The 144179-nt window shown below is 39.5% G+C and overlaps 2 protein-coding genes across 3 annotated transcripts; one reads left to right on the forward strand and one right to left on the reverse strand.

Moving 5' to 3' along the window:
* The first annotated feature begins 25377 nt into the window (after nt 1-25377).
* Nucleotides 25378-90660, forward strand: LOC114319521 (WD-40 repeat-containing protein MSI4). 2 transcript variants are annotated; one of them, XM_028266550.2, is made up of 15 exons: nt 25378-25666; nt 32509-32572; nt 34185-34271; nt 34385-34447; nt 36977-37042; nt 37183-37257; nt 55510-55585; nt 57260-57485; nt 57783-57864; nt 70767-70840; nt 71031-71142; nt 71272-71346; nt 89381-89460; nt 89718-89817; nt 90296-90660. In XM_028266550.2, exons 1-15 carry the CDS (start codon nt 25536-25538, stop codon nt 90389-90391), a joined length of 1407 nt encoding a protein of 468 aa, XP_028122351.1. In that variant the 5' UTR covers nt 25378-25535; the 3' UTR covers nt 90392-90660. The 2 variants fall into 2 exon arrangements, with proteins under 2 accessions (XP_028122351.1, XP_082781515.1); XM_082925389.1 differs by having other exon boundaries at nt 25389-25666; nt 71251-71346.
* A 4902-nt stretch (nt 90661-95562) lies between these two features.
* Nucleotides 95563-96321, reverse strand: LOC145823919 (uncharacterized). The gene has a single exon (XM_082923479.1). It carries the CDS (start codon nt 96319-96321, stop codon nt 95563-95565), a length of 759 nt encoding a protein of 252 aa, XP_082779605.1.
* Between the last annotated feature and the right edge of the window lie 47858 nt (nt 96322-144179).

A 144179-nucleotide genomic window follows, 5' to 3' on the forward strand; every position in this document is an offset into this window, starting at 1 on the left:
TAGCAGAACGACCTTGTGTCCAATACTGCTGTATAAGACGACCTCCAGCCCAACAAAACGACCTTAGTCCAATACAACTATACAAACGGCCTCTGGCCCAACACATAAACGACCTCAATCCCAATACATAGCAAAATGACCTCAGGTGAACAAATATATTACAGATAACATACCGAAAAAACAGAAAGAAGACTCGTTCATACTTTCAAATCACAAGTGCAAAAAAGCTTACCATTTTGATACAGTCAGAAAATATAATAGGCGAAAATATCTTTACTAAGATATTACTCACCTTGAGTTGGTTGATGTTGCTCCATAATGTTCAAACCTACATATTTCACATACGCACACAAATTGGAACACATAGTTTGAATCGAATAATTCATCTTCCCTTTCTAATTCAATCATTCATGTTGATTTCTCACTTATTAGTTCATTAACGAGTCATAATTCATGCTTAGAAATGCTACAAAGAAGATGAGAATGAAGATATGAACACAGAAGAACTTGTCAAAATAAGCTGAAAATGGCCTGACCGCTCGAGCCACCTTTTGGTCGCTCAAGCGAACTGCATGGTTTGCAAAAATATTGGGACGATCTGATCTGCGCTCGAGCCAACACTTGGTCGCTTGAGCGGTCCAATGATATACAGAGAGTTCGCTCGAGCGCACACTTGGTCGCTCGAGCTGTTTGTAAAGACTGCAAAAGTACTGGAAGCTAGTCAAGTTCGTTCGAGCGCATATTTGGTCGCTCGAGCAGTCTGCAAAATTTCTAGGTTTTCTAGAACAGAGTTTGAGCTCCAAAAATGCAAATTCAAAGGTTTGGGTCATGCATGGCTTATTCAAAACACATAGTTGCTTTGGAAAACATATATACATGACCCCTCAAAAATTACTCAAAATCACTTTAAATTTACCAAAATTGAACCCAGAAACTCACGGATGTAAGTTTTTTCCAAGCTCTTTTCTCAAAACTCATGAATTTGCCAAATTTGAGCTCAAAAGCTCCATGCATGTACAAAACCCTTTCTAAAGCATGAATTTAAGAGTTTACACATGATGAATGAAACATGAATGTACAATTTAACCCACACTTTCAACATGGATGCTAAAATTCAAACTCAACACGACAAAATTCAACATATTAATACATGCATATAAAGCTTCTTCATCTTCTTGACTTTAATTAACAAAATACATGCAAAAGATCATGAATATTCCATGAACACAACTCTAAAGCATTTCATCTTCAAGAATTGAAAGTTAAGTGCTCACTTAGAGACTTCAAACACACCAACCTAGCACAAACTTGATCAATTCAATCTAACCCTTCAAGTTTCCTTCAATCTCTACACTTTCTCTCTCTAGAATGTGAGTTTTCTCTCTCTATAAGCTCTCCCTCATATTTTACACTCAAGAATTAAGGGGAAAATGAGCTCAAATGAGCTTAAGGCACAAATTTATAGTTGGAGTGGCTTAATACAATAATTAGAACATTAGATACATTGAACACAACTTAATTAATTAAACTGAACCAGTTTTTAATCAAATTTACCACAATTAGTCTATTCATGTGCTCAATTTTGGTTTCTGACGCCATTAAGGCCTTCAATTTCAAATTATCAACAGAAATCATAATAAATAGTTTCTAATTCAAATAGATAATTTTCAAATTGAACAAATATACTCAATTTAATCACATGGCACATATCACAATTAATAATTAACACATAATTGAATAACTATGATCATGATATGCATATTGGAGTCATTACAAGGGTATTTTGATATTTTTATTTTAGGACAAAAATGTAATATAAAAAAAATTCATCAAGTGTGTAGACTGAGGAAATTTGGCGTTTAGAAACAGAATTTCCCCAATGAAAGATGGTTTTCCCTTTGATTTAAAGGACTAAAATGCCTTTAGAGTTAGAAATAGAAGCTTTACATATCGATATAGTTTCTTTACTCTCACATTCATCTCTATATCAATTGCAATCGACTTTACCCTAGAAAAAATGTCGTTTTCAAGCAATATGGGTGGTGGGGAAACACAAATCTTGAGATTCATCAGCAAGAAATGTCATTGTGGGAAAAGAGCAACCATTAGAGTGGTAGAGTTTGACAAGCTTTCGAAAGGTAGGTTGCACTGTACGGGTGTTTGGGAAGTGACTATTTTAGAGGCTTTTTGACTATTTTAGTAGGCTATTTTAGTTTTTGTGTTTGGGAAGTTAGGTTAAATTTTTGGGTTGATTGTTATATTAAAAATGTGTTTGAAATGATGTTTAAGGTTGAAATGACAAATTTGCCCCTAACCTTATTTTTCCAAAATAGATCTATAGGGGCAAAATGGTCATTCAACTGCTGTGGGATGGCAGTCATAGCCTCAGCCTACACTGTGTTGGTGATAGTGTAGGCTATTCGTGCAATGATAGCCACTGCTTTTATTTATTTATTTATTTATTTATTTATTTATTTATTAAATCAATGGGTTAGGCAAGGCAATTTGAGGCTAAAAGGCTTTTTTGCACTTTGAGGCTAAAATAGTTTGTCTAAAAGGTTCCCAAACACCGCCTTTGTGAGTGAAAAATGGGGTTTTGGGGGTTGTGATTTATTGTCTTGGTGCAACTAGTTGAATTTGCTCCCACTTATGGAAGAGATGAGATTGATAAGAAGCCAAGAGTTGAGGAAGTTGAAACCTACATGCACTTTAATGGAAGACTCATGAAGTTGGAAATGAAGATGGAGGCATTGAATATGATGATGAGGCATCATTGGTGGCTTTGATTGTGTGTTTTTTTAGCACCATGTTAATGTTTAGTATGAAATGAATTTGTAAGGTGCATATGCACTTGATCAATGTATGAAATTAATCAGCTGCAATTTGTATGAAACGAATGAAATTTGCGGATTTGAATTTGTTGTGGTTTTCAATTTTGTTTTTTAAACTTTATATTTACTGCATTCCAATGCTAAAACGACAAGCAACATGACAATAGATCCAAAATTATTCCAACCCAGGTCTTTTAATCTGCTGAGTTTAATTCCAAAACGGCTTCATGAACCAATGCTACAAAAAATAACAAATTTCCAATGACAATGGTCTTTAACAATGTTTCCAAATTTCCAATGACTATGGTCTTTAACAATGTTTCCGAATTTCCAATGACAATGGTATTTAACAATGAACCAAAAAGCCACAAAATAACAATGTTTCTAAAGCCATAACAAAAAATCTGCTAAAAAAGTTGCATTACAATTGTCTTTACACCTGCATTACAATGGCCCAAAAAAGATCCATTGTTACAGTAAAGCTAAGTACAATACCATATTTGCCACTTAAGTCTCATATGCTAAAATGCCACAAAAACACTTAAGTTTCATCAAGATTTTCCCATAACACTTTAACCAATTTATCAGAAACCATAAATCAAGCAACCATATTTGCCCTGTCATACCATTCTTGTGCTTAAATACAATAGACCATCACTTGTTTCAAAACAAAAACACAAAAAACACAACATACACATGAAATGCTCTACTTTCTCCCACCAGCCAGCTCTTTGGCTTGCCTTCTTGTTCTGACAGTCTCAAGTATAGAATTTATGGAAGAAGGTTTGGCATTGCCTCTTACATTAGCATTTACTCCATCAGTTGTTATTACAGGATTACCCTTACCCCTCCCACCAGCATTTACTCTACCACTTGCACATGCAGGACTTCTTATGCCCTTCAGATCAGTATTGACTGCAATTGTTCTAACATTGACTCTAGTTGCAGTATTACCCTTGCCCTTCCCACCAACATTTACTCCACTACTTGTTGCAGGACGAGTTGCTTGAAGTCCTCATTTACCCTTCCAGCAGTAACTACTTCAGGTCCTTCGGCAAGATCACCATGAGTTGGTAATTTTGTGGGTTGCAAAAGCATTTTCAATGAACAAAATTAAAGGTTACAAAATATGAAATATAGAACAGACTTAATAAGTTGTAAAAAATCTAATTACTTGAGTGAAAGCCCTAGTATTACTTATATTCATTCCAATACAGACACTTGTGAGTGGTGGTTGAGATTTTGATTGGCCTCCCTTTGAGGTTTGCCCCCCACTAGACCTTTGAGGGAAAAATTTGGAAGTCTTAGTACTGTTAATGTTAGCGACAAATTAATAACTTAGTGTTTGACAGGAGGTACATAGTGATGTTATCTGATTGGGCTCCTTTTTAGGTGGCTGAGATGCTGAGTGGGCTTCCTTTGGGTTTGCCCTCCACTGGACATCCAAGGGAAAAAAGAAAAAAAAAGAAAAAGAAAAAGAAAAAAAAGTGAACTACATGCATCCACCATAATTTCTCTCCCCACTTTTTTCTTGAAAGAAACTACGTTGATGTCAGGATTATCTCTAACCTCATTTACAAACTCCTTCCCTAAATACTTTGAGTTGGCTTGTTTGTTGTTGTAATGCCTCTCACATGTATGTTTCCTCTCTAGAGTTTTGATCTAAAAGGTTGTTAATCTCCTCAATGGAGAGGCATGTATCCTTCAACTACAGTTATGCTTACAAATAGCAATGATCATTGCACTCTCATTTTTAATGTACCTTATATCATAACCATTGATCACATTGAATTTCCATAAACACTCTCTGAATATTTGGGGACTGGGAAACTTCATTCCAACTATAAGTTTGGGATCCTTCATCATCACTTCTTTGAATTCACGGTATTCATCATCTTCCTCATCTGATGATCCTTTCAGACTGATTAGTTCATCATCATTATCAGAATTTGAATACCAAGAAACAACATTTGCTTCATTCACTATAAGTGGTGGTTTTTCTATTTTTCTGCGTGATGTTTCATAAAAAATGTTATCATTGGGACCCTCTAGGTTTTCATACAACCATCTTTGGTCATCACTTTTCTCTGCACTCTCCTCAAACCTTTCAGTACTATTACATTCTTCACTCACTATATGGTTTAAATCCTCAAAATCATTAGTATAAGCTTTCTCCTCATTGGCCAATTCATTCTCACTCTCTGCAATATCACTCTTATTAGCCTCATTACCTTCTATAGACTTAGTGTCAGTAGTATTATCCAACCCCTCTTCATTTTGTCTATCATTACCTTGATTTTGACTTGCATTCTTCATACCCTCAGATTCCTTAGCCCTATGCTCACCCTTAACTACCTCTTCATGATATGACTCATTCCCAATATCATCATCAATTATGATATCAATATTAGACAAGTTTATATCAATAATGTCTATGTCAAGACCACCTATGGCATTACCTTTCTCTTGTATACCCCCAATCTATAACATGTATACCCATTACTTATCTCTTTTACACCCTATAAGACCTGCCCTTGTGCACCACGGGGGTCTGACAACAACTCACAATTGGATGACAAAACAACAAAAGGATCTATATCCTTCTCTACATAAACTTCTACATAATCCAAATCCTTGCAAGCCTCAAGCATTTTCATTACATCAATATCACTATAAATTGTTTTCAACCCAACATCCAAACTATAACCAAACCATTGATAATACATATCTATATCTGTCATCTTCCACTTACCTGGTCGTAATAAAGGTCCCTTAACTCAAATATTGATATTTTGTCAAGGTCATAGTTAATTTTGTGATTTACCCTACCACCCTTATAAACAACATGTGGATTAAACACAAAGTGTCCCTCATGGTACATTTCAATAGCAATGAAATTGTCTGACATTCTCAGCATTAATTGCTAAAAAAAAACACACTTCGATAAATACATTTTAGGACCATAACCCAAAACCCTGAACACACAAATACTAATGCTTGTAACCAACATAAAGTAAAAGAATAAATGAATAATAAAATCCAAAATAATTAACACAGCAGAAAGAGAACAGCAAAAAAAAAGCAACCCAAAACCCTATGCAAACAAACAAATACTGCAATATATGACAAGTATAAAGTAACAGAATGCTCAACAATATATCATAAAAAAATCAATTTAGTACTCAACTAGGACCACAACACATAACAACATTATATAATTCATTAAATATCAGTAAATGAACAATAAAAGAAGCAACTTTGACCTTTTCAATGCATACCCCACTACAACACAAAACACAACGAGAACAAAAAAATAAATCAACACAGCATTATCATCATCCACTACAAATAAACAAAAATAAAGTGAATGTAAGGGAACACTACCAACCAAATAGCAACAACATATGAACAACATCATCCAATATAGTCTCACTCACAAAAAGTGAACCCCTAACATACAAAAAATAGAAAAGATTGAAAAAAATAAAGTAACTTTTTATATTTATGTAAGAGCAAATCGAAAACATAAGGGACCACACCATACAACAAAAATAAATACATCAGCTAACATTTTATATATATGTAAGAGCGAATTGAAGCAAATCAAAAGAACAGATCAAAAAAATACCTACCAACTTGTTCTTCGTGAAATTTTGGGATTCGTTTGCTTTGTAAATCTCCAAATCAGTAACTTCGAACATCTAATTTGACAAATTAAAGCAATTGAAGCCTTAATTTGTCAAATCTAGTCCCTAATTTGTTAAATCAAAATCCTAATTTCACAAAGTCAGTGTTAACCGTGCCATTTACGGTGTTAACTGTGTACTTCAATCCAATAATTATAGGGGTTTTATGTGGTGATTTCCAAATGTCAAGGGGTAGCCATGTGTGGCCCAAACTTTTAACAACCCTGACCTATGATTAACTATTAAACCATGATTAAGGATGCCTAATGAGTAATTAAGAAGAAATTCTACATTAATTGCATGTGTATTGCATTATTTGTGTTTCTATCTGTTTATCGTAGAAATATGTGTTCATGTTTTCGTTTTGTTTTGCGAGTTGACAGCCTTATCGGCATCCGATCATGAAATTGATTTGGTTTATGTGTTATTTGGAATTTTTAGAATTTTATGGTAGGTTGAATTGAAATTCAATTTGGAACAAATTAAATTAGACTAATTAATGCTCTTTTGGTTAGTTTAAGCCAAGGTTAATTAAGCTTTATTAATCAAGCCTATATAAGGCTTATATGATTCAAGGCATTCAACTACACACTCTTATTCCATCATCTTGAGCAACAAAACGTGTGAGAGAGAGAGAGTAGAGGAAAGAATTGAGTTCAAGCAAGGATTGCTAGAGAATTCAAGGAAATTGGCTTGGAACCTTAAAGAATTCACCAACTAGAGCTTCATTAAGAAGTTGAGGTAGAAATTCCATCCTTGAATTGTGTACTTATGATGTCTAGACCATAAATTCAAGAGAATTTAGTTGAGTAATGCAAGGATTGAGCTAGAATGGATGAACTTGAGTCATATCATGCATGCATGCACATTTTCTTTTATTTTGAGTTTAATTGCCAAGAATTCTCACATGCATGCCTCAATTCTACCTTAGATTTCAGTGTTTATCATGTTTTCCATCAATTTCCCTTGTTTGAGCATGTTTTGAAAGGTTTAAGTTTGAAGAAATTACATACACGTGCATATCATGAGTTTCAAGTTTAATTTTGCACAATTGGCAAACTTTTGGGTCTTGATTTCATGAAATGATATTGAATTCACAATGTTTTTGAAGTTTAGATTTGTTTTCTTAAGTTTTGGGCCCAAAAAATGTATTTTGTTTGGTTAAATTCGAGTTTTGAAGCTTGGAAGCAAATCTGAAAATTCTAGATTCTGCCTCTCCACTTGAGCGACAAATCCTGCGCTTGAGCGACCACTCTATATTTTGCACTTCTGCTCGAACGACCAAAAAGTTGGCTCGAGCATAAAATGCATGCTCCCAAAATTTTACAAGTTTTACAGACCGCTCGAGCGACAAGACTTGCGCTTGAGCGAAGACCTCAGTCACACGCTCAAGCGACCGTCGAGCGGAAAAATCAAGCAACCAGTATTTTTGCAGAGTTTACAAGCCGCTCGAGCAAAGGAAGTTGCGCTCGAGCGAAGACCCTGTTTTCAGCAAATTTGCCTAAGTATCTTGATTCATATTTTGGCATCCTCATTGTATGTTAGGCATTCTTAAGCCCTAATTCAAACATAATAATGAAAATAAGATTTAGAAACACACTAGGACCAAGACGAAATAAGTTAAGTACTATCTAAGTGTGTGTTTCAATATATGAATTTGTTATGATATGTAGGTCATGCGCCATAAGCTATTTGATCCGTCTGCTCTGTCTATCTGCTTTTGAAGCCAACTGTGAGTAATAAATTTGTAAAATTATGTTCAATTACAAGTATTTTCTGAATGATATAAGATGATTTGTTTTCTGAAATATTATTTTTTGTATGAATGAATGGTTGTCCAATGTTTCTGAAATATATTCGCGGCATCATTAGCTTCAGATGACATCTGTTAACTGTTCTATTATGTTCCAATTATGGGCCAACTGTATGTCTCATGAGCCAATTGTTATGGATCCTTCTGTATATGTTTCATTTATGGGCCAACTGTACGTCTCATGAGCCAACTATACCATCTCTATGCACGTGAGTCAACTGTATGCCTTCATGGTCGTCTCTTATGGGTCAACTGTTTCTGCTAGTGCTAATGATTGCACCACATATGATTAATTGCAACTTCTGATTATGAATATGATTCTGAATCTGTTTCTGTTATGAACTCTGATTTATGTAATTGTATGGACAACATTCATTAAACCTTTTACCTTATTATTATTCACTGGGTTCCCGTTCACTGTATTATTTATGCATGTAGGTGATCAGGCGCGTGGCCAGCTCAGTGATGATCGCCTGGATTTCCTTTCTATCGACCACCCTTTATGCCTCCTAAGGAGGTTCCGGTTTATGTCAAGTTGAGGGGTCATGTTTTGTGAACTACGTTTAAAATCTTGTTTTCTTTTTGTGAATCTTGAACAAGTTCTTGACTGTCTGTTTTTTGGGCTAGACCCATTTTTGTTTTACCTGTATCAATGGGTGACGTGAGACTACTGTAATTATAATGTCACATATATGTATATTAAAGTTTTAAATTATTCGTTTTTGTCCCATGTTTGTCTGCACAGCTCAATGGACATTGTATTTTGTATAATTGCTTCCGTTAGCCCCTTAATTATCTGCTATTCTGTACAGAGGCCTTTGGTAATCTAAGGATTACTGGCCGGTTACGACACTAAACTTATAGAGGCGAGTTTGGGTCATGACAAAACTATACGGCGTAAAGTGAAGTTTAATAATATAAGGCATTCTTTAATTAACAAGATTAATAGTGAAAAGATTAATAATCTCATGAATTAGTGTAGAATTAGTTATCCAATTAAATTAATGAGATAACCATTTATTATGTATTCATATACTTGAAATTATTATCCCAACCCCTCTTAATATTAAACATTTGTCAATTTTGTCGAATTAAATGTTTGCCATACATGTAATCAGATTAATAAGGGGTTGTTTGGAGATAATCAAAATGATTGCACTTATTTGGGTCAGATCACATTTCTACTTTTCTGTATATCTTTTTATAAAAAGTCAAAAAATGCACTAAATAAGCAAATCTATTAAATTTGCAATTAAACATAGGATGGTGAGTTCATAGTTTAACAATCACAATCATATGTTATAATCCTACTAATCAAAACATGCCCTAATAAGTTTATTAGCTTTTATCCACCTTTTTTTTTTTTTAACACTTTACCTAAATAAAAAATAAAACACTTTTATCAACCCATTCCCACCTTGAGGTTGGATCGTCTTTAACCCACAATGTAGTATATATTGTAATCTATCAAAATGAGAAGGAAAAAAAAAAGACAAATTATCTGCAGCCGGTAATTACAAAAAATATTATATTATGGAAAAATTTATAATTTTAATTATTAATATTGATAAAGCTTATTACTAATACTCTTTTTGTTTGGGCAAAAAATGTTTTCTATCTTTAAAAGGTGGAAAACATTTTCTAGACTAAAATTTTACCAATGTCACCCCACCACTCTCACCTCCAACACCATACCACCTTCGCCGTCGCCCCACCACTATGCCACCGCCACCACCTCCACCTCCACTTTCATTTCACCACTACTACCACCAAACATAGGAAAATATTTTTTCCGAAAAAAATTTTTTGGAAAAAAAATTCTATAGAAATGTTTTCCAGCCAAACAAATGGAGTGTAATTTGTAATTATTTTTTTAAACTCATACACCGATTTGAAATTTTCCCAAGAAAAAATTGCAATCATTTGAATTTCATATTTTATAAATTTTCAAATCAAAGAGATAAATCAATAATTAATAGTTAAATCGTTTTATCTAATAATCTACAAAATCAATTATATGAGTTGTATGGATCTTTAATTCAATTCTCGCATAAGTAATTAATAATCAAAATTTCATAAACCGAAACAATCACTTGATTTTAGGTTTTAGGGTCCAACAATCCATAATGACTCCAATCCTCAATAAACTAGTTTGTTATAACTAAAAATATTGCTCAGGAGTTTTGAGAAAATATATGAAGCTAGTGGCAAACACAAGGTGGTTGGCGGGGGCCAAAACCTCATCCCCTAACTTTTGAAACATTACACTTTTTATACAAGTTTAAATATTTATAAAATAACCTTTTTTTGCCCCTTGAAAATTTATATAATTTTACTTCAACTTAAGGCTAGCTCAAGAAAAATTAAGGCCTAACGTAACAAGTTAAAATCAAGTATTTTACAATTTTTTCATGTTATTGTAGAAATATTATTTAAAAGTTATTTTTCTAGGTTTTTGTTATACGTCATTACCAATTAAATCTTCATATCAAGTTTTGTTAACATATTTTTTTGAATTAATAATATATTTAATCCAAGAACAAGACAGTTAGCCCAATGATCCATATAGTTATCCCTTGGGACAATGAGAATGTCAGAGGTTTAGAATTCTAGTCAATGAAGCGATTGCGGCCTTTTCTTTGTAATCTAACTTATTAACCCACCAATATCTTATCTTGTTAGTGCTATTTGGTGCAAATGTGAACAAGTGATTATAAATTATGGCTTAATAAATTATAGATTATAGCTTTAAACACAAGTTGTTAACCTGTTTGGTGCAACTGTGGGACTGTGAATTTAAGCAGCAGATTAGTGTTTGGTTGAATAAGCTGTAAAATAACTTTTTTATTATGTAATTGTCCTTTTTGCCTTTATTAAGATGTAAAATTTGTAATTTTTTTCTTTTTTCTAGTTTTAATTTTTAATTTTTTTTTCATAAATGAAAGTTAATAATTAATACCTATGTTGATACACTTTATTACAATTTCAATTTTTTTTTTTTTTTGGTACAAAGAAAAATAAAAGACAATAAAAGGGACTAAGCCCTAACAAAAGGTGCCCTAACTATCAGCAATGAGAAAACTACTAGTTTGCTCTACAAATTGACATACATATGTTATGTCTCCTCACTTCCATCTCGTTGTAATCAAATTGAACATGATTTCCAAGACGTGCCTCTTGTGACATTGACCCTTCATCATTAGGCACATAATCGATGAATTATCAAAAGATTCCTATAGAATATCTCGTAGCTTACTTTGCTTGATAAAATTGTGAATTGTCATTGTAGCACAAACAAGTTTACTTGAGTTGGACATTCATAGTTTGGTGGGATATCCTTCATCATCGGCCATCTTGATTTTCAAACACCAAACGTTCTTTCTATTACACTTTTAAGTGATGAACGTGCTTGGTTGAATATTTCTTGTTCATTTTTGGGAGGTTGACCAATTTGAAATTCAACCAAATGGTAACTTTCTCCTTTTAGGATGAAAGATATCCCTTTGTGTTAGGATATCCATAATCCACCAAGTAAAACTCATCTACATGATGCCCAAAATGAAATTAATTTGAAAAACTTATAATAAAACATGATATACGAATATGTATCACGACCCCATCCTACCCCAAACAAGATAGGGTAGTGACTGGCCAATAGCCATGAGCTATCAAAGGTGTAGCTTACAACATAAGTCAGACACCAGTGATAATTGGGCAAAATTTTCATTTTGAGTTGCGGAAGCCATTAATTTCTTTAGTTGAGTCTATTAAGTCTATTTGAGACATCCATTTAAAGCAATGCATAACTGTATGAAATGAAACATGCATTATTCTTGATTACATTATTTAACTATTTTACTAGGAGTATAACTTTTCAAAAGGGCATTTCTTCCAAAACTAAGTACAATTTCCTTCTCACAAGCATTTACATATAACTTCAAGAAGAAAAACCTTCCATGACTTGTCTCTTCACCTACACACACAAACATATATATATATATATAAAAGGGAGAAAGGGTGAGTCAAAACCCAGTGAATAATATTACAATAAAGTGGTAATGAGTGAATATCGATGACTTTACAAAACATAGATCTATATATCAAGTTCAATAAGTTCAGAGTCATTCCTTCATGAGTTTCTCATTCAAAACATAGCATTTTAAAAGCTTCTTTCAAGAACAATCCGATTCAAGAATAAGATATCCAAAATATAATAACAATGCACATCCATGAGCGTAAAACAATACAAACATATAATTGGTCCGTAAACCAATTCGACGAAGCCACTTACAAGTTGCAAATGAGATCTTGAACATTAAGGTGTCACTAGCATATTAAGGTTCTCTAGTAGCTAGGACCAACCCAAGGATGTATCTAATACGTTGGTACAAGAATATTTATTCATTCATTCTGAAACAAAATAGAGTTTTCACAAAATATGATATATCATTGAGTTTCAAAACAAGTTTTTCAAACATAACTTTACAATAATATTACTCACCAATCGCTCTTAAGAAAATGGATGACTTCCAAAGATGTAACCTACACAAGAACAATACAAGCATTCAATAAAATACGGTTCAAGACAATGTAACACTACTTTTTTCGGTTCTAATTCGAGTGTGTTCTAGCTTAGGTTCAATGTTTCCATTTTGATCATACATTTCTAAGTCAATTTTCAAGTCATATTAGAGTTTGGATTTTATGGCAGATGTGGGAACATTGGTCAATTTCATGACTAGCCTGTTAATGAAAATCACAATATATGGTAGGGTCATAACTGGCTGGTAGAGGGTTTCAAATATCCCCTGTCCTCGAGGATTTGTAGGGCTCTGGATAATGACATGTGGAGTGGATGAAAAGCCCTCTAAGTGGGGTCTTAACATAGTCCTTGGTGGAATTGTGCAGTCATTGCTTGCATGATTTTGGCTTGCCAACTGGCAACATTATCACTGAAGTCAGCGGCAGTGATGTGACCATATGGGCGTACAACTCGTCTTAAATTTGGATCAAAGCATTGATAGTCATGGTCAAGGCATTCATAAATGTATGGACCAGATTGACCATTTCCAAGACTTGTGTTTTCAAGGCATCAACTTTGGGATCCATGAGAGTTCTGGATTTGGGCTTGTGAGCCTTCATTTCCGACAACTCGAGTGAGGCAAATATGGGCTTTCCATAAACTGTGTCTTAAGTACGAGACAGACAAGGGAGTTTGGCCCACTTAGCTTGGGGAACTTCCATTTTTGGGAGCGATGTTTGCAACAATCCTGAGAATAGGCGAACAAAACTAGTCAACTTTGTTAACACTTAGCATCGAATCCTCATAGTCATCATCATCACCCATTAGGTGATAGTCTCCCAATCAAGCAAAGTTTGAGAAATTTTCTAAGGGTTCTTACCAAAATGATCAACCTAAGCAATTGTCTTTCCATTATTTTATTGTTTTACTAAAAGGTACCCCATTTTATTTTAAAATCATATGATCAAATTACGGCTCTTATTATTTTTTCAGAAATCATTTTTCAAAGTAAGAGCCCTCATTTTTTTCTTTTTTAATTTCAAAGCTTCATTTTCCTCCCCCCCTTCTTTTTAATTTTTTTTTTGAGGAGTTCGGATTTTATTCCAAGGAATCAATCAAGCAAATATCCTTTAGCCAAATACCTTATAAAGGAATCAAAATTTTATTTGAAATGGAAGACTTGATTACCACTTTCTTACCTGTCACTTTTCCATAAAATCAAGGTTTCTTTAAAGTTAGTAGCCTAAAGATTTTTACTTGATGAAAAGAACTTTCCATAATTTTTGAACTCTAATCAAATTTTATTTTTAAAAATTCTCCAAGAAATTTTATATTTTATTCCAAGAAATCAATCAAACAATCATCTTCTAGTCAAATGCCTCCTGTGGAATTTCAAATTTTTATTTCAAAATGAAAGACTTGGTCATCACCTTCTTGTGTAACACTTTTCCATAAAATCAAAATTTCTCTCAAAATCAATAACTTAAAGATTTTGTCTAATCAAGATCTTTTCATAATTTCTAAAATTTTACTCAGAATTTTTCAAAATTCTTTCCTCCCAAGGAGCTTTGGATTTTATTCAAAGCATCAAATCAAATAATTGTCTTCTAGTCAAATATCTTTTAAGGGAATTGGAATATTATTTTAAAATTGAAATTTTTGTCACCACTTCATTGCCTACCATTTTTCAATAAATTTTGAAATTCTCCCCAAAGTTAATGATCTAAAGATTCTTATCCAATCAAAAATACCTTTCATAATCTCCAAGGCTCTACTTAGGTTGAAAAGTTTTTTTTTTTTTTTTTTCGAAGTTGTCTTTTGATCACATATTTTTTTGGAGATTTAAACTTTGAAAAGGTAGTCATTCTTAATTGATCACCAGGGTAAGAATTCAAAATTCAAATCCATATCCTTTTATTTGGGCAACTATCCCCTAATTTTCCACAGGATCCTAATCAGCTCCCCCCCTCAAATTTTTGTAATTGAATCATTGCACTAAATACCTTAGATTGCCCTAGAATCAAACAACTGTCATTTGTGACTCCCTAGATTTTGGAATGAAATCACTGCCTTTTTGATTGTTGATCTCAAAATCAAATCAAACCATTTCTATTCAAGACAAGATACGATATAAGCACATAATTTGCATTCATGCCTATTTGGGAGTAGGGTTGTCCTGTCCTAATTTTGGAGGCAGGATCTAAAATTCACTACATCATACAAAAAGGCAACATTACAATCCTAGAAGTGTGGGTATCATGTCCTAGTTTGGAAGGTGCAAATGCTCTCTATATACAAAAGGTAGGTTTGGTCACAAAAGGGTACATTAGTTATTACTATCAATATACCTTTCATTCCACAAGGAAATGATTAAACAGTACTAATAGCATAATCTGACGCTTGCCTTATTGACATAACATAACCCTCGAATAGTGTCCAAGATATTAGGTAATAAGGCAAGATTCCTTAGTTCTAAAATGATGCAATGCAATGCAATTAACAATTAACCACTAATCTCATAAAATAGAAATTTTCAAGTCAAGCTAACTTAATTCCCTAGCAGAGTTGCTAATTGTGGGCTCCATGCCTTTTTCTAGTCTAAGGCAAGCATCCCACACTGACTTGCTTTATTAATATAAAGTCGCCACTTAATTTTTATAGAGGAATTAAGATACCTTTGACAATGAAAACTAAGTTAAGGCCTAGTCTGTCATAATCAAGAATATTCCAGGTTTGGGTGCTTAGGTACAAAAAGGGAAGGCCATTTACATGGAAGCACCTCTTTTGCCCAATTTGAAGGCTGGACTCTACTCACTCTCTATTTTATGATTTTAGTGGTTAGATAATCACAAAAAAAATCATTTTAGACCCAAATCTCTTAATTAACCTAAAACTACATGATTTGAATAAAACAAGTGTCATTTATTTTAGTTGCAAAAATAAAGCCATATTTTTGAGTAAGATGAAAGTTTTCCATTGAAAATGGATTTTAATTAAAACATGGCCATAAACTTGAACTAAAGTGAACAACACTTATAAAACATAAAAAACAACCAATTTTACATAGGAAAGCATATAAACTTGCATTATTTAAACGAAATAACACACTTGCCAAGAAAGACTAGAAAACTTACTTGGATGCCCACTTTCAGAATCTTACATGCATACAAAAAATAAATATGATCTAACTTCAACCAATACATACACATACATGAACCTAAGCCCGATTTGAGGCTACTAACATGATGATTATGCAAGAAAAGCAAATAATGCATAAAGAAGAGAAGAGCAGTGATGCCAACTATCTACATGATGATTCAAACCAGGCCTAACACAGGATTTCTACATGACTAAATTGTTGGAAATGGTTATAAAATTCTGGGTAAAACTAGAATTTTTTCCTAAGTTTTGTCTATTTTTTAGGTGGGCCCCGTGCATCGATTTTCACGGGTCAAAGTGGTAACGCGTTCTATGCCGCGTTGTGATTCACGTGATATATTTGGTTGCTCAAAACCATTACCGAGTGAATAGAAAATTGAAGCCATAGTGTGCTCCATGGAAATGGAGTTTTGGTGGAAATTCCTTAAGGTTGTAAAATGGCTGGTCCCACATTGATTTGGTGGGAAGTTTTGAATCGGTTTATAAGGCTTGGGTTTGGTACTTGGGGTGTGCCCCAAGGAGTACCCAAATGTTTTAGAGGGAGAGGCTATGGGCAAAATGGGCTAGACCCATTGGACCCAAAAATCACCACACGCGCGCGCGACCGCCGTCCGTCCGTCCGGTTAGGCGGGCTGGGCTTGGGCGCGGGTGCATGGTGTGAGGTTGGGTTGGGCTTGTTTGGCCTAATATTAATCTTTTTGGGCCAAAAACATTTGAATTTAATTTTATTTTTGGTAAAATAAAATCCAGAATTCAAAATTAAACTGGTTTGGTTTTACTGTGCATCCAAACAGGGCCCTTCCCGGTTTTAAACCGGAATTAAACTGGTCCGGATTTACTGTACACCCAAACAGGACCCTTCCTATTTTTGTTATCTGTTTGAATTATAATCCAATAGATTCAAATCTGTTTAAATTCAAAACCAACAGGTTTCATACCTATTCAATTCAAAACCTACAGCCACCATTACATCTATAAATAGGACAACCCTCATTTGGATTTTGTAACTCTAATTTTCGTCCTTCATAATTCTGCAAACATCCTCTTCATTTTGCTGCATTATTTTGTTGTCAGAGAGAGTATAAACACTTAGTGTGTTCGTTAGACAAACAATTTGTAGTGCTGCTATTGTTTGTAGTAGATCATTTTATCTTGGGAGATGGACGTCCAAATTCTGAAAGTACCGTGGAGAGGACGAATCTGTCTTAAGGACACAGTGTCAAACACTGGACTTGATCATATTATAATTCAAACAAATTAAATCAAGTAAGTTATTTAATTTTTTTTTGGTGTTATTTTTATTTATTTAAATCAGATTTTAATTTTGTTTTTGTAACAAAATAAAATCTGTTTTTATTTATTTATTTTTATTTCAAGTTTGATTTTAGTAATCAAACAAATTCTCTCATTTCCTTTATTTCTTTATATTTTGGTTGTTGTTTAGTACACAACAGAATTTAATTTTTTTAAATACAGTGAAAATTGTCCTACATAAATGGACCTAAGCATGCTGCTCTAATGAGAGTAAAGAGAGCAAGCAAAAGAAATGCGTGAAAACTAATAAAATGAAGAGACTACATGATGAGAGAATGAACTAAAACCCTAACATGCTTTGAATATTAGAACAAGAGACTAAAGGACACTAAAATTAAAGAGAAGAGGGAAGATTACCTACTGTTTTTGAAGAAAACGTAAGAAAATGAGAAAACCTTATTTTCTTGCTTGCAAACCTCCCTCAAGCTTAGGTTTTGATTGGAGTTTGTGTCATTCAAGCCTTAGGATGTTTTCAGAAGTCTAAAGTTGCCTTGGGGGTGTGTTGTTTTCAGAGCTAGGGTAGGGGAGGAAGATAAGAAAGAGTTTTGCTCTCAAAATCCTTAGAAAAGCTTTTATTTTCTTAACCCCCTTCCAAGGAAGGGGAGAGGCTTTATTTATAGAGCTGGGGGAAGCATTTGGAACCCTTCTAGGGTTTCATCACTTCTTTTTCTACCATTCTTACCAAATTTGTACCAAAATTAAGTTACCAAAAATAATTCTACGATGTTTCAATGTGCGCACGTACAGACCATGTGCGCACGCATATTTTGCCTTGGTACACATGCCATGCATGCATGAACAAGTATGTGACCCTATGCTCTTAGCTTGCTTGTGACAGAAGTAAGCTCGAATTGCATTTTGATCAATATTTTTGATAAAATGAGTCACTAATTTTTGAAAATACGATCAATTAGAACATAATCGGGTTTTCTAGGGTTAAGAAGTTGGTTTTTGGCTAAAAATGGGTCTAGGGATAAAATGGTCATTTTCAGAAAAGTTGATTTTTGGCCCAAAATAGTTTGTACAACAACTCTAAACACCTTTTAACATTTTAAGGATGAAGTAAGTACTATTTCATCATCGAGAGGTTTGCAAGCACCTGAAGTCTTAGGGTCAGTTCAAATGGGGTGTCTATAATTACCCTTGAAAGTGAGCATATGAACAACTTTTTATCTAATTAGTTAACGTTGGTTAACAGATAAGGTGTGTTGAAACTTGATTGGCAATATGAGGAGGTTGACTGCCATATTTTAAAAGTAATGGGACAAAGTGAGACTGGTGTAAAGTGTGAGGTGCTATGCGTAACTTGCCCTATATTTTTTTTCATAATTTTAGTAACAGTGTTGCTATTTGCCTTCACCAAGTTTCTCGGACCCCCACTTCCAAATTTATTTTTATTATTTTTTTGGGACCCTACTGTATTCCCAAATCTACCTTCATTCCCTTAAACCTGAACCCTAACTCTAGCCTTACCTTCACCTCCGGTTGTCGCCCTTTCCAACAGCTCCTCTCATATTGCAATCATTCTCAACCCCTACCCTATAGACAACCTCTCTTCCTTATTAATGACCCATTTTCCTAATTTCACATTCCTCGCAAGAGAGCCACCTTCTACATTATAACTTTTCCCAATCTCTTTCCCCATACTACTTGCTTTCATTCATGTGACGACTATTAGAAGGAGAGAGAGAGAGAGAGAGTGTGTCATGACCCAAACCTGCCCCTATGGGTTTAGCATCATAACCGGCCAGTAATTCGTGATTACCAAAGGCCTGCTTAACAGTAATGACAGTAATACAGAGTAAAGGGGCTGGCAGAAGCCAAAACAGTAAATAAAATGTGTCTAATGAGCTGTGACAGTCTGAATGCAAAAAGACTTTTATGAACAAGTCACATTTGTAACCAAAACACATTTACATATCAGATATACATACACACAAGTTAGAGATTCAATCCCTATGCCATAACTGTACAGTAGGAGTCTGTAACATCTATTACAAAACAGAAACATAATGGTGAATCCGAACACCCCAAAACAGCCGTAGCTTGAACGGACTTGGAACCTCAAGGTGAGGCACGGTGGTTGGCTTGACAAAACAAGAGCTAATCGGATGCTCCTAGCTCCGGTCTGATGCCTGGACACCTAGATATATATATATATATATATAAACAGTGAGTTAAAGCCCAGTGAATAACAGTTATGTAAAGAGGATAAGAATGAATGTTCTTTTAGTAATTAAATAGTCATATCAGTCACTTAGAAACCATAGTAGTCATATGTGGTGCATCCCATAACAAAACAGTACAGTAGGTCTTAACAGACCGAACAGTTAGTCGATGGCCATCATAACAGTAACAGTAGTGGTTCCAAACATGGGAACCGACAGAGATCTTTGTGTCAGTAACAGTAACAGTAATTTGCTATGGATGCCACAAATACAGTTTACAAATATGACAAATATTCATTCATTAAACAATAACGTTTCAGTAAGCAGAACAGTTGATCATTCAGAAAATAATCATAATTGAACATATCTTTACAACATTATTACTCACAGAGCACTGGGCTACAGATAAGCTAATGAGCGTTCTCGGATGCCAACCCTACACAATTACAAAATGAACACACACTAAGTTACGCACTAGGGAATTAATAACTTAGCCCCTTATCTAGTCTTGGTGTGGTTCTATAACATTATCCTCATTGAGATGCTGTAAACTAGGCATAAGAATGCCTAGGATGGAATGGGGATGCAAAAATGCACTTTAAAACACTTTTCAAAATTTGCTGAAACAGGTGTAGGAACCCACATTTTATGTCTTCGTCATGTTCATGAGCATCTGTATGATTATGGCTTGTTAAGTTGCATGTGTATGTTTGTGACTTGTTTCGCTTAAGCAAGTGTGATCCATGCCTTTGTTTTGAAGCCTTGTGATTTGTCTAAGTGTAGTGTGCTTGTCTTGTTCCTTCCTTGATGTGAAACTTAGGTCACGCCTTGCCTGAGTTATGCTAGCCGATGTTATTCCAAGCCGAGGTCATCCTCAGTCTAGAAGTATCTTGGAACCCCTTGTTGACCTCCGTCCTCGCCTTGACACATTAGCCGAGATGTTACCTTGCACCCAAGTGATCTCGTCCTGGAGTGGTATGACCTAGACCGAGGTGTGGCGCATCTAGGCCAAGGTGTGGCACAGCTTAGTCAAGTGTTGTCCTTCCTAGCCGGGGTCATTGTCACCTTAGTTGCCGAAGTCCTTTTGTTAGCCGATGTCACCCCTCGCCGGAGTGCCATTCCGTGTAGCTTGTTAAATACGCCTTGTTATTAGCCGATGTCATTGCCTCGTCAGAGAGCCCATACCGCTTTACTTGTTGAACACCCTTCCACCATGCTTTGTCTGGTCTGTCAGCCACCTTTTCAGAAAAACCCAACCAGTCGCCGCCACGTGTCTCAGTAGAGGGTTAACCCCAAAACCGGGTAAAGAAAACTATCATTTGGTATCATAACCTTGCCTTGTAGAGAGAGAAACTCTAGGAGGAAGAAGGAGTTTTAGAGTAAGGAAGTAGATCTTCAAGCTTGATTCCTGGAGATCGAACCGTTAGATCCGTGTTCTAAGGTTAGATTCTTGATCTGCTCATGATGTTCATGTTATTGCATTGCATGATCGGATATGATTTGTAAGCCATGCATTGTTTTGAAGTTCGATTTTAGAAAGAGAAAATGACATTCATGTGTTCTTCGAGAAAGTCTTGTTTTGATCCGAAAGCTTGCATAAAGAATCATGTTTTTGTGTTTATTTCCGCAAGAATTCCAAGTACGGGTACCCAGGTCCATGTTTTCAAACTCGTAGCATGAAAATCCCAGATTTGTGATAACAGATTGTGATCGAACATTCATATTTTTCATGTTTTCACACTCATGTTTTCCATGTTCATCAGCAGAGGGAAACCTAGAGTTTCCTGACCTCTTTTCCTTGCATGTGGCCCTCGGGAACACACCTCGGCGAGGAGGTGTGGAACCTCGGCCTAGACCTGGTTGGTGCCCAGCATGTTTTCCGAAATCATTTGTGTACATACGAAACTTGTTGAAGGTGCATTCAATAGGCTTTGCCATGTGTTTGTAGGACTTGGGCTTGTCTCGACCCCGACGTTTGAAGAACTATGTGAGTGGTATTTTTAATAAAGCTATGTTACACTTGCTTTCATAAATCTCGTCTTGCCTTGTTTTGAAAAGTACTTGATCTAGCATGAATGACTATCCCTACTTGTATATTAAGCACTATCTTGTTTTGATGACATGTCTTGAAAGTCCTTAGTTGCAGGGGACTATAATGCAACTGCACTCTTGTCTTGAAAGTCCTTAGTTGCAGGGGACTATAATGCAACTGCACTCTTGTCTTGAAAGTCCTTAGTTGCAGGGGAATATAATGCAACTGCACTCTTGTCTTGAACGTCCTTAGCTGCAGGGGACTATAATGCAACTGCACTCTTGTCTTGGAATTGTCATCACCCCCTTGTATTAAGTAGATGTAATAACATCCAAGGAACTTGAAAGGCCGGCAATGAACTTGATTTCCCCTTTGATTGTAAAGTATGCTATGTATTGTTTTGAAAGAAATCTTGGATATCAATCATGCAAAACCTTTATTTCTAATATCATTCACTGAGTATCCAAGCTCACCCTCTCTATATATATGTAGGTGATGAGCAAGAAGGCAATGAGGCCTAGACGTGTAGCCGATGTGTTTTTGGGTGCATTGCCGACGTGTTTTGGATTAGCATTTTGTACCATCTTGAAGATTATGCTTCTTAGCCTATATTTCATGTGTACTTGTATATGTCGGCTTGAGAAGCCTTTTGGTCAAGATGTATTTTGTATCTCATTCCCTTATTGTATCTAAGTTGTAAGACTTTGTAAAAATGCAAGTCATTTCATTGGACTTAAGCACGGCTCTCATGGACTATTTAGATTCTGTATATATATATGTTGCTTCCGCACTTGTAAGCCCCATATTTTATACTCTGATTATGTGTGATTCTTGTAAGTCGGCCTTCGGTAATCTCGGATTACTGGCCATCACGGCACCAAACTACTAGGGGCGGTTTGGGGGCGTGACAACAGGGGTCTTGCTTGAGTCTGGCTTTCTACGCTCGAGCGGACATGCAGACAAAGGAGCTCCGCTCGAGCGTGACTTCCCTCGCTCAAGCGGACTGTAAACTCATGAAAAAAGTACTGGATGCACGATTTTCACGCTCGACGGACGCTCGACCTCCGCTCGAGCGTGAGACTCAGATCCTCACTCGAGTGGACTGCAAAACATATGAACTTTTGGGCATATGCATTTCACGCTCGAGTTTGACTTTCTACGCTCGAGCGTGGGTCCAAAATCTAGAATTCCCATATTGATCCTCAAGCATGAAACTTGACTTTTAAAGCTTTAAATTCGATTCTTTTGTGCTAATTTTCTGAAAAACACTTGAAAACCCATAATACAACATGTTTCAAAAATCAATTTGTAAAATCAAAGCCCGTAGGTAAGTCAATTGAACACAAATTCAAAGGAAACTTGAAGAACAATGCAAGAACATTACATGCAAGTGTTCTAATGGATTCCAATGTTCCAAAACATAACCAAATGCAAGTTTGAACTCGAAAACATGATGAATTCATGGACTACAACCCAAATGTAGACATGCATGTGGAAATTCTTATGAAAACAATCTCAAAATGCTAGAGTATGTGCATGCATGCATGGATTAGCTACTCAAATCAACTCTTTAACTCAATTCTTGACTTAGATCACTAATTTTCCCATGAATCATGCAAGAACAACTTAAATTCACAACCAAGAAGGTGAATTCTTTACCTTAAGTATTAAATTCCAAAAGTGCTAGCTCAATTTTGCAATTAACCTTCAAATCTTTTAAGTTCAAGCAAAATCTAGGTGAATTTAACCCTTTTCTTCTACTCTTCCTCTCTCATACGGTTTGGGTCTAAAAAAGACTGAGGAGATGATATGAAATGCAACAATTAAGTCCAAACAAAGTTTGTAGGAGATGGCCACTCAATGGCAATTTGGTAATAACCTCAAACTAATGTGATTTAACTATATTTAATCTAATTTAATCCTTCCGAATCAAATTTTAATTTAACTTATCATAAAATCACATAAATTCTAATTAGCATATAACACTAATTAATTTCTGAATCGGTCGTCGATAAGGCTTTCAATTCGCAGTTTGAAACTTAAAACATGAACAGATCGTTCTATAACTAACAGATAGCAATGCAATTACAAACATCACAGTCATATAATCAATTCAGAATTTCATCATAAGCAGTTACTTATCATGCTTAATCAGAGATTAGCACTCAACAGAGGTGAGGGTTGTCACAGAGAGAGAGAGAGTGGGTAGTCGTAGCTACTATTTGGGAGTGGTTGTAGGAGGTTGGGAAATTGATGATGGTGGTGGGGATGGGTTGGGAAATGAGGGGCATGTGCGAGGACGATTGTCAGAACTAGAGATGGCGGAGAAGAGGCGTCGATAAAAGCTAATGTGGTGGGGCTGGGATTAGGGTTTGGGTTAGGGATATGGATATGGATAAAAATGAATTTTCATAAAAGAGTAAAATTGGAATAAGAAAAAATGAAAGAAGTAGGGGTTTAAAGAAGAAATATAAGAGTAAATGACAACACTCATTCTGTAATTGTGTTAATTTTTTTCATGTCAACTAATTATTATTTGATTCCCAATTACTTTGTAATTATTTTTTGGTCTTCTCCTTTATTAATAAGTTTGCAAAGAAAATAAAAAAATAAGAAATAACATAAAAGTGATTTTATTGTATTCAAATTAGGGCTTCATTGAGAAGTTTAAATTTAAAAGTTAAGAAGTCACTAAAAAATAATAAAAAGAAACAATTTATACAAAAAATGTTAAAAAAAAAATTCTCTCTCTATTTTTGCACTTTTTTTTTTTAATAAAAAAATTTAAAAATCATTCTAAACATATTAATTTTTTATGGGTAAATTATACTTTGCAATCTTTATATTTGGTCACTTTATCACTTTAATCCTTAAAATTTGTTTTTTTTTCCTCATACTTTTACCTTTCGCGTTTCAAGTTTTTTTTTTACTTTACTTTTAAAGTTAATTTTTGTTCAAAATTAAACAAAAAATGACAGTTATTGTAGCATTTTTTTGGTCTAATATTGAACATAAATTAATTTAAAGAGTTAAGTGAGAAAACTTGAAACATAAAAGACCAAATTACAAAAAAAAAAAAAGGATTTTAAGAGTCAAAATAAAAAAGTGATCAAATATAAAAAATAAAATATAATTTTTCAGCCTCAAATTTTAATTAAAAAATTATTAAAATAGGATATTTCGGCGTTAGTGCATTAAAAATATAATCCCACTAGGTAGCTCGAAATTTTTTTACCCCGAATGGTTCGAATGCCCAAAATGACATCGTTTTGGCCATTTTCCCCCTCTCTTTTCTCTCTGAATCAGAGAGGTCAGAGCAGAAAGAAAGAGGAAGAGAGAAGAGCGAGAAAGAGAGAAGAGGGAGAAAGGGGAACAGTGAGAGAAGGGAAATAGAGGGTGCCAGAATTCCCTTAAACCACCGGTGCGGCCATTACCGTCGCAAACCTCTCTACCCATTGGCACCGCCATCGACCCTCCTCTATGTGCATATATACATAAATCTATGTGCATACACGGATCTGTACTATCCTTCCACCCACTGTCGCCGCCATCACCGTCGCAAATCCCTCCATCCACTGGCGCCGCCTCGACCCTTCGCTGCGTTTATACAAATCTGTGTATAGATTTCTCTCTGTTCCCCCTCTCTCATTTTCTCCTTCTCTCTTCTTCCTCCTCCTCCTCTATTTTTCTCTTTTTTCAGTTAGTTTCAGAGAAAGAAGAAAAAAAGTGCAAAATGACGTCATTTAGAACATTCGAGCTATTCGAGACCAAGAATTTTCTAACTACAAAACATTTTTTTTTTTTTTTGTTAATAATGATAATAATAATAATAATAATAATAATAATAATGATAATGAGGCGTTAGTGCATCAACATCACAAAAGCAACTTGTCCTCTGTGACGACAAGTTGTATAAAAGGCAGCAGAATGAGGAATGAATTGGAGAAAGAGAGTGTGTAATAGGCGGGAAAGCAAAACCAGAAGAGAGCGGCAGAGGAGAGAGAAAGAAGATGAAGGAGAGAGGGGGAAAGGGAGGACAGCCGTCGGTGGACGAACGTTACACTCAATGGAAGTCTCTGGTCCCCGTTCTCTACGACTGGTTAGCCAACCACAACCTCGTCTGGCCTTCTCTTTCTTGCCGGTCCGTACTACACTCTCACTCTCACCCTCTCCCTATCCGTTTCTTCTTTTTTCAATTTCTACACTCTCCATTTCCCCCCTTCTCTCTCTCTCTCTCTCTTCTAGGGTTTTTTCCTGCTGTTGTTTTATTAATTACTGCAACACTTGATCTTGTCCTTAGTATCTATTTCAAAACCCTCGCTTGGTTGATGATAAAATGTGACACATAGCTGTATTGGGCACAGCCAAGGCTGGTTTTTTATTTTATTTTTTTATTTTATATATTTTAGTATCTTAAAAATGAGAAACCTGAGATTTTTGGAATTTGATTGATTGATTTATTTATAACCAAATGAAGCACAATGAGAAGCTCGGAGAGCAACTCACCAGAAACCCTACCCTTTTACCTGTTTGGTGCGAAAAAAGGAAAATAAATACAGAGTATTTTTCTTCTCTTGTTTGGATGATTAATGAGATGAGAAATGTTGAGAAAGAGAAATCTCTTTATGTGCGGGATTGAATTCTGCACAAATGGAATCGGAGTTTCACAATCAGCTAGATGATCCACGAATAACATAAGTGCTGCCTAGCCAGGGTTTTGGCTGGAGGAGCCCTTCTGATGGAAAAATCAGCATTCAAAAAAGAAAAAGAGATGAAAGGAGTGTAGAGAATTAGGGTTTAGAGAGTGTTACATCCAAAGAGGATGTAGTTTACCTTTTATAGAGTTATAGAGTTCTTCCTCCCTTGCTTTCTAAGAAGCACATGAGAATAACTACCTCACGGGCCCCCTAGTCAGGTCATCATTATCCCTAGAAAGGAGGGACCACCACTTTGTTTTGCAAAATATAGGAGGCTATCTGTTACCCCATGTAATAGAACCTTCTTATGTTTATCTTGTAAAATTCATGGGGCTTCTTATGACAAGTACTCCCAAATGGGTGAAACATTTTCTAACTCACCCATGTACCTTGGTCGGTCATCATTTGAGTCTACCTGACTCATCACGGTTCTTTCTCAAGTGTGCTCGGCCCAATCTAGGCCATCCTTAAACTTGGGCTTATCAATTTACCCAATACAGGATCTTACATGGTTCGACCCAAGGCAACGGAGAAGATTGTCCCAAGGCCATGTTGAGGCTTGATCTTGGGTCATGCAGGTGCTCGTCTCAGTCCAACCTAGTGCGCTAAATTTAACCCACTTTATGAACCCCCAAATTCCATTTATATGTGTTAAATATAAGCCAATCCAAGGGTGAGCACTTACGGGCTATGCTTGGTCCATTGCTCGGTTTGAGCAACCTGTCCTTTTATGTCTTGTTTACATCACGTGGTGTTTCGTTGTTGGTGTGTTGTGCAAAACGCCAGTTGTCACTACGAAAAACAAAATGTTCCCGACAACTTCAAATGTGAAAAATGATTGTGCCTTCACTCTCCCATGCGTTTCCTCTTGCTTTTCGATGGCTTTAAGTATAAATACGCTCCAACCACTCACCTTAACCTTCTTCTCTCCTTTCGCAACACTTAGCATAGTCTGAGCCTTAATTTTGCCATTTTTTGAACTTCAACCTTGTTACCGCCGGTGTCTTTCTCTTACGCATTAGACTTATGTTCATGAGGTTTCCATCTGTTGTCTTTTGCACCTTTTCTTATTGTAAGTTCTTTCTTCCCTTGCGCTTTTCGTCATTTATTTCTCTCCTTTTATCAGCTTTTCTAACAATTCCACCATCTCCCTAATCCTTTTCTAGCATTCCCCACGCCATTCCCTTAGTCTTTGATTTTCCTTGTAAATTACCCTTTCTCGCTTTACTTGTAATGGGCAAATTTAGTCATAGAGTAAATATATAGAAATTAGGGCAACAAGTCACAAGTGCTGAAATACCAAAATACCTAACTTCATAATAGGATCCATCTAATTCGGCCCTAGATCAATGCACAATATAAACTCTTCTTGTTGGATGCTTGGTCTAGGCAAGAACTCCATCCAAATCATCCTTTTTGCTCTTTCGATTCAATGGCCGACGCAAGGCATGTGAGTGCATCAGGGTGACTGTTGTAGGCTAGCTTGTTCTACCCTGATGCCTTTGAATCTTCTTGCCATTTCTCTTTCCTTCTCCACATACATTGCCATTCGCTTATCACAAGCCTTATACTTCCTTGACAGTTGGTTGACCACCAATTGGGAATCACTAAGATTATAATTTTATTATTTTTTTTTAAGATTATCAATTCCTTGATCTTCATATGCTCAGTAGTTCTGAGTTCTACTATAAATGGTTTACATCAAAAGTGGTGAGATTTGATATAAAACGAAAATTGCTCTTTATAAATTTTTTATAATACCTAAATTACTCATCTTAATACAAAGAAAAAAAAAAGGGAGAGTTCATGTATCCTTTTTTTATTTCTTGTTTATCCAAACAAAATGGTGAGAAATCACAATCGTTTTTTTTTTTTCCCCCTTCTCATCACCTAGATGAGAAACCATATACAAAACAATTTATTTGCTTATTTTTTCTATTAACATTTTTAATATGTAAATGTATATTTTTAGATTTTTGGATTGTAGGATTTATGTTGGTTTGATAATGTCAGATAATCATTTTGAGTTTATGTTGGATTGTAGGACTGAACCAATGTATTGAGAAAGAGATATCTCTTTATGTGCGGGATTGAATTCTGCACAAATGGAATCGGAGTTTCACAATCAGCTAGATGATTCACGAATAACATAAGTGCTGCCTAGCCAGGGTTTTGGCTGGAGGAGCCCTTCTGATGGAAAAATCAGCATTCAAAAAAGAAAAAGAGATGAAAGGAGTGTAGAGAATTAGGGTTTAGAGAGTGTTACATCCAATGAGGATGTAGTTTACCTTTTATAGAGTTATAGAGTTCTTCCTCCCTTGCTTTCTAAGAAGCACATGAGAATAACTACCTCACGTGCCCCCTAGTCAGGTCATCATTATCCCTAGAAAGGAGGGACCGCCACTTTGTTTTGCAAAATATAGGAGGCTATCTGTTACCCCATGTAATAGAACCTTCTTATGTTTATCTTGTAAAATTCATGGGGCTTCCTATGACAAGTACTCCCAAATGGGTGAAACATTTTCTAACTCACCCATGTACCTTGGTCGGTCATCGTTTGAGTCTACCTGACTCATCATGGTTCTTTCTCAAGTGTGCTCGGCCCAATCTAGGCCATCCTTAAACTTGGGCTTATCAATTTACCCAATACAGGATCTTACATGGTTCGACCCAAGGCAACGGAGAAGATTGTCCCAAGGCCATGTTGAGGCTTGATCTTGGGTCATGCAGGTGCTCGTCTCAGTCCAACCTAGTACGCTAAATTTAACCCACTTTATGAACCCCCAAATTCCATTTATATGTGTTAAATATAAGCCAATCCAAGGGCGAGCACTTACGGGCTATGCTCGGTCCATTGCTCGGTTTGAGCAACCTGTCCTTTTATGTCTTGTTTACATCACGTGGTGTTTCGTTGTTGGTGTGTTGTGCAAAACGCCAGTTGTCACTACGAAAAACAAAATGTTCCCGACAACTTCAAATGTGAAAAATGATTGTGCCTTCACTCTCCCATGCGTTTCCTCTTGCTTTTCGATGGCTTTAAGTATAAATACGCTCCAACCACTCACCTTAACCTTCTTCTCTCCTTTCGCAACACTTAGCATAGTCTGAGCCTTAATTTTGCCATTTTTTGAACTTCAACCTTGTTACCGCCGGTGTCTTTCTCTTACGCATTAGACTTATGTTCATGAGGTTTCCATCTGTTGTCTTTTGCACTTTTTCTTATTGTTAGTTCTTTCTTCCCTTGTGCCTTTCGTCATTTCTTTCTCTCCTTTTATCAGCTTTTCTAACAATTCCACCATCTCCCTAATCCTTTTCTAGCATTCCCCACGCCATTCTCTTAGTCTTTGATTTTCCTTGTAAATTACCCTTTCTCGCTTTACTTGTAATGGGCAAATTTAGTCATACAGTAAATATATAGAAATTAGGGCAACAAGCCACAAGTGCTGAAATACCAAAATACCTAACTTCATAATAGGATCCATGTAATTCGGCCCTAGATCAATGCACAATATAAACTCTTCTTGTTGGATGCTTGGTCTAGGCAAGAACTCCACCCAAATCATCCTTTTTGCTCTTTCGATTCAATGGCCGAGGCAAGGCATGTGAGTGCATCAGGGTGACTGTTGTAGGCTAGCTTGTTCTACCCTGATGCCTTTGAATCTTCTTGCCATTTCTCTTTCCTTCTCCACATACATTGCCATTCGCTTATCACAAGCCTTATACTTCCTTGACAGTTGGTTGACCACCAACTGGGAATCACTAAGATTATAATTTTTTTTTTTTTTAAGATTATCAATTCCTTGGTCTTCATATGCTCAGTAGTTCTGAGTTCTACTATAAATGGTTTACATCAAAAGTGGTGAGATTTGATAAAAAACGAAAATTGCTCTTTATAAATTTTTTATAATACCTAAATTACTCATCTTAATACAAAGAAAAAAAAAGGGAGAGTTCATGTATCCTTTTTTTATTTCTTGTTTATCCAAACAAAATGGTGAGAAATCACAATCGTTTTTTTTTCCCCCCCCCTTCTCATCACCTAGATGAGAAACCATATACAAAACAATTTATTTGCTTATTTTTTCTATTAACATTTTTAATATGTAAATGTATATTTTTAGATTTTTGGATTGTAGGATTTATGTTGGTTTGATAATGTCAGATAATCATTTTTGAGATATGTTAGAAACACTAACTAGTTTATTAACAAACATACCAACTAGACATAATATTAAGGCTTGGTTTTTGTTCTTTGGTTAAAATAGTGAAAAAATTAAAATAAAAAAGAAGTTAGAAAGTCAAAAAATCACTAAAGAAATCAAAAAGTCATTAAAAAAACAGTCATTCATCTTAGCAATTCATGAATTTTTTTACGACTAAAAAAAGTCACTCTCAAACACATTAATTTTACCATCTCATAAAAAAGTTAAAGAGTAATGTTATACAAATAAATAATTCATACATAATGATGTGGCTTATTGTGAACCTTTCACTTCAAAGCAAAACACCATTGAAGATGGATTTATATACAATAATGGCTTGCCACATCATTCTTGTAAAGTTTTTTGTATAAATTTTATGTATGAATAGAATTTTCCAAAGTGTCAAAAAGTCACTAAAAAAGCCAATTCCCAAACGAGGCCTAAATGGGTCCTATTTCAAGTGGTGGATCCCACATACATGTCTTGTGTCTTAGTTGATATGTTTGTTAGTACACTACTTAGTGTTTCTAGAATTACTGAATCATTTTTACTGACAATCTCTCTCTAGCTCTTACTCATTTATTGCTAAATGCTTCTTTTTTTTTTGTTGTAATTACTATTTTTAATTTTTATGGTAGAAAGGGAACTCACATGAATTAAAGATTAGAGTTTCCATATCTTCGACTCTTAATTCCTCTAGCATCTTTAAACAATTGAAATGAAATACAATCCGGAGAAAAAGAAAAAATAGTAATGCCTCCATTAAACTTGAAGCCCTTATTTGCTAAAATGTTGGCACACTTGTTTCCATCACTGTAGGTTATTCAATCTTAGTTATTTCGAGTTGGATTAGGAGGTATCTTTAGATGCACACAAGGTTACTCAGATGGTGGAATTAGGGGTGCGCATTCATCAGGTTGGTTCTGGTTAGCACTAAACTTACAACCAAACCAATCATGCATTGGAACCAAACCAAACCAACCTAATGTTGCTCGGGTTGGAACCATTGTTTCACTATACTTACAGTGAATCAATCAACAATAAAGGATTAGATTTACAATAAATAAGTTTTAAGCACAACACAAACACAGAAGAATAAAATATTGTCTTAAAATTTAATATAAGCCAACAAACAAAGTAGATTATGTATATACCAAAAAGGTTTATGTGAATAAGCCAATGTGAAAAAGTAAATATACATGCTATGGTATCAGTTAATAGGCCAATATAGAAAATTTTGAATACATTATCTAGTTTCTATGAATGAATTGTGTAGAATGAAGGTAGGAAATGAATTCCAATTACATGAAGATTTTAAGACTAAATTGAGACGCAATCCAATCCTATCGGGTTGATGATTTTAAGACCTAGGACTGAACCAATGTATTGAAAAAACCGACCCAACGCAACCCAACCCAACCTAACCCAAAGAGATTAGGTTGGTTTGGTTCATCGGTTTTCTGGGTATTTTGTGCACCCCTAGGTGGAATTTATTAGGCTGCCTAAAGATAACATGTACCAAGGCTTTTGCATTAGTTTCCACTTCCAGCTTGTTGATTTTCATGTTTAGAGCTAGTAAGACCATCTCTCAAAGCCCAAAGTACTGCTTCCATGCTAGAAATGAGATCAATGTTTCTGCAAAACCTTGGAATCCACTTACCAAATCCATCTCCAATTGTGACTGGCTAATCCTGGATTACCTTTGCTGCTCCATCAGTATGGAATTTGAACACACTCGGTTGTGGAGTTGGCATCCAATCTGCAAGTCTCGGAGAGCAAGGAGCGAGCCCCCATAGGAGTTTCGTGCTACTAAGCTGCAAATACTCGGTAGATTTGGTCCTCTTATCACCCCCGTAATGAAGTGCCATTCACCGAAGCTGCTAAATGTTTCTATTGTTACGTCTGTGGGTTCTATTACTTGGTATCTTTTTTATTTTGTTTTTCATTTTTGCGTTAATATCAATGGATAATCAACAAAATTTTAATTTATTATTGGGTTAATGCATCTTACTGGTTTGTATTCTTATTATTGATTAAGTAGTAATATAGTTTCATTTATTTTATGTATTTCTTTGCAACAATAGATGGGGTCCACAGCTAGAACAAGCCACTTACAAGAATCGCCAGCGTCTCTACCTTTCAGAACAGGCAAGATCATCGTATTCACCACATTGCATTCCTCTTGTTACTGGAAAATCCATTGCCTTGTTACTTGCATATTCAGGGGTGTTTTGGGAAGATGGTAAAAAGTTGACTTTTAGCCTTTTACCAAACTTTTTGGCTTTTTTGGAAAGTGATTTGGGAAGTTGATAAAAAGCTGTTTTTTTGTTTTTTGGGTTAATATTTGTTTATGGTGTCATATCACACTAAAATGAACAAAATACCCCAACCCAACTTAAGAAATTTACATTTTGCCCTAACTCTCAAGATGTAAACATGGAGGGTAGTTGCGTAATTTCCCAACCTGCTTTTTGGTCACTTCCCCAATGACCAAAAACGCAACTTTGGCATTTTGTGAGGCTACAAAACGTAGCTTTTTACTGGGGGTTCCCAAAAGAGCACTCAGTAATAGATATATTTTGTTAATTTTAATGAGTCTGCTTGTTTCCATTTTTCAAAAAACACTTTTCAGCAAATTCTATTTTCTTATTTTCCGTGTTTTTTTGTTTTTACTGAATTTTTTTAATATTTTAGGCATTTTTTTTTTACTTTTTAGACACACCTAACATAAATACACCTAAAAAGTAAAAAAATTGTAAAAAAAATCTTTTAAAAATTCACTAAATACCAAAAATACAAAAAAAATATAAGAATTTAGTACATTTTTTGTATTTTTATGTATTTATTAATTTTTTAAAATATTTTTTCACAATTTTTTTACTTTTTAGATATATCTAACTAAGGTGCATCTAAAAAAGTAAAAAAAATGTTTAAAATTTTTAAAATATTCACTAAAAACAAAAAAACACGAAAACCAAAAAACTCAGTTTCAAAAAACTTAATCCAAAAAACTCAAACCAAACACACTGAATATGACTTGAATGAAGAAAATTTGGAAATGTAACAGAGGCTGGGGGTATTGAACATCATTTGGGTGCTTCTGAATCAATTCTGAAGCTGTACTTTGTTGTTATGTTGAAATAAAATGCTTCTTTTACATTGTGTATGGCACTGGAAGGTACACTGGGTCAACATTAATGGTGTCACTGACAACTAATTGTGTAGAATGTTATCTAAAATCTGATGACTCTTTGTACCATCATTTGAGCTGATGGGTTTATAATTGTACGTCAAGCATGGAAGCAATTTGATTTTTATGGGATGTCCAAACATGTCTTGAAAGTTGTAAGCTGTTTTACAACTAAATAAATTAGTATTGGAAGTTCACTGAATCAAGTTCTCAGTGTTGAGTGCAATTATCGATACGTCTACATGTTTGGACGTACTTCTGGCTGCATGTCACTCGAAATACTTTTTCCTACAAGCACCCAGCATGACTTATGGGATCACTTTGACTTTGGCTAGACAGTTCACAACACTTTTGTTGAAGTGTTAAGATTGTTTGCCCATACTACATTTCAAATTTATTTAGTGAATCACGGTACTAGGCTTACTAGGGGGGCAGCAAATTTCGTTTTTCTTGCATGTATAGCTTTTTGTCTGTGGCCACTCATATTGGCTGTTGATTCTCAATGCACAATCTGTCTGTTATGCAGCTGATCATTCTATTGTTTTTCTTTTTTCTTATTTTTTTTCATAGACTGATGGTAGTGTTCCAAACACACTTGTCATAGCAAATTGTGAAGTTGTTAAACCTAGGGTTGCTGCTGCAGAGCACATATCACAGGTGACTTAACAATCGTAACACTTCCTTATCAGTTTCCTTCCTCTGTTATCATTAAATTACTTTCCTTTTCATTAATTTTTTTTATGGCATGCTTTGGTTGCTTGATCTCTCAGTTCAATGAAGAGGCACGGTCTCCTTTCGTAAAGAAGTTCAAAACAATTATACATCCTGGAGAGGTATATATAACTAATTCCAGCCTACACATGTACTTTGCTATGTATGTTTTCACATTTGTTGTAAGAGTTAGGGTACAAAATTGATTCCCAGTTAGTTTCAGACTTCAGTCTTACATTTAATGGCTGTGAATTTTGGACCCTTTAAATAAGATCTTCACATATTTATATTTTAAAAATGTGTAAATGGAGAAACATTGGGAATTATATGACATGTCTATTAGGCTTTAATGGAACATAACATTTTTCATGTTATCATGTGTCCCCAGTTGTAAGACTACCCAAGTAACCATTTCAAACATGCTTAAACACTATTATCACGGATGTAAGAAGGCATCTTTTGCTGATAGGAATTTGCTTTTATTTATGACTTATTTCATGCCATGATCAGTAGTTGTAATTTGTGATCTTACTGGTTTGATTTCACAACACCATAAAGGCGACATGGTGAACTAAGGTTACATTGAAGGAATGCATGGTAACTGGTAAACTTTGTATTTTTGCATAAGAGGACACCTTGTCCTCTCCTAGTACCTTCTTTTTCTTTATCAATAAACTTTTTTTTTTGTTTCTAATTAAAAAGAAAGGAAAAAATATACAGATTCAGCTGCCTTTTTCCAATAGCATGTGTTATTGCCACTGACACATTTTGCTATACTCTGGCTAATACAAAATCTTTTTTTTGATACAATATTGGTGTAGCTATGTAGTCACTTTTACGATCGTTCTATCATATTGCTAGGGGAGGAACAACATAATCGGATATTTATTAGATGTGTAATGTTGAGTTTGACGCAACAAATATATATATTTTTTTATTAATAACACCTCGAAGTAGACAAGACACTTATACATTAGTACACTCAATTGCACTCTCACCAAACCAACCACTTACACAGGACTTTAATACACACTTGATAACTGACACACAGTTCACTGCTATTTTATAGCTCTGCACACTTCACTCACACGTTGCATCTCACCCACTTTTCTTGTGTCACTCATGCACTCTACTCACTTAGATGTTGTCACCGACCTACATATTTTTGTTTTTCATTATTAATATATATATATATAATTTATATGTAGAGATTTATGAAGAGGAACAATCTAGAGACAGAAAGGAAGAGCGAAGATTCTAGAGAGAGCATGAGAAAATATTTTTGTTTTTCATTATTAATATATATATAATTTATATGTAGAGATTTCTACAGAGGAACAACCTAGAGAGAGAAAGGAAGAGAGAAGATTCTAGAGAGAGCATGAGAGAACTGACTATGTAGGTCGGTGACTACATCTATATATAGGGTGAGATCTCCTTAAGCGAGTCAAGTGCATGAGTGAGACAAGAGAAGTGTGCAGAGCTATATAATAGCAGTGAAGTGTGTGTCAGTTATCAAGTGTGTATTAAAGTCTTGTGTAAGTGGTATTGGTCTTGGTGAAGTCATTCATGTGCTGGTGAGAGTGTAATTAAGTGTATAAGTGTCTTGTCTACTTTGAGGTGTTATTAATAAAAAATATATATATTTGTTGTGTCACGTTATTCTATGATGGATATAGTTTTCTTTCTCCAATTTTATGCCTATGCTATCAATGAACCAACCTTGTGCATGTTCAGCTGATGATTTTGTTCTTATTTTAAAAACTAATAATAATGAAAAATTTTCCAATAAAAATGTGAAAAAAGTAAGTGAAGGATAAATCAATAAATTTTGGTTAGAATGGCAGTTGGTCGAGTTGGAACTTGCCTCCTTGAGGGGGAAGGGATCAGAGTAAACTATAATGTCAAATCAGGCTGCCTGTTGCTTTGAAAGAATTCACATGAGGTCACCAACTTTCCCAATATAATGAAAGAGTCGACATTGTTGTCACATGCAACTGCTAGATAAGACCAAAAACTTGACTTAACAGAGGGCAACTGAGCCTTTTCTTGTTCTTGCTTTTTAGGGTGGGAGACAAAGAGAAAAGACATGCTGATTCCAGTTAGTTGGGTCAGGCTATTGGGATCCTTATCTGTCAATGCTTTTTTTTATTTTATTTTTAGTGTCCATACAACTGGCCCAAATTGTTTTGTTAGTACTTTTTTAGATGCCACACTATTGAGTAAATGCATGCTGATAATTGATCTGATCCCATATAGATTTTGCTCTAAACTTCAGTATTTGAATTCTTGTTTTTATTTTGCATCTAAGTTTCGGAGTGGCTCCCCTGTTTTTGAATGTTGTTCTGAGGGGCATAGTTATAAAAAGTGTTAAAAGCTTTGAAACTTTCTGAAGGGATCTGGTTTTTTGAAAGAATTTGATTTTGTTTGTTACTGAGTTGTGGGCTGGCCATGTGTAAATTTTCTGCATCAGGATCCTTTTTGTAAATTTCTTAACATACAGATTTGGCCTTTGTCTACTTGTGTCCAAATTTGCCCCAATCTTGTTCATTGAAACATGAATTGATCTTTTAAGTATTAATTATTGGAACTTTACTTCTATTAGCGAAGGACTTGAATTCTTATTATGAATTTGTTGAATGTTACTGCAGGTGAATCGAATCAGAGAGCTTCCACAGAACAGCAAGATAGTGGCTACACATACTGACAGTCCTGATGTATGCATTGTTTCCTATCTTTTATTTATTTATTTTTTTAGAAGTCAGATTTTGTATGTTTTATTGTTCTCTTTTCATTTGATGTTGAAATTTTCCCAATGGAATTGTTTGTCATTTAAGTTTTCTTGAATTTTAATTAGGTTCTCATTTGGGATGTTGAGGCTCAACCTAATCGTCACGCTGTGTTGGGAGCTCAAGATTCCCGTCCGGACCTGGTGTGTCTTGTTAAACAACTATATTTTTTCAGCCTTTTGGCATCTGTTGCTTTCACCTTGCTATTCTTATTGGTTCTTTTATCATTGTCATATATTTTGACGTGCTTATTGTAAGGGGAAGAAATTAAGACACTGACTTAATCATTAAAGTTGCCTTAGTTAGGCGAATAAGTATCATTAAATGAACATGGGTCAAAGCTCAAGAGAAATGGGTCAACTAGAAAAGCGAACTTGATTCAAACTGCTTAGGCCAAATGGGCCAAGAGCAAAAAATATCCAACAGAACTCGCTGAGACACTACTTGCCGAGGCCCAGTTGTTGAGGCAAACTCGCGCCACCATTTTATTATGGCACTGCCTTTGACACTTATGGAGGGGAAGAGAGCTGAGGCAACTCCAATCTCCGCAACTATGTCCTAAGGCATAGCTCCCTGAGGTGATAGCAACCTTTAAGGGAGATCTCCTCTATACGAAGTAATGTACAGATGATTGGCGTTGATAGCAGGCCCCAAGGCATTAGTACAGATGATTGGCATTGATAGTAGGCCCCAAGGCATTAGCAGCCTAGGGCTGATAGCAGGTCCGAAGCATGTATAACTTGGTGCTAATAGTAGGCCTTAACGCTTACTGGTTGGAGTCAATAGTAGCACCAAAGATGTCAGTATATTGTTGCGACCCCGCAAAGATGGAAGCAGGGTAGCCTGAAAGCAAGGAACTCCCTTTCCATTTACCTAGGTCAAGGACCTGCCTTGGTTGCACAACAGGACCAAGGGAGCCCTCCTTGGGCTTGGTACAAGGCACAACCCTTGTTGTGGCCCGTGCCATAAGAAGCTGGGGAGTTTGTGGTTAGGTGGCTACGGGTGGAGGATTGTTGAGGTATACACAAGTATGGCTGATAGCAGGTCATAAGCCTTGAGAATGCATGTCTTCAAAAACCAATCTAAGAAGGCAAGTGCTGCAATAACAACACTTGCTGAGGTTCGTACCAAAAAGGTTTATGTTGAGGCTTGTGCCAAACAAATAGTATAGTGGCACTTGTTGAGATTTTGTGCTAAACAGATAGTACATGTCAAGGGATACCTATCTACCAAACCAATCTAGGAAGGCAAATGCTGCAACAACAATGACACTTACTAAGGTTTGTACCAAAAAGGTATATGCTGAGACTTGTGCCAAACAGATAGTACAGTGGCACTTGTTGAGATTTTGTGCTAAACAGATAGTACATGTCAAGGGACACCTGTCTACCAAGGCCTAGTGGTTTAGGACAGAATATCCTGCAACACGTGTCGCTTCATTATTTGGCACTTGGTATATTCAGGTACCAACCATAAATAAGACCCATTTCCCAAGGTCCACAGGAGATTTTCTTGGGATTTTGGGGGATATGTTGCCCATTTTGCACCGGCACATTCTTTCTCTGGATTACTTGCTCCACTCACACCTGACTACTCACTCTCTAACATTCTTAGATTATTGACTCAATAAATAGCTTTGCCTCTCTAAGTAATATTATACTATTCATTTTGGACCCCCTACATTCTGGCACTATGAAGCACCGATACTTCAAAACAAGTGTTGTATTCGTGTCGGACACATGGACACTTTGGGGACATGTATGGGATACACCACATGGTATGTCCCCTTATTTAATTAATTTATTTTCAAGGAACAAGCTGGGGATACTTCAGGGATACATTAGGGACATGCCAAGTTGTCTTTCTCCTTATTTTATTTTGTACTTTTGATGAATGTTGAATGTTTATTATTTTTTTCTTAGATTTAAATATTTAATAGATCATCCTTAAAAAAAAGATATACACGGTAAGTGTTAATTTAAAAATGCTTTTAAACAAAATTAGAATTCGAGTTAGTTTTTGATAATATTGATTGTTTGTGGATGTAATATTAATTTAGATAGCAAATAAAAATATATGAAAACATATTTTATTGTCGTGTCCTCGCCGTGTCCGTGTCCCTATTTTTTTGAAATTATCATGTCCCATGTTTGCATCCGTATTTGTGTCTGCATCCGTATTCGTGTCCGTGCTTCTTAGTTCTGGTGACTCCACTGGAGAGGCAGCTTTGTTGATGGTTAATACGCGCACTACATTGGAAAGAATAACAGAGAATGAGGTTCACCAGCAACCTTAACAGCAAGGGTCCTCGAATGGCAGGGCGACACATGCTGAAGACTATGACCACAACATTGTTGTTGAGGCAGTCCAGTCCCTTCCAGACACAGAAGGAGATTATGACTACCTTGCAGACCCTCATTGAAGCCATTTTGGCGATGGCGGCCAGGCCAGTGCAAGTTCTTTCAGCACAAGTCCCTCCGCTTATAGCAGCTTTGAATCCCGCGGTTAACTAATCCCATGAGAACCAGGCCCTGATCTAGGTGCCAAACCCTCCAGGGATTCCTTAGGCGAATGGTATTGTCGTTAGTTTAGCTACTTAAGGACAGACTGATCCTTACTCTCCTAACCATTTTGTCACTATAGCTGATGCCTAAGCTATGCTCGAGCAAGAGTGTAGTAAGAAGCAACTACCATCATTGCCAAACCTAGATGTTAAGCCCCCATATCCCATGAAATACTGGCCATGCTGTACTCAATTGGGCACACCGTCCCTAAGTTTGTGAAGTTCGATGGCAAGCAAGGTAACATAAGAGAGCATGTGGTGCAAATTATTGAAACACTAGGCATCCATGACACCGACCACACTTTGTGCCTTTGGGAATTCTCCGAATCACTCACCAAAAGGGCCTATAGCTGGTATGTGAACTTGACGCCTAACTCGATCAAGAGATGGGAGGAGGTGGTGAACAAATTCCATACGAAGTTTTTTCAAGTCTAAGAAAAAGTTGTAACTCTTACACTTAGCCGAGACACTCAGAAGGCAGGCGAAGATATCGTGGACTATGTCAAATGCTTCAAAGAGAAAGCCATCGATTGCCACGAGCCAGTGGACGAGGCTCGCTCGCCTGGTCAGCATATGTGTGGTGGGTGCCCTGCGAGGCTACAAGTTGTTTCTGGTAAACCATGGCCTACCCACCTTTTCAGCCTTCATTGAGGTGGCTAGAAACCTAAGCATAGGCAGTCCGCTCCCCAGGCCTCGTGAGAGTCATCGATATTCTCACAGTAGTAGAATTATCGCGGTAACCTCCCTTGGAGGGAGCTGCTCACAAGGGGAGGCGTCGATATCTCGAAAGAGGAAAAGCTATGAGGATAAAAGTTCATATCCTTGCAATATTGAAAATGTCAAAGCTAAGTCAAGGAGTGGGAAGCAGATGAGAAACTTGTTTTGTTGAAAACCCAGATTACTGTGTAACCATCGAGCCACTAAACATCCGACACGAGACTGTTGGACTCTGAAGAACATTTTCAAGAGGGGAGATGTAGCAAATGAGTTGAAGTTCAAAGACGCGAGCAACCACGATTTAAGAGAAGACCCTTATCTTGATCACAAGGAAAATGGGAAGAATGTGAACATGATAGTATACCTAGGGCCTATGCATGATCAAATGCACATGGCGTGTTACTACAATAAGTTGGATGAGATAGCAACGAGCCAATGTCCGGAGGCAATACCCTCAGAAAAGGCATCCGCAGAAGATGCCTATGCCCACGCCTTGCAGAACTTTGTCAAGTTTCGTGTCTTCTTTGACCAATTGGGGTTGAGCGAAGTTGCTAGGCTAGAGGCGACTAAAGCCCTCATTAACATCTTAGAGGTGAACTACGTTGAGGGGATTAAAGCCAAAGAGTATGTGCGTCGACGTATCCAAGAAGATTATGGCTCCATCATGTTCTCGTAAGCCAATCATGCATATTCGTACCCTCACAACTGCCCTCTACTTGTCACAACTTATGTAAATAGTGTGGAGTTCAAATAGGCCTTCCTTGACAGAAGGGCATCAATAAACATCATAACCACCGACACCCTATTGAACGCCAGAAGCCTAGAATCCCGCATAGTGTGCCAACCCATCACTGTTATAAGGTTTGGCAGTGAGAAGAAAGTTACTAATGGCCACATTGTGGTAGATCTGGCAGTTGGCGAGATACGCTCTGCCACGAAATTTCATGTGACAGAGGCTGACTCATACAATATTGGGAAGGGCCTATATGCATCGGTATGGAGCAACACCCCCTAGTCATCATCAGTATGTCAAGGTTAAGCTTGGGAAGCGAGTGATCACCATCAATGCCTTTGAGAAGCCATTCAGTGAAGAAGAAGTGCATCACTTTGATATCTTTTTTACTGAACTGTTAACTGAAGAAACTCCTAAGACTGGTAAAATTACTGGGGTAAAACTGCCACGATGGGAAAATATTTGAGATGATGAGGCAACGCTAGCAAGCAGTAGGTTTAAGAGAAGCAGCAAATCATCTAGTCCTTCACCAAAGATTGTCAAAGTTTGTGAAGGCGATAAGACAATCTACTACCTATAACGGTGTTAGGGGGCTAGACTTTATACCTTGAGAGGATGGCCCCGAGGCAAATAAATGTGATAGTGGTACAGGCGAAGAAGAATTGAGCTAGAAAGCTGAACTAGCCCCAGGGTACATGCAAGATGGGCCCAAGCCGCAACAAGAGGAACTTAGTGAGGTACCCACGGCTAAGGTAGAACTAATTGCACTCTTGAAATGGTACAATGATGTCTTTGCATGGACTTACGATGAAATGAATGGTCTTGACCCGTCCTTCGTCAGTCATCACCTCGACACCTTTCCAAACTCCAAACCAATGAAACAATATGCCTGAAAGTATCATCCTAATCTAGAAGCCAAGATTAAAGAAGAAGTAGAAAAGTTGCAGAAGGCTAAGTTCATAGAACCCATACAGTACCCGACGTGATTAGCAAATATTGTGCCTGTGAAGAAGAAGAACTGCTAGATCAGGATTTGCGTAGACCTTCTTGATCTGAACAAGGCCTGCCCAAAAGATGAGTTTTCACTGCCCCATGTAGACACCCTTGTCGAGTCCACCGTAGGATATACGATGTTCTCCTTTATAGATGGGCTTAGCAGTTATAATCAAATAAAGATGGCGTAAGAAGATGTTGAGAAAATGGCTTTCAGAACACCCTTAGGTAATTTGTTCTACATAGTGATGCCCTTCGATCTAAAGAATGCAGGGGCAATCTATTAGCGTGCCGTGATTGCCGTATTTCATGATATGCTACATCACGAAGTGGTGCTATATGTGGATGACTTAGTGTTAAAGTCAACTGAGGCAGATAGACACCTACACGACTTCGAGAAGGTCTTCCAACGGTGCCAGAAGTTTCATTTGAATAAACCCCTTGAAGTGTGCCTTCGGAGTTACTATTGGAAATTTTTTTTGGGTTTCTTAGTCCACCAGCGGGGTGTGGAAGCAGACTGAGATAAAATCAAAGCAATCATGTAAATGCCCCCACCCAACTCTTAGAAGGCCCTAGAGAGATTCTTAGGCAAAGTGTCATACCTCAGAAGATTCATCCTAGCCAACCTCTCCCTTTGGGACACTACTGAAAAGGAATCATTAGTTCGAATGGTTGCAGGACCACCAACAAGCTTTTGAAGCAGTAAAAAGGCCTCTGCTACTGTATTTTACTTCCACCCTAAGACATAGACAACCCCAAACAACTAGTGTATTACATCAGCAGAAAAGCTAACGGTGCAAAGTCGTGGTATATCCCGATTGAAAAGCATTGCCTTGCCTTAATTTTTATTGCACAAAAGTTACGACATTAATTTTTGGCACATCCGATCTAGGTTGTGACCAAGAGTGACCGAGTTCGCTACTTGCTAAGCAAACTAGCTCTTATTGGGAGAATGGCGAGATGGTTATGGGCATTGGTAGAATATGACATCACGTGCATCATGCCAAGGGCCATTAAGAGCCAAACACTTGCATACTTGTTAGCGCAATTTTCGTCTGGTGAACAAGAGCCTGACGAAGTAGCTCTACTTCGCAAGGCTTATGCCTCAGCAGCGGAGGTTGACACATACTGTGATTTGAAATTTGACGGGGCCTTAGGGCTTGGAAAAGGTTGTTCTGTCATTACATTAACTAGTCAGAATGGTGAGAGGTTGCATTTGTCCTATAAGCTAGACTTTGGGCGCTCAAACAATGAGGTTGAGTACGAGGCACTAATATTAGGACTAATTGCGGCACAAAAGAAAGGCCTTCGACGATTGAAAATTTGGGGAGATTTCAAGTTGGTGGTAAAATAAACACTTGGTGACTTCGCCTTAAAGGAGCCACTCTTGGCACCATACTGCAGCATAGTCCAGAGGCTACTTACTTAGTTTGACGATATTTAAATCCAGCACACCCCTTGCACACAGAATCACTTTCCCGATGCCTTAGCTACACTGGGGGCAAAGGTGGGATATCCTTGAAGATAGTATAACTATGGTCATCGAAAAGCGAACAACACCTGCAGTAGTGAAAATAGGCAAAGGTGTTCTCAAGGAAATAAAACTCGCATCATTCATACTCCTCAGGGGAGAGTTATACTTTCGTGGCCCAAATAATCTATGAGCAAGGTGCATCGGCAGACAAGAGGCAACTTACAACCAATTCATGCGAAGTCTTGCGGAGATGGAGACATTAGCTTATACAGACGCATGCAAAGACAAGGTTACTACTGGCCAGAGATGGAAAAAGAAAGCGCCGACTTGTAGAGGCAATGCAAAAAATGCTAATCCTATCCCAAGGAAGAAGAAGCTTGTTTCCTGAGCAGTGAGGAGTGGAGACAGCCATATATAGACGTTTTGGAAAGTGGTTTACTCCCTGAAAACCATGCTGATGCTATCAAAGTTGAGAGGCGAGCTGCTCGCTTCTTTCTAAATCAAGGGAAGTTGTATCGAAGAAGCTTTGAAGGGGCACCCCTAGTATGTTTGTCTAAGGATGAAGCCAACAAAGTACCAAGGGAAGCCAACGAAGTACTAAGGAAAGCTTACAAGGTGGAACATCAAGGAGACAACGGTTGTATGAGCATATTCACCTTGGCTATTATTGGCCAACGATGGAAAAAGATTCTAAGATGTATGTGAAGAGATGTTAGTCATGCTAAAATTTGGAAACTTAATACATGCACCGGTTGTTGAATTGCACAACATCAAGATGCCATAGCCATTTCATACTTGGGCGTTTGATTTGATTGAACCAATTGCTCAAAAGTCCAAGGGTCACTGATGGATACTTACAGCCATTGAAGTCAATACCCAAGTGGGTGGAAGCCATACCTATGAGAAAGGCTGATGGCATGGGAGTGGCCAACTTCATTCGGGAAAATATCGTTTGCAGGTTTGGCATGCCTAAAGTGATACTATCTAGCAACAAAATTCCTTTTGTGAATCGACATGTTGAAAGATTGTTGGACACTTAGCAGATAAAGCATCACAAGTCCACTCCTTAAGGGAATGGACAAGCTGAAGCAACTAACAAGACCCTTATAAGAATTCTAAGCAAGATGATGGATGAGACTGGGGGCACATGGTCTGAATAAATTCGCATAGCACTTTGGGCTTGTAGAACATCCAAGAGGAAGCCGACTTAGGCGACCCCATTCTCCTTCGTGTATGGATCTGAAGCAGTTTCGCCAGTTGAGTTGGCAGTACCCTCGGCAAGAATGGCCTTGTCAGCACGTTTAGTGCCAGATTCAAGGGAAATTGACATAGAAGCGGCCGAAGAAAGAAGGGATTGAGCCTCGCGAATCATGGACAAATACCACCAGTCTATAGCCCGTGCTTACAACCAGTTTGTACAAAACAGAGAAGTCAAGGAAGGGCATCCCGTTTGGAAGACGGTCGATGCAGTCATGCGGGGGCAACCAATCCCCAAGTTATCACCAAAATGGAAAGGCCCTTACAAAGTGACTGAGGCAAGTAGCATCAATAATTACAAGCTGGTGAGGGTTAGCGATGGGTTGAGGATTGGTCCAGTGAATGTTAAGTATGTAAATCATCTATCAAAATTTAAGTTTTGCAGATCAAGAGGTCACCGGTTCGAACCCGGTTGGGCCCTTTTTAGAAAATTATCATTACTTTTATTTATCAAAAAAAAAAAAGTATGTAAATCAGTATTTTCTTAGCCTTTTGGTTAACCAGAGCAGTTAAAGTCTTTCTTTTTGATTAGTTCTCCAGGCTTATTGTGAGAAAAGTTGTCCATACTTAGTAAAATTTGAGAAGATGTGTTTTGTTTTGCGACTGATATTTGACAAAATTTGTTTATGTCAAGAGATTTTTCTACTTTCCTTTTCGTATCAAGTTATGTAAAGCAATAAAAGAAAATAGTGGAATGAAACTCAGAAGTACTACCAAAAACATTCATTCTTCTCATATAAATTGAACTTCCAGAACATGATCACAGTGTTTGAAAAGAAGTTACAATAAGGAAAAGAAAATAACCAAAAAACAAATAAAAGCAACACATCATATCGGACCCTTTATCGAGGAATCCATCAAGGCAACATCTTGAGGCAGTCAGGTGATAAGGCTAGAGTCTTTCTCCCTAAACCGAGCTAAGTTCTGGCAGTGTTGTTCCGAGGCACACTCATTCTCTTTGATGGTTTCTTCCAAAGAGGCGATCATGGCTATGTTATCAGCATGCTCAAGAAAACTGTTAATCTCTTGGAGCCTAGCCTTCATCCATGACAGATTCAAGCTAGTCATTTCAAACCTGTTGAGATTTGCCCTTAGTTGCACGGAACGGGAGAGGGGAATCGTAGACATTCCAAGAATCGTTGGTAGAGAGCGTTTGCATATATATTAAATAATATAATATATAAAAATATATTGTAAGATCATGTATTTTTTTTCTCTAATGATAATGAAAATATATGTTATAAATTTAAATATAAAAAAAAGTACGTCCCAAAATAATGGTCCCTTTTGGGGAATTCAACTTTTTTTATAGTACAATTATTATATTTTAAAAATTACCCTTGATAGTACATTTTTTTTTGGGAATATCAATTGTCATAATTGTACTTTTTGTGTTATTAATGAATTTAAAAGGGCAAAATATTAAATTCATATTACTCCATCCGTCCCAAAATAATAGTCTCTTTTGGGAAATCTAACTTCTTTTGATACTACAGCTATTGTATTTTAAAAATATTAATTTTTCAAAATTACCCTTTGATAGTACATTTTTTTTAGAATATCAATTGTCATAATTGTACTTTTTATGTTATCAAAGAATTTAAAAGAAGGGCAAAATAGTAAATTTATATTATTTTATTCCTTGATTTTTGAAAAGAGACTAATATTTTGGGACAATAAAAAATGGAATAAGAGACAAAGGGCTTGTTTGGTTTGAATCTCAAGACACAATTTTTGAGAAATTTTTTTAAAATTTTGTTTGGTTCAAATTTTGTGAAATTTTTTTCCAAGATCACTCTCTTTCTTACACATCAATCAATCACTTTTTTTCTGTCCTCTCTACTTCTCAATCACTTTTTTTCTCACACATCTACCTAATTACAATAAAATATCAAATAATCCCAAGCTTCCAAATTCCAAAATTATTTTCAAAATATATAACCAAACAAACGAAAAATTTCTAAACTCTCTCCCCATTTTTTTTTTTTTAATTTTTTCTGAAAGCACAAACCAAACACACCCTAATATTTTGGGATAGAGGGAGTATTTTATTCCTTGATTTTTGAAAAGGGATTAATATTTTGGGATAATGAAAAATGGAATAAGGGACTAATAGTTTGGGACGGAGGGAGTATAAAAAATCATATGTTAAAATATTATAATTATATACTTTTATTAGATTTTTTTCATTTATTCTAAAATATTTATATTATTATTTTTATCTATTTATTTTAAAATGTTAAAAATTATTTGTTTTATTTATTTTTTCTTACAAAAATAAAATAAAAGAAGAGAGAGGGGGAGGAGAAGAAAAAGACAGATGAATGAAATAGAAGAAGAAGAGGAGAGAGAGAGAGAGAGAGATGAGGAGGAGATCGATCGATCGATCGATCTCGAGAGGAGACGAGATTAAGAGAGAGAGGAGATAAGATCGACTGAGAGAGAGATGACGAGATCGATCGATCGATCGAGAGAGACGACAAGATCGAGAGAAGACAGAGAAATTGAGGTTGAGAGTGAGGATGATAGATCTAGATAAATTCCTTTTCTTCTTATATTCGCGTTTCTCTAGCATTAGACTCGCGATTCTTCTCCAATTCTTCCTTAGAAGTGCAGAATCGCGATTCTTTGGCTGATTCGCGAGCAACTTCAGTGATTCTTGCTACTAAGGATGTTAGAATTTACCATCATCTTCCACCACTACCACCTCACCTACACCACTACCACCTCACCTACTCCACTAAACCTAACCCACTACACCACTATCACCATCCACTACACACCATCCACTACACCTACATCTATATAAGGAACCATTTGTGATAGACAGAAAATAACATCAATACACAACAATCAGATATCAATCAATAATACATCATTTTTTAACATGGTATCAGAGCAGAGATAAGATTTAAACCTATATTTCTCTCACCGGCGGGCAGTCGGTCGGCAACCTTGCCTTCACTGCCCGCTGGAGATTGGTACACATACCTTCACTCCGCTGCCACAAAGTCTTCTCTTCCTTCGCTTTTCTTTCCTCTCTCAAAAATTCCCCATCATCACTGACGTTCCGACTCTACCATTTTCAAACCTTCATCCTCAACTTCGACAGGACTAGCATCGCCACCACCGTCACCTCCACTCCCCCCGTCGTCCGTTCAATGGCTCCCAGGCTACCGAACCAGTTCCGCCGCCACTCTCCAACTCTGCGTCGGACGCCGTTGCCTCATCTTCCAGCTCCTTCACTCCAAGACTCCACCCACCTTCGCCGAGATCTGCAGTTCGGAGACATTGTGGGTCCGTTCGGCGACACGACGATGACGAACGTGTTCTTCGGAGGATTGGCTTGGAAGACTCCCAAGGAAGCCCTCAGAGACCACTTCGATGTCTACGGCGAGTTCTTGGACGCCGTCATCATCTCCGACAAGATCATCGGCCGATCCAAGGGCTACGGCTTCGTGACGTTAAAGGAAGCCGAGGCGGCTAAGAAGGCTTGCGAGGAGGCCACGCCGATCATCAACGGCCGCCGATCCAACTGCAATACTGGCTTCGCTCGGAGCCCGACGCCCCCGGTCCGCCTTGTCCTACATGGTGCCCAACTTTGGAAATAAACTATCACAGAACCTAACAATGAGTGAAGATGAGTAATAATTGAAGTACCAGTACATTTTTATGTTTTTATAAATATTTGCAAAGCTTTACCTGAAACCCTTTTTCTTTTGTTTATTTAACCACACACACACTCACCCCACTTCTTCTCTCTCTCCTCTTTTTCAAACCCACAAATTTTTTTTAATCCACAGACACAAACCCTCTTTTTTTTTTTTTTTTTGTTGTCTGGCCACCGCCCCACTTTTGTCTGTCACTTTTGCTCTTACCAAAAAAAAAAAAAAAAAAAAAAACAGTTTTAACAAACAGTGGGCTCTTAGATGCTTTGCTTCACGAGGCGCACACACATTTTATCATTACATTTCAAACTTTACACACCACCCTTCTCCACTCATTTATTTTATTATTCTTTTATACAAATCCATTCCCACTCTAATTCATACCTACTCATTTTTTAAAACTCATGCTGCTTCACGCTACCCCCACTTTACCTTTATTTATTTTATTTTATCTTCTTCTTAAAAAAAAAAAAAAAAAAAACCACACAATTTACACCCATTTTTATTCATCTCCGGGATCAACCCCGATCACCATTTTACACCACACAAAAAAAAAAAAAAAAAAAAAAGGAAACAAACAACCTCATCCACAGGCGGGATTTTTTCTTCTCTACTCTGCCGCCGATCTTTTCTTCTTGCCTCCGTCCTGGGCGGCCCTTGCCGGTGTTGCCTCCGTGTTTCCCACTCCACTGGGCATGATCACTACTCCCTGCTCCTCCACTGCAGCATATGGCAGCCCTCCAAATCGGAACATCACGGTGGCCTTCCGCTTCAGCTTCTTGTTTTCCGCCTTTAGCACACTTATCTCTGCTCGCGCATCCTTATACATGCGTTGGAGCAGAACCAGCTGGGAGTTTAAATGCTGCACCTCATTTGCCCTACTCTGCAGCCGGTTCGACAAGTTTGTAACCGCAGTCATGGTTTCCACACATGACTTCAAAGTATACTGATTGGCCTCCACATCTGACTGCACTGCCATTCTTTGCTCCACCGACCGCATCGGAAAGTTCAACGGAGCAAACTCCAGGGCGCTTGGTTGAGGTTCCAGTGCCACCGCACCAGTTCTCTCTCTTGTTGACTCGTTGAGGTCGGGAAAGAGGGTGAGCAGACTCCGGGAAGACGAGGCCATTTTCTGGGCAACAGAGTGTTACAGAATATCTCTCGCAACAGAGTGTTACAGACTCTCTCTCTCAGCACAACGAAGAGTTTTTCAGAGGATTTCACAGGTTTTTTGCCTCTGCCTCGGCCTCAGCCTCCGTCTTGGTTAAATAGCCGAGGCAGCCACGCGTATCGCGCGCCACTTGCCGCCAGACGACAAACGGGCACGCCAACCAAGGCACTCACGTGCCTTGCCATCATGTCCGGCACACCTTTTGATGAATTGGGCACGCCTTTTGATGGCACGCCTTTTGACAAAATTGGGCACACCTTTTGAGGGTGCCACTTTTTCAAGGGTCCGACAAGACTCTGTAAACTGTCCCGACATTGATTCCGGTTAGCTCCTTTATGGGTCCGACAAGACTCTGTAAACTGTCCCGACATTGATTCCGGTTAGTTTCTACAAGGGTCCAGCAAGACTCCGTAAACTGTCACAACATTGTCTGCTACAACGGTCCGACATGACCCCATAAACTGTCTTCTATATCGGTCTGACACCGCCATCCAGTGTCCTCTACACCGTTATGACACCACCATACAGTGTCCTCTACAACGTTATGACACCCCCATACAGTGTCCTCTACAACGTTATGACACCACCATACAGTGTCCTCTACAACGTTATGACACCACCATCCAGTGTCTTCACCAATGGTCTGACACGACCATACAGTGTCTCCTATCATCTTTTATTTTTATGTATTTTCTTGTTTTGTTTCTCTCTTCAAACTCAAGTTGGTTAGTTTCTATCCTCCTTGAGTTTGCGGGGGGCTGTTAGAATTTACCATCATCTTCCACCACTACCACCTCACCTACACCACTACCACCTCACCTACTCCACTAAACCTAACCCACTACACCAGTATCACCATCCACTACACACCATCCACTACACCTACATCTATATAAGGAACCATTTGTAATAGACAGAAAATAACATCAATACACAACAATCAGATATCAATCAATAATACATCATTTTTTAACAAAGGATTTCCCTCAACACCCTTTATAAACTTTCACTAAGTCGTTAAAATTGCCTTGTCGGCCAGATCCCGGATGAAACCTGCAAGAGACTCTAACAAGGCTGACTAAACCATGGAGCCTGGGAGGTTGAAGGCTGTGAATGTCTCAAGATGCAAGGCTTGGACATGCACAAGTATGGGGGCAACCTCAGGAGATTCCCAATAGTTCAAAAAAGGAACCCTTCAATTAGGCCGAGGGGACGACGCCATGAGACCAACAGTACGAGTTACAAGAGGAAGGCTTGTAGAGCGGTCAAATGCTTGTAGTTGACGAACTTCCCCAGAAAAGATTGTCGACTAGCGTTAGCGGCGACATTGGAATGGGTAGATACATGAAGATGGCTAGGAGAACTTTTCTTGCAGGATAAGGCAAAACTAGAAGCCTTACTAATCTCTGGTTAAGGCACAACCAAGTTGTCAATAGAGTAGTCCCCAACATTTAAATCAAGGACAATGGTGTTATCCATCCCTATGTAGAAGTCACATGACCTCCCAAGCTCGGTGGGGATCTCAGGGAAATAAGTCCGATCCAGATGGGTAAGTTGATTTGAAGAAACTGAGGTGACAGGTTCAGAAGTTCTAGCGATAACATGATCGACCATAGAAACCAAGTTAGTAGCTACCTTCGCAAGGTGAGAGAAACCAGGAGGTGCCATGCTGAGATCAACGACCATGTTTTTTCCTTTGCCAACAACCTGAGTCTTTGAACCTTGGGCCCCAGTGAGTTGGGCCTTGTCAACTTAACCTTTTGCCACTTGTGCTCTAGCAATAGGAGAGGCCTACGGATTAAAGGAGATTTAGCAGAATGAGAGGAGTCCTCCGAAACAACCTCTACATGGGGCAACTCAAGACCAAGGGACACATTCATCGTAGGATCTCTAGGGGTCTCTGGTGTATAATCTTCTCCACCAACAGAAGAACGATCGGAGTGGACAGTTGGGTCTGGAGCAAGTACAGGACTGGGGGAGGTTCCAAAACAACAGTCTCTGGGATAACATTAGCAATGACCTCCTCGTTTTCAACTTGGACGCCAGTATCCATTTTCTAATGGTTATCATCATCATCTCTCTCTGCGAGAAAGTCATCATCTCCTTTATTTTTTGAGGCAGGGGCCTCCTCAACAGGATCGTCCTCAGAGTCCGAAAGGATCAACCAGTGGGTCTTTGGTCTAGGGGGAATGGTATGATTGGGTTCCTCTTCATCAAAACCAGAGGATGGGCCAGGAGCAATCGAGGGACTTCCAGGCTTGAAGGGGGAATGTTTGAAATAACACTACTGGTAAAGATAAGAAAGCTCCAAGAGGAAGAGTAAACATATTAGAACGCCAATAGCAAACCATGCCAACAAAAAAAAAAAAAAAAAAAAATTTATGAATGAAAAAAGGGTAAATAACAGTTTAACCCCTTGTGGTTTACCCAAAAAACATGGAGCCCCTTTGTAGTTTCATTTGTGACACTTAAACCCCTTTGGACTTCAGACCACATTGTAATTTTTGGCAGAACCATTTATTTCAGTAGAGCGTGTGTTGCACAACCATAAAACCAAAATTTTTCCCAAAATAGTCAACCACATTGGGTAATTCCTAATGTTCTTCTTCCTAATTTTTTGAAAATCAAAGACGGCGGTCTCTCTCTAAAATACTTCTTTCTCTAGCTTATCTCCCTAATTTCTCTATCTTTACTTGTCATTTTTGTTTCATTGTTCTTCTAAAATCTATTTCTATCATTCTTTTCACTCAAATAAAGTTAACCCAAAAATTAAATTTATTTACGAAATTTCTGCTCAAAATAGAACAGTAACCTTTAGAAATTATTTTCAACACACAATTGACTATGAATTAAACCAAATGATTCTTGGTTTTCAACCAAAACAGAGCAGTAAAAATGTAAATGAGCGGTCTATCTTTATCTTCTGTCTTATACTCTCTTTTGATTTGGCAAAAAGTGTTGTCTACAACTCCATAGCTGTCTCGCTCTGCTTCGATGATTTGGGCAAAGAATTGTTGCAGACCCATGTCGCAGAAGAACTGGCCCAGCACCTAAGACCTCGCAATACGAACTGCATCGGGTAGACCCGAGACTAAGAAGGGTTGAAAGTTATGGGTTACAAACTCGTTTGGCTTGAATTTGGTGAAACTGTCTGTGATGCAGAGAAAGAAGCAAGATGTAGCAAAGAAGGTGATTCGTGGGATGTATTTTCAGGCGATCTAGGGCGTCTAGGGAAGGTGATTTGAGGTTTTTGGTGTTGGTGGTGGTGGTGATGGGGAAGTAGAGGAGAGGAAGGTTGATGGGGGAGGAAATTATGAGGTTGTGGTGGTGGATAGAGGAGTGGAAGCGAGAGAGGTTGAGGGGGGTGGTGAGGATGGAGGTGGTGACGCCGCAAGAGGAGATGAGCTTGGCTAGGTCTATCATGGGGATTTGGTGGCCTGGTGACATGAAGGGAAAGAAGAATATATGAAGCTATTGCTGTTGCTTTGTTGGGTTGATGTATTTTTGGTGCCATGGAGAGAGAGAGAGAGAGAGAGAGAGAGAGAGAGAGAGAGAGAGAGAGTGAGAGAGAGAGAGAGAGAGGATGATGATGATGATGTATGGTTGGAGGGAAAGTGATGGTCGTGCAACACACGCTTTGTTGAAACAAACGGTTCCGTCAGTGTTTTTTCGGTAACGTAGTATGAAGTCTAGGAGGTGTAAGTGTTACAAATGAAATTACAACGGCCTCAGTGTTTTTTCGGTAAACCACAGGGGGTCAAATTGTCATTTACCTATGAAAAAATGAATTGGAAGGGAATATGGAACAAAAATCTTGTTGAGTACCTTACGTAGCCTTTTCCTGGATGGCAGGGCACAAGCCAAGGGGATGGCCGCTATTGCCTCTTGAGCTGCCTTGAGCTGTGAGCAAGTCATACGGGCTAGGGCACTAGGAACAGGGTGATCGTGTTGACTAGGCTAAGCAGTCGCAATCTTCGGCGGGTTAGGTTCTGCTGGAGGTATTGGGCCAAAAGTTTGAAACGAGAGTATAGGCTGGTCTGACGGCCATGGGAAGAGGGCATGTGTAAGGATAGATCTCTTTGGGGGGGATACATTCAACGACTGGGACTACAGGGGTATTGTTACAAAAGTTGTGGAAAGAATCCAAGTTGTGTCTCCAAAACAATTGGTTGCTGAGGGTGATCGGTATGGTCACAGAGGAATTGTGGGAAACTCTAATGATAGTCTTGGATAGGAGGAGGGCCACTGGGAATGCCTTGGTCCATGCCAAACTACATAAGGAGTCTGTCAGGACGGTATACCACACTTGACATCCCTTCCTTGTACCAAATAGGGTGGTAACCTGGGCACACCATTGTCGCTACAAGGAGGGAGTTGCTCTGAATATCGGGGACAATGGAGTCAACATAGCGAGCCTTAGCAAAATAAAAGGGGACAACTGAAATACTGGTGAAGTTTTGGGTATAACGGCGGAAAACAAATTCCTCAACAAAATCAATGTAGTCTAAGAAGCGCTTGTTATAGCCGACCTCAGACCACCGAGCGATACGCAGAAAGGAGTTGTTCACTTCCCTTACCACCACATTCCCCTTGTCATCTAAGACTGGACCTTTGGCGTTTAAGGGAACTCGCTGAGGCACTACTTGCCGAGGCCCAGTTGCTGAGGCAAACTCCATCTCAGAGCCGCCATTTTATTACGGGGCCGCCTTTGACACTTACTAAGGAGAAGAGAGTCGAAGGAACTCCAACCTCCGCAACTATCTCTTGAGGCGCAATTCCCTGAGGTGACAACAGCCTTTGAGGGAGATCTCCTCTATATGAAGTAATGTATAGAAGCTTGAAGCTGATAGCAGGCCCCAAGGCAGTAGGGTTGATAGCAGGTTCGAAGCACGTATAGCTTGGGGTCGATAGCAGACACCAACACTTACTGGTTCTCTTTTCATTTACCTAGGTCAAGGACCTGCGTTGGTTGCACAAGTAGGACTAATGGAGCCCCTTGGGCTTGGTACGAGGCACAACCTATGCTGTGGCTTGCGTCTTGAGAAGTTGAGTTTGTGGTTAAGTGGCTAAGGGTGGAGGAGTCGTTGAGCTTGACACAAGTGTGGTTGATAGCAGGTCATAAGCCTTGAGAATGCATGTCTTGGGAAATTGAACTAAGAAGGCAGGTGCCGTAGCAACAATGACACTTGCTGATGTTTGTACTAAAAAGGTATATGCTGAGGCTTGTGCCAAATAGATAGTACAGTGGCACTTGCTGAGGTTTTGTGCCAAATAGATAGTACATGTGAAGGGACACATGTCTACCAAGGCCTAGTGGTTTAGGACAGAATAGCTTGCGACATGTGTTGGTGCACTATTTGGCCACTTAGTATATTTTGGTACCAAAGAAAAGCTTATAAATAGGACTCATTTCCCAAGGTCCAAAGAAGAACTTCTTGGGATTTAGGGGGAAATGCTGCCCATTTTGCACTGTCACATCCTTTCCCTGGATTACTTGCTCTACCCTCACCTGGCTACTCAGTCTCCAACATTTCCAGATTATTGACTCATTAAAATAGTTTTGCCTCTTTTAAGTGATATTATTATTACTGTTCATTTTGGACCCCCTACACTAAGGCCTTATTAGATGTATTTGGAAAAGTAAAGTTCATGTGTTCATAAATGTGTTTTGCATTATTAGCTGTTACAAGATCTTTTTTTGAACTTTAAGACTTACAAGTTAAATTTGACGTGAAATGTAAATATATGTAGCTTTGTTATTTGATAAGCTTTCTTCTTTATATAGGCTATCTTATAATTTTGTACTCATCATCTGGCAGATACTGACTGGGCATCAGGACAATGCAGAATTCGCTCTTGCCATGTGCCCTACTGAACCTTTTGTGCTCTCTGGAGGTTGAAATTCATATTTGATTATTGTCCCATGTGGACTTTCACATTCTTTTTGTGACATAACACCTGATTAAGCTAGGCTTATGTTTTAGTTGATATAATGATATACATTTGGTGAGGCAAAGTAGCTTTATGATATTAACACGTACAGTTTATTGCAAGGGCAGAGCTATGTACGTTTGAGTGGGTTCAATTGACTTTACTGGAATTTAAAAAAGAAAAGACAGGAAAGGAAATAACTTGTGTAAAAATATGCCAAATCTTGGGAGAGTTTAGAAATTGACCCCACTGTTCAATTCAAATTACTGCTATACGTGGATGTATGCTCTATGTGGGTAATCAATGACAGTGGTTGTATAATTGTTTGGTTACCTATATTGAAAAGGATGTATTAACAAAAGTAATGAATTTATCATGCATTGCATTTAGAAACGAAAACAGATAGTGGAAAATTGTAAAATTGTAGGTCTTTACTCGTCTTTTCAAGCAATAATTGTATTCCCAAGTTTTGTTATTAAATGTAATTTGATAAGTCAAATTACTTTTGTTGATGTATTTGAGAATATATTATATTATTGTGTGAAAGCTGATTTTCATAGGTTTTGTAGAACTAAAAATTTGGTCATTGAGGATGAGTTGATGACTTCTTGTATGATTCTACTGGGTGAAATTTTTGGCTAGTTTATTGTCATCATGATTTTTCCTGGTACATGCTAGAGTTGAACACCTTGTTGCACTAATATCTTATTGATGTTCTTATTATCTCCCTTCTCTTTTTTTTTATATAATTTTTTCTTTGCATTTAATATATATTTTTTTCCTATGTAACTTTTGTTTCCACCTGAATAAAATGGATTGTGTATTGCATATGCTATTGATTTTTGTATTGTTGTTGTCACAGATTGATTATAAAACATGTCATCATATGAAATTTGTTCTTGGTTTACTCATGGACTTCTAATTTTTTTTGTAATTAAAGATGGAATTAATGAGATTTTTCCAAACACACTCGTTTGAAAACTAACAAGAGTTTATCATGATAACAGTCTTCCTCGGGGCGGGAAACATATGGTGTGGCAACTTTAAAGTGTATATGACTCAATGACAATTCTAAACTTCATCTCACATTCCAAAATCGTGATCTTATTTTTATCTTTAGTAGAATGTGTACACCTAGCTCAAGATGTTTCCAACATTAGAAAACAAAGGGAAAAAAGTGGATTTATGAAGGCTTTATAGTCAAATTACTGTTGATCAGTTGTTACTAGATTGTAAATTGTAATGGAATTTTTGTATTGATAGTCATTGAGCTTGTCTCGCAGTGGTATCATCCGATTCCCAAAACCATGCTATCATATTTGTTAGATTTATATTACTTTTCTGTTTTTAAAGTGCAAATTTTAGGTTACCTTTCATGACTTTGTGAACTTCTTGCCACTTATGATGGAAAATTATAATGCTGTAACTTATGCAATATTATAATGCTATTCATATTGTTCTATTCACAATGCTATTCTTGTCTTGTAGCTTACCTTCTTTTTTTTTTTTGGGAATTTCATCCTCTTTATCTCTGCTTTCTCCTAAAATAAACTGATGCTCATGTCCTTGTAGGATTACTGATAGAATTTTCCTTTCTGATATATTTCTAATAATTTTTATTTTTATTTTTCATGGCAGGGAAAGACAAATTGGTGGTTTTGTGGGGCATTCAAGATCACATCTCCTCTTTGGCATCAGATCCAGTCTCTGCAAAGTCTCCAGGATCTGGAGGTGCCAGCACAAAGAATGCAGCAAAGGCTGGTGGGGGCACTGATAAACCTGTAGACAGCCCTACTATTGGACCACGAGGTACCTATCAAGGGCATGGAGAGACTGTTGAAGATGTTCAGTTCTGCCCTTCAAGGTAGGTGGCATTATTTTAGACAACTGCATCATTAATGTCTAGATAAGTAATTACATGTTTATGGATATTAGTGCCGTCCCTTTTGTAAGATATACTTTAACTGGAGATTAGACACGTCGATGTATTTTTCCCCCCCATCAAGTCATTCCAAAATATTGCCCCTTCTGGGGACATTCTAGGAAGGGACTGATGAAGTTTTTCCCTATCTGCTGAATCTATTCTCCTTGTAGCAGTAACTTCAATATGATGTTATTTCTGTTGTGCGCTTTGCTAAATTTGTACTCTTTTGTGCTGAAGTGCACAGGAGTTCTGTAGCGTTGGTGATGATTCTTGCCTTATACTATGGGATGCAAGAACGGGTTCTAGTCCAGTCCTCAAGGTTAAAATTCTTGATTTTATCAACTCAACAGCTCTATGTTTTTTTTTTTGGATTGGCAACATCTCTATGTTTTAAAAAAACTATTTTGTTGTTCAAGTATTTTTCTCTATTGCTATGTATGCAGGTGCTAAAATTTCTATTGTTGTAAGTTTTCTGAATATGTATATTCAATTGTGTATGTAATACAAGAATTGCTGGAAATTTGTGTTAATGTATATAATATGATAGTGGTGTTGGTGAAGGATAGTGGCATGTATAGAATATGATAGTGGTGTTGGTGAAGGATAGTGGCATGTATAGAATATGATAGTGGTGTTGGTGGTAGATAGTGGCATGTATATAATATGATAGTGGTAGATAGTGGTAATATATAATATGTAAGTGGCATATAATGGGTTATAATGATGTTTGTAATATCTCCTATATAAGGAGTGTCATTTGGTCTTGTAAGAAAAGAAGTTTTGAATATAACAGAAATATATTCCTTCTTCCTCATATTTTCGGAGTTCTTCTTCCTCATATTTTCTAAGTTGGTATCAGAGCAACAAAAAACACAGCAGCCCTAAAACCGTCATAGCCATGTCGGAAGTCACGTCCGAAACCACTTCAACCCCTGCCGCTGCCATTCCGGTGAAAACGTCCAACTCTCACTCTGTCCAAATCACCACCATCCGCCTAAATGGTGATAATTTTCTCCGCTGGTCACAATCTGTCCGGATGTATATCCGTGGGCAAGGAAAGATCGGTTACATCACTGGTGACAAGAAGGCTCCTGCTGTTAATGATTCGCTGTTCGACAGTTGGGACGCTGAAAACTCCATGGTTATGACATGGTTGGTCAATTCTATGGAGGAGGATATAAGCTCTAATTACATGTGCTATACTACTGCACAAGAATTGTGGGATAATGTTAGTCAGATGTATTCTGACCTAGGAAATCAATCTCAAGTTTTCGAATTAACTTTGAAGTTGGGAGAGATTCGTCAAGGAGATGATTCCGTCACCAAATATTTCAATTCGTTGAAAAGATTGTGGCAGGATCTTGACATCTTCAACACATACGAATGGAAATCGGTTGACGACTGCAACCACCACAAGAAAACTGTGGAAGACAGCCGTATTTACAAGTTTCTTGCCGGCCTCAACATTAAGTTCGATGAAGTGCGAGGAAGAATTATTGGCAGACCTCCTCTCCCATCCGTTGGCGAAGTATTTGCCGAAGTCAGAAGGGAAGAGAGCCGAAGGAGCGTCATGCTTAAGAAAAAAGGTACTGGTGAATTAATTGAAATTTCTGCTTTAATTAGCGATGCTGCGGCCAACAAGGCTGCAAATTACCAGCGCAGGTTTGATGATAAGCCGCGGGTCTGGTGTGATTTTTGCAACAAGCCTCGCCATACACGCGAAACGTGTTGGAAGATCCACGGCAAACCTGTCAACTGGAAAAGCAGCAAACAAGGAGAGAAAAATCGTGGCTTTCCTACCGCTAATGAAGCCGATTCAGGTCCCTTCAACAAAGAGCAGATTGATCAACTCTTAAAGCTGATAAAATCCAACTCCTCATCCGGTACTCCTAGTGTTTTGTTGGCACAAACAGGTAGAAATTCTAAAGCCTTCTCTTGCCTAAACTTCTCTCCGTGGATCATAGATTCCGGTGCCTCCGATCACATGACTAGTTTTTCCCATTTATTTAGTACCTATTTCCCTTGTTTTAGTCATGACAAAATCAGAATAGCCGATGGTAGTTTTTCACCTATTGCAGGAAAAGGATTTATTAAACTAACTGAGAAAATTAATCTCAATGCTGTTCTTCACGTCCCCAACTTAGCCTGTAACCTTTTGTCTGTCAGTAAACTATCTAAGGATTCTAATTGTCGTGTTACATTTTTTGAATCCCATTGTGAATTTCAGGACTAGAACTCGGGGATGATGATTGGGCGTGCTAGGATGCTTGAAGGTCTTTACTACTTTGATGAAGTACCTGTTAGTAATAAAAAAGCTCAGAGCTTTAATAGTACTAGTTCAATCACTGTTCAAGAAAAAATAATGCTATGGCACTATAGGCTAGGGCATCCTAGTTTTCTTTATCTGAAACATTTATTTCCAGAATTATTTAAAGGGATTGATTGTTCTTCTTTTCATTGTGAAAGTTGCATTTTTGCAAAATTTCATCGCTCTACTTATTTGCCAAAACTTTACCAGGCTTCCAAACCTTTTTATTTGATTCATAGTGATGTTTGGGGCCCTTCTAAAATCACTACTCTTTCTGGTAAAAAATGGTTTGTTACATTTATTGATGACCATACCCGCTTATGTTGGATTTATTTGATGAATAAAAAATCTGACGTGAAAAATTTATTCACAAATTTTTACAATATGATTGAAAACCAATTTCAAACCAAAATTGGTATTTTACATTCTGATAATGGAACAGAATATTTCAATGAGCAGTTGGGTGAGTTTTTGGAAAAAAAAGGGAGTTTTCATCAATCTACATGTCGGGATACCCCTCAACAAAATGGTATTGCAGAACGAAAAAATAAACATCTACTTGAAGTAGCACGTGCTATAATGTTTTACATGCATGTTCCTAAATATTTATGGGGTGAAGCAATTTTAACAGCCTCTTATTTGATAAACAGGATGCCTACAAAGGTGTTAACATACAAAACACCTTTTGATTGTCTCAAAACTTTTTTTTTCTGACACGAGGTTGTTTTCTGATTTACCCGCCAAAGTTTTTGGATGTACTGCCTATGTTCATGTTCCCAGTCAATTTCGTTCAAAACTTGATCCCCGTGCTATAAAATGTGTTTTTTTGGGTTATTCCTCAAACAAAAAGGGGTATAAGTGTTTCGATCATCAAACCAAGAAATTTCATGTGAGTATGGATGTGTCATTTGTGAAAACAAAATCCTATTTCCCCAACACTTCTCTTCAGGGGGAGACAAGTGGAGTAGAAGACCGTTTTTGGGATATTTCTATACCGCTCCCCAATGCCATTTATCCTACACAAAAACCACATCTGTCTGATAATGATCACTTAGGAGAACCAAGTTCTATGGTACCTAGTCAAGAAGATTCTTGTTTAGGGGGAGAAGTACTACAAAATGATCTAAATCCTGAGCTTCAGGTTTATACTAGGAAGCGATTTCATCTGAGGAATAATGACCCGAATGTCCACCCGAGTTCTGGCATCGAAATTTTAGGTAATTCTATTCCTTCTATTTCCGACCTTGATGTTCCTATAGCAATTAGGAAAGGTTTCCGAAATTGCATTAAACATCCTATTGCAAATTACCTCTCCTATCAAAGACTGTCTAAAAACCATAGAGCTTTCACATCTAGGATTTCACACTTGTTTGTTCCAAGGAATATACAGGAAGCATTGGATGATCCGAATTGGAAATTAGCAGTCATGGAGGAGATGAATGCTTTAAGGAGAAGTGGTACTTGGGAGATAGTTGATCTACCCAAAGACAAGAAAACAGTTGGGTGTAAATGGGTGTTTACGATAAAATGTAACGCAGATGGAAGCGTTGAGAGATACAAGGCGAGACTGGTGGCTAAAGGCTTCACTCAAACTTATGGGATCGACTATCAGGAGACGTTTGCTCCTGTTGCTAAAATAAATTCCATCAGAGTACTGTTATCTCTTGCAGTAAATTCAGATTGGCCTCTACATCAACTTGACATTAAAAATGCATTTCTCAATGGTGATCTTGAAGAGGAGGTGTTCATGAGCCTACCGCCGGGATTTGAGCAGAGACTTGGAAGCGACAGAGTATGCAGATTGAACAAGTCATTATACGGACTCAAACAATCACCAAGAGCGTGGTTTGAACGCTTTGGGAAGGCAGTTATCAGTTGTGGCTTCTCGCAGAGTCAAGCAGATCACACAATATTTTATAAACATTCAAAAAACAGTAAAATTGCAATTTTGATTGTTTATGTTGATGACATTATTTTAACTGGTAATGATGAAGCAGAGTTAGCAGCCCTCAAAGAGAAACTCGCAAAAGAATTTCACATTAAGGATCTGGGAGCCCTCAAGTATTTCCTCGGAATGGAATTTGCAAGATCCAAGGAAGGTATATTCGTTAATCAGAGAAAATATGTTCTTGATCTCCTTGGAGAAACATGTATGCTTGGTTGTAAGATGGTGGAGACTCCGATCGAGCCTAACTTGAAGTTACAAGCTGCTAAGGCTGAAGAAGTCAAAGAGAGGGAAGAATATCAACGACTTGTAGGGAAATTGATTTACTTGTCTCATACGCGGCCTGATATTGCCTTTGCAGTCAGCATGGTAAGTCAGTTCATGCAGTCACCAGGGACAGAGCACTTTGAGGCCGTTTATAAGATCTTAAGATATTTGAAAGGAACTCCAGGGAGAGGCTTACTGTTCAAGAAACATGGGCATCTTCAAGTTGAAGTATACACAGATGCAGACTGGGCAGGAAGTGTTACAGACAGGAGATCAACATCCGGATACTGCTCCTTTGTAGGTGGGAACCTAGTTACATGGCGGAGTAAAAAACAGAATGTGGTAGCTAGAAGTAGTGCAGAAGCAGAGTTCAGAGCTGTTGCCCATGGAATCTGTGAAGTAATGTGGATTAAAAGAATTTTTGAAGAATTAAAGCTTTCTCATCCGACACCTATGAAGGTCTATTGTGACAACAAAGCAGCTATATCTATAGCTCATAATCCAGTTCTACATGATCGCACAAAACATATAGAAGTGGATAAACGTTTCATCAAGGAGAAAATCAATGCTGGCATAATCTGTATGACCTACCTTCCAACAGGTGAACAATTAGTTGATGTGCTAACGAAGGGACTACACAAGAAGCAATTTGATAAGCTGACTAGCAAGCTGGCTATGGAAGATATCTTCAAACCAGCTTGAGGGGGAGTGCTGGAAATTTGTGTTAATGTATATAATATGATAGTGGTGTTGGTGAAGGATTGTGGCATGTATAGAATATGATAGTGGTGTTGGTGGTATATAGTGCCTGTATATAATATGATAGTGGTGTTGGTGAAGGATAGTGGCATGTATAGAATATGATAGTGGTGTTGGTGGTAGATAGTGGCATGTATATAATATGATAGTGGTAGATAGTGGTAATATATAATATGTAAGTGGCATATAATGGGTTATAATGATGTTTGTAATATCTCCTATATAAGGAGTGTTATTTGGTCTTGTAAGAAAAGAAGTTTTAAATATAACAGAAATATATTCCTTCTTCCTCATATTTTCGGAGTTCTTCTTCCTCATATTTTCTAAGTAGAATACATTGGTTTATATAACAATCTAACATTAAAACGAAAAAAGCAACATGAATTATTTACTCAATTCATAATATATACAAAATATATATATTACCATATATATATAAAATCTAATATTTTCACACCCCTGCTTAAACTCAAGGTGTTTTAGCAGAAAACATTAAGAGTTTGCCAAGAAAAAACCAAAACCGAGCAGTGGTGTGAGTCTTGGTGAGGAAGTCAGGAAGTTGCATAGCCAAAGAGACGAAAGGAAGTGAAATAGAGGCAGACTGTAGATGCTAACAGACAAAATGACAATCAATTTCAATATGCTTTGTCTGCACATGAAGACAATGTTACGGGCAATTTGAGTAGCACTGCGGTTGTCTCAATAGAGAGGTCGGAGAAGACTGAGGTACACTCAAATCAGATAGAAGAAAACGAAGCCAGACAATTTCAGCAGTAGCATAAGCTATAACATGGTACTTAGCTTCGACAGTAGAGCAGCAACAACAGTCTGTTACTTGCTTTTCCAAGAGATCAATGAATCGCTAAGAAATACAGAAATTAGACGCGGACTTGCGATCAGTGATATTACCAGCTCAATCAGAATCAGCATAAGCCACCGAGTCCAAAGAGGAAATAGAAGACAACAGTAAGCCCTGGAATATAGTATCTCGAAGATAGCGAAGAATCTGAACCAAAGCAGCCTAATGTGTAGGACAAGGAGCAGAAATGAACTGGCTAATCACATGAACAACATAGGTAAGATTAGGGCCGGTGACAATTAGATAGACTAAGCAACCCACATGCTCTCGATATAAAGTACGATCATCCAAAGGGATATCATCAGTAGTGTTAAGTTTCACATTAAGCTCAATGGGGGTATCAGAAATCTTAGTGTCAGTAAGACTGATATGGTGAATAACCTCATTTACATACTTAGCTTGAGACAGAAAGTAGCCTTTAGGAGAAGAAGCTACCTCAATACCAAGAAAATACCTCAGGGGGCCCAGATCCTTCATTTCGTAGGTGCGGAAGAGATGCTGCTTAACCTCGAGGATAGTAGAAGAGTCGGAGCCAGTGATGATCATATCATCCACATATAGTAACAGGGCAACAAAAACCAGCAGGTGTGTGAAGGAGAAACAGAGCAGAATCCTGAGCACAAGGATGAAACCTAAGTTGAGTGACAACGGCCTGAAAGCAATCATACCAAGTACGAGGGGATTTGCTTCAAACCATACAAAGTATGCCGAAGAAGACAAACCTCTCCAGAGGAATGAGAAAGGTTAGAGGGGGGACACATGTAAACTAGGAAGCATGGATACAGATACGGGATACGGGTACGATACGATACGGATACGGTGATACAGCAAAATGTGAAAAATTAGGATATGGGTACGGCTAGGATACGTTCGTAAAAAATATAATTTTTATAATTTTTAGTAATGTAGTATGTATACAAATAAAACCTAAAGCAAAAGAGTACACCAGAAAGTAACTTTCAAAGTGCGAAATCAAGATGATTTATTCTTTTAACAAATTGAGAGGAATTAAAAATGTAATTCTAGGAATTGATTGAAACCCTTTCGCAAACACTGTTCAGCCCTCTAAACAAACACCTTGCATGCAAAAACCTTCCCCATTACAAAGACAAGAAAAATGAACATGCTAGGCTGAGACACAACAAAAACCAAAAAATAAAAAACAAAATCTAAAAAATCCATTAAAAAAAAACAGGGGCAACAACTTCTTCTTTACCAATCAATTTATAACCATAAACAAAACCTAGCATTTATTTATTTACAACTTTAAACCATTGTATGCGTGTAACAGAATTTTATAATACCAAATTGTAGCATTCATTAGGGTTCAATCAAACAGGGAAAAAAATCACTAACAACATTATAATATGCCTCCATTTTCAAAACTCAAAGCAGAGAGAGAGAGAGAGAGACGAACCTTGATCGACAACAAGGATGAGGACGGCGACTTGTTGCTGTTCGCGATTCAGAGACGATGACTCTCTTGTTGCTGTTCGACGTCTCTCTTGTTGCTGATCGATGACTCATCTAGGTAGGGTTTGTTTGATTTTTTCTGTTTTATTTTAGATATAGCTTTGTTATTTTACACTTTGACCCCAATTATAAGTTTCAAAATTATTTTTTCGCCCTGCCGTATCCTGAAAGTATCCCAAGTGTGTTTGAAGTATCCTCGCATATCCCAAACGTATCCGAAATTCAAAAAATTAAAAAAAAAATGGGATACTTCTTTGCTGTATCTGATACATATCCCACTGTATCGGATGCGTATCTGTATCCGATACGTATTTGATACGCGTACAGGGGCCATTTCGGAGTATCCGTGCTTCTTAGCATGTAAACCTCTTCAGTGAGATGGTCATCAAGAAAAGCATTTTTAACATCCATCTGATAGAGAGGCCAATGACGAACAGTAGCAACAGAAATCAAAGTATGAATAATAGTCATCTTGGCAACAGGGGTAAAGGTTTACTTATAATCAATACCATACTTCTGGGAGAGACTTCTAGCAACAAGGCGAGTTTTGTTGCGCTTAAGAGAATCATCAGAATTAGTCTTGACTTTATAGACCCATTTGCAACCAATCAGATTTTTGCCAGCAAGCAATGGAACTAACTCCCAATAGCTCGAACCTAATTAGGATCCTGATAGGCCTCCTTGTAAGACTGGGGTTCTGAAAAAGAGTGAATATCAGGCGAAAAGGTGCAGTATAAAGGAGGAAAACATGCTTTAGCAAAACCAAGTTTGACTACGTGTTTACGAATGCGAAGAGGATAATTACGGTTAGCAAGATTAGAGTCGTCAGAAGTAGGGGGATCAATAGCAGGGGCAGAGACAACTGGTGGAGGAAAAGCCTTGCGACGAGAATATACTAACAACGGAGGAGGAGGAGGAGGAGGATGAGGATGAGAAGGAGCAGGTGGGGGAAGACGAGGAGTAGAAGAGGAAACAGACTCATTGGGGTCAGGGGAGAGGGACTCATTAGGTGGGGTAGGACAAGGAGAAAAGGGAACAATCTCATGGGGAACACCAGAGATGTACTCATCAGGAGGGACCTCAGAAGGAAATAGATCAATATGAACCAAATCTTCTTTGTAAACTAAGACTGTGAGAGGAGGAAGTTAAAAGTAAGATAGACGTTCAAGAAAGGCAACATGATGGGAGACATATTAGCGACGGAAAACAGGGTCATAACAACGATAAACTTTTTGAGAGAGACTGTAACCCAAAAAGACACAAGGCAGGCCGGCAGACCTAAACAGTAATTGGGAAGTAAAGAAAATAGTCTTATAAGGAGACCGATCAGAAAGAAGGGGAGTAGGCATACGGTTGAGAAGAAAAGCAGCAGTAAGAATTGCCTTACTCCAAAATAGAGCCAGAACAGAGGTAGAGAAATTGAGAGACCTAACTGTCTCAAGGAGATGATGATGTTTACATTCAGCGTGACCATTTTGGGCAGCTGTATCAGTACAGGAAGTTTGGTAAACGGTATCTAAATTGGCCAAAATATTCCCCACCCAAGTCTGACTGTAATAATTTAATAGTAGATCCAAACTGTGTAGTGACCGTGAATTGGAAAATATGGTATATTTGGTAAAAGTCAGACTTATGAGTTGTAAGATAAACCCAAGTGTAACGAGTGTAGTCATTATCAAATGACACATAATATGCAGAATCCCCTTTAGTGAGAACAGGAGAAGAATCCAAGACATCAGTATGATCTAAACAAAATAGTGTATCAGATATTGATGTACTTTTACGGAAGGGTCAGGTTGTCATTTTAGTAAGTTTACACCCCCGACACTCGTTAAGTTGACTAGGATGGAACTTTACCCAATATAACTGACTGAGCTGACGACCGTAGGCGGTCAGCAAACAAATGTCCTAATTTGAAATGCCACAAATAGAAAAGACATGACAGAGAATCTAATTGCAAAGAGAAAAAGGCAGTCGAAGAGGTAGTCATAGGCAGATGCAAGCTCTCCAGCACATAGAGGTCTCCAATTCTTAAAATTTATTTATTTTTATTTTGATGTAAGTGTGATGTGTGTGTGTGAGTGATGTGTCAGAGAGAGGGAGAGAGAGTGTGTGGTGTGGCTGTGAGTGAGTGAGTGCGTGGTTTGTGATATAAACTGGTCGTGAACTCGTGGTTCACAACCACGAGTTCAGAAGAAAAGATTTTGGTCAAAAAGCGTGGATCGAAATAGCGAGTTCAAGAATTTTTTTTTATTATAAAATCGTGGTTTAGAACCACGAGTTTAAAAGAAATTTTTTTTTTGGATAAAATCGCGTTTTGTAACCGCGATTTCTTAATCAAAATCGCTTTTCGTAACCATGAATTTAAGATTTATCAACTTTCACGCGAAACGGGAAAAAATTTGTTGAACTCGCGATTGTGAACCGCGAGTTAGCTTATTCTGGGAATTCTTTCAAAACTAGGCTTAGTTTGGGAATTCCTGTACTATTTTAGCTTATTTATGGAAATGGCCCTCATTACTGCCCTTAGCACTGAGACAAATACGCTGACACACGGATACGACACAAACAGGCTAACACAACAATTTTTAAAAAATGCAGGACACGACACAGGGGGGCCATGCACAAAGTATATAGTTTATATATTTATTATAAAAGTCTTATGTATGAATGTTTTATTCAAAGACAATAAAAAAATGTAATATAATATTAATTCCCAACGTATAAAGGAGGAGGGTGGAGGTATTAATAGGTAAAAATTTGTATTGTTTCTCTTTTTTCATTGGATCCTCTTAATTATTTTGTTCAAATTTATAATTTGTACGTGTTTGTGTTAACCTTTTGAATTGAATCTTAAGTAGTCTATTGGTGATGCAAAGCGGCTAATGGACATGTGGGTCTCACAAGTGTTTGAAGTGTGTCTGGGTCTACATTTTTTTTCTTTTTAAAATAGTAATATGGCACATTTAGACGTGTGTCTAACATGAGATGTGAAAGTGTCCAATGAGTATCAGTGTCCGAGACGGGCAAGACACAAACATACCACCTTTTTAGAAGTGTTTGTGCTTGTTAGTTAATGCTAAAGCATTGAAATTTGTTTGGTCTTGGGATATAATAATGCAATGAACTATCATGCATCTTCACTTGTCATTTTATATATATTATTGATGAATTGATGAACTTGATGAAAATTGAGTAAATATAAAAGAATGATGAAGTTCGGTAGAGGAAAATTCCTTAGGGTGTTCGAATCCACTACTACTCGCATAACATGAGGCAATTGTAATCGTTCTTGGGAGATTAATTAGTGGATAATTGTGATATATTATATCATGACTACAAGTCATAATATGATCATCTAGAAAATTCATATACTGAAACTCTAGGCATAGACAATCTGCTTTTAGTTCAGTCTGTCTTACACTAAAGCTATTGCAGTAGGAATGGTCCATCTTCCCTAAGCATGATCTATCTTAGGATTCCAATATATGTGCAAATAAAACTATTGCATAACCATTCATTTGAAATCACAAAAATAAAACACAAGAAGTGAAATAAAACATTACATCTAGAAAAACCCTTAAATGTTATGCAATTATTATCCAAAAATAATACAACCCAAGAATTAATTACAAAATCTCAAATGTTTCTTGAGCAGGGTTTCATCTAAGCCCTAAGGATGAGAAGATTAGCTACACATGATTGTGGAAATTGTCATAACTCTATTGAAAGAGAACTTGGAAGAAAACTCTCTACACTTGATTTTCTATCACTCTCCTCTACTTCCTTTCCTTTGATCAACCCAACCTCCCTATTTATAGAGCAAATACATGTACAAAGTCTTTCCTCCCCAAATATTTTGGGATTTGCTCATAAATACAACGAACAATGGTTGAATATGAAAGATTTGGGAAGTCAAATTTAGTGACTAGTTGTTGAAAACATTGAGTTATGTCTGATCTTTTGTTCATATCTCTCTCCATACTATGAATTTTGACATGAGGCTAGTTCCATATGAAACTAGACTTCTAGGGCTTCAATTTAGACACAAGATTTGCATGGTTTGGACTTGAAATGAATGAGGTATGATTTTTCAAAATTGGTGTATGCAATCTGTCCTGTGTGCTGAATTTCATATTCTTTTCCCTGAATGTGTCTTCATTTTTGACCTCCAATATGGTTGAATTGAGAAACTATTGTGCGATAATGATTTATAGTCCTTTGAGTTAGCTTTCTAATGCTGTTTGATTCATCTCAATTCGATGTTGTATGAAGGAGATATGCCCAAAATACCAACTGCTGTGCAGATAACTTCCAACTCGAAAATTCGAGATCTTATTCTTAAATTTGATGGATAATCATAATCCTTTCTTCCAAAAATCTATGTAAGCTTTGCAAAATTCATCCTACTCATGTCATTTGAGTGTAAAGACTTGGAAAATCTGCAAATGCATTAAACAACACAAAAACACCAAATAACACAGGATTATGGACTCATGGAATGTATTTTCGAAAGCCTAAATATTTAATATTTCAGCACTTGTCACATCACATACTTTACATTTGTGTTTAGGATTCTGCATTGCATGGAAGTATTGGTAATTAAATGCACTGTAAGCTTGAAGGGGAGTTTTAAGTTCACGAACAGCTTGGGCTCTACCTATCTAATGCAGTTGTTGAGCTTGTGTAAATAATTGATAATTGGAGTTCAAGCTTTGATTTTTTGCCTCTTGTTAAAAGCCCAAGCCTGAGCAGGTCTGAGCTCGGTTCAGCCCGGTTTGTGAACACGATGCCATGGCAAGTCTGATTCTAAGTTATGTTTAAGAGGTATATAATCCAATCCTGTAAATAATTACATGTCAAGCTTGAATAGTGGTCTACTGGTTCCATTTGAGTTTCACTTCCATTCTAAACTTTACTTATCGAAAAAAACGAAAAAGAAAACACACTTTCACTCAAACTTTGCCTAACCGAGCTTGAACATGCTAATATCTAGCTTTGCTCAGTATGGTTCTATTGAATAGCTTGATATATGTTGTTGGGCCCGTTTGTTAACAACTGAAGCTTTTGGAACACTTGGTAACATAGTAGTTCATGGCCATATTTTTATAACGCTATAAAGGATACTGTTTGACACCCTTCTTCTAGGGTGTTATCTTTTGCCCCCTCGCCCCAAGGTAAATATGTATTTATGCTTGTACATATTCATAAGTTAGGCTTAATTTGCTTGATATTTTTTATGGCTGTTGTTGTGTTGTGATAGATGGGACTTAAGGCTTGGTTTGGTTTGGTTTGTTGTGTTGTGTTGTGATACATGTGATTGGTTCTCAGCCATTGGAGTGACTTGGCGCTGGTATTGAGGTTATGGTGCATATATTGGACAAAACCATTGTATGAGATTTTGAAAATAGAAAAATAAAAGTCATATAGTGTCTCTATATCTTTGTTTTTGATTACTTTTTATCGACTTGCTTTTTTTTTATTATTATCTTAATTCAGGTCCTTTTCATCCTTACTGATGACAAATTGTATGTGCCATTGATTTGTTGTTGTTGTTGTTGTTTTCTATGATGATATCCTGTTGGACTTTGGTGGTGGTTCTTGTTGCAGGTTGAGAAAGCTCATGATGGTGACCTGCACTGTGTTGATTGGAATTCGCACGATGTTAATCTCATTCTGACTGGGTAGTGGATTATGCTATGTTTTCTTCTTTAATTAATTTATCTATTACACCATAGATAATATGCTTACAATTTTAGTATCTCTGCTATGTAAAGGTTCTCTATATCTACAATTGAATGTTTGATTGTCCATGTCACTTGAGTGATGTATGCCCAGTTTTCTTATAGTTAATTGACCATGATGTTCCCTCAGGTCAGCGGATACTTCTGTTCGTATGTTTGACCGTCGAAACCTCACTTCTGGGGGAGGTGGATCACCTGTTCATATATTTAATGGTCACAATTCTGCTGTCCTTTGCGTTCAGGTGTTGGAGGATTACATACATTCATCTCTCTTGTTGTTTTATGTATTGAAGTAATGCATCTGCAGAAAATAGGATTTATTTGACTATTGGCTGGCAATTTTTAAATAGAAGCTGTGCATTTGTGTTCAGTGGTCTCCAGACAAGTCATCCGTCTTTGGAAGTTCAGCAGAGGATGGCATCTTGAACATCTGGGATCATGAAAAGGTTTGAAGCCTAAACTGCTATGTAGTGAAATATTGTTCTTATTGTTATTTTTCTTATCGTGAAAATAATACAAATTAGAGATAGAAAATTGAAATCCCAGCAACACAATGAGAAATTTGATGGAAATTGGATGGCAGAAAAGGATAAAGTGCTCTTACTGTATATTAGGGCAACTCCAGAACGGTAGCTAAACCCTCGTTTTAGTTAAAACTAGTGGTGAGGGCATCATGTGTTGCACAATTATCCATGCCCATATAAGAATGAAATTTGAATTGTGAAAGCTAAAAACTTTCAGATATATATAATTGTGTAATTCAATGTTCACTTGTTGCATGTGCGTTGCATGATTAGGCATGCTAGTGATGGGAGTGAAGCTTTATTAGGAAAGTTATGAAATACTAAAATGACAAAAATATATATATATATATATATATATATATATATATATATATATATATAAACAGGTTAATTTATAGTGAAATAAATAACACCATGATTAAAGAAAAGTATCCTTCTAGTAAGCATATTACAAAAGTTACACAACAAATGCAAAAAATGCTAAAATTTGACCATCCCAGCCAAGTAAAACAAACATAATAAGACCAGAAAATATTTATTTTCCATACATTAGGAATGACTGAAACATGAGAGCATCTCCAATGCTAAAATGTTAAAACAGTTAGTCAAAGCCAAATTTAGCATTTTTAGCAATGTTTCTCCAAGTGTAAAATAGCCATTTCTAATATTTTCTTCATAAAAAATCAAATCCAATTGCCATTTCTGGACCCCACTATGAAAGAGAGAGAGACTGGAGCTTTAGCCAAAATTTAGCATTTTGGCAAACCTTGTGTCAAATTGGCACAAAGTTTGGCATTGTCATATTTTCGCACCCTATTTGGTATGCTCATTGGAGCTTTTTTTTTTGGATTAAGTTGCTATAATTTAGTGATAGAAACTACTATAGAAATTGCATTGGAGTTGCTCTAAAAACAACTAATCTACAATGAAAAAAAAAAAATCAGAAACTTCCCTTACAGGTATGGAGGTGCACTCAACATTGGGTTTCAATTGTCAATCACTATTGGCATATTGGTAGCCAATTTGTTGAAGACCATAATAAGCAGCTCTTACTGTTATGGCTGCAAAGCCAGCCTGCAGAATAAGCATTTATACAAGAGGGAAAAACAATGAAAAAGGGTAAATTACACTGACCTCCCCTGTGGTTTGAAGAAATGCAAGCCCCCAGTTTTTACATAATTACACTGTGCTCTCTTAAAATGTAGATATGACAATAATGTCATATCTACATTATTAAGCATGCTTGTGATAAAATATATATTATTTACATGACTGGCTTCCGGATTCTTTTATTTAATCCTTATTAAGTTCATTTTATTTAATTAACTCAGTAATACAGTGAGCGGCTGCATGTCGAGAAGGAGAAAAATCTGGCACATTAGTCACACTTTTGGCTGTTAACTTAGCTTTCCTAGTGGAATCAGCCATATTGTGCGATAAAAAAGGTACCAGGAGAAGGATTAATGAAAAATAGGTTGTATCGTAGAATAGTACTACTGAACATACTGGTAACCCCAAACAAATAAAAAATATCACAAGGTTCGCTTACCATATCAGCAAAAAAGTGACCAACTCAAAGGAGAAGAAATACATCAACGTTAAAAGCGTAGAACGAAAAACCACCCTAGAGTGTCACAAGCAAGGTTCTGAAAAGCGGTCGCCGTAACGGTGGCGGTAGTGCGGGTGCGGGGTTTAAAGGTCGTAACGTAACGGTTGCGGTAACCGGAACCGTGAATGTTTTTATTTTTCGCACAATTTGAAAAAAACTTACCGATACTCTTTTTTTTTTTTTTCGTTTTAGAATCATATTTATTGGGTTTTAAAATAAATTTTGATAAATTTTTGTTAATTTTAAGTATAATCCAATATATTTCATATTTTTAAATCACTATAAAATGATTTGTTTACATTTAATTTCAATAATTAATGACTTTATATGTCACAAATCAATATTACACTTGTGGCAAAATTTTCTAGATAAAATAAACTAATCAATAAAAACTTACATGTATAAAATATATATTAATATATAATCATAGGTTTTATGTTTTTTTAGATATTTAAAAAAAAAAAAAAAATCACTAACTATTATAAGATAAACTGTTACAAAAATAAAAGAATAAACATACTTAAAATAAGAGCTAACACATATATTTTTAATCAAGAACTACCAAATAGATAATGACCACACAATAATAATATTTTTGTTTTCTTTTTTTTGTTGCAAACAACAGTTGGCACAAACAAACAAAACAATAAAAAAAAAAAAATGATTTGACGAGGCATCTAATAGTAACGAAACAATAATAATAATTTTATTATTGTTATTATTATTTTTTGCAAACAACAGCTGGTGCGCACAATCAAAATAATAATAAAAAATGATTTCAAGAAGCAGTTGTATTTGCTAGAAGTGTCTATGGAACTCCAACATTCATCATCAACAACTTAGATTAAAAAAAAAGAAAAACCTTTTGATTTCTTAGTAGATTTGCAAGATGCATCTTCTACATCAGTTCGTCATCTTCAACAACATCAGTTCTTCATCTTCCCTTTTCTCTCTCTCTATTTCTCACTCCTCCATCTTCCCTCTTCATCTTCAACAACATCGATTCTTCCTTCTTCCCTCTTCACTCTTTTTCGTTGAACTCAACTATCTTGCAAAGTAGATCAATCAACCATAAAGGTATGTACAAAATCTGTATAATATATATATATATATATTTCAGCTTTTTTTTTTTTGGACACTGTTTAGAACATTGTGTAACTGTGCGTAATGGGCTGTTACAGCACTGTTACGGCCGACACACCTGTGAATCTCAATCACACCGCAAAAGCGGGAGTAACACGTGGTGCCTACCGCCGCAACCGTTACGTAACGCTGCATTTTGAAACCTTGGTCACAGGGGTTGGGTGAACCTTTTTGGAGGATCAAAGAAGGGGTGTGGGTTACCCTAGAAGGGTCACAGATAAGTCATGAACTACCCTAGGGAGTCATGGGGCAAAGACGAGGCACTGCTGGTGATTGGGTAGTGGCAGAAGTGGTAGCAGTGGTGTAGGGTGTTGTCGGTTGAGCATAAAAGGAAGAGAGGAGGCGGTGGAAGGGTTGAGCTAGGGTTCGGTCGACTATGATACCAAGAAGAATTATGTATAATTTGGCATACCTCTCTTAAGGAATATCCACGTATATATATATATATATATATATATATATATATATATATATGCTGAAGGAGGTACATAAAGGAACATAAAAAAGGAAAACAGAATAAAGATTACATCATTCGAGCCTTGTGACCTGTGATCCATAAATCAAGGGATTCTAATTCCAACACACTGCATAGTTGAGGAAACAAAGGGCAACAACAAAGTCCAAAGCTAAAGATGGCGCACAAAATGGCAATCAATCTCAATATGTTTTGTTTGCCCATGGAAGATAGAGTTATGAGCAATATGAATGGAACTCTTATTTTCACAATACATAGGAGAGTAGGTGCAGAGAAGGAATGCCAAGGTCCACAAGCAACTAACACATCCAAACAATTTCGGCAACATGCTGCAATAGTAGCCATAGCATGATATTCAGCCTCAGTAACTGTTAAGAGTAGATGAAGGGTAGTTGTGCAATTGTCTACTTGTCACTTATTGATATAAATATACCTAGTTAGAGAGGACAAACTAATTTGATTAGGTTTTGTGCCTCCTAACATCATTCTTTTCTCCTCTTCTCTATTTCATCTTCTTCCTTTCCTCTTAAATTTCTTCTTTTATTTTTAACTTGGTATCAGAGCGCACACAATTTCTATGTTCTTTCGTCTTCCTAGTTATCCTTTCACTATTCGATAATAAAAATAAAAAAAAATAAAAAAAAGTTCTTGGATACTCTTATCACCTTTAGTAGTAGCCCAAATTTCATGCTCTAATTGATAAACCTTGGCAAAATTCAATTAAAAATACAAATCAAAATGATAACACCAAATTTGCTTCGCAAAGTTAGCAAAATGGACACCAATAGACTAATCTACAAATTGTTAGGGTTGGTTTAGTTGATGATAGAGGCTGAAATGTGTTGCATTGAGGCCGTTAATTGATATTTCTTAATCCTTCTATAAATACAACTTGATGCATGTTATGAATATTTGATCTTAATTAAGTTAGACGTGCCTAAGGTGCAAAATCAGTCGAAAAGTGAAATTTGTCAAGGAATTGACTCACTGCACGTGTGGAGGATCATTCCTGCATGTGTGGCCCTTCGCTAAGCTGCTAATTTTTCATTGCAGTAATCTGCATGTGCCCTCCGCATTGTCCGTACATGCAGTGCCACTTCCGCACATGCGGTGGACATTTCCTGCATGTACGGATAGAGCGATCCCCCTTGTGTAGGTAGGGATGGCGAATTTCTCTATTTCCCTGTTAGTGCACAACTTCCTTTTCTCTATTTAAGGACCTTCTCCCTCTTAGTCGGTGTGACCTAGGGATGCGTGCCGTGATTCTAAAAATGACCTGTTCTATTGAGGGAGTATAAAAGGAAAGAAGAAAAGCATTTCTAGGGTTCGAAAAGTTTTGGAAAAAGGAGAATCTAGGGTTTTGATAAGGCTTGGATTTCAAGGTTGGAAGTGCTCTCTGTGAAGCGAAGTCCCACGTCGCTTAAATATTAAAGTAATATTAATCATATAAGCGTGAGGTCACCTTTCCCTTAATAGCTAGTTTTTGGGGTGAGTTCTACCCAAGACCCTTTAACATGGTATCAGAGCCTGAGTGCTCAGGGATGTGTAGGGTGTGTGTCCTTGCTTGCATGTTGCAAGTGCTGTCGAGTGAGCATGTTGGGCGTAAGGGAGAGTGTGAAGCAAAGTCCCATATCGTCTGAATATGAAAGTAATATTAAGCACATAAGCGTGAGGGCCCCCTCACCTTAATAGTTAGCTTTTGAAGTGAGTTCTACCCAAGGCCGTTTAACACTCCGATGGCGGCTTCATCTTCCATTTCCTCTTCTCTTTCCTCCATGAGTGGCTAGGCTCCATTTTTCTAGGATTTTGATGAAACCCTAGCCAAGTAAATGGGATGTTTCCTTTGGTTTTGGTTGTTGTAATGGTTTGAACAATTTGTATAGATGTTTTAGAAGTTTATTATTACTTTTCTCTTTAGTGTTCTTCATTCTATGAATGTTGAATGCTTTTCACACAAATGCTTTTCACATAAATGCTTTATTTGAGTTCATCTTCAAAGTATGAGACGAATCATACTACGAGGGACGAGTTGTGTTGCTACCTTAGTATAGAGCAAACGACTTGTACTACTTGAGGGTACGAGTTGTGTTACTACCTTAGTATAGAGCAAACGACTTGTACTACTTGAGATGATTCGTATCTATATGTTGAACGTGACAATCCTTTTGATCAATGTTTCAAACTTGTAGTTGTGAAACATTAGGGGTAGTTCAACTGTATAACAATCAATTTTCGACTTCAAACCCTATTTATGTAGCTAGTGGTGGATTCATTTCCCTAAGATTTTTCTCAATCTTTCAATTGTAATATTTATTTTTTATTGATTTTGCATCTTCATTTCAATTCTTGATTCAATCTTTATCAACCACTTTCGTCAAATTAATTTAAGAATCTTGCAATTAAAATTGGTTTAATTTCACATTAATCCTTGTGGATCGAGACCTAAACTTATCTCTATTCTATGGAATTGGAATTTAGTTTAGTCTTTATTTTTGGTGTGCTAAACGACCCATCAGTTTACATTACTTAATAATTTCTTGTAATTTTATTCATTATTTCAATAATATGATAATTTCATTCTCCAAAACCTAAGTTAACATGGTATCGTAGCTTAGGTTGGGAGAGGTATAAATTTCTCCGTTTGCATTTGGTCCCCATTTGTATTATTTCTTCTTTTGTTTGCATTCTTTCTTCTGTCTCTATTTAAATGTTGCATATCCACATGCAAGACGGTGTTGAACGTCAGGGAGGGTATTAGATATAGGTCTTGGTTTAAGTCTCCATTTGCATTTGATTCCTGTTTGTATTCTTTCTTAGCTCTATTTAAATGTTCCATATCCACATGCAAGATGGTGTTGCACATGAGGGAGGGTGTCTGACATGCATTGTTGAGCCCATTTTCTAGTAGTGATCTAACAATGGGATTAGCTTACTCGTTCTTATAGTAGTAAATCTGCTTCTCAGATGAAAATTGATTTTGTTGGATTAATGTTTCTCTCTACAAATGAGCTCTACGTCTGACTCTAAAAGTCAGGAATGATGTGATAAAGGTTGTAACTCACTTAGCTGGAGAGAAGAACCACATTTGAGCTATAGAATGAGAAATGGTGAAATAGATCATTGGAAACCAACCCATGGCACAACAAATGAAGGGCAAAAACGTGATAACACTAGGCAAAAACAGGATAACACTACGACAAATGACTGCATATACTTTGGAAAAGTAGACCATTGTAGAGAGAAATGGAAAGGTCAAAATTGATAAAACGCTTTAATGCAACGAGTGAACAGTGCGAAACACAACTTGTGCTTTTCTCATAGGATATGGATATTGACAACTAACCAAACTCTACAAAAAGAGGTCCAACAAACAAGTCAAATGACTGGTTAGAGCAACTGCTGCAATGCTAGTCAAAATATCTATCTAAAATTCCATTTTTCTATTTAGCTTGCTACTTTTGCAATATACACTCTAACAAGGCTCTCTACTTTAGCCATATTCTTTCTTCCATTTGTCATATTTTTCCAACGACCATATTTTTCTAAACGGTCATATATTTCTAACGCTTACACTTTCCCAACGGCCATATGTTTTCTTCCTTTGTTTGTTTTTTTTTTTTTTAAATATGACTACATTTTTCTAATGGTCATATTTTTCCAGTGACCATATTTTTCTAAACAGTCATTTATTTCTAACGGTTACATTTTCCCAACGGCCATATGTTTTCAATGGTATAATAGGTCCACACATTTGCAAATTGTGCTTGAAGCACCCCTAATGCACACTCTACATCCTTCCTTGTCGCCTTTTTGGGCAGCATCAAAAAGTTTTTTCTTATTTTCTTGTGGAGATGGAATTGTTTTCACAAATGTTGACCAGTGAACCCACAACTTTCGCCAACTGTTAACAATCTAGCAATGTCATGATTGTTTGGTCACCTTAAATATTCGTCATAAAAAATTTCGACTACCTCTTGAACAAATTTTTTAGGCTCTCTATCGTAGTGCTTTCGTTAATACTCACATATTCATCCACAAAATTGGCTGCTACTTCATAAGCAATCATCCTAAGTGTAGTGGTCATCTTCTGAGGTGAAGACAAACTGAGCTTTCCAACACAAATTCCCCCCCTCCCCCCCGGCGGACAAAGTATGAATTGTGCTCTTTCGGTGCATATAGAAATCGGAGAAAAAGAGTATGATTCATCTGAAACCTCCTTTGAAATAGATTGGGAGGATATACTGGTGATACAACAAAATAGTCAAGAAAAAGCCTTTCATGGCCTTTAATAGGGCCATGCTTAATGACCAAAAGACCTTGAACAAAACACAATGTGAGTTTCTTTTTCTCTTGCTAGTAGTTCTTCATTCATAGTAATACTAATATCTTTGAACATCTCTAACTCATCACTAGAGAGAGAGAGATGAACAAAATATGATTGTTTAAAAAATATGGTCGTCGAAAAAAATAATGGTTGTTGAGAGAGAGAAATGAAAACAAATGGTTGTTGAAAAAATGACTAATAGAAAAATATAGTTGTGTTTCAAATAAAGAGAGAATGGAAGAAAGAAAATTCTAAAAGATGATGGCTTAATTAGAGAGCCTTGTTAGAGTGTATATTGAAGAAATGGCTAGCTAAAATAGAAAAATGGATTTAGGATGAGTTCTGCTATTAGCAACCCCACTTATTACTTTGGACCCCCTATTTTTTTTATTTTATTTATTACAATAATTTCAAATGAAATTACTAAAGATGATATCAATTATTTTAGGACACTACATCTCACAATTAAGCCTACACACCCACTTAATCATAAGATAGGGTTTAAAAGAGCACCCACCTCTATCACCACCTACACACTTTAAAACTTACCCACCCTCAAAATCATGAGAACCCTCCGACGACAAAATTCGACGGCGACGGTAGCAGCCATTCAATTATACACACTTCTTCGATAATGACAATGAGTGGAAGTTTTTCTTGCAACCACGATTCCATGAGACGAATGGAGTACAACATTGTAAACTCAGAGGAGGTTCATAGCTTGGATAATATTCGCGGCTGGGAGGAGGTTGGCCTTGTAATAGTAAGTTTCTTCAAAAACATAAACAAAAATGGTAAAAATGATTCGACTTCAAAAATACGTAGGCGTTTAAGTTTTCTAAGGTTTGGGAACATAGGGCTGAACATTAGTCATTTGTTCAGAAACACAGTCTCGAACATGGGTTATTTGTTAAGGAACACAGGTCTGGACAAAGGAATTTCTTAACGTTTGATGGGTCAAACTTGTGCACATACGCAGGAGACATTTTCTAAGGTTTGGGAAAGCAGGGCCGAACATTAGTCATTTGTTTGGCAACACAGGCCCGAACATAGGTTATTTTTTCAAGAACACAGGTTTGAACAAAGGAATTTCTTAAAGTTTGATGGGTAAAACTTGTGAACATACGCAGGAGTTTCACATTTTCTAAGGTTCGGGAACACAGGGCTGAACATTATTCATTGTTCGTGTCATGACCCCCGACTAGTCCTAAATAAGATGGTGTAGTGATCGGCTAGTAGTCCCGGACTACTAATGGCCTAACTAGACAAAAGCAAGTTGGACTCTTAACATAATTGAGGCAAAATTTTTCATTTCTGAGTGCAGAAGCCATTAATTGCTTATATTGAGTCCATTTGAAAAATCCATTCAGAGCAGTGCATAACTATATAAAATGAAAGCATGCATTTATCTTAGACCATCACCTTACATTATTGCATGATTTAAATGATAAAATAAAATACAATACTTATGACATAACTTTACCAAACCAACACAAGCACATAAAACCGACTTTTAATCAACTTCTCTATACCTGAACTCTTCATCACGTACATATATATATATATATATATATAAAGGAGAGAGGTGAGCTATTGCCCAATGAATAGTAATACAGTAAAGGTAAATGAATGAATACCAACGAGCTTTAAAACATAGCATCAAATCATAGTTTGAACATAGTTTTAGCTTGGGCAAGATATTGCATAACTTGACTTGAAAACATATACATAATGATGAGTATTCCAAGGATTAACAAGGTGTTATTGGTATTAGAGCCCCAATAACTGGCCTCACCCAAAGGTGGCAAGTTACATACCCGCGCGCGGTAACAACATGATTGGATATTCCCCCAATTTTGGGACATGATTGGTTATTCTCCCAATTATGGGACATGATCCATGAATGTTATCTTAATACATGATATAAGAATATAGGATGTTCATTCATAACAAAACAATAACTTAACTTTCATAAACATAGCATAGGTTTTGCATTTCAAATCATAGTTTTAATAAACATAACTTTACTATACTACTACTCACAAATGGCTCCTTGAATAAAGGGTTTCCTCCTCCAAGTGCTTGACCTACACAAAGCATAAGCAAGACATTGGAAACATTGTAACTTGCAAGTTTTAACCTTAACTCAAGTGTCCTAATCTTGTCTAATGTTTAATAACTTCTTTCCCAAATTGTTCAAGGCTTGATCATAACTTAGCTTGTAAGAGCATCTCTAATGGAGCTGCTAAAGCTATAATTTAGCAATAGTGAAAAAAAAAAGGTCTCCAATGGCCTGGTATTCTTCCTGCCAAATATAGCAGGTGCCATTTATGCTGTCAAATTTGGCAGGAAGAATAGTAGGTGCCAAACATGTGACATCATCAAAGATCAACAGATTTTTGGCTCCAAATCAGTTGAAGAAACAAAATTCGTCTCAAATTTTTTGATTTTTTTTTTCTTTGCAAAGTTTGCAATTTTTTTTTAAAAAACAAAATTCGTTTTGAAAATCTTCTTTTACAATTTCACAAATTTCAGTGAAGAACAAATTACAAATTTCTAAAATTTTAGAATGATCATCAGTCAACTCAAATTTCACAAATTTATATAAATTTCTGAAGTACTGATAAATGAATTTAGAAGATAAATACTTGGATTCCGGCATGATTGATGAACTCGTTGAGCTCCATTGAAGTTTCCAGACTGATTGAGCTCCATTGAAGTTGGAACACCGGTGTTCCATTCCATCGAAGTCGGCGATCGGCGCTGGTGGTGGTGATCGAAATTAGAGAGAGAAAGAGAGAGAGAGAGAGAGTCGACTGTTGGTTTGAAGATGATCAGCAGTGGTGGTGGTGATGATCAACCTAAAGATGGAGAGAGAGGGGATAGAGACTTGGTTTGTGAGGAAGAAGAGAAGAATGAAGATAGAGAGAGAGAGAGAGAGAGAGAGAGAGAGAGAGAGAGAGAGATGCTCAGCCTTGGGTTTGATGAAAATAAAGATGAGAAAGAAAAGGGAAAGAAAGCTGCCGAATTTTCTAGAGGGTCAATCTCAGCCGTGGATTATCCTTTGATCCAACAGTTTGGATGGTCCGAATGAGCACAACGGCTCTATTTGCAGTAGTGAAAAGAAAATGCCTTTTTGTATTACAGAAACAGACAATGCCTGTTTGAAAAAAAATGGCTTTTTTTATTTTTATTTTTTATATTTTTAATAATAGCATTGCCAATGCCTTTTTGTATTACCAAAAAATAATTTATTTATTTATTTATTTTTTATTTCTTATTTTTTTTGTAGTGGTGTGTTTTTTGGTGAGATGAATTATATTTAATTTTTAAAAATTTTTTCTATCTTTTTATCTTTTATTATATTTGTCTAATCGGGTATAATGTAAATATATAATTTTTTTTAGAAACAGTTTAAAAAAGGTCACAAAAGACAATAAATAAATATAAAAAAAAAATGACTAAAAAACCTATATCTAAAATAGCATATGACTATTGGAGCACCATTGCTTTAATTTGGCAATTTACTATTCATTGCCAAATTATAGCAATGGCAATGCTATTATAGGAAATACCATTGAAGATGCTCTAAGCCTCTAGATTAATTAGAGTGTTTTGCTTAATGCTTCCTAATTCATATTCAAATTATTTAGTGTTTAAACCCTTAAATTCAAGTCTTAGTCAAGGCATTGAAGAACCTAGCTTACATGTACAAACATAACAAATCGAATGCCTAAACTTGACTAAACGTTTCCTAATTTTCTCTTATGTGTCAAGTGTTATTCTAGGCTTAATTTAAGTCTTAGACAAGTACCTAAACAATGTTAAACTCATGCAGGGAGTGTCCTAGGTGACTGAGGCTTTCGATATAAGAAAACGGGCAAAAACAAGGTTGTCCGCACGTGCGGAAAACAGGGTCACACATGCGGGGGTATGGGGCACGTGTGGGCCTCACGTGCCTTTTTTTCAGAATCAAAAATTGGGTTTCAAGGGTTGGGCCGCACGTGCAGCCGTGGCTCCTGCACGTGCGGAAGTGGTTGCTATGGTGATGCTCGAGTTCATCTCTTATTTTAACTCATTTCTTTCCATTTCCTTAGCTTGGGGACCTTAAAAAATGATTGTAAAACATGCAAAATTAATGGACAAACATGAAAGCATGATGTTTTCTGTGAGACCCTGAAAATCTTCTCACATAGATTGTAGAGATCTAACGAAGAGATAAGCTTTGCCCTATAAATCTGCAAAGATTTAGGCGCCACCCAACCGGGGATGTCGGCTGGAGACACTCTGATGATAAAGTTAGTGACATCAATCAAAGAGAGATGATGAAGAACTGATGAGAGTGTGTCTGCTGTTTGGTGTTGAGGGATGAGGCATACCTTACTCCTTGGGATGCCCTCCTTTTGTATAGATGTGGGTGTGATATTTGCTTGGTAGGTATTTGTTTGGTGGGCTTGCTTGTTTGGGCAAGGCCCATTATCAGGCCTTGTTTGGGTTAGCCCCAATAAGCTGATATATTTTTTTGTGACTCCCACAATTGTCCGAAAACTTTCATTGTCTGCGATAGAAGGAATGAGAGTTTTTATTGCCGAGTTACATTGTTCAGATAGATGTTAGGTTTCTTGATAAAGAACACTTTGGATAAATGAATAAAAACTAATGAATAAATGACTGTATGAATGCATGCATGCATGCTTGAATGTATGTGCAAATATATGTATAACTATATGTATATAAGGGAGATGGGTGAGTTAAAGTCCAGTGAGCAATACTAGTATAGAGAGATTAAATGAATGATGTCTATCATAGTACAAAATTATATCACATGAGTTCCAAACAAATCATATCATAAGCGATTACTTGTCATATCAAAGTTCACAAAGCATATATATATATATATGTGGTATGTCCAATAGTGCACGATGGGATCATATAGGTCTAATAGGGACCCCTTGAGTCTACATCAGAGATCTCTGTAACGATTGGCCACAGTATTGTTACCTCTGGGCAAGGGCTGTAGTCCGCAGTATTATAACCCCCAGGCGTGGGCCGTAGGCCGCGGTATTATAACCCCTGGGTGAGGGCTGTAGGCCATGGTATTATTATCTCCCGAGTGAGGGTTGTAGGCCGTGGTATTATAACCTCTGGGCGAGGAGGGCTACACTATGGATGCCACAATTACTATATGTATGTTTTGCTCTGAATTCGAAGACCTTTGCTGATGGAGCTCCGTGCTGAGTGCGAACATTATGTCGTATTCGGAAACTTTTGTTGATTTTAAGTCGCGACCAGTTGCCAATATTGCAAGGATTTTAAATAGTGCATCCCGTGTTATTGATTGCCTAGCATTGCTCTGTTGTCTAGCATATACTTGCCCCAGTGTTTTTGAATGACAGGTGTTAATCCAAAGGAATGCAGATTGGACATTGGCCAAAAGTGCCGAACGAGGCTGGCTGGTATATAGTCGTCGAATTTGGTATTGAGCAAACTCTAGACGTGGCAACAAAAATGGTGTTTGAGCTGCGATACGTGGCACTGCATACGAAAGCAGCAAATTTGTGGTATGTAATTTGAAAAATTAGATCGTACGGATGTGTTCAGAAGGCGCCAAATAATTCGAAACGACTATTAGATTGTTGGAATCAGACTCCTGATGGCGTAGTTGTAGCCAATATGGATTTGACGGCTCAGATCCATTGAGACTTTTGCTTCGCGAATCACTGGATAATTTCTCTTATGTATGCTGTGTTAGATAGCTCGACTCAGCTTGATGGCTTGCAGCCTGGCTTGGTGGCTTGGCAAAAATATAAGTAAAGTTGTAGCCAACAAGAATTGAACCCACGCCCTTGTGAGGAAGGCATTAAACTTAACTTTGCCACCAGAGACGGTGGTGTTTGGATTGTGCAAGTTTTGTGTTTGAACGTGATCATTAGGCAGCGAATATGGGATGGAACTTAGCCGTAATGCACTGAATAATTTCTGAAGTTGGCCAACTCAAGTCATCTTCTTCGACAGAATAATGGCATCGCTCAGCGAACTTCGACGGGCTCGTACAGCTTCATTTTAGCTCTAATTTTGACATGGTTTATTGCATTGGACTCGTCTCAATGAGTACTTCACACTGGTGTGGTCAAAACTTGAGCCTGACAGTTTCCAAAATTTTAGTTTTTTGAAAATGTGGTCCGTTTCACAACTATCGGCAGACTTCGGTTAAATTTGGCTATTGGTTGGTGAGTCTGGACTCCTCTAGTCGGCACGAACCTTTTGGTATATTTAGATCTTGATATTGACACCTCCAAAATCTTCGACCAATTTGAAGCCGAGATGCTAGTTTTATGCCTAGACGACTTCGCGATTGTAGCCAACACGATTAAGGATATATACATCATGCACCATTTAAGTGATGACGATTGTTGCCGATGAGCGCGGCGATGGAGTTGTGGTGCCATGTGTCCCAAAAACAGTCGAGTGGTTGTGCGAATTTCAACAAGTTGATAGCCGAATGACGTATGTGTGTCCGAGTAATGTTGATGCACTGCTAATTAAACCATAAGATTATTACAGAAGAGATAGATGAATTAATAATAGTAAACGCACTTGAGCTATATATATATATATTTTTTTGTTGGTGTTTAAGATGACAAATTATGCGAAGCCGAATGTAAAAGAAATTCAAGTTGTGGGTCCTGCCCCAGGTGGCAGTAGAAGGCCAAGAGATGAATGAATGATTGGTGAAGATGAATGATTGTGGCCTAGCTCCAGAAGCTTGCTGTCAAAATTGCATGTTGATCGGACACGATCTAACCCTTGATCTATCATTTAACGTCCTCGATTTGCCAGTTTATTGATCCCAATCTGAGACTCGGAATTTGCAAAATTGGACTCCAAAAATGGATTCTACACGGCGAAAACCTCAAGGGTAGTCATGCTCAAAGTCATCGGACCACCCAATTAACCCTAATGCGCTAAGATGCAACGGAGCACCTTGCGTTGAGAAGGGCACGATAAATCCTAATGTCATCTTCTCCATGAAATATAGAATTTCTAAATTCAAACTCCTGACTTTAAGCCCTTGTATATCCCTTGTTTTAAGTCTGATTGGCCTCATTTTTGTGGCATTGGATTCATCTCTTGGCCTAGTATTCATTCTATCATTTAGACATCTCATTTTGCCTTTGTTTGGATGCCGTTGGACCTCCGAAAGTGGACCAAAAACAACATTGTTCTATTACTCTTTTTTTTCTCTTCTTCTTTTCGACTCTTGTCTCGGTTAAAGTGTGGTTGGCTGAAGGAAGGTGTTTGGCAAGATGTGCTCTTGGCAAAATGTGCTCGGTGGTGAAGTGTGCTTGGCAACGGAATATGCTCGACAAAAGAGCTTGGCGAGGCTCATGATGGGTTGTTGAATTTGCACTCGAATAATTGGGGCCAGCTTACTTCTCGGCGTGAAAATTAGTTGGCGAGGTGGTGGCTAAGGTGCGATTGTAGTTATCACCGTTCGTGACTGACATGTTTCGGCTTTTCAATGTTGTCAAGTAAGAATATTGGTGAACTTGATCTTGGGTCTAATCTGGTGGCTTCGCAATGTTAGTAACTCGGCAAGCTCATTGTAATTATCAATTGTGAAACGGGTGTTGTGGTCGCCGAGAGCAATAGTGTTGCAATTGTCGGTATGGCTTGTGGTCTACTAGGGGATTCAAGGTGTTGGATTCCGACTGTTGAAACAATTTTCCGAATGAGAAATACTTCGGATGTGTAGAAAGTTAGTGCTCCATTCTACTTGGCGTGGTTTAGCATTGGTGAACTTTAGCTTTCCTCGCTGAGCTTGGTCAAGGTGGCCAATGCCTTAGCTAGAAAACGGGTTTTATTGCTGGATGACGATATTGCTGAGTGACATGGGTGATCTTGCCAAAGAACCTTAGTGTTAATCAGGGAGGCTTATTTTCAGCCTTTCATCGACGCCGAACAACCTCATTCTTTGCTGAGATTGTTTCACGATTCGGTTTGGTGAGTTCGGCACATATGGATGATAATATTATGCTCACAGAACCTGATTTTGACGATGGGATGTGATACGAGTTTGGGTTTGGAGTACGTTAGGCATCTTGTAATTCTGGTGGTGGTCCGAAGCAGTGAATTATCTTGCCAGGAACAATTCTAGAGAGAGAGAGAGTCAAGACCCAATTGTAGAGCTACTAACGTCATCTTGTTTTGTGAATCTTTCTAAGCAATATTGATATTCAACAAGGGTTTAATCAAATCTATGAGCGTAAATAGATACATACATAGACATACATATATATATATATATATATGTATATATGTATACATGAACTTTAGCAATAAACATAATTAAAATGAAAGAAGCCAAAGACCCAGTTGTGGGTCTCCTTTTTTAGAAAGAGATTGGTTAATCTTGGTGCTCATTGGTCCGAGCACCTCGAGTGTCGTATTTATTCTTTTATTCGTTGAATTCTTTAGCTCTTTCCACAGACGGCGCCAATGGTGAGACCTTGAAAATCCTCTCACATAGATTGTAGAGATCCAACAAAGAGATGAGCTTTGTCCCATAAATCTACAAAGATAAGCGTGGTCGGCATCACCCAACTGGAGTTGCCCGCTGGAGACACTCCAATGATAAAGTTAGTAACATCAATCAAAGAGAGATGATGAACTGATGAGATTGTGTCTGCTGTTTGGTGCCGAGAGATGAGGGATACCTTACTCTTGGGATGCCCTCCTTTTATATAGATGTGGGGTGTGATACTTGCTTGGTAAATATTTGTTTGGTGGGCTTGCTTGTTTGGGCAAGACCCATTGTCCGGCCTTGTTTGATGGGCTTGCTTATTTCTCTTGCTTTCTCCTTCTTTCTCTCTTGTTCTTGTTCTTTCTCTTCTCTTCTAGTTCCTTCTCTTTTCTGCCGCAGAATTCCTCCTTCCTCTTTTGGTTTTATTGAGTTAAGGTAAGACAAAAGTTAGATAATACAAAAAGGAAGATGCTTGTTTGCTTCACCTATGTCTATGCTTCACTAAATCCTAATTTATTTGCTTGACTTAGCTTAATCAAGGTTACCTTAAGTATTTTATTAATTGTCCCATTAGCTTAATTAATCGCTCTTAGTCTTGATTAATCAAGGTTAATCTCCAATTAATCAAGTCTTAACTATCTTTAATCATGATTAAGCTTAATTAATCCTACTCAATTAACATTAATCCTGTTTAGTAAAATGACATATAGTATTAAAATAACAAGCACATTAGTCTAAGATCCTTGAGCTCCTTGAGCAGTGAATAGGGTAATTCAAAACTTACTAAATTCGACCTAGAAATCATTCCCTAACTCTTAATACAAGATGTAAAGATTTCCATGTTCAAAGCTCTTTATTAACCTAGACTGTCAAACTCATTCTCAAGTAATTATATTCTTTGGGTTGTCTTATCAATGCATGTTTCTTACTTCTAATTCTCAGCAAGTCTTGATTCAGGTTGACATATAACATAAGGTAGGGTTTAGGGTATTCAAGGTGGACAATAATATAGTTATAGTATGTGGCATTCTTTGGGGTGTTACAGTTCAGCAACATAGGCCCATAGATAGGTCATTTGTTCGGGAGCACAAGTCTGAACAAGGGAATTTATTAAAGTTTGATGAATCAAGAGATAGAGATAGAGAGAGATACCGCCGTGAAACTTAAGAAGATGGGTTTCAGATCAACAGAGAAGCTTCTCTTCACATGCAAAACTTCTCTTTCTTATGAGATTTGCCGTGAGAGAGCGATAGTGATACCGTCGTGAGAGTGAGAAACGTGATCGACAGGGAGATCTCCACGGTGACGTTCAAATTTGAACTTTTTCAGTTTTGGGAGATGAATGGTTTCTGAGGGTGGGCTGAGAGGTGTGCATTTTAGTGGTTGTGAAATTTTTAGAAGGATAATTTTGGCATTATTTGGGGAGGGGGAGGAGAGAAATTTTAAGGGTTTTAAAATTTATAAGTGGGTGGTCCAAAGAAATGGGGATCCAAAGTACTAAGTGGGGTGCTAATAGCATCACTCTTTAGGATAGCTTTTTTGACTGGCATTGCTGGAATCCCTCTTAGTATGATGTCATGAGCAGTTCATAAAAAAAAATGCCGATTAAGTGACCTTTAGCAAGGGAAAATCCTAACAACCTTCACAAGACATTCAAGAGAAACAAAGAGGACTAAATTTTGTGAATTGACTAGCAACTGTGTCACTTTGATTTCCGCTTGAATCTGCTCGTGAGCTATTTCTTGTCACGCTTTTGCTCATTTAAAGTTTGATTCTCAATTTGAAAATTATCTGTTGAGTTCATGTTTACACAATAACCATTTTTAGAATTTCTTAATGATTCTCATCAAGTATAAATTTGGAAAATTTATGGTGTTCCAGATTGGCAAAAAGCAAGATGGTCTTGGAACAAGAGTTCAAAATTCTCCGCCAGGCTTATTCTTCCGACATGCTGGGCACAGGTATGAATGTTCCTATTTGAAAATATCATTTTGTACTTTGCTTTTGTCAAAAAGCACTAGGAGTTTTCCAAATAGATCTAATCCGTGGGATCTCTTCTTTTGTCATATTTGACTTTATCCTGGTGGTTAATGATTTATTGAGGAATGACATTTATTTTATTGTTGTTGGACAGTGACTACTGTATACATATTTCATTGTTGTTACCTACTATTTGATACCGACTTATGAAATAATTGGTTTTTATTTATTGATCTAGGGATAAGGTTGTTGATTTCCATTGGAATTCATGTGACCCATGGACAATTGTTAGCGTATCTGATGATGGTGAAAGTACCGGTGGGGGTGGTACACTACAGGTAGTAGCTATTTTTCTCCCTGATGTTTTACATCAATGAATGTGTTTAGGCCTCATTTGTAATAGTAAGTTTAAGATCACTGCTGTTTGTCATGCATACGCTTTTGTGGGTAGAGCAGAGAATGATAGATCTAGATTCATGACTTCTAAAAGATGATCTGTGAAAACTGATATAAAAAAACAGTAGAATCATCTTAGTTTCAAAGGATGTATCTTTTCACTTCTTACGTTTCTCTGGTCACCAATCACAAACTGCTGCAATCATGAAATGGAATCTGCCATATGTAATGGCTCCTTTTTGTTTGTGTGAGAAATTATGATACCCTGTTCACTGAGTTTTGTGATGTCTGTGACCTGTAGTGAGAAACCACAGAGGGGCTGTCTAAAGAAATTAGTAGATACTAAATTCAGAGACAGGAAAGGAGAGAAAAATAGTTTGAGTTAGATGATATGTGACTGAAGTAATCATCTTTGTGCAGATATGGCGGATGATTGACCTGATTTACAGGCCAGAAGAAGAGGTCCTTGCCGAGCTAGACAAGTTCAAATCTCACATACTTAACTGTTCATCTTGATGTTCCTAAAAGGAAACTAAAAAGAACCATCTGGTTACATTGACTTCTGAACTAGTGAACATTGTGAAGCTGATAAGCAATCCCTGAAGTAGTTGTAGAGGCTAACTTTTCGTGTTCTCTTTCAGATTTGGTATGGATGTTTAATCTTGGTGCACTGCTGTATTAACATATGGCTAGCCCAGACATTGGAAGAGATACGTTATCATGAACCTTCGTTTCACTGTCTTTTAAGACTGCCTCCATTGGAAGAGATTCTGAATTTTTGTGTTTTTCATTATCTTTCATGAGTGGGTCGGCCTTCTTGTCAGTTTCATGCCTAATAAAGCAAGCCATCAAACTGGAGTTAAAAAAATGTTTTGAGCAAAGCACAGGAGAATATAGTGCTTTTATTTGGTGAACTATTTCCAGAAGAAATGCTTTTGGATAAGTTTTCTGAAAATAATTCGCTTTAAAAAGTTATTTTCAATTTTTTGAATATTTTCACAGAAAAATGAGAGTTATTTTTGAACTTCTCGTTGTTTTTTTTGTTTTATATTATTATAAATTAAACATGATAAATCAAAAACAAAAAAATCATTGGAGTGTTGGTTTGTGCATATAAGTTCGAAGTGTATGGTGGATTGTGCTTCCTTGGCTAATATATTTGGCCTGTCACTTTCCTTATTTTGCCTTGCATTCCTTTTTTCTTTTCTTCTATATTATTTTTAAATCCTTGTTATTTATTCCAACAATAAAAGGTGATGGTAATTTGCTTTATTGGCATATATCCTTTGTCCATGCAAGTAAAATTCACGTGTGAAATTATAAGAATAGAGGAATAAAATGAACGGGGGCATGTGTTAATGCAAGTTGCATTTAAAACCACATTCACATTGAGATATGCAAAATTAGCTCTAGTTGTCAATGCAATGCAAGTATTTAGTGGTTCAGTTATAGTGAAAGCAAGGTATGTGGTGATGGTGGTAGTCGGAGTATGATAGAGGCATGGTATGCCAATCGTTTGGGGTGCAACGTAGACGAGGAGTATGTTTTTTGGTTTGAAGGACAAAGCGGGTTACAAATTGGGCAGAGTTGTGGAGGTACATAGGCCTTGTTTGGTTTGTATTTGAGAAACATGTTTTGAGATAAAAAGTACGAAAATTTGTTTGGTTTGATTTTTTTTCAAAAGATGTTTTGAAAAATTATTTTGAGAGAGAGTTTTGGAAAAAACGATTGATTTGATGTGTATGAGAGAGAGATTTGTTTGGAAAATTTGTAAACTAAACAAGTTTTGGAAATTTTTTTTGAGAAACACAAACCAAACAAGGCCATAATATTTGGTTGTGCTGGTGGTTTGGATGTGGCATAGATATAAAGGTATGCAACTTTTAGTTTGAGGGGGCAAAATAATAAGGGCATAGTTAGAGAATAGGTAATATGTTCTGGTGGTGGTCCTTGTCAATTGGGTTGGAGAGGGTGGTTTGTAGACTTGCAAGATAGTTTGTAAATTTTTAATGATTTAGTTTTTTGTTTTTTTAAAAATTATTATTATTATTATTATTGTTCTTTGATTTTTAATGGTTTAATTTAATTTTGTTTGTTTTGTATCATAATATAGATAAGGTTAAGTGTTAATTTTCATTAAAATTTAATGGGTTTGTTGCCACATGATATTTTTCGTAAAATCAGTTTACAACAGCTATTAATCTGTCTAGAGTTGAAAAAAATTAAATAGTTTAAGACAAAATTGGGTAACTTTTTTTAGGGCCAAAGTGAGAATCCTTTATTACTTTAGGGATAAAGTATAATTTATCCTAATTAAAGTAGACAGAAATAAGGGTAAATTACTAAGTAATTATCATGTCTTCTAGGAAGTCAATGTGATAACTAATAGCAGAGAGTCAAATGAAATGAATATATGATCCTAATTACAAAGAAATGATAGACAAAATATAATATTTCATTGGCTATCACATAGACACGTAATCTTCTGGACCTATCGCTCCTACAATTTTTAGCATTTTTTTCACGTTGACATTTAAATTTTATTTTATTTTTCATTTTGATCTTTAATGTTTTAATTTTTCTCAATTTACTCTAATAGTTAAATTTAGATTAATTTTGGATAGAAAATACCATGTCAGTAATCATGTGATATAATAACACAAATTTGAATAAATTACATTTTGCCTTCTTGAGTTTCAATATTTTTTCACTTTGACCTTTTAATGTCTTTTTACCCTACTTTGGCTCCTAATGATAACTAATATTTATTAAACAAATTGGATGAAAATGCGATGCTAACACCACTTCTTTCTACCACCTCTCAATTAATCCACTTTATGAACATATCATCACTGAAACCCCCACTCAGTCTTTATTCTTAAGTTTCCATGATCAACAACTGAATGATACCATCATCCACCTCTTTACTAACATCCCTAACATCTCAAAACCATTATCAAGCATAGCCTTTTAGGCTCACACCATGAAATATGATCATCGTTACCATTTTTAATAGAGAGAGAGAGTGAGAGAGAGAGAGAGTCTGAGGTTCAAATTGGGTGCAATGTGGCCATAATTTCATCCAATTTTGGATAGATATTGGTTGTTGAAGCAAATTAAGAAAAGTTAAAAATAATAGGGACTAAAGTGGAAATTTTTTTTAAGGGTCTAAGTAAAAAATTATTAAAATTTAAGGGGGCAAAGTATAATTTATTCAAATTTATAAAATAGTTTGTTATTATGCTTTGTTGCTATTAAGAGCATCTACAGAAGCCTAATTAAACCACATTTTTAGCTAAATAAATTCTCAAAATTGTACAAAATCAGTTTCAACATACTAGCCAATGATTAACCAAACAACCAGTCAAGGGATAAACTCTCCTCCATACTTCATCTTTTTATATCTCTTCATATTCTTATTGTAGGTTTCAATTTGAATTCGTATCGATGATCTGAACCATTTATCTCGTAGGCCCCACAATAAAGGTCATTTATACAAAAAATTAATTTCATTAGAAAATTGTAAATATAAAAATAAATCACATTTTGTTTTATAAAATGAATAGTAAATATAATTAAATTTAAACCATCTATTTTATAAAATAAAATGTAATTTGTTTCTATGTTTATAATTGTCCAATAAAATTAATTTTTTACATGAATGACCTTCATTGCAGACCTTACGAGATAGACGGTTCGAATTATTAATATTAATCCGAATTAAACCTATATATATATATATATATGTATATACTAGTGGTAAACCCATACTATGCACGGGATTGGTTTAATAATATGTAAATTTTTTGATAACGCAAATTTGTAAGTTTACTCATAAAATTATAATCATAATGCATAGAAATCATCTTTTCAAATTTCATAAGTGAAGATAATATTTCAAAGCAAATATTCATAAAATATTATAATCACCCAATTGAGTTATTTTTCTTAAAACAATAAACTTGATTTTTAACTAATGAAATAATCTATATTAACAATAAATAAGATGTTTCTGAATGAACCTAATATCTAAAACATATATATGCTAAAAAAAACTAATAATAAACTAAATGTCATAAATCAAATCTATCTATATTTGATAAATTAAAACTCAATAGATGTTGCTCATCATGTCCAAATGTCCCAAAAAGTACTAGTAAAATAAAAAAGTGTCAACATTTTTTTTGTTATCATTTTTTATATACAAACAAACTTAAAAAAGAAGAAGAAGAAGATATATTACCTTATGAAGAGTGTTGATTTAATTGTCCTCATTTTTGAGTTGTTGCTTCACTTGATTCTCTTCACAACCATTATTTTGTTGTTGTTGCTGTTGTTGTTCCACTTTAATATTTTCATTACCAATGCGTTGCTCCACTTCATCCAATGTATGTAAACAAATCATATCATTTTCAATTTCCTCCAACATAACTATCAATGCTCTCATGTCTGGAAAGTCTTTTTTATTTTTTTTATGAATTTCTTGAATAGGCCATGAGGTTAGTAGTGTGTTAACTATAGCATGAACTAATATTGCAATGTGGGGCTGGAAACCTTTTTTCCAAAGCTTATAAAACACTTGCTCTATATGTAACATATGCTCTCGTACTGTCAAATTTGGAGTCATCCACTCTTGCTCAAGTTCAATCCATAAAGGATGAACTTCACGCTCCTCCTCCATTAAAGCATCCATTAAATCTGAGGCATCTTTGATTTTATACTTTTGAAAAATTGTTTCCTTTTACTTCATTGCAGCTCAATAGTAAAAGGTCTAATATTGTTTCCATCAATTTTTTTTTCACTTATTTTTTTCCCTAATTTTTGCGTTGCTCGACATATTTTGATTTTTCAATCAACAAAATTTTCTACTGGTAAACCCTCTTTACGCGGTACAGTTTCAAATTCATTTATGGCATTTTGCATGGCCAAACGATCACTGCGGCGCAAATTTAGAGGAGACCGCATATTTATCTGCATAATGAATTTAACACATTTAACATATAATTACATAATGTTAGTCAATTTTTTTAATAATAAACCACATTTATTATTATTTGAGTAAAATTTATAATGATAATTGTTAACATAAAAATTGTTTCTTCAAAAAAAGAAAAAAAAAGAAGGGTACTTAATTATAAAATAAAATAATTGTATGAATTAAACATAGTATATGTACAGACAATTAAATTAAATATAAACATGTAAATCTCAAATGCAACATATGTTTTCATGTATGACATTACTTATTTTAAACAATCAATATATGACGAGAAATAATAAAATAATTGTTTCTAGGAAAATGAAACACATTTGAAACTCTTGAACAAAACTATTGATCAATGCTATTAAAAACTTCTATGTAAACTACATTTTTGGTGAAATCATCCGATATGCCTTGTTTATTAATAATCAACACCCTTAAGCCTGATGGAGAGGTGACATATATACAGCTGGTCATGAGAGAAGACTGGATTCAGAAGATAAAAGCCTACATTCTTCAAAGTTTGCCCTTGACTCTTCTTTATTGTCATAGCGAATGCCAACTTTATTGGAAATTGCCTTCTTTTCATTATAAAAGGAGCATGATTTTTGGAAGGTGTTAAAACAATTCTTGAAAGTAGTACTTTCTCACCAACTCTAGACCCTGTAATAACTCTAGCTTCAATTACTCAATTTCCTATCTTATATTATCGAGTGCCATTGCATAATCCCAAAAATTGGTTGACATTTCTTAGAAGCATTATTGGTGTTCCAACTTTCAACTGCAAACAATGATTTGGGAGTCCTGGTAAATTCAAATAATGCAAAAGTTCAGGAGGGTTTATGTCTTGAACGTTGCTCTCACTTTCTGTTGGACACAATTTATAAGCACTGTTAAAAGTTTTCATCTCTCCAGGAAGCATCGAAAGCATAATAGAATTGATTTCATCAACATCACTATTCTTAGGAGCTAAAATGCCTCGTTCTTTTAAGTACGACATATCCTGATATTTATTTATGAAACCAGGATAGGTGGCATCGATTAACTGGTGCAAATCTTTTTCTCTATTTTTTATAACTAATTTTTCTGGTATCTGTATCCAATTAGGTTCATAGCCTTCACTAAATGAGCTTCCCATTATTTTCCCTTCACCAACCAATTTAATCCACTCTGCAAAGTCACGTAATTCATGACGCGTATGATTAGAAATATCTTGTGTTGTAACACGCATACTTCTGGTAAGATGCAAGACTTGACAATGCTCCCAAATTGTTGACTTGGGTAATGAAGCTTCCACTGTTTGTTCACGCCCACCACTAGGTATGACAGGCAATATTTGTCTAAAGTCACCACCAAGCACAAATAGTTTTCCACCAAAAACCCTATCCTCTGAACAATGTTTTATATTTTTCAATATGTCCCTAAATGTACGATCAACAGCTTCAAAAGCACGACGACTAACCATTGGTGTTTTATCCCATATAATTAATGACGCCTCTTGAATTAACCTTACCAAATCTGTCCCTTGACTTATTGAACAATATGATGAGTTATCAGGGTCAAGTGGAATCTTGAAACGGGAATGGGAAGTTCGTCCCCTGGGTAAAAACAAAGTTGCAATACCTGATGATGCAACAGAAAGAATGATCTTCTTATCGGATCGAAATTTTGCAATTAAAGTGTTTCATAAATGTCTTTCCAGTTCCTCCATTACTATACACAAAAAATAAGCCCCCATGATGAGTGGAATAAGCTTCCATTATGGTGTTAAACACTTTCAATTGTCATCATTCAAACCCACATATAAAGATTCAAAAGATTGCATTTCTGAAATGCTATCGTAGTTTAGTTCCTCCCTTATGAGCCTATTAGTAACTATTTGACCTGATCGATATGATAGTAGTGGCATCAGAGGAAACTCTTTAAGAGACCTTCCATTCTGATTTAGTATGTGCTCAATTTCAAGCAATCCTAAATTTTTCAATTCACATTCTTCAAGACGTATATTGCCCCATTCCCAATTTGCCTTCGTACCCTATTTTGTAAATCATCAGTAAGGTCAAACCAATGATTCTTCCACAATTCATATGCATTTATAACCTCAGAAAACATTAGCATTGAGCAAAACATATTTCGTAGTTGAGCACCCGATGCCCATGTTGAGGCTTTTGTTAAAGCTGCGTCCCATTCACTATCATCATCAAGTAAGCCAAGTACAAGGCATGCGAATTTAAATGTTGGGTTCACAATGCCATTAATGGTTCTAATATCTTGATAACATTTTGCACCTCAAACCTTGGTAAGTAACATATGTAAATAATATCGTTCACCAGAATTAGGATGTGCATAATACAATCTACTTATGCATATTTGTTGTTGCCTCATTTTCCACTTCTTCTGTTTCTGGTTCCAAACTCATGAGCCAGGAAAATCTTTATATGTTAATGCATTTGTCTCTACATGATCTCTGTTTTCTTGGAACCACCTTGTAAACATTGTCTCATGAACCCCCGATTGATTAATAATTGACGGAATGTTATCTGTGTCTTTAAAAAGAATAGATTGTTCCCCAGGTAAATGGTACTGTAATCGTTCAACTGAAGGGTATTGCTTTTGCAATTCAAACTCAAATATACGTGTACACCCAACTTTCTTCGTGCGCCCCCCTTTCGGAGAGGGCGCGAATTTGGTCTTACTACAGTTCGGACTCCTGTCACAGTTCTGAATCTAATCTCACAAAGTGTGATGTAAGACTGATAAATCACCAAAGAGTCTAATCCGACAAATCATTTTAGAAAATCAGATTTTAAATCAAATTATGCCAAAATTGGACTGCTTTGCCAGATTACAGAGTCGCCACCTAAATATTTTATTTTGGAAAATTTAGGAAACCCTGACTCGTGCCAAAGACCACGTGTCAGTCATCACCAAAGTTGCCTCAGCTCGGGAACTTGGGTACGAGAGGGGAAGGTCCTGAAATGAGCACCCCCGCTCACCCGATCAAAGATCGGCCTCTACTAAGCATGATATGTTGTTTTAAAAACACATGTGTTCTTATTCCGGTTATTAGCAAATCTTACTATGTGATGCGCACAGCATACAAGTATAGACTCGATCACGAGAATTGGAACAAAACAACTCATGTTTGTTTCTTGAAAATGGTTTGAAAGTGCTACTCGCAAGTAGGCTAAAGCACGGATTTGCCACCCTCAAGTGGGCTTTAAAACATGATTTTGCCACATCGCAAAGTGGGCTTAAAACTCACAATCATCGAGTTGTTCCAATTCAGGAAATCAAGCCTCCACCCACAGGCATTCAAGCAGTTAAGCATATAAGCATATAGCCTCATGGCAAGCATGCTATCATGGAAACATTGACACTCATGCAAGTATGATAAAGCATAAACACTTACAGTGTACTCCGAGCTAAAACAAAAAGCTAGTTAGTAATCATGTATGATCCTAACTATGTTAACAATGCCTAATGCAACACATGCAAAATGCAACTAAATAGGTTCGGCTATCTAAGATGGCATATGAATGCAACACTTGATAACATGTTGTTAAACACGTATTCAAGTAAGTATATTGAAATACGATGCAGTTTGAATGATGTGCCGAGCTCGGTGCATGTAATACAAATGAATGATGCACGCATGCAGAACATAAGATATGCTAATCGAAAAATGCCCTAAAACTAACCATCGAAAGCGGTTAAGTAAAAGGGAGAAAGAAGTGGGGTTGGAAAACATGCACACACACACGCACCCTTATTACAACAATACGCCCTCTCACAGAAGGGTTCGAATAAATAAGCTAATCTAAGCTAAGCTAATCAACTAATCTAATTAAACTAATTAGACTAATTATTACATACCAAATTGAATAACTAGTAAACTACTTACTAATTATTACAACACTTTAGCTAATTAACAAATTAGCTAAATTACAAAACCAACTAAACATGTAAAATATGTAAGCTAGGTTGCCTCAGCTCTGCCTTGAATAATAAAAAATGCATGGTCTTGGCTGCCGCCTCGAAACGCCTTCCGGTTTGCTCTTTAGAGACTCTGTTTGCAGGGTGTCTTTAGGAACTTTCTGCTGAACCTTACCAAACCAATGCTAGGGAGTGCACCAGTGGCCTACCGGCCATGAGGAGTTGCTGCCGGCCAACAATGCAAGGGTATTGGCCATCAGTGTGGCACTGCCGGCCACTGGTGTGCTGTGATACCAAACTGCAACAGAGCACAAAACGGAGGAAATGAAGGGTCTCCCTAAGGCATGTATGTACTGTGCCACTCCTTATCATTTCAAAACATCAAGGGAGAGGCACTATTGGATCCAAAACCATCAATCAAGCATTCAATGCATGATGGCCAAAGATCTAACTTGCAAGCATTTCAATAAATGCAAGACAAGCAAGACTTTAAGACCACTACTTATCATGGAAGATCAAAGGCAATGGAGACAAAGGGGATTGGCTCACTTTCATCACTTTGAGTATGAAGTGGACCAATTCACCTTGTGTTCAATATAACGTCCGGTTGAACACAATGCAATGCAAACAACATGCTATGCAAACAAGATGCTAATCTTGGCATGTTTTACTTGATTGATTTTGTTTACCCATTTTAACATTAGCAACCATTCTTTAATTGATTTGTCCAAATGTGAAAGTCCTCTAATGATAAGGGGTCAACCAAAAGGGGAGTTTAAGGCATGAGAGAGATGATGCCTTTGACTAGGAGGAACCCTCAAAAGAGGGTTAAAGCCATTTGAGCACTAACCCTACCTCAGGTTTAAACATAACCTTAAGACCAAACAACCCTCAAAGCAAATTGAAGAATGAAGAAATTAGGAAGGTGGCAGCCATGCAATGTATGATATGGCATGAAACACAAGACTCTAACATGCAAACAATGCATGCACAACATGCTAAGAGACTTAAGCATCAAAAACTAGTGAAGGACACAACACTAGCACCATGCAATACAATGCTCAAAGGACTAAACCAGCCCGAAACAGACCCCAAGCAAGCCAAAATAGTGGCCAAAATGAGCTGAAATGATTGCATGAAAAGCAAGAAAAAGCATGCTCAAGTGATGGCTCGCAAGCAAGGCACAAAGCTCAACTCTCAAACACATTGAAGGAGTGAAAAATGTGAAAGTGTGACTGAGCTACAAGCACTGAAATCATGTGTGAAATAATGCCAAAACATACAAACACCTCAAGCTTAGCATGTTAAAGACTTTGAAACTCAAAACTAGTCAAGGCCATTTACACTATAGCTATACAAATCAATCCTCATATGATCCAAACCACTCAAAACAGAGTTAAAGCATGCTAAAACATGGGTAAAAGCATGCTGAAGTGTAGCCAAAATAAGCTAGAATGATGGGCTAAAGTATCAAGCATACAAGGCTAATTAGCAAGATTACACTATAAGTGTAAGAAGCATGCATGAAGTGACTCAACCAGGCCAAAACAAAGTTACAACATGCTAAAATAAGGTCAAAAATAGGTTGAGATCAAGTCAAGTGATGGTAGAAAAACATGCTCCACAAGTAGGCCAACAAGACATGCAACCAAGAAGCAAATAGGGGAGGCCACCCCCTCTTACTTTGGACCTCAAAACATGATTTCTACCACTGAAATTTCTCTGAGTTTCAGTGGTAGAAAGGCCAAACAAAGGGTGCCTCAAAAGCCTTAAGAGATGGCACAAGGCTTAAGCAAATAAGGCACACAAGGGGGTGAAGCACCCCTAACTCCCGCAGGGCCTCAAACAACCACTTTTAACACTTAAAAATAGAGATTTTTGTAGTTGAAAGTTAGGCCAAAAACAGCATGCAAGGGTGGCCAAACCAATGCACAAAAACAAAGCTTAAAAAGGTAGATTCTCACCCTTGAAGCACAACTTTAAAACAGCAAGCAAACAACCAAGTTTTGAGCCAAAATCACTCCAAGGAACTCCAACAAGGCCTCCAAGAACCTCAAGTCTAAGGTTAAGGTGCTTGGCTAAGGGTGCTAGTGCAAGTGTGTAGAGAAAACACAATTTCAAGCACAAAATGTAGAGAGAGAGTCTTCTAGAGAGAGAGAGAAGAAGAAATATCTTAGCCAAAATTTTGTAACCCTTTGCATGCAAGAGGAAGGTCTCTATATATAGGAGATACAAGGAGCCTTCAAACAAATCCAGCCATCCATGTGGGTGCAGATGGTCTATCCTGCAAACAGCTGGCTCAAAAATATCTAAAAAATATCTGTTGAAATAATGGTGGCCGGTAGTGCCTCATTGATGGCCAGTAAGGAAAATCCATGGCCGGCAGGCCACCTAGAACATCACTATACAAAGACTAACACATGGTCCAAATATGAGACATAATGGAAATAGGGTCTGGAAAAATCAAACTTGGAGCATTCCGTCGCGAAAGTCGAGTACTCGACGAGCAATTAAACTTTTTGCTGGATGTTCCCTGCAAGAACATCCAAGTCTTGAGGACGGTTAAAAATGAGGTGTCTACAGTTGCCCTTCTTTGACAGAACTCGAAAGTCATGAAATGACGGGAGTGAATGTCAAAGCCCAGAGACGACCCATTTTTGACAAGGCCGAAGACTCGGACAAACAAACAAGATAACAATATAGATGCGTTCGCAAGCTGGGGCAAAATGCAAATGACATGCATGATGCAAGAGCATAACTTATGATTATGCAATAGAGGCTGTAATGAAGCATTTATGCAAAATAAATACAACATTTTAAGCAAACCTACAAGTTACAGCAGTCTCACACATTTCAACAGAAAGGATGTAAGAAAATTATGCAAACTTCACTGCACCTCACGCAGGAAAGGCTAAAAGCGACTACCAGGAATACCCGAAGTCTCAAATGAAATGCCTCTTAACGTATCACACGTGAGAGGGAAAGGAAACACCTCTTAGCGTATCACAAGCGAGAGAGGGAAAGAGAGCACCTCTCAGCGTATCAAACGCGAGAGAGGGAAAAGAAACACCTCTCAGCGTATCACACGTGAGAGAGGGAAATGAAACACCTTTTAGCGTATCACACGCGAGAGAGAGAGAAGAGAAACACCTCTCAGCATATCACACGCGAGAGAGGGAAAGGAAACACCGCTTAGCGTATCACACGCGAGAGGAAAAGGAAACACCTCGCTGTGTATCACACGTGAGAGAGGGAAGAGAAACACCTCTCAGCGTATCACACGCGAGAGAGGGAAAGAGAACACCTCTCGGCGTATCACACGCGAGAGAGGGAAACGAAGCTTCGAGCACACGACCCAAACGCTTTCAACAGGGTGTCAGTGTAAACACCGAGAGTACCCGGGTGTTTCTAACCAACGAAATGAGGGAGAGGAATGGTTTTTACCTGGAATTCCTCTGAATGAACCGCACATCCAATATCGCCTGGTTGCGCCAGCTTCAAATGAACCGTACATACAATAACGTGCATGAATGAGAAAGAAACTTGATAGGTACAATGCAATACAATGCATGTCTCACGGGAGACGAATGATCGCAACATGATGCCAAGGCATGCTCAATGCTCAACATGCAAGAAATGAAACCGAAGCATGTTCTATGCGAGATAATCAACGATGCATATTCAATGCAAGATAATCAACGATGCATATTCAATGCAAGATAATCAACGATGCATGATCCATGCAAACACGGTAATGCATGGTGTATGCAACAATTTAGAATGCATGTTCAATGTAATGTGCAAATGCTATGTGACAACAAAAGCATGCTCGATAAAGACAACTCGAAGGCAACTTCCGGTTTACCTCCCGGAATAGTTACGACGTATTAAAAAGGATACACCTTGTGTGTGTTGATGGGCGATGACCACCACACACCGAGAGCACGATTCTGGGCTTCCGCGGAGGCATTTTGAATCAAAATTTGAGCATACCTTGCATTTCTTGGAACCCAAGGACACTAATCAAAGGATAAGAGGCATAGAAAGCTTGGGGAAGCATGCCAGCCATCAGGGGAGGCTACCGGCCCCCTGCCGGCCATCAATAAAGGGGTGCCGGCCATCGATGTGCCACTGCCGGCCATCAATGGCAGATTTGGGCAAAAATGTCTTTTCAGCCGTGGCTCTTTAAGTAGGGGCAAAATCACTTCATTTCCTTACAAACCCTTGCACAAAAATCATTTCCCTTGCTCCCTAGGTGTTCCTTCTCTCCAGATTCGCGCGTTCCACGAATTTCCCAACACCCAAAAACCATTTTCTTCGCAAAAACCCTCTAGTTCTCTTCAATTTGAATCGGTCAGAATTTGATTTCGATGCTTCTTCTGTCATTTCTGCCATTCTAGGTTGATTTCCCTCGAGATTCTCCCAAGGTTAGTACACTTTTCTTGAGTTTTGAACTTTCTTGGACTTTTTCTCTCTCCTAGGGTTTAACTTGTTCAAAGTTTCACAATTTTTTGCATTTTTCCACATTTTTGATTCTCTTGCATCTATTTCAGATGGGAGACGATGTCCCACATGACGGGGGCTTCCCCGCGCTTCCTCTGGTAGAGTTTGCAGTGGACTTTGCAGCCGAGTCGGAGGCCGAGCCGGAGCCACTACCGCCGAGCATTCGCCCATTCGATCCGACGAGGTATCACCCCGAGACACACATAGTACCAGTTGCAGGAGGCATCAAGGCCTTCACTGATTTCACCGAGGACTCGCCAGACGACCTCTTACTGAGAGAGCCCATCTCTCACTTGTCGGCCATAGCTGTAGAGGTACAAACTTTGCTTTTTTGCAATACCACCTTTAACTGTTGCATTCCTTGCACTGTTTTAATCTGATTGCATCACATGCCTTGATCTGATTATATTTCACACACTACTACTTCACATTCAACTGTACTTTATACATCACTGATCTGCATTCAACTGTACTTCATACATCACTGCTTTGCATTCAGTTGTACTTTATACATCATTGCTTTGCATTCAACTGTACTTCAATTGTACTTTACACCTCGCTTGATCTAATTGCATTACATACATTAACACAGGATGGATCTCGCTCCTTCCGAGGCTATGGTACCACGACAGCTCAGGATTGGTACGACGAGCTTCCAATCGAGGTCCGTGACATCATCAACGAGACCAGCTCCAGTTTATTTTGCTCCAGTTTGACACCGGTCACCGTGAGCCACCCTCTCTTAGGGGCTCTTGTGGAGAGGTGGTGGGATACCACCAACTCCTTCCATTTCTCCTCCACGGGGGAGATGACGATGACTCCCTACGACTTCGCCATGATCACCGACTTAGGCATATGAGGTGATCTGATCCCTCTTGACTCTAATATGGGAGAGTGGGAGGCCGCATGGGCTGCACTTCTTGGGGCACAGCCACCGACACTTCGGTCAGGTATGGTTTGATGTAGCTGGTTTGAGGAGCAGTTTAGAGGAGTTGAGCCCAAGACCGTTGAGCAGACCGAGCAGTACGCTAGGGGCTTTTACACGTTCCTTTTCGGTACCACCTTGTTCTCGAACAGGTGAAATATCGTAGGTTTGTATCTGCTGAGCGCATTGGTGGTGCTGCAGCGAGTCCCATTCTACGACTGGGGCAGAGCCGGTCTCACCACTCTATACGGATACATGAGCTCGACCTCTCGGATGTGTGGGACCTTGATCGGTGGCTACTGGCGAGCCTGGGAGGTACGTAACTTAGTTCTCCCTCTTCACTTTTACATTTTCTGCTCAGCATTTCCTACTTTACATTTGTGCAACACATGTACTTTTTGCATTCTCTGTATCTGGTCATACACTGTATGCTTTCTGATTCGCATTTTCTGAATCTGCTCATGTACTGTACTGCATACTACACACTACATACACAAAGTCTAATCTCTGCTCTAGACTTGCACTTTCCGTGCATTGTACTGTGCTCTGCTTTCTGCATTTTTTGTACTATGTTCATACACTGTATTGATCACATTTCCCTTGTAGCTGTGGTTGTATGCATACTTTTCGACTCTTGCCCCAGAGCCCATAGAGGAGACCCCAGGGACAGTTCCGTTCTCTCGGGTATACGACGGCCAGCTCCGCCGTAGGACCCGGGAGAACTTCATGTTCTTCCAACAGTACTTCGACACGGTCACGGCGCGCGAGGTAATCTAGAACAAAATAATCTACTCTTCAATGAACTTGATACACATATCGGTCAATTAGCAACGACTGATCATTTGTTCATTCTCTTATTTTCAGATTACATGGCAGCCGTGGGACGTGATACCGTCAGGGGCCAGATTCGCATATGAGACTGCTAGGGTCGTGGCTCGCTACCACATCCTTCTTGAGGGACCAATCTGCCGCGCTTGGTTCTTGAGCGAGCGCTTCGTGCGCCAGACCTTGAGCTTGCCTGCCTAGTTTATACCGATGGCACCTCCCGCATCTATGAGAGAGACACACAAGCTTTCTGAGGAGGAGGTGATTCAGTTCATGGTAGGACTGAACGCAGACTTTTTCCGCATGGAGGGTGACTACGCGACCTTCATTCAGACGCATCTGATGTCGTCTCTGACTGGCATTCGCGGAGGTGAGGGAGTTAGAGCTCCAGCTGCAAGAGGGAGAGGTAGAGGGACCAGGGTGACCAGAGCCCGTGGCAGGAGAGATCCTGAGGTGAGGCAGGAGACTGGATGGCCAGAGCTGCCTACTACGTTGACTTACTGGAGACGTTCTGGAGAGACTTGCCAGATCTCCATCGAGCCCGCATCAGCTGGGCGTGCACTTGTCGGGGTTTGAGGCCCGACTCCAGTATGTATCAAACTTTACATTTCAATTTTGCATATTCACTTTATTCCAATTATGCTGTATAGAGTACTAATCCCTTCAATGCACTTGCAGGCAGCCGTAGAGTACATAGGGCAGGTCCTTGAGCTAGTGGTTTCCTTGACGGAGATGGTACAGACGAGCCTGGATCTGCTCAGCCTCTATAGGATTCCGATAAGTTTTCAACTTGTACTTCATGTCATGAAACTCTCTACTGACACGTTAGCGTTTCAACTGTTCCACACTGCACTGATCTGATACCTTGCTCTAAGACACTGCATAGATACATTGTTCCCATACTCTGCACTGAAACACTGCACATATACGCTGCATCGATACATCATTTGATATACACCATCTGATATACATCATAACTAATACATCTTCATAAACTGCCATTTTCAAATTCCCTTCAAGATGCCAGCCCCATCGGACGCCCGAGCAGGAGCAGCAGCAGTAAGACCTTCAACTCCTCCCACAGCAACAGAGAGGAGAGGGAGACAGGCTCAGGCACGCAGTCGAGGCAAAGCTAGGGGCGCCTGTAGCGAGAGTGGCCCTTCAGAGCCTGTTCTGGGCGATGATGATGACGAGACTAGCAAGGAGGCTGATGTAGTGAGTACACATTCAGAGTCCTCTAGGGATAGAGATGGCGACGCCGGCTCAGGTTCAGCTGGGGACGAGGCTGGAGAGACTGAGGAGGGCTCTAGTTCAGGCTCTGATCCAGCTTCAGACATCGGTGTTGATGGTGACAGTGCTCCAGAGTCTGCCCCGCCAAGGAAGAGGGCGAAGAGGACTTCTCAAGCTTGAGCTAGATGGCACCGATTCAGATGTTTTTTTTTTGCTTTGTTTTCTTTTTGCTAGTAGTATTAGTACGTTGTATAGTCCTAGGCAGTTTTATTTTTTAAAACTTGTACCTTTGTAATAAGAAACCATGATGGAAATGAAAACTCAGCTTTGGTTTAAAAAGCATTGCATTTTGTATTTTAAGCATCGCATAACATCGCACAGCATGAAAATGAGATGATCTTTTGAAAACTGCACAGTTGTAGACGTCCCCGAACGCCCCGGGAGGATGAGTCCCGTTCTGTTCATTTGGGGTTACTACAGTTCGGACTCGACTTGTGTCACGGTTCTTAATCTGAACCAAAGAGTCCAAATCTGGCAAATCGTTTTTGAGTAACTGATTTTTGAAAAAGTAGTGCCGAACATGGACTGCTTTGCCAGATACAGAGTCGCCACCTAAATATTTTTTTATGGGAGAATTTAGGAAACCCTGACTCGGTGCCGAAGGCCACATGTCCGTCATCACCGGAGTTGTCTCGGCTCGGGAGCTTGGGTACGATCGGGGAAGGTCAGCTATGAGCACCCCCTTTCGCCCGGTCCGAAGACCGGCCTCTACTAACCGTGATATCCGTATTTGAAAACTTTATGTGTTCTTATTCCATTTATTAGCCTAGAATTTACTATGTTATGCGCGCAACAAACAAGTATAGACTAGATTGCCTAATTTGGAAACAAGCATTGCATATCCGTTTGTTTTGGAAAATGCTTTGGATTTGCTACTCGCAAGTAGGCTAAAACACGGATTTCAATGAGTTCTTCCAACTCAAACAATCCAACCTTCACCCACAGGCATCCAAGCAGTTTATAACACATAAGCATCTAGCCACATGTTAAGCATGCTGACATGGCAACATTCACACTCATGCGATATGCTAAAGCGGAAATACTTACATCGTACTCCGTGCCAAAACAAAGAACTTGTTAGCAAACATGCATGATCCAAGTCCATGTTAAGTGCCTAATGCATCGCATACAAAGTGTTGCTAGAATAGGCTCGGCTATCCTAAACATGGCATGTGAGAAATGCACAACTATCACATATTCAGTTTAGAATTTGAAGTACAAATGCAGTTAGCGTGATGTACCGAGCCTAATACATGTAGCATAAATGCATGAATGCACGCATGCATAGCATAAGGTATGCTAATTTAAACGTGCCCTAATCTACCATCATAAGCAGGTAAATAAAAGGGAGAAAGAAGTGGGGGTTGGAAGACATACACACACTCACCCACACTTATTACAGATTTGCCCTCACTCGGAGGGATCGAATAAATATTACAGATTAATTAACTACGCAAGCTAATTAATAATTACAAATTAATTAATTTAATTAACAAATTAAATTAAGCTAAAGAAAAATAGTAAACTGCCTCGGGAAACGCGCCGCCATGCATAGGCTGCCTCTGTTTTCCTTCCTTCACCCCTCTGGAGGCTGTCAAAACCTCAGGACTGCATCCCTGGACACTGGGGAGTGCCACCGGCTGAGTGGAATCACCACCGGCACTGGTGTGTATCCATCGGCACAAAATGAAGCTGTCGGCAGATAAATTGTTGCCGGCCGGCACCTTACACTGCCGGTCGGCAGATTGTTCCTGCAGAATCTGCAAATGACAGCAACAGAGGGCAAGGCAAAGCATGGCAGCACAATTCAAGGCATATATGCACCAACCATGTCCCTTATCATGATAATGACTCAAAGGGGCATGTGCCTCGATTCTCGGACCACCAATCACGCATTTCCATGCATGATGGCCCAAAGAACCAAGTATGCAACTTTGATTTCAAATGCATGCAAACCAAATCAAACCAAAGTCCTAATCCCCATCACCAAATCAAGGGACAAGGAATGTATGCAAAATGCAATGCAACCTAAGCATACAAACTAAGGATGCAACATGGCATGGAGGCAAGCTTATGCAAGCATACAAGCATACATATGGCAATGCAAATGGATGCAAAGATGGTCTTAAACATGAATTAGGCAGCTTTAAATAGGCCTAAAAACAGTAGCCATTAATGCCCAAAATGGATGCTAAACACACATGCACACATACACATGTTATGGTCCAAACCTTAGGCACAAATTGAACAACCCTCAAACACATTTGAAAGGGGGAATCATGGACTAATTAGCATGCAACATGAGCATTGAAAGTCATGTTAGGATGGTGCCAAACCAAGCAACAAGATAAGCTAACATTCACATGCACAATGATCCAAATGTTCAAAGCAAGCCAATGAGCATTGAACTACACTTAACAAGACCAAACATGGCATGAAAGGAGGGACCAAAATCAGAGGTTTAACATGTTAAAACAAAGCTAAAGGACTACTTAGATGGCATCTAAGTGACTCAAAAACAAAGGCATGCATAAACACCAAAACATGGAGCATTGCTACACAAGCTTAAGAGGTATTAAAGATGCATGCAAGGCAATCAAACAAGCATGGAAATGGGACTGAAATAACATATAAAGTGACCCCAAATCACCAAATCGATGCAAAGATGTCATGCTACACATGCACATACTCAAGGCCAACAAGCCCAAATACAAAGGAGCTATATCAAGCATGCCAAAATCAACCCAAACAACCTAGGACAGACCTAGAACATGGCAAAACATGCACAAAATCTTCACAAGACTAAGCCTAAAAACATGCTCCAACAAAGGCTAACAACCTAAGACATGTTAAGGCATAAACAAGGCATTACATGGCAACTATGCTAAGCATGCATGGAGTACCAACACCAACTTAAGATCATGTTATATTATGGATATATAAGCATGAAAAATAGCCCAAACATGCTCAACACACACTCAAGCATAATGCTCTCTCAAGAGGCCAAAATATGCCCTTTTCAAGGACAACAAGGAGAGGGGGTGGCCCTCTCCTTCTTGGGACTTCAAGGCATCACCTTCACCACTGAAATCCCTCAAGATTTCAGTGGTGAAGAGACCCCAACACCAAAATCCCGGAGCTAGCACAAAATGGCTCAAAATGAGGCCTTTCAAGGCCTAAGGGTGTTCAAACTTACCCAAACCACAAAACACTCTTAACAAACAACCAAGAGGGTCTAAAAACAGAACTTTTTTGTGTTATACACTAAGCTCAAAAACGAATTTAAGATAGGTATAAACAAGGTGCAAAAATGGGGAATAAAGGTGTTAGTTTCTTACCCTTGATGACCCCTTCACAAATGGTGCTCCAATGGCCTCCCTTGGCTCCAAACCAGTCAAGAACCTCAAGAACAAGCCCTTAGAACCCTAGTTTCAAGAGGAAGGTGAAACACTAGGTGCTTGTGTGCAATAGTATGGACTAAAACACACACAAGAGTAAATATAGAGATAGGATGTGTATGCAACTCAAACCCTAAAACCAGAGCTTCTCTCTGTGTTTTTCCCTCTCTAAAATGTCTAAAGTCTCCAACCCTTGCAACAAGAGAGAGAGCTCCTCTATATAGAAGCTTCTTGTCTTGTAAAGCTTACAAGACAAGCTTCATAAGAGGGAGATCCCTCCATACACGTGTATGGAGGGATGCAAAAGTAAGACAGCTGTCTAAAAATATCTGCAAAAGCAGATGAACAGCAATCGGCCGGCCAAAAATGCCATCTTGGCCAAAAAGAGTGCCGACCGGCAACAAAAAGTGCCGGCCGGCAATAAAAATTGCCGGTGGCAGCAAACACCAGCCGGTGGCCTCTAGCCACTGCCGGTGGTGGGTGGGGATGGTCTACAAGCCCCACCCTGCCTCTCAAGGGCAAGATGCAAGTGTTTGGTGCAAAACCAGACACTAAACGGTCGAGTTCGGGGATCCTGAGGCAAGGCGCGCGAGCCGAGACCTCCGGGAACTCCAAACGAACACAAACATGGGAGATCACCGTGTGTTCAAACGGTGACGTCCAAGTCTTGAGAACGGTCAAAAATGGGGTGTCTACAACAGTCAAATTGCATTACTTTTAATCAGGTAGTGAACCAACTAACGACTGAAAGGACAAAACAACTCAATAAACAAAACAAGGCCTTGACAGGTTAAACAAAGTAAGTACGACTCGATAAATAAATTGCAACTACTCGATAAACAAAATATGTGCAACTCGATAAGCAATAAAAAGCAACTTAACAAACAAAACCGAATGATTACAACTTAAATAGGCATGCTCAAGCTCGAAAAGAACCAAAACAAGACCCCGAAAGGTGTCGATAATAGAATACAACTGCTGAAAACAATTGGATTTTCACACAGGAGGTCACTGAGCACCACAAAGGGGCTGCCGGTCATGGGAAATGGCCTGCCGGCCATCAATGCACCCCTGCCAGCCATTGATGAGCCACTGTCAGCCATCAATGTGTTGCTACCGGCCATTGATGGCAGAATCTCCGAAACGTCGACACCTGGCCTCCACTCACTGCCTTATTTTCTATTAAGGTTCCGGCTTCGTGGTTTCTTCATTTTAGTTTCATTTTGGCCCCAAATGGAAGCATTTCTTGTCCAAAACCTCTCCGATTAGATTGCAGCTTTGGATGGCTCGGAAAAGTTGAATTTCTGGGGTTTCAGAATAAATGCACTATTCATGCTGAGCCACACCCCGCTGTGTTTTCCGTTCCTCCATGTTGCGGCTAGGTGTTGGAATCCCGTAACTCATGTTTTCAGCTTTGGGGGTCAAGAGATGTGCCCCAGTTTTGAAGGTTTCCAAGCTTTAATGGAATCTCAGCGCGATGAAGAGATCTTGCCCCAATTCCGTTTTGGCCACATCCAAGCTTTAGGCCGGATGTGTGGGTTTACTTTGCATGACGCTCAGTCTTTGATTCGCGACAGGGAGTTGGACATTCCCAGCCTGATTCTTCGTTTTTCTGACGCCGGTGATTGCGGCGATCATCTTTGGCAAAGTTTTCGGCGACATGCCCTCTGTTTGTGCATGTTATCTCATTTTCTACTTGCCCCTGGCTTTGGAGGGTCTAGCATTCGTTTGATTGAGGTTGCCCAAGGCTTAAAAGAGGGCAAGAGCTGCATTGGCATGACATTAGCCGAAACCTTGATGGGCTTGGATGCTTTCCATCACCGTGAGACAACCAGGTTCGCAGGAAGTCCACTACTCTTACAGGTAATGTTTCCCACCCTTCTCACATGTGTATTCTCACATCACTTAGCCCCCAGGTTCTATTTTTCTCTCACAACCCTTTTCTCACTTTTTCTCTCTACGTACACCTCTCTATTCTTTAATCTCTCTTATTTTTCATTCCTCCCTAGATATGGCTCATGGATAAATTGAAAGTAGTGGACTCTTGCCCAGCATATGCAGCACGCGGCTATTTCTTTCGCCAACGGCTAGTTAATGCCCCAGATGAGGGATGGTGGTGCGAATAGATGTGCAGCCTATCTGCTGTCAACATTGCTTGGCGCTGCCCCTGGCTTAATCTGCCGACGATGAGCTACAGCATGTCCTGGCAGCCTGGTATTTAGTTGATCAACCTGACGCACTGGGTCTTTCATTTTCCATTCCGGTTTGGCGTCAGTTCGGCCACGACCAGACTTGCCCGGAAGAGGGGATAGAATACCCTGCTGCATTTCCAATCAAAGGCTCATATCTAGCCCGATATACCACAGTAGGAGGATGAGAGAACTTCTAGCCCCTGCTCCCACTTTTAGTTGCGCCCTTTCTGGCGAGTGTATAGCTTGGCTCGATGAAGAGGCGCAGATTGGGCCTACTTTGGCATCTGAAGCTTCCACAAGCTCTGGGAGGGGGCACAGGAACACCTGACTTGACTATGCCCCTAGTTTATTGCTTTAATCTGTACTTGCAAGTTTTCTTTATGAATGTAATAAAAAGCAACTTCAATTTGTATCGAGAGTCAGAGAACTCTGTAATGAAATCAATGGAATTGAAGTTTGTGGGTACTGAAATTTTTTCGTTACTGTCCAAAAATGGTCTAAGTTGTAAAAAGATTAATTTGAACAACATCAAATTTTATTAAAACCTTTCAAAACCATTTTCGATAGGGATCACAACTGGACACGCCCGAGATCAATCACTGAGATGTAAAACCTCGAATCCCAACAACTGGAAAGTTGCTCCTTGTCTGAATAGCACTGCACTGGAGATCACAACTGAGCTCTTGAATACAGAAGAGACAAAGATGACCAACATGATTACATGGACAAAGTTGATGTGGAAATGTTTATGGCTGGACTTCAGAATGAAGTTGCCTACGTATCCCAAAGATGAGAATCAAACCTTATGTAGTTCAGTTCAGGTTCACTCGTGTATTAACACTCTCTTTTTGCACTCTAATTTTTCCCAAGGCCGCTCTTTTTGGGTTTTAAACCTTGCGAGCTCAGTTTTTCTTATTTCAAATTTTTTGTGCTCTAACTTTTGCCTAGATCACCCTTTCGGGTTTTCGGCCTAGCAAGCCACTTAGGGATAGTATTTCTTCAACTTGTCCATGTTGATCGGCTGGGAGAACTCAAGGCCATCTAAATCCATCAGAATGACAGCTCCACCTAACTAGATAGACTTGATGATGTAAGGACCAGTCCAATTAGGTCTGAACTTGTCCCTAGGGTCATGGATGGGAGCTCGGTTGTCTTTGAGCACTAGATCCCCTTCTTTCAGATTCCTGGACTTAACTTTCTTGTTAAATGCCCTGGCGATTCTGCGTTGATAACCTTGAATGTGGTACCGTGCTTTCAACCTTCTTTCATCGAACAACATGAGTTCTTTGAACCTGCTCTGCTGCCAATCTGCCTCAGCTATCTGGCACTCAGCCATTACCCGCAATGACGGAACCTCAACTTCGATAGGCAGAACAGCCTCCATCCCATAAACCAAGGAATACAGAGTTGCCCCAGTAGAAGTTTGAATTGACGTTCTGTAGCCCCAAAGAGCAAATGACAGCTTATCTGGCCAGTCCCTGTAGGTTCCCACCATTTTCTGCAGAATGTGCTTGATGTTCGCGTTGGCGGCCTCAACTGTTTCGTTGGTTTGCGGTCTATATGTGGATGACTTATGAAAAGCCACGTTGTACTTCTCCAACAAGTCGATCACTTCCTTCTTGAAGTGGGAACTGTTATCCGAGATAATCTCATTTGGGACCCCATACCAGCATATAACGTTATTCCTGATGAACTCAGCTACATGTGACGCCTTCAGCACTGCGTAGTATTGGGCCTCGACCCACTTTGTAAAGTAGTCTATAGCCACCAAGATGTACTCATGCCTATTCGACCCCTTCGGAGTAACTGCCCCAATCACATCAATCTCCCAGACTGAAAATGGCCATGGCGAAGTCATGTTGTATAGCTTCGACGACAGAATGTTCATGCGATTTGCATAGATCTGGCATTTGTGGCATCGCCGAACAAAGCCAATACAATCCTCCTCCATGGTTGACCAGTAGTAACCCTGTCTGAGAATCTTTCGAGCTAGCATCACCCCATTCATGTGCGCTCCGCACTCTCCTCCGTGGATGGCCTCCATCAGGCGCTTTGACTCTTCAGCATCAACACACAGTTTATGCATCCCAAGATGACCCCGTTTGTATAATTTACCCCCCACAGTTGATGAACTGAACAACCATTCTTCGAATTGCCCTCTTATCTTTGGCATTTGCCCCTGGTGGATAAGCCTCATTTTTCAAGAAGTTCCAGATGTCGTAATACCAGGGGTTTTGATCTTGTAATTCATTTATGACGGCAATCAGTTCGTAGACCGGCACAAACTTCTATTCAATAATTATCGGACGCATCTGGATTCCGAAAGGAATGTCTATCATAGAAGATAGAGTTGCTAAAGAATCGGCGAACCTGTTGTTCTCTCTTAACAGATGGGCGAAGTGCAGCTTTTCAACCCGAGGAATCAGAATGTCCAAGGTCTGGTGATAGATCTTCATTCTTTCTTCTTTAACTTTCAAATCTCCTTTTGCTTGAGATACAACCAGGTTCGAGTCCCCAATGACGTCCAACCGCTTTGCCCCTAGTTCCAGGGCGGCTTCCAAGGCCAGCGATACGTGCTTCGTACTCTGCTTCATTGTTTGATACTTTGAACCGGAGCTTGAAGGCTAACAGTATGTGGGAATTGTCAGGTGCTATCAGCAACACCCTTATTCTATACCCATATTGGTTTGACGCTCCGTCAAAGTACATAGTCCAAGTTTCTTCTTCAACATGCAGAACGGCCTCATCTGGGAACATATATTCTACTGCTTCATCTCCCTCCACTGGGTGATTGGCTAGGAACTCTGCTACCGCTCTCCCTTTCACAGACTTGCGCGTTATGTACTTTAAATCGAATTCGGAAAGAAGAAGCAACCAACGAGCTAGCCTACCTGTAAGTGCTGGTTTCTCGAAGAGATATTTGATGGGATCTAATCTCGAAACCAGTATTACGGAGTGAGCTAACAAGTAGTGCCTCAACTTCCTGGTAGCCCATACCAAGGCCAGACAAGCCTTCTCAAGTGGAGTGTAACAGGTCTCATATTCCAGCATCTTCTTGCTCAGGTAATAGATAGCCTTCTCCACTTTGTCCTCAGACTCCTGTGCAAGCATGCAGCCCATTGTCGTTTCGGTTACTGACTGATATAATATCAATGGTTTCCCCGACTCCAGCGGTGACAACACGGGCGGGTTTTGTAGATACTACTTGATCTGCTCAAAAGCAACTTGGCATCGGTCATCCCATTGGAATTTCTTTCCTTTCTTCAGGAGACCAAACAGTGGTTCACAAGTCAAGGTTAATTTTTCAATAAACCGTCTTATGAATTACACTTTACCCAGAAAGCCTCACACCTCCTTTTCAGTCCTTGGTGGTGGCATTTCTAAGATGGCCTTAATCTTGGAAGGGTCGACTTCGATGCCCCTTTGTGTGATCAAGAACCCCAACATTTTCCCAGATGTAACGCCAAAAGTACATTTCTGAGGATTCAGCTGCAACCGATACTCTCTGACCCGTTGGAAAAATTTCTTCAAAGCGGTGTAGTGGCCCTCTCTTTCCTTGTACTTGATAATCATGTCGTCCACGTACACCTCAACCTCTTTATGGATCATATTGTGTAAGATCGTGGTCACAACCCGTTGATACGTAGCCCCAGTATTCTTCAAACCGAACGGCATCACCCTATAACAGTACATTCCCCACGGGGTGGTGAAAGCAGTCTTCTCCCTATCTTCAGGGGCCATCAAAATCTGGTTGTAGCCTGAAAACCCATCCATAAATGAGAGCAGCGCATGCCCAGCTGTGAAGTCCACCAATTCATCGATATGCGGCAGAGAAAAGTCGTCCTTCGGACTGGCTTTGTTCAAATCTTTGAGGTCCACACATAACCGAATTCTGCCATCCTTCTTCGACACCGGAACTATATTGGCCAACCAAGTAGGGTATTCAGATACCAATAGGAACCCTGCATCAATCTTCTTGGTGACCTCTTCTTTGATTTTCAGAGCCCAATCTGGGCGGATCCTTCGGAGTTTTTGCTTAATAGGTCAGGTCTCTGGGTCAAGAGGGATCCGGTGCTGTACAATCTTAGGATCGATTCCAGGCATGTCTTCGTAGGACCACGCGAAAATATTTTTGAAATCTTTTAATAAAGCGACTAAGCGCTCGCGCTCCTCCGAAGACAACGTGGACCCGATTTGGACTAGCCGCGGATCCTTCTCAGTACCAACATTAATTGAGGTGATTTCATCAACCAAAGGTTTTATAAACCTCTCCTACTCTCGGTCAATCAAGTGTTGTAAAACCGGGGGAATTTCTTCCTCGTCGTTTTTATCAAAATTTTAAAAATCTTGATTAATGCAATCAACTAAAGGCATAGAAAAGTACTCAAAAGCCACAACAGTACCATTCTCATTAACTTCTAGCTCGCCTGATTTTTCGATTACAACCGACTTAAAAGAAAATGAAAATGACGACCTGGACAGGACAGTGGCATTCGGGTTATCACCCCCAGGAATACCAGACTCTGACTCAGATGAACTGGAATCTGATTCCGACTCTATAGACTCTGTGGAATCAAATTCCGATTCACTACTTGACCCAGAACTGCTAGATAAAAAGCCTTCCTCGTATTGCCAGACGAGGGAGGGTGCGATGGATGCATCTAGAATGCCAGAAGAAGGGCCCACAACCGAGTTATCTCCGATCATGGATATTGAGAAATCATCCCCCGAGTACTTTGGTAAGATCTGAGGATCTGATAGAAGACAGGCCAGCACTGCTTCCATCTCAAAATCTGTGTCACTAGACTCGTCCACATTGTAGTGCTCAGCCATAGCTGTTGGGTGGGTCTGCTCTTCGGCAACTTCATTCCCCGACAATTGTAAGTCAAAGAAGATCTCAAAACCCGGCAAGCGCCGCTTCTCTGAATTCAACCATGGCTTTATAAAGCCGCAAAACGGGAAATATTCCCCCTCCTGGACAAAGTGTCCGTTTAGGGTCCCCTGGATAGGTCTGTGCACTAACTCATAGTGCTTCCCGGCTTGTTTAGCCCTGGCTCTTCCAGCCATTTCTTTTCCTTTCCTTACCCAATCCTCTTTGATAAGTGTATAACCTAGACCAAAGGTATGGGGATTGTGTGGCACTTCAGTCAATTTAGCGACGCCCTTCTGGCCACTTCTTCCTAATCCCATCCCGGGCACATGTTGAAGCTTGTTCATGAGGTAAACAGATTGTGCACTGACGTACAACCCCTCATCAACAGCTAGTAGATCTTGTACTACCCGAGCCTCAGCCAAGGTGAACCCAGACAGGAAGACATCCTCCACGCCATGCTCAATTTCCAGAACTGGTGTAGAAACCTCTGGTGGCGGATGTATTGAAGAGTTTCCAAAAACAATTGCCACCTCCTTTCTGTGGGGGTATTTCAACATCTGGTGTAAAGTGGAGGAGACGGCTCTTACCTGGTGCAACCATGGCCGCCCAAGGAGTAGATTGAAGGTAGCCGGAACATCTAAGACATGAAACTCAATGTCCTGCTGCCCTGGGCCAACCTGAGTTTTAATCCGTACCGTCTCCATCACCTCTTGGCTGGTGTTGTCGTATGCCCGTATTACCTGGGCTGTTGGTATGAAATCTGCGGGCTTCAACCTGATAGCATACCCGTTCGCGATGGACATTCATTGATTGCAGATCCCGTATCAAGCAAGACCACCGGTATTCATTTTTCTTTACACTCCACAGAGATATACAACGGCTTGTTATGATCGGAGCCCTCAGGCGGTAGTTCTTTGTCTGTGAAGGTTAGAGTCGACGAAGCACCACCTGGGAACACCAATCCCACCAACTGTTCAGGCGTTGTATCAATCGAAATCTTAGCCTTGTCCATGGCTGAAAGGACAGCTTGTCTATGTACCCTGGAGGCCATAAGCAGTCCCTAGAGGAAGATGTCTGCTTGAATATTCTTTAGCTGCTTCAGCACAGCTTCCTCCTCTAACAGTTTGTCCTTCTGTTTCTCAGCTTCTCTGTCTTTCCCAGATGTCTTCGGCTGGTCCAAATGTGGGGGCTTGAAGTACCGCCCACTCCGGGTCATATGGTCGACCTCCTCAATATACCAGGTGTCATCTGGGAGATTCTGTCCCCAGTCTTCATCAGTATGGGCCAGACGCAAATCGTTGTCTTCCCACCACATGCCCTTAGCAACCGATAGACAACTATCCAGCTCTGCTGTAGTTATTTCCATGCTCACAGCACATTTTGTCCCCGTAGGGGCCTTGGCTTTTCTAGCCCTGTCATCATTCTCGATTTTCTTTTGTTCGAACCACCGTAGTGCGTCCTCCTATTCTGTGTCTGCTGTGCACAAACTGCCCAAGTCTCGAGCAAAATTCTTCGCACCAGTGCTCTCCGACGATTCCTCTTGATTCCTGGCCGTTCCGGCCACTGCAGATGTTCCTGTTTCTGTCTGTCTCTGTTTCGGCTGAGGCTCCTCAACAACATCTAGCTCGTCACTGAGCCACTCTATAGCATCTGTTGTTCTATTCTGGTCAAACCAGTTGACGCTCACATCCCCTAAGTCCTGCTCATCAAAGAACTGTAGGTTGTTGATATCCTCCTCAAGGTTGGCTAGATCATCGAGTCCCTGACTCGGCCCGTCCTCCCGAACCACATCGACCTCTACCCTAATTGGCAATTCTACCATTGGCCTGGCCTGATCTGTTGACACAATATAACCGCACGGGTTGTATGCTTCCTCAGTTAAGCTCGCAGATTCCCTAGGTTCTGAACCAACATTCCCATTTTCCTCTAAGGTCACCCCAGTTTTGTCTTCGACAGTCACCACCACTGGCTTGGGTAGGGTTAGGGAGGTGCTCATCATGCACAAGTCTGTGCTATCTGGGATGAACACCTCAGGCTTAGGTAGGTGGGAGGGTGTGATGTATATGCTAGGGTCGTATAGAACGGCCGTAGTTTGAATCAGGTTTATCTGCCTGGGTGTAGGAGGGGGGTTATTATGTGGTGGGAGAGGGTTAGTGGTGACATTTGGCTTTTCGGGAGGCACAATCACCTTGTTGTCAATGAGATCTTGAATCTTATGACATAATCTGAAGTACTGGTCAGTATCATGCCCATGTTGCGGATGGAAGGCACAATACTTAGCTGGATTGTGTGTGAGAGGGAGGTTATTTGGTAGTGGGTGTGGTTCTAGGGGCTTCAGATGCCCCTTTCTGATTAGAACCCCCAAGGCTTTGGACAGGGGCATGTAAAGTGGGGTGAAGGTTCTCTGGCCCCTAGGCAGGTACTTTGCTGGTTGGGAGGTGGCTCCAGACGAGCTGGTGAAAGGTGTGGCTGTTTTTGAGGTGGTGCTGGTGACCATGCCTACGTCAGAAGTTCTTGTGGTTGCACTACTACTTGTAGCTACATTCGAACTGCGTGCAAAAGCCCTCTTGGGCTACTCTTTTTTCTGGTCAATCAGACCTTGATTTATAGCATCTTCAATCTATACCCCTATCTCGTGCAAGTCAGCAAAGGTGGGGAGGGGTAAGACGATCATTTTCTGCATCAGCTTAGGTTGCAGGTTGCGTACAACCATTCTTATCTGATCCTTTTCGAGTGGCCGAGTTGCCATCATGGAGGCCTTGGCCCTCCATCGAGTGACAAAGTCAGAAAAACCCTCTTTCGGCTCTTGCTTGGTTGCCTCGAGATCATGAGTTGTGACCTCGATTTGGGTATTGTAAGCATATTGAGCGATGAAGGCCTCGGCCATTTCCTCCTAACTTCTTTTTATTGAATCCTCCAGCTTGGCGTACCAAATGGCTGCAATACCTGACAGGGTTTGACCGAAAATAGATAGTTTCTGGAGTCTAGTTAAGTCCATCGGGCGCAGAATATCTGAGAACAGCCTCAGATGAACCATAGGATCACCCGAGCCGTCGAAACGGTCTATGTGGGGCATCTTGAATCTGTCCGACAATGTCACCGTCGAATCAGTATAGCCATCCTCAATGTCCGGGATCGAGTTAACTCCCTGAGCCCGTTTAAACAACTTTTCAAGCTTACTCACCTTCAGAGCGGTTGGACCAACCTTAAATTCGAACGACGTGTCAACTGGATTAGCCGGTGCTTTAGACATCTAAGGTGGGATTGGCGGTGGGACTGGCCCTGTTGGAACGTCTGTATTTTCTTGGACGTTTGCTGTTTCCCCGGGTGTTGGAACCCTAGGTGGAGGTGGGGGTGGATGCGAAGCAGATGCTCCGGCTTGTTGTGGTTGCTGCTGTTGTTGGAGCCTGATAATCAGTTCTGCTTGTTGGGCTACAACCTCTGACTAACGTGCGGTAACCTCTGCCTGGCGAGCAGCATCCCGCTGCATGGCCTGCATGGTCTCTTGGAGTTGACGCATCATGTCCTCCATACTGACTATAAAGTGCTGATCTGACTGAACAGGTATGTATTCTCTCTCTAAGGTGGAAGCAGATATCTCAGCCCAACTGCGTACAAGTGAGGTGGATAATGACCGCTGATTTGGTAACTGTTGTACTGATGACCTGTGCCTAACTGACCTCCGTCTAGTAACTGGGGACAATGAAGCAAACACTGGTTGTTCGTCAATTAGATCCTCAGATCGGGAAAGCCTTCTACCTCTAGTCCAAAGTGCTCGGGGAATAACTGCCTCGTCGGAAGCAATGATGAAATACTACCTTGCAAAATAGAAAATAAAGCAAAAGACAAAAATCAGAACAAAAATGGACAGCATCTCAGCTTAGATAGAGACAACACACAGTTGAAAATCATAAGCTGGACTAACTGTACTCGAACACTGATTTCTATCCCCCAAATTTTCTGCCAAAATACTGATACCCTCAATCACTGATGGCCTCAGACTGATACCCAGACTTGCAAACTGATACATGCATTCCCTGTAGAGACACACCCTAACAGCACGTAGCAAGCAAGTGAGAGCCAAAACACCCCTATGGTGGGGTAGGTTTTCCCTGTCCAATTTTGTCAGGAGCTAGGATTTCACTACGCACGCATGCGGTTTCAAACAACCTACATTCGGGTAAGCAACCTGTCCTAGTTTGGAATGGTCTCTATGGGCTCCGATATGCAACTAGGTCGATTGGTCAAAAAGGGTGCCTCGGCAAAACCAAGGTTTGTGTTCCCATCGTAGTAGAGCCCGTAACCGGTCAGCCTTTTGGCACGCTTTTCTAAGCAAGCCTCTGACAAACCGTTCAGGAATAACAGACGGCAAACACTGTGACTTAAGTGCACCAATGCAAATGTAATGCAAAGAAACACATAAGTGTAGATAAAACAACATATCATGAGTTTCGAGCCAAGTTCTTTAAATCCCCAACAGAGTCGCTAGAAACTGTAGACCCCACTTTCTTTGCGCGCCCCCCTTTCGGAGAGGGCGCGAATTTGGTCTTACTACAGTTTGGACTCCTGTCACGGTTTTGAATCTAATCTCACAAAGTGCGATGTAAGACTGATAAATCACCAAAGAGTCCAATCTGACAAATCGTTTTGGAAAATCAAATTTTAAATCAAATTATGCCAAAATTGGACTGCTTTGCCAGATTACAGAGTCGCCACCTAAATATTTTGTTTTGGAAAATTTAGGAAACCCTAACTTGTGCCAAAGGCCACGTGTCCGTTATCACCAAAGTTGCCTCGGCTCGGGAACTTGGGTACGAGAGAGGAAGGTCCTGAAATGAGCACCCCCACTCGCCCGATCAAAGATCGGCCTCTACTAAGCATGATATGTTTTAAAAACACATGTGTTCTTATTCTGGTTATTAGCTAATCTTACTATGTGTTGCGCACAACATACAAGTATAGATTCGATCACGAGAATTGGAACAAAACAACTCATGTTTGTTTCTTGAAAATGGTTTGAAAGTGCTACTCGCAAGTAGGCTAAAGCGCGGATTTGCCACCCTCAAGTGGGCTTTAAGACATGATTTTGCCACTTCGCAAAGTGGGCTTGAAACTCACAATCATCGAGTTGTTCCAATTCAGGCAATCAAGCCTCTACCAACAGGCATTCAAGTAGTTAAGCATATAAGCAAATAGTCTCATGGCAAGCATGCTATCATGGCAACACTCACCCTCATGCAAGTATGCTAAAGCATAAACACTTACAGTGTACTCCGAGCCAAAACAAAAAGCTAGTTAGAAATCACGCATGATCCTAACTATGTTAACAATGCCTAATGCAATACATGCAAAATGTAACTAAATAGGCTCGGCTATCTAAGATGGCATATGAATGCAACACTTGATAACATGCTGTTAAACACGTATTCAAGTAAGTATATTGAAATATGATGCAGTTTGAATGTTGCACGCATGCAAAGCATAAGGTATGCTAATCGAAAAATGTCCTAAAACTAACCATCGAAAGCGGTTTAGTAAAAAGGAGAAAGAAGTGGGGTTGGAAGACATGCACACACACACGCACCCTTATTACAACAATACGCCCTCTTGCAGGAGGGTCTGAATAAATAAGCTAATCTAAGCTAAGCTAATCAACTAATCTAATTAAACTAATTAGACTAATTATTACAAAACTTTAGCTAATTAACAAATTAGCTAAATTACAAAACCAACTAAACATGTAAAACATGTAAGCTAGGCTACCTCAGCTCTGCCTTGAATAATAAAGAATGCATGCTCTTGGTTGCCGCCCCGAAACGTCTTCTGATTTGCTCTTTAGAGGCTTTGTTTGTAGGGTGTCTTTAGGAACTTTCTGCTGAACCTTACCAAACCAATGCTGGGGAGTGCACCAGTGGCTTGCCGGCCATAAGGAGTTGCTGCCGGCCATCTGGCGGCCAAGAGTGGGCCTCTGCCGGCCAATAATGCAAGGGCGTCAGCCATCAGTGTGGCACTGCCGGCCATTGGTGTGCTGTGACACCAAACTGCAACAGAGCACAAAACAGAGGAAATGGAGGGTCTCCCTAAGGCATGTATGTACTGTGCCACTCCTTATCATTTCAAAACATCAAGGGAGAGGCACTATTGGATCCAAAACCATCAATCAAGCATGCAATGCATGATGGCCAAAGATCCAACTTGCACGCATTTTAATAAATGCAAGACAAACAAGACTTTACGACCACTACCTTATTATGGAAGATCAAAGGCAATGGAGACAAAATGATTGGCTTACTTTTATCACTTTGAGTATGAAGTGGACCATTTCACCTTGTGTTCAATATAACGTCCGGTTGAACACGATGCAATGCAAACAACATGCTATGCAAACAACATGCTAATCTTGGCATGTTTTACTTGATTGATTTTGTTTACCTATTTTAACATTACCAACCATTCTTTAATTGATTTGTCCAAATGTGAAAGTCCTCTAATGATAAGGGGTCAACCAAAAGGGGAGTTTAAGGCATGAGAGGGATGATGCCTTTGACTAGGAGGAACCCTCAAAAGAGGGTTAAAGCCATTTGAGCACCAACCCTACCTCAGGTTTAAACATAACCTTAAGACCAAACAATCCTCAAAGCAAATTGAAGAATGAAGATATTAGGGAGGTGGTAGCCATGCAATGCATGATATGGCATGAAACACAAGACTCTAACATGCAAACAACGCATGCACAACATGCTAAGAGACTTAAGCATCAAAAACTAGTGAAGAACACAACACTAGCACCATGCAATACAATGCTCAAAGGACTAAACCAGCCCTAAACAGACCCCAAGCATGCCAAAATAGTGGCTAAAATGAGCTAAAATGACAGCATGAAAAGCAAGAAAAAACATGCTCAAGTGATGGCTCGCAAGTAAGGCACAAAGCTCAATTCTCAAACACATTGAATGAGTGAAAAATGTGAAAGTGTGACTAAGCTACAAGCACAGAAATCATGTGTGAAATAATGCCAAAACATGCAAACACCTCAAGCTTAGCATGTTAAAGACTTTGAAACTCAAAACTAGTCAAGGCCATTTACACTATAGCTATACAAAGCAATCCTCATATGACCCAAACCACTCAAAACAGAGTTAAAGCATGCTAAAACATGGGTAAAAGCATGCTGGAGTGTAGCCAAAATAAGCTAGAATGATGGGCTAAAGCATCAAGCATACAAGGCTAATTAGCAAGATTACACTACAAGTGTAAGAAGCATGCATGAGGTGACTCAACCAGGCTAAAACAGAGTTACAACATGCTAAAATAAGGTCAAAAATAGGCTAAGATCAAGTTTAGTGATGGTAGAAAAACATGCTCCACAAGTAGGCAACAAGACATGCAACCAAGAAGCAAAGAGGGGAGGCCACCCCCTCTTACTTTGGACCTCAAAACATGATTTCTACCACTGAAATTTCTTTGAGTTTCAGTGGTAGAAAGGCCAAACAAAGGGTGCCTCAAAAGCCTTAAGAGATGGCACAAGGCTTAAGCAAATAAGGCACACAAGGGGGTGAAACACCCCTAACTCCCATAGGGCCTCAAACAACCACTTTTAACACTTAAAAATAGAGATTTTTGTAGTTGAAAGCTAGGCCAAAAACAGCATGCAAGGGTGGCCAAACCAATATACAAAAACAAAGCTTAAAGAGGTAGATTCTCACCCTTGAAGCACAACTTTACAACAGCAAGCAAACAACCAACTTCTGAGCCAAATCACTCCAAGGAACTCCAACAAGGCCTCCAAGAACCTCAAGCCTTAGGTTAAGGTGCTTGGCTAAGGGTGCTAGTGCAAGTGTGTAGAGAAAACACAATTTCAAGCACAGAATGTACAAAGAGAGTATTCTAGAGAGAGAGAGAGAAGAAGAAATATCTCAGCCAAAATTTTGTAACTCTTTGCTTGCAAGAAGAAGGTCTCTATATATAGGAGATACAAGGAGCCTTCAAACAAATCCAGCCATCCACGTGGGTGCAGATGGTCTATCCTGCAAACAGCTGGCTCAAAAATATCTAAAAAATATCTGTTGAAATAATGGTGGCCGGCCGGCCATCAGTGGTGGTCGGCAGTGCCTCATTGATGGCCAACAGCCCTATTCCATGGCCGGCAGGCCACCTAGAACACCACCATGCAAAGACCAACACATGGTCCAAATATGAGACAGAATGGAAATAGGGTTTGGAAAGATCAAACCTGGAGCATTCCATCGTGAAAGTCGAGTACTTGACGAGCAATCAAACTTGTTGTTGGATGTTCCCTGCAAGAACATCCAAGTCTTGAGGACGGTCAAAAATGTGGTGTCTACAATACGCCAGCAACATTCAATTGCAGAGACATATCGACAATCTAAGTATTGTTTTACCTCATCAGCCTCTCAACACCGACTTTGTTCATCAATGTTAACTCCATTAACATTATCTTCAATTACAATCGTTGCACGATTAGGACCTTTATGTGTGTACTTATATAAGTACTTGATCAATTTGCCGTGTGCACAACGCTCAATATTGATATGGGCATCATACAGTACAATAAAATCACGGTTGTATGGAATAACCCATCTGTTGTCAATTTCAAATCCATTAACCATGTATTTTTTCTTTGTATCCATTCGCCTATAGATAGCAAATCCATTTTCATCAATACTCGTTTCACTGCAAAAATTTTTCGGATAATGTTTTGAACATTTTCCATTCACCATACATGGGGCATTAAGGTTAGCACTGCCACTGGGACCATGTATCATGCACCTCATTACTGTTTGAAATGCTAATGGATCTTCATCCATATCAGGAATTTCTGCACAAATTATATCATCAATTTACTCTAGCGATTTTATCTTGTCATCTACTGATAATGTCAAGATAATGTGCGAATGCGGTAATCCTCGCTTTTGAAATTCGATGGCGTGAATATCTATTCAAGAAAAAATAATATTATTTGTTAACTTTAAACTAAATTTAGCAATTCTAATTTACCAGTTCAAATAAAAACAAACCTACAATTATTTTGCCAAAGAATTTTCGGTTCTTGAAATATGCTATAAGTTGTTTCAATTTAATTCAAAAAACTCTCGCAAGTATATCCGGTATATCCTCTGTGTGTCGATTTAGAATGCGCGCTACCTCCTGTTGAATTTCTGACCAATTTGGGTTACATGTGAATGTGACAAAAGGTTGGGAAATCCCACCTTTCGACATATTGCGATCGTATCTTGCTAATTGTAGACCGCCCGAAACTCCGTTTCGCGCGCAAGGGCGCGAATCGTTTGTTCTTAGCTACTACAGTTCAGACTTGTGTCACGGTTCTGAATCTAATCTCACAAAGTGCAATGTGAGACCGATAAATCACCAAAGAGTCCAAATCCGGCAAATCGTTTTGGAAAATCGATTTTAATAAAGAAGTGCCAAACATGAACTGCTTTGCCAGATACAGAGTCGCCATCTAAATATTTTATTTTGGAAAAATTTAGAAAACCCTGACTCATGCCTAAGGCCACGTGTTCGTCATCACCAAAGTTGCCTCGGCTCGGGAACTTTGGTACGAGAGGGAAAGGTCATGCAATGAGCACCCCCGCTCGCCCGATCAAAGATCGGCCTTTACTAACATGATATGTTGTTTTTGAAAACACATGTGTTCTTATTCCGATTTATTAGCTAGCTTACTATGTGATGCGCACAACATACAAGTATAGACTAGATCGCCTAAGTTGGAACAAAACATTTCATGTTCGTTTGTGAAAATGATTTTGAAGGTGCAACTCGCAAATAGGCTAAGACGCGGATTTTGCCACCCTCAAGTGGGCTTAGAAAACATGGTTTTGCCACTCCGCAAAGTGGGCTTAAAACTCGTAGTTTGATGAATTGTCCCAATTCAAGCAATCCAACCTTCATCCACAGGCATTCATGCAGTTAAACACTTAAGCAGTTAGCCTCATGGCAAGCATGCTAACATGGCAACATATACATCTCATGCAGTATGCTAAAGTGTAAACACTCACAGTGTACTCCGAACCAAAAAAGAAACTAGTTAGTAATCATGCATGATCCTAGCTATGTCAAGGTGGCTAATATAACACATGCAAAATGCAATCAAATAGGCTCGGCTATTCTAAGATGTCATATGAATGCAACTTGATAACATGTATTCAATTTGGAATTGAAATACAATGCAGTTTGTATGATGCGCCGAGCCCGGTGCATGCAAGACAGATGAATGGATGCGCGCATGCAAAGCATAAGGATGCTAATTGAAATGTGCCCTAAAACTAACCATCGAAAGCAGGTAAGTAAAAGGGAGAAAGAAATGGGGGTTGGAAGACATGCATCACACACACGCACGCTTATTACAACAGTTGTGCACTCTCGACAGAGGATCCGAATAATGAGCTAACTAGCTAATCTAAGCTAATTAAACTAATTATTGCAAAACGAAACTAATAACTAGCTACAACTAATTATTACAAAATAAAGCTAATTAACTAACAAGTTAACTAACTAGTTATTACAAATAAGCAGCTAAATGCATTAACTACTTAAGTACAAAACCAAAGCGTAAGATGGCTAAGTAAAAAAGCTAAGTAAAGCAATAAAACAGGAGCCTCGAGGCGAGAAGTGCATGCATGCTCGGTCGCCTCGTTCGGAAATCCATCGCGATGCCCCAACTTGCCTCCGTTTTCAATTGTTCTCAGAACACTGCACCAAGCTCCAGATAGTTTCTAACTCACCTTGGGGACCCTCAGGAGGGCTGCCGACTAGTTGTTAGTGGTGCCAACCACCTGCCGACCACCTATCTTTGCTGCAGACCAGAAAAAGTGGTCGGCCAACCACTTTTACTGGTCTGCACTTCTCCAGTTTGCGGCAACAGAGAACAAGAAGGGGCATGGCAATGTATTTGCAACATATGTATGCACAACCACCCTCCCTATCATTTCATGAGCTCAAGGGAGTGTAGTTCTCGACCCTCGGGCCACCAATCGCGCATCTCGATGCATGATGGCCAAAGAGGCAAGATTGCACATTTCAATGTAAATGAATGAACACACAAAAAAAAAAAAAAAAACACATAAAGCCTTAACCTCTATCATGCACGATCAAGAGGGTTGGCGACCGAGAATTGAGGCACGTTTCATCACTTCAAGTATGAAACGTCCCCCGTTTCTCGTGTTTAGATCAACGCCCGATCCAAACACATGCAATGCAACTCAAGCATGCCAAACACAATGCAAATAATAAGCATGCATACACAATGCAATGCAACAATAATAAGCATGCATACACAATGCAATGCAACAAGATGCTCAATGGACTTAAACCGAATATGGACAGACCTCAATCATGCCCAAAACAATGGCCATAACACCAAAAGTAAGGCACCAAAAGGCAAGACATGCATGCACATGCATTGGCCTATCAACTAGGCATAAGAGCACAACTCTCAAGAGTGCTCAAAGAGTGATAAATGTGGAAGTGTAACAACACTATATGCACTTAAATTAGGTATGAAATGATGCCAAATTATCCAAACAATACAAGCATAGCATGCTAGGGTCCTTAAGGCATAAAAGCTAGCAAAGAGGACTATACAAGGGACGCGCAATACATGGCACAAATAAATGAACCAAACATGGACAGAGCTCAAATAGGTCGAGACAGGGACCAAAACATGCTGAGATGGGATCTCAAAGGCCTAAGCATGCATGCATACATATTGGTCCATAAGCTAGGAAACAATGCACAACCCTTAAAGGCACTGAAAGGGTGAAAGAAATGGGAACATGGCAATGCTATATGCTTTGAAATATCATGCTAAATGATGCCAAATCATCATAACAACATAAGCATGGCATGCTAGAAGGCTCAAAGCTGGAAACTAGCATAGGCACTTGCACTATAGCTATGCAATACATGAAGCATATGGCTAAGGCAACCCGAAATAGTCCTAGAGCATGTCAAAATGATGCTAAAACATGTATGGAAGGAAGCTAAAATAAGCTAGCATGGTGAGCATGAAGCATGAAATATGCAAGGCCAAAAGGGAGGATTACACTACACCTACTAAGACCAAGCATGAGATGGCTTTGCCAACAAAAATTAGAGTTATATCATGGCAAAATAACCCCAAAAACACACTGAAATGATAGCTCGCAAGCTTAGGCATGAAGGCATACACAATGGCTCATGTTTAAGGCATAAAGCATAAGCTTTCCAACGCATTGAAAGATTGAAAGATGTGAATGCATGGCAATGAAACATGCTCTAAAATCACATATAAAATGATGCCAAATCATGTAAATAGTCCAAGCAATGCATGCTAGTGGCTTGGAAACTCAAGGCTAGTGAGCTAAAATGCACTATGGCTATACAAAGCATGGCATGCATGACCAAAACAACACAAATTAGAGCTATATCATGCTAAAACATGAACAAAAGCTTCTTAGAGGTAAGCCAAAATCATGCTAGAATGATGGTCTAAAGCATGATACACATTAGGCTAGTGAATGGAATTGCACTACAAGTGCATAGAGCATGCATGAGGCCATCAAACCAATCCAAAAAAGATCTAAGGAATGTTAAAACAACACCAAAAACCTACTGAGATGGACTCAAAACATGCTAGAAAGACATGCTACTTCATGAGGCACACAAAGCTAGTTTGTAAGGATTTACACTACAAGTGTAAAAGGCTGTAGACACCCCATTTTTGACCGACCTTAAGACTCAGACATCACCGATTGAGCGCTCGGTGACGTTGCATATCGTGCTCGTTCAGAAGTCTCAGAGTCGCGGCCGTGAGCCCTGCCTCCGGATTTCCGAACCCTCTTCTATGCCTTGCCTCGGTTTGCGAACCAGACTCGGTTTTCTCTGTTTCTTTTCCTGAGGGCAGGGAGAGGTCCTGTAGACCATCTCTCAGTGGCCGTGGGCTACATTTTGTGGCTGTAGGCCATTTTTCCCATTTCGGAGCCCGGTTCCCGGTTTTTCGGGACTGTTGGCCGTGTGCCTCGGTTCGGGACCGCCTAACCATCTCCGTTTGCTCTGATTTTTGGCATACTTCTTATTTACTCCCTTTTGAGGGACACTGAGGTCTGAGAGACCCACTTCGTGGTTAAATGCCACTTTCAGTGCTTAACAGGTAGTTTTCGGGGCCCCGAACTGCGCGTTTTGGCCCCCGAGCATTCGTTTTGCATCGGTTTTCGTTCATTTTTGGAAGGTACCTCTGTTTCATCACCAGGAAGGCCATAAAAGGGTGGGAGGTCAGCAATTATTTCAGCAACCAGTTATATTCCTCCGGCGCCCTCCGACGCCCGTTTTTTCTCACTTCCAAGCCAATGTTGAACAACCTTGGGCCATTTTCTTGAACTTTTAACCACATATTTGTGTTGTACACACATGGGAGGACACTAAAAGTTGGTGGCCGGCCAGTAATTCCACCTGACCCTTTTGAACCCTTCATAAAAATGGCTTGTTTTCTCTCCTGTTTCACTGTTGCCAATTTTGAACCACAGGGTTGTGTTGAGGACATCTAGGAGGACACCTATCTGTGGTGGCCGGCCACTAAATCTTCTTGACCTTTTTAACCCTTGGCCGGCCGGCCATGGGAGGTAGCCGACCGGCCACCTGTAGCTCCAAAACCTGGCCGGCCTCTCTCCTTACAGTGTGTACTTTACAGCTGTATAGCTGTTTTCCCCCCAAAACATCTATATCCGGGGGACAGCTTTTGGGGGAAAACTTGGCTCCTTTTCCCCCACCTTTTCCCCTCCATTTCTCCCTCTCCTTGGTCCATATAACCAGCCTCCAGCATTGGTCATAGGGGTTGGAAAAAATTGCCTTCAAGCTTTGTATACAAATCTCCCTCCATCTCTCTCTTTCAAGCAAGAACAACCAAGTTCTACCACCTTTTCTTCATCACCACCTAGCATCACCACCACTAATCCATTTCCAGCAGCTTGGGGAGCTTTCCAGCAGCTAGGAAGCATCACTTCTCAAGCCAAGAAGCAACCAAAGACTTGTCTTCAAGGGTAAGCATCAATCCCCTCTTTTTGAGCTTAATCTTGCAACATTTCCTAGCCATACATGCTTGCTGTTTTGAGCTCCGGCCCTAACTGAAAGTGGCCTTCTTTTGCTTAAGGGCCTCTCACTGTTTGAGGTCCCCATCTTGCACTTGCTTCATTATCCCTCTAGTATGCCATAATCTTGCATAGTATTTTTGGCCTATATGTGATCTGTTTTGGAGCATGATGTAAACTATAGATAGACTTATTTTGAGCCCCTCTTAAACATTGAAGAAGGGCTCATCACTGTTTGGGACCTCCATGTACCACTTGTCATTATACCCCTCTTTGGTCCCCATTTTTGCATGATTTGTTAGCCTATTGTGCTTCTATTTTTGGATGATTTTCAGAACTGAAAACAGTCTTATTTTGGCCTCCTCTTCATGTTTCATTGAGGGTATTTTACTGTTTGAGGCATTCTTTATATACTTTGTGTTATATCTCTCTTTTTTGGCCATATTTTGCATGATATTTTTGGCTTGTATGCATGCTGTTTTGGGTCCGGCCATCAACTGTAAAATGCATTATTTTTGGTCCCTCTTCAGTGTTGTAGAAGAGTCTTTCTCTTTTTGGGCTTTGCATCTACCACTTGCTCTTTTGTCCATCTTTTGGCCTATTTCTTGCATGAGGGTTTAGCCATATCTGTGCTGGTTTTTGTGGTTTTCCATAAACTGTAAAAGATCATGTTTTGGGCCCCTCTTCAGCTTTTTTTAAGGGCCCTAATCTGTTTGGAGACAGCAGCTATGAGTTGCTCCTTTATCTCACATTTAGGGCCATTTCTTGCATGCTAGTTTTTCCCTGTTTCTGTTTGCTGTTTGGCCATGCTTTGAACTGTAAAAATGCTTATTTTGGGGCTGCCTTGCTTCTGTCTTTTCATTCCATGTACCAATTATGCATGCTTTGTATAGCTGTAAGCCATTTCATGTACCTAGTTTTGCATTTCGGGAGGAATTCCATGCATCGGGTGTCATTTCGCCTTGTTTCGGGGCTGTTTTGCCCCTCATTTTGCTACTGATTTTTGCATGTTTGCATATCATATTCCATGTCTTTGTCATGTCTCATTAGAGTGGCATTTCGGTGCCTGAGGGTCGGTCCTCGGTTTGCGTGCATGTGTGCACGCATTTCGAGTTGTCTTGTTTTCATCTGATGGCCTCTTATGTGAGTGTGGCTGAGGCTCTCTCATGTTGGTGTAAGCCCATTATTGCATTGCGTATGCCATTTCATCCATAGCATTGTGTATGCTGGGTTGTGTATTACCTCGTACAGCGTGTATGCCATTCCATAACATTGTGTATGTTAAGATTGTATCTTAGTTGCATTTCATGCATGTTATGCATATTGCATCGTGTTCGGGATAGGAGTTAGACTGGGCACGGGAAACGAGGCACATTTCGTACTCCGAGTGACGGAACGTGTCTCAATTCCCCAGTCACCGACACTCCGGATTATCCATGATGGAGTTAGGTTTTAGTTTTGTTTTCATGTGCATTCATTTCATATTGAATTGTGCAATTCGACTCCTCGGCCATCATGCCTCGATATGCGTGATTGGTGGCACGAGGATCGAGGCATGCATACATTTGTGAAAATACATTGCTATGCCCCTTTCCTGCTCTCTGTTGCAGCAAATCAAGAATCAGCGGTCTTTCGAGGCTTGGCACGCATTTCAAGAACAGGTGCAAACAGAGGCTAATTGGGGCATCGTCATGGATTTCCGCGCAAAGCAACCTAAACATACATCATTCATCAGAAGCAAGGCAGTCCCTGGCTTGCACGCCAGTTTTACAGCTTTCTTAGTTAATTTGTTAATTAATTAGGAATTTGTATATTATTTGGACTGTAATATTTGGACTGTACTATTCTTTTATTCGGGACTGTATATTTATTCGGACCCTCTGCGCGAGGGCATAACTGTAATAAGTGTGCGTGTGTGTGTTGTATGTCTTCCAACCCCACGTCTTTCTCCCTTTTATTTATCCGCTTTTGATGGTTAGATTAGGGCATATTTCAATTAGCATACAGTATGACAACATGTTTTGCATCATTCATCTGTTTTGCATGCACCGGGCTCGGCGCATCATACTAACTGCATTGTATTTTCAATTCCAAGTTGAATACATGTTAGCTGTAGCATTTCATATGCCATGTTTAGAATAGCCGAGCCTGCTATAGTTGCATTTTGCATGTGTTGCATTAGGCATTCCTGTATACTTAGGATCATGCATGATTTCTAAAGTAGTTTCTGTTTTGGCTTGGAGTACCCGGTGAGTTTTATGCTTTAGCATCCTTGCATGAGTGTGAGTGCTGCCATGAATAGCATGCTTACCATGAGGCTATTTGCTTATGTGATATAACTGCCTGAATGCCTGTGGGTGAAGGTTGGGTTAGTTGGATTGGGACAAATCATCAAATGTTTGTTTTAAGCCCACTAGATAGTGGCAAAACCATCTTTTCTAAGCCCACCCGAGGATGGCAAAATCTGCATTTTAAGCCTACTTGCGAGTAGCAAACCACCTTTCAAAAAAACAAACATGAAATGTTCTGTTCCAATTTAGGCGACCCGGTCTATACTTGTATGCTGCGCGCATCACATAGTAACCTAGGCTAATAACCGGAATAAGAACACACAATGTTTTCAAAAATAGATATCATGGTTAGTAGAGGCCGATCTTTGATCGGGCGAGTGGGGGTGCTCACGAAGTGACCTTCCCTAATCGTACCCAAGTTCCCGAGCCGAGGCAACTTTGGTGATGACGGACACGTGGCCTTAGGCAAACGAGTCAGGGTTTCCTAATATTTAGGTGGCGACTTTGTATCTGGCAAAGCAGTCCATGTTTGGTACTTCTTTCAAAAATCTGTTTTCTCAAAACGATTTGCCGGATTTGGACTCTTTGGTTCAGACTTAGAACCGTGACAAATTTGGAGAGTCCTGAGCTGTAGTGACCCCAAATGAACGGAACGGGAGCTCACCCTCCCGGGAGCGTTCGGGGACGTCTACAGTTTCTGGCGACTCCGCTGGGGAATTAGAGAACTTGACTCGAACTCTTGATATCTGTTTTTGACTACACTTGTGTGTTTCTTTGCATTGCATTTGCATTTGCATTGGTGCGCCTAGGACACCGTGTTTGCCATCTGCTATTCCTGAACGGTTTGCCGGAGGCTTGTCTTGTCAAGGCATAACCATAAGGCTGACCGGTTGTGGGCTCTACCAGTATGGGAACACAAACCCCGGTTTTACCGGGGCACCCTCTTTGACCATTCGACCTAGTGCATATTAGGATCCACAGTGACCATTCCAAACTAGGACAGGTTGCTTACCCGTTTATAGGTTATTTGAAACCGCTGCGTTTGTAGTGAAACCCTAGCTCCTGACAAAATAGGACAGGGAAACCCTACCCCAACATAGGGGTGTTTTGGCTCTCACTTATCTATTATGTGCTTTAGAGTGCGTCTCTACAGGAATGCATGTATCAGTGTATGAGTTTGGGCATCAGGCCTGCGGGCGTTAGTTCAGTATTGTGGGTATCAGGCCTGCGGGCATCAGTCAGTATTTGAGAATCAGTTATCTGCGGGTATCAGATTCAGTCTTTGGGGACAGTGATACAGGGATAATAATCAGTGTTTGAGGACAGTGTGTATTCAGCTTATCGACTGTGTGTTGTTATGCCCGGCTGTGTGTCATGCATTTATTTTAAGCTGTTATGCTGTCCGTTTATCTGTTTATTTATTTCCTTATTGCTTTATTTATCTTTTTACTAGGGGCAGTTCTAGCACAATTGCTTCCAACCCAGTAGATATTCCCCGAGCACTTTGGACACGAGGTCGCCGACTCAATCGATCTGAGGATCTAATTGACGGACAGCCAGTGTTTTATTCTCTACCCCCCGTCGTCAGAAGAAGGCAGAGAAAGCGCAGTGTATCTGAACAAAGGTCGCCAGAACAGTGGTTTCCCCCATCAGCGGACAGTCGGATTGAGATCCCCATTGTTGCTATAGAGGTAGATCTGCCAGTAGTTCAAATAGATCAAAACAGTATGGCGGCACCAACAGGAGTTGAGGAGATAATGCGCCAAATGCAAGAAACCATGCGGGCCATGCAGCAGGATGCCGTGCGCCGAGATGAGTTCGCCAAGCAACAGGCCGAGATCATGACCCAACAGGCTGAGCTAATTACCAGACTGCAACAACAGAATGCGGCATCTGCTTCACATCAAGTCCCTCCTCCACCAGGGGCTCCATTATCTGAGCAGACACCTACTGTTCAGAACGCTCCGCCAAACACCCAGAATACCCTGCCAAATATCCAGAACCTGCAAGAGGACACGAACCTCCCAACGGGGCCAGCTCCGCCCCCGCTTCCGCCACAACTGTCCAAGATCCATACACCCAATCACCCAGACTCTCCTTTTGAGTTCGAGATAGACCACACAGCTCTGAAATTGAGCAAGCTTGAGAAGCTCTTCAAGAAATCGCAAGGGGTAAAAGCTATTCCGGACATCGAGGATGGATATACCGATGTGGCCGTGACATTGCCCGATAGGTTCAAGATGCCGCAAATTGACTGCTTTGACGGGTCCAGGGACCCTATGGTCCATCTTCGGCTATTCTCAGACATCCTCCGGCCAATGGGCCTAACTAGACCTCAGAAGCTTTCATTATTTGGCCGAACCCTGTCAGGTGTGGCCGCCACCTGGTATGCAAAATTGGAGGATGATGTTAAACGGAGCTGGGATGAAATGGCTGAGGCCTTTGTCGCACAATATTCGTACAACACTCAGATTGAGATTACAACTCGTGATCTCGAGACGACAAGGCAGGAGCCCAAGGAAACTTTCTCAGATTTTGTAACCCGGTGGAGGGCAAAGGCGTCGATGATGACTTTGAGGCCCACCGATAAAGATCAAATCCAGATGATTGTGCGCAATCTCCAACCAAAGCTGATGCAGAGAATGATTGTACTCCCCTTTCCCACCTTCTCAGATTTACACGAGATGGGGGTGCAAATTCAGGATGCCATGAAACAAGGTCTGATTGACCAAGACCGGGAGCAACCCCAGAGAACATTCAACCGTAACAACAATGCAGGCCCGAGTGGCGCTGCGACTGCAAGAGCTTCAGAGGTGAGCATGGTCACCACCATTCCCCCTCCCCTTCCAAGGCCCATGGCGGCCACACCTTTCTCTGGCGCGTCCGAAAGTAACACACAAACCACCAGATTCCAACCTCGGGGCCAAAGAACCTTCACACCCTTATACATGCCCCTGTCCAAAGCTCTGGGGGTATTGATCAGGAAAAAGCATTTGAAACCCCTGGAGCCGAAGCCACTACCGAATCCACTCCCTCCCTCTCATGACCCAGCAAAATACTGCGCGTATCACCAACAACACGGTCACGCACCGATCGTTGTTACAGATTGCGTCACGAGATCCAGGATCTTATTGACAAGCAGGTGATTGCGCCTCCCGACAAACCCAATGTCACAACCAATCCTCTCCCACCACATAACCAAGCTCCCCCTCCCAATAGAATCAACTTTATCCAAACTGGGGTCGCATCTTACGATCCTAGTATCTATATCACCCCATCCCACCTACCCAAGCCGGAGGTGCTCCTTCCCGACTGCACCGACTCTTTGTGCATGTTGGACATCTCCACAACCCAACCAGAACCGACGGTGGTGACCATCGAAGATGGGGCAGGGCAGACTTCGGGAGAGAATATGGTTGTTGAATCTGGGATTGAACAGAGTTTTGCTGGGGGAGCCTACAATCCGAGCGAGTACATCTTATCAACAAGCCAGATTGGGCTGGGTATAGAATTGCCAGAGACGGGAGAGCTGTGTGCAATCCAGGGAGATGGATTTAGGCAAGAGGCAGATGATCTGACAGCTATAGAGGAGGACTTTGCCAACCTGCAATTTTTCGATGACCAGGAACCAGGAGATGCGGCAATCAACTGGTTCGATTATGAGGAATCGGCAGAGGCCACTGGATGGCTCGAGGATCAACCAGATGTAGTGGGGGAATCCCAACCAGAACAGGGCCCGGCAGGGGCAAGAGTATCAGCTGTGGCCGGAAGGGCCGGAAGTCAAGTTATATCGCCGGAGAGCGCCGGTGCTAAGAATTCCGCTCGAGACTTGGGCATTATGGATACGGGAATTGTTGAACAACCAGCTGTACTGATGCAGCTGGAACGAGAAAGGTTTGAGGATGCCGAGAGAATTAGGAAAGCTAAGGGCCCTGAGGGGACTGAGAGTGCCGTGTGCACGAAGATAGAGAATGCTGCGAGCATGTGGACGGAGAGTACTGCGAGTGCAACTGAACCGGAGCCAGACAGGTGTCTGTTGGCTGCCAGCGGAATGTGGTGGGAAGACGATGACTTATGTCTTGCCCACACAGACGAAGACTGGGGAAGTGGCCAACCGGATGACACTTGGTATCTTGATGAGGTGGATCACATGACGAGAAGTGGGCGGTACTTCAAGCCCCCACACCTAGACCAACCCGAGGCATCCGAGAAGGATAGAGAAGCAGAGAAGCAGAAAGAGAAGCAGATTGAAGAGGAAGCTGTGCTGAGACAGCTAAAGAAGATACAAGCAGACATCTCCATCTGGGGACTGCTTATGGCTTCGCGGGTACACAGACAAGCTGTTTTAACTGCTATGGACAAGTCCAAACTCTCCATCGATACTACACCAGAGCAGCTGGTTGGGCTGGTCTTCCCGGGAGGAGGTTCGCCGGCGTTGACCTTTTCAGACAAAGAACTACCGCCTGAGGGCATAAATCACAACAAACCCCTCTACATTTCCGTGGAATGTAGAGACAAGTGGATATCGGTGGTATTTGTTGATACCGGGTCCGCCATTAATGTCTGCCCAGCCAGAACAGCATATGCAATCGGGTTGAAACCCGCGAACTTTGTGCCAACTACACAGGTAATCAGAGCCTACGACAACACTAGCAGGGAAGTGATGGGGACTGTCAAGATCCAAACTCAGGTTGGTCCAGGACAACACAACATCGAATTCCATATCTTGGACGTTCCCGCAACCTTTAACCTACTCTTGGGGCGACCGTGGTTGCACCAGGTCAAGGCAGTCTCTTCCACTCTGCATCAGATGCTGAAGTACCCTCATGGGAAGGGGGTAGCAATTGTTTTCGGGAATTCATCAATCCATCCACCACCGGAAGTGTCCACGCCAGTACTAGAAATCGAGCACGGCACTGAGGATGTGTTCTTATCCAGGTTCACTTTGGCTGAGGCTCGAGTGGTGCAAAATATTATGGCTGTGAATGAGGGGATGTACGTCAGTACTCAATCCATCTACCTCATGAACAAGCTACAACACATCCCCGGAATGGGATTGGGAAGGAGCTGCCGGAAGGGCGTCTCAGCGTTGGCCGAAGTGCCACACAACCCTCACACCTTTGGACTGGGTTATCTGCCCACCAAAGAGGACTGGGTGAGGAAAGGAAAAGAAATGGCCGGAAGAGCCAGAGCAAAGCAGGCTGGGAAGCCTTTTGAATTAATGCATAGGCCCATCTGGGGTACCCTGAACGGACGCTTCGTTCGGGAGGGGGAAGACTTTCCATTTTGCGGCTTCCCAGAACCATGGCTTAACGTGGAGAGGAAGCGCGTGCCTGGTTTCCAGATTTTCTTTAATCTGCAACTACCTGGGGATGACGTTATTGAAGAGCAGACAGACCCATCAGTTGAGGTTGAATAGAGCAAGAAAGTGTAGTCTGAGGATGTTGAACCTGAAATGGGGGTAGCGTTGGCAAGTCTACTCTCAGATCCTTCGATCGACCAAATGTGCTTGGGGGATAACTCCTCGGTTTCCATGATTGGGGACGAAACGGCTGCGGGCCTTCCAGCGACTATTTTGGATGCATCTATCGCACCCTCTCTCACTTGGCAGTACGAAGAGGGATTCCTATCCAGCAGCACCGGGTCAGGTAGTGAGCCGGAATCTGATTCCACCGAGTCCTGTGAGTCGGAATCAGGTTCCAGCTCGACTGAGTCTGAGTCTGGTAATCCTGGGGATGATAACCCGGATACCACAGTTATGTCCAGGTCGTCTTTCTCTTTTTCATTTGAGTCTAATGTAACCGAAATTTCGGACGATTTGGATGAGCTTAATGAGAATCAATTGACTGTGGTTTCTGAGTACTTCTCTGTGCCCTTAATTTATTGCATAAACTCAGACTTTCAAAACTTTGATAAAAACGACGAGGAAGAAATTCCTCCGGTTTTGCAACGCTTAATTGAGCAGGAGCAGGAGAGATTTGTCAAACCCTTAACTGATGAAATCATTACCGTGAACATTGGTACTAAGGAGGACCCGCGGCTGGTCCAGATCGGGTCTACGCTGTCTTCAGAGGAACGCGAGCGCTTAGTCGCTTTACTAAAAGATTTCAAAGATGTTTTCACGTGGTCCTATGAAGACATGCCTGGGATCGATCCTGAGATTGTACAGCACCGGATCCCCCTTGACCCCGAAGCCCGACCTGTCAAGCAAAAACTCAGAAGGATCCGCCCTGATTGGGCTCTCAAGATTAAGGAAGAGGTCACCAAGCAGATTGACGCAGCTTCTTGCAGGTATCCGAATACCCGACTTGGCTGGCCAACATCGTTCCAGTGCCGAAGAAGGATGGCAGGATCCGGGTATGTGTGGATTTCAGGGATTTGAACAGAGCTAGTCCGAAGGACGACTTCCCCTTACCGCATATCGATGAGTTGGTGGATTTCACGGCAGGGCATGCTTTGCTCTCATTCATGGATGGCTTCTCAGGGTACAATCAGATAGTGATGGCACCAGAAGACAGAGAAAAGACTGCATTCACCACCCCGTGGGGAACATACTGCTACAGGGTAATGCCGTTTGGGTTGAAGAACGCCGGAGCTACTTATCAACGGGCCGCGACCACAATACTGCACGATATGATCCACAAAGAGGTTAAGGTGTACGTGGACGACATGATTGTCAAGTCCAGAGAAAGAGAGGGCCACTACACCGCCTTGCAAAAGTTCTTCCAAAGGATCAGAGAATTTCGGCTACGGCTAAATCCTCAAAAATGTACTTTCGGTGTCACAGCGGGGAAAATGCTGGGGTTTCTGATTACGCAAAGGGGCATCGAGGTCGACCCTTCAAAGATTAAGGCCATCTTAGAAATGCTACCACCAAGGACTGAAAAGGAGGTGCGAGGCTTTCTGGGTAAAGTGTAATTCATAAGACGGTTTATTTCAAAATTAACCTTGACTTGTGAACCACTTTTTGGTCTCCTGAAGAAAGGAAAGAAGTTCCAATGGGACGGCCGATGCCAAGCTGCTTTTGAACAGATTAAAGAATACTTGTAGAATCCGCCTGTGTTGTCGCCGCCAGAGCCGGGGAAACCGTTGATATTGTACCTCTCAGTGACTGAGACCACAATGGGCTGCATGCTCGCACAAGAATCGGAGGATAAGGTGGAGAGGGCCATCTACTATCTGAGCAAGAAGATGTTGGATTATGAGACCCGCTACACTCCACTTGAGAAGGCTTGCTTAGCTCTGGTATGGGCTACCAGGAAGCTGCGGCACTACCTGTTAGCTCACTCCGTAATGTTGGTTTCGCGACTAGATCCCATCAAATACCTTTCCGAGAAACCAACACTTACGGGTAGGCTAGCTCGTTGGCTGCTGTTGCTCTCCGAATTTGATCTGAAATATGTGACACGCAAGTCAGTTAAAGGAAGAGCAGTGGCAGAGTTCTTGGCCGACCATCCAGTAGAAGGATCTGAAGCAGTCGAGTACTCATTCCTAGATGAAGCCATTTTGCATATCGATGACGAATATTGGACGATGTACTTTGACGGAGCGTCAAATCAGTACGGGTATGGGATAGGGGTGTTGTTGATAGCACCCGACAATTCCCGTATCCCTCTAGCCTTCAAACTCCGATTCAAAGTCTCGAACAACGAAGCTGAATATGAGGCATGTATTGCCGGTCTAGAAGTAGCCCTGGAACTAGGGGCAAGACGGTTGGACGTCATTGGGGATTCAAACCTGGTTATATCTCAAGCAAACGGAGACTGGAAAGTCAAAGAAGAAAAGATGATGATGTACCACCAGACCTTGGATTTGCTAATCCCTCGGTTTGAAAAGCTAAACTTTGCTCATCTTCCAAGAGAGAACAACAGGTTCGCAGATTCTTTAGCAACTCTATCTTCCATGATAGACATCCCGTTTGGAATCCGGATGCGTCCAGTCGTCATTGACCAGAAATTTGCGCCAACCTATGAGTCGATCGCCGCTATAGATGAGGTTCAGGACGAAAACCCCTGGTATTATGACATTTGGAATTTCTTGGAAAAGGAAGTATACCCGCCAGGGGTAAATGCCAAGGATAAAAGGGCAATTAGAAGAATGGCTGTTCAGTTCATCATCTGTGGGGGTAAGCTGTGTAAGAGAGGCCATCTGGGAATGCACAAGCTGTGTGTTGAAGCTGAGGAATCGAAGCGCCTAATGGAGGCCATCCATGGAGGAGAATGCGGTGCACACATGAACGGGGTAATGCTGGCACGGAAGATCCTCAGATAGGGTTACTACTGGTCCACCATGGAGGAGGATTGTATTAGTTTCGTTCGGCGATGCCACAAGTGTCAGATTCATGCAAACCGCATGAACATCCCGCCGTCGAAGCTGTACAACATGACTTCGCCATGGCCATTTTCAGTTTGGGAAATCGATGTGATCGGGGCTGTCACTCTGAAGGGGTCAAATGGGCATGAGTTCATCCTGGTTGCGATAGATTATTTCATGAAGTGGGTTGAGGCCCAATCATATGCGGTGTTGAAGGCGTCACACGTCGCAAAGTTTATCAGAAACAACATCATTTGTCGCTATGGGGTCCCAAACGAGATAATTTCAGATAATGGTTCCCACTTCAAGAAGGAAGTAATAGACTTGTTGGAGAAATACAACGTGGCTTTTCATAAGTCATCTACATACCGGCCGCAAACCAACAGAGCGGTCGAGGCCGCCAACAAGAATATCAAACACATACTGCAGAAGATGGTGGAAACCTACCGGGATTGGCCAGATAAGCTACCGTTTGCTCTGTGGGGCTACAGGACTTCAATCAGAGCTTCTACCGGGGCGACTCCGTATTCATTGGTTTATGGGATGGAGGCCGTTCTACCTATCGAGATTGAGGTTCCGTCGTTACGAGTATTGGCTGAGTGTCAAATAGCCGAAGCAGATTGGCAGCAGAGCAGATTTGAGGAACTCATGCTTTTTGATGAAAGAAGACTGAAAGCACTGCACCATATTCAAGGCTATCAACGCAGAATTGCCCGGGCTTTCAACAAGAAAGTTAAGTCCAGGAATCTAAAAGAAGGAGATCTGGTGCTCAAGGACAACCGAGCTCCCATCCACGACCCAAGGGGCAAGTTCAAACCCAATTGGACTGGTCCCTATATCATCAAAGCTATCTGGTCAGGTGGAGCTGTGGTTCTGATGGATCTAGATGGCTTGGAGTTCTCACAACCGATCAATATGGACAAGTTGAAGAAATATTACCCTTGAGAGGCTCGCTAGGCCGAAAACCTGAAGGGGCGACCTAGGCAAAAGTTAGAGCACAAAAAATTGAAAAATATAAAAACTGAGCTCGCAAGGTTGCAAACCCGTAAAGGGCGGCCTTGGCAAAAGTTAGAGCGTAAAAGGAGAGTGAAAATACCCGAGTGGACCTAAGCCTGAACTACGTAAGGCTTGATTCCCATCTTTGGGATACGTAGGCAGCTTCACCCCGAAGTTCAGCCATAAACTTTTCCCCGATTAACTTTGTCCATTTTGACCATCTCAGTCACCTTTATCCATCAGCATTTATCGCGATCTCCGGTACAGTGCTATTCAGACTAGGGGCAACTTTCCGTTGCCATGCAGTGCTGCGGTGCTCTTCAAACTAAGGGCAACTTTCCAGTTACAGGGATCTGGGGTTGTGCATCTCAGTGACAGATTTTAGGCGTGTCCAGTTTTGATCCATATCGAAAATGGTTTTGAAAAGTTTTAGTAAAAGTTGACTTTGTTCAAATTAATCTCTTTACAACTAAGACCATTTTTGGACCAAAGCGGAAAACTTTCAGTACCACAACCTTCAATTTCATTGATTTCAAAACAGAGTTCTCCCGCTCTTGCATACAATCGAAGCTGCTTTTTATTACATTCATAAAGAAAACTTGAAAGTACTAGTAAAGCAATAAATCTGGGGCATAGTCGAGTCAAGCATTCCTGCGCCCCCTCCCAGAGCTGGTCGAAGCCTCCGACGCCAAGCTAGGCCCAACCTGTGCCTCCTCATTGAGCCAATCCAAGCACTCATTAGACAAAGTGCAACTGAAAGTGGGAGCAGGGGCCAGGAGCTCTCTAGTTCTCCATGCTGCGGCGTAGCGGGCAAGCTGTGCACCTCGGACCGGGAAAGCAGCCGAGTACTCAATCCCCTCTGGTGGGCAAATCTGATCATGACCGAACTGGCGCAGGAACCGGAACGAAAAGTAAAATACACAGTAGGTGAGACCAACCAACTGGATCCCGATCAGCCGGGACATGCTATAGCTCATTGTTGGGAGATTGAGCCAAGGACAACGCCAAGCAATGCGATCTGCAGACAAATTGCACATCCAGTCGAACCACCACCTTTCATCAAGGGCATTGACTAGGTGCTGTCGAAAGAAATAGCCTCTAGCTGAGTAGGCCGGGCAAGAGTCCATGACCTGTAATTTGTCCATTAACCATACCTGGGGAGGGACGAAAAATGAGAGAATAAAGAATAGAGAGATGTACGATGAGAGAAAAGTAAGACGAGGGTTTTGTGAGAAAAATCGAGCCTGACGGCCGAGTGATGTGAGCAAATACATATGTAAGACGGGGTGGGAAACATTACCTGCAGCAGCAGTGGACTCCCAGCAAATCTAGTCGTCTCCCGGCGATGAAAAGCATCCAAGCCCATCAGAGTCTCGGCCAAGGTCATGGCGATGCAACTCTTCCCTTCCCTCAAGCCTTGGGTGACTTCGATCAGGCAAATGCTAGCTCCGCCGAAGCCCGAGGAAAGCAGAAAGTGAAACAACAAGCACAAGCAGAGGGCGTGTTGCCGGAAGCCTTACCAATAATGGTTGCTGCGGTCACCGGCGTTAGAAAAGCGATGGATCAAACCAAGGATATCTAGTTCCCCATTACAGATTAGAGGTCGAGCATCATGCGCAGTGAGTCCGCACATCCGTCCCAAAGCTTCGGCGTGACCAAAGCGAAACTGGGACAAA

This window comes from Camellia sinensis, chromosome 4, assembly GCF_055761805.1.
Source record: "Camellia sinensis isolate YWXY chromosome 4, ASM5576180v1, whole genome shotgun sequence".
Classification (NCBI taxonomy): Eukaryota; Viridiplantae; Streptophyta; class Magnoliopsida; order Ericales; family Theaceae; genus Camellia; species Camellia sinensis.

Excerpts from the sequence above, each read along its gene's own strand:
- LOC114319521 (XM_082925389.1), top strand. The coding sequence starts at position 25,536 with ATGAAGGAGAGAGGGGGAAAGGGAGGACAGCCGTCGGTGGACGAACGT. Across the intron at positions 34,448-36,976 it reads CAATTATACATCCTGGAGAG|GTGAATCGAATCAGAGAGCT; the intron begins GTATATATAACT and ends ATGTTACTGCAG. Across the intron at positions 89,818-90,295 it reads GTGGGGGTGGTACACTACAG|ATATGGCGGATGATTGACCT; the intron begins GTAGTAGCTATT and ends ATCTTTGTGCAG.
- LOC145823919 (XM_082923479.1), bottom strand. The coding sequence starts at position 96,321 with ATGGTTAGTCGTCGTGCTTTTGAAGCTGTTGATCGTACATTTAGGGAC.